General features: G+C 34.4%; 11 protein-coding genes, 1 non-coding gene and 2 pseudogenes across 35 annotated transcripts; 8 read left to right on the top strand and 6 right to left on the bottom strand.

Annotated features, from left to right (window-relative positions):
- Window positions 1-1912: 1912 nt before the first annotated feature.
- LOV1 (NAC domain containing protein 35) lies at window positions 1913-3932 on the top strand. Its single transcript, XM_016321906.3, has 3 exons — window positions 1913-2353; window positions 2444-2712; window positions 2945-3932. Exons 1-3 carry the CDS (start codon window positions 2059-2061, stop codon window positions 3590-3592), a joined length of 1212 nt encoding a protein of 403 aa, XP_016177392.1. The 5' UTR covers window positions 1913-2058; the 3' UTR covers window positions 3593-3932.
- A 28935-nt stretch (window positions 3933-32867) lies between these two features.
- LOC107636057 (UDP-glucose 4-epimerase GEPI42) lies at window positions 32868-46235 on the top strand. Of its 2 annotated transcripts, XM_088501890.1 has the most exons (6): window positions 32880-33456; window positions 33524-33941; window positions 34018-34100; window positions 34180-34271; window positions 34356-34401; window positions 46119-46235. In XM_088501890.1, the coding sequence occupies exons 1-6, from the start codon at window positions 33064-33066 to the stop codon at window positions 46218-46220; spliced, it is 1134 nt and encodes a 377-aa protein (XP_088358016.1). In that variant the 5' UTR covers window positions 32880-33063; the 3' UTR covers window positions 46221-46235. The 2 variants fall into 2 exon arrangements, with proteins under 2 accessions (XP_016195082.1, XP_088358016.1); XM_016339596.3 differs by lacking the exon at window positions 46119-46235 and having other exon boundaries at window positions 32868-33456; window positions 34356-34601.
- Window positions 46236-66518: 20283 nt separating this feature from the next.
- On the top strand, window positions 66519-70612 carry AL6 (alfin-like 6). The gene is made up of 5 exons (XM_016339570.3): window positions 66519-67174; window positions 67261-67293; window positions 68489-68717; window positions 69908-70037; window positions 70134-70612. Exons 1-5 carry the CDS (start codon window positions 67078-67080, stop codon window positions 70404-70406), a joined length of 762 nt encoding a protein of 253 aa, XP_016195056.1. The 5' UTR covers window positions 66519-67077; the 3' UTR covers window positions 70407-70612.
- Window positions 70613-72035: 1423 nt separating this feature from the next.
- Window positions 72036-73990, top strand: LOC107612713 (CBL-interacting serine/threonine-protein kinase 20-like). Of its 2 annotated transcripts, none has more exons than XM_016314429.3 (2): window positions 72036-73455; window positions 73853-73990. In XM_016314429.3, the coding sequence occupies exon 1, from the start codon at window positions 72036-72038 to the stop codon at window positions 73407-73409; it is 1374 nt and encodes a 457-aa protein (XP_016169915.1). In that variant the 3' UTR covers window positions 73410-73455; window positions 73853-73990. The 2 variants fall into 2 exon arrangements, with proteins under 2 accessions (XP_016169915.1, XP_088358013.1); XM_088501887.1 differs by having other exon boundaries at window positions 72036-73304; window positions 73853-73959.
- ISPD (Nucleotide-diphospho-sugar transferases superfamily protein) lies at window positions 73646-78101 on the bottom strand. 2 transcript variants are annotated; one of them, XM_088501889.1, is made up of 13 exons: window positions 77968-78101; window positions 77676-77828; window positions 77505-77596; window positions 77359-77430; window positions 77220-77275; window positions 76908-76987; window positions 76746-76823; window positions 76475-76557; window positions 75989-76057; window positions 75472-75540; window positions 75332-75378; window positions 74919-75009; window positions 73646-74040 (listed from the first exon to the last, which is right to left on the bottom strand). In XM_088501889.1, exons 2-13 carry the CDS (start codon window positions 77797-77799, stop codon window positions 74014-74016), a joined length of 888 nt encoding a protein of 295 aa, XP_088358015.1. In that variant the 5' UTR covers window positions 77800-77828; window positions 77968-78101; the 3' UTR covers window positions 73646-74013. The 2 variants fall into 2 exon arrangements, with proteins under 2 accessions (XP_088358015.1, XP_088358014.1); XM_088501888.1 differs by lacking the exon at window positions 73646-74040 and adding an exon at window positions 74466-74810.
- Window positions 78102-78521: 420 nt separating this feature from the next.
- LOC107635950 (uncharacterized) lies at window positions 78522-82588 on the top strand. Of its 5 annotated transcripts, none has more exons than XR_015902477.1 (8): window positions 78522-78715; window positions 78812-78856; window positions 79056-79144; window positions 79286-79341; window positions 79500-79575; window positions 80234-80323; window positions 80528-80593; window positions 81098-81162. XR_015902477.1 is itself a non-coding variant. In XM_088501859.1 (8 exons), the coding sequence occupies exons 3-8, from the start codon at window positions 81140-81142 to the stop codon at window positions 82317-82319; spliced, it is 534 nt and encodes a 177-aa protein (XP_088357985.1). In that variant the 5' UTR covers window positions 80255-80323; window positions 80528-80593; window positions 81098-81139; the 3' UTR covers window positions 82320-82588. The 5 variants fall into 5 exon arrangements, 4 of the variants coding, with proteins under 4 accessions (XP_088357987.1, XP_088357985.1, XP_088357984.1 ...); XM_088501859.1 differs by lacking the exons at window positions 78522-78715; window positions 78812-78856; window positions 79056-79144; window positions 79286-79341; window positions 79500-79575 and adding exons at window positions 81241-81343; window positions 81467-81592; window positions 81762-81820; window positions 81914-81950; window positions 82134-82588 and having other exon boundaries at window positions 80255-80323; XM_088501858.1 differs by lacking the exons at window positions 78522-78715; window positions 78812-78856; window positions 79056-79144; ... (1 more) ...; window positions 79500-79575; window positions 80234-80323 and adding exons at window positions 81241-81343; window positions 81467-81592; window positions 81762-81820; window positions 81914-81950; window positions 82134-82588 and having other exon boundaries at window positions 80376-80593.
- A 789-nt stretch (window positions 82589-83377) lies between these two features.
- On the bottom strand, window positions 83378-84637 carry LOC148578568 (uncharacterized). Its single transcript, XM_088501857.1, has one exon. The coding sequence runs from the start codon at window positions 84596-84598 to the stop codon at window positions 83378-83380; it is 1221 nt and encodes a 406-aa protein (XP_088357983.1). The 5' UTR covers window positions 84599-84637.
- A 16812-nt stretch (window positions 84638-101449) lies between these two features.
- On the top strand, window positions 101450-101556 carry LOC148578567 (small nucleolar RNA R71). The gene has a single exon (XR_015904014.1). It is a non-coding gene; the product is annotated as a small nucleolar RNA R71 (small nucleolar RNA).
- A 3416-nt stretch (window positions 101557-104972) lies between these two features.
- On the bottom strand, window positions 104973-105914 carry LOC148578566 (uncharacterized). Its single transcript, XM_088503096.1, has 2 exons — window positions 105108-105914; window positions 104973-105002 (listed from the first exon to the last, which is right to left on the bottom strand). Exons 1-2 carry the CDS (start codon window positions 105912-105914, stop codon window positions 104973-104975), a joined length of 837 nt encoding a protein of 278 aa, XP_088359222.1.
- A 986-nt stretch (window positions 105915-106900) lies between these two features.
- On the bottom strand, window positions 106901-108631 carry LOC148578565 (uncharacterized). Its single transcript, XM_088500146.1, has one exon. It carries the CDS (start codon window positions 108629-108631, stop codon window positions 106901-106903), a length of 1731 nt encoding a protein of 576 aa, XP_088356272.1.
- A 1189-nt stretch (window positions 108632-109820) lies between these two features.
- Window positions 109821-114042, top strand: LOC148578564 (uncharacterized). 7 transcript variants are annotated; one of them, XM_088501850.1, is made up of 12 exons: window positions 109821-109939; window positions 110139-110227; window positions 110367-110422; window positions 110552-110627; window positions 111332-111421; window positions 111800-111865; window positions 112424-112492; window positions 112570-112672; window positions 112794-112910; window positions 113078-113136; window positions 113229-113265; window positions 113445-114042. In XM_088501850.1, exons 4-8 carry the CDS (start codon window positions 110559-110561, stop codon window positions 112618-112620), a joined length of 345 nt encoding a protein of 114 aa, XP_088357976.1. In that variant the 5' UTR covers window positions 109821-109939; window positions 110139-110227; window positions 110367-110422; window positions 110552-110558; the 3' UTR covers window positions 112621-112672; window positions 112794-112910; window positions 113078-113136; window positions 113229-113265; window positions 113445-114042. The 7 variants fall into 7 exon arrangements, with proteins under 7 accessions (XP_088357976.1, XP_088357978.1, XP_088357979.1 ...); XM_088501852.1 differs by lacking the exon at window positions 109821-109939 and having other exon boundaries at window positions 109953-110227; window positions 112570-112680; XM_088501853.1 differs by lacking the exon at window positions 109821-109939 and having other exon boundaries at window positions 109953-110227; window positions 110537-110627.
- Window positions 114043-114404: 362 nt separating this feature from the next.
- On the bottom strand, window positions 114405-125209 carry LOC148578563 (uncharacterized; annotated as a pseudogene).
- A 2963-nt stretch (window positions 125210-128172) lies between these two features.
- LOC107636018 (uncharacterized) lies at window positions 128173-134878 on the top strand. 11 transcript variants are annotated; one of them, XM_088501874.1, is made up of 10 exons: window positions 128173-128681; window positions 128989-129033; window positions 129234-129322; window positions 129464-129519; window positions 132663-132728; window positions 133433-133534; window positions 133656-133772; window positions 133940-133998; window positions 134092-134128; window positions 134310-134878. In XM_088501874.1, the coding sequence occupies exons 1-6, from the start codon at window positions 128528-128530 to the stop codon at window positions 133458-133460; spliced, it is 438 nt and encodes a 145-aa protein (XP_088358000.1). In that variant the 5' UTR covers window positions 128173-128527; the 3' UTR covers window positions 133461-133534; window positions 133656-133772; window positions 133940-133998; window positions 134092-134128; window positions 134310-134878. The 11 variants fall into 11 exon arrangements, 10 of the variants coding, with proteins under 10 accessions (XP_088358000.1, XP_088358002.1, XP_088358001.1 ...); XM_088501876.1 differs by having other exon boundaries at window positions 133433-133542; window positions 133656-133742; XM_088501875.1 differs by having other exon boundaries at window positions 133433-133542.
- Window positions 134879-135482: 604 nt separating this feature from the next.
- Window positions 135483-136696, bottom strand: LOC148578562 (uncharacterized; annotated as a pseudogene).
- Window positions 136697-142974: the final 6278 nt, after the last annotated feature.

Here is a 142974-nt window from a genome sequence, read left to right as displayed (position 1 = left end):
AGACACCTATAATGCATATTGCGCCATTTTCATAAATATCAGGCCGTTAATGTCTACTAATTAAAGTAGAAAAATTGCACTCTCTAACTCTGGTAGCTGGTAGAAAAAATAAAACTTCAGAAAGAATAATAAGACAGAATAAGCAACTAAACAAATTAATACCGATGCTAACATTGTGTGATAGTTCGGCATGATTGATGAGACTAATCATAAGATTAATATATAAAATAATGTTTATGATACTTAAGTAAATAAATAAAGCCATCGACACAGTATATACTAGCTCTCTCACTATTGGATTAATTTGATGAAAATAATAAAATAAGAAATCCAATAATAATTTGAACCATTGATAAATATATGACATGGAATGAGTCTCGGATTAAAAAAGATTCATGTACTGCATGTGAACTGGTGGAGTACACATATACATACAAAATTAAAGATTTAAAGGTTAAACCTAATTGACACACTAACGATACTAAAACAATTTTCCTGGATCATACAAAAGTCCAAGAAGTTTATGAACCTAATGATACGAATAATATATTTTCCTAATTAATATATAAAAGAACAAAACAATCGCATAGGGAGAAATCACGAATTCACTAATTTTACTTTTTTTTCTCAATGTTTACCTCATGTATGTGTGGCATTTATATCCAATGTCAACTTCGTGAGCTAAGAATTCATTAATATTTCATTAAAAGTTAGTTTTGGTAAAAATAATGCTAAACTAGCTAGGCCTAACCTTACAAAATAGAAAAAGAAATAAAAAATAAAAAGATTATTTAAATATTTTTAATATCTGTATAAAAATTAATTTTCAATTAATAAAAAAAATATGTATTTAATAGTTAAAAAAAAGAGAGTTATTCAGATAAAGACGTTTAAAATATCTTTTTTTTAAAGATGTTTTCTAATAATTAAAATTTAACACATATAATTGATTAAATTATGTTATTTTTGTTAAAATTCGACTAGACAAATTAATTTGACCGAAAAATAGTGAATTAAATCTTGAATTAGTCTAAATTAATATTGTTTTTTTATAAAAAATGACTACAATATTCTCATTATAAAAAATGACTAAAATACTCTTATTATATATCTTAATTTTAAAAATTTTAAATTTTAGCCCTTTATTTCTCTACCAGAGTTTTTAATATATATATATATATATATATATAGGAGTGTTTTAGTTATTTTCTATAATAAGAGTATTGTAATAATTTTTTATAAATAATAATATTAATTTAGACTAGTTTAAGATTTGATTTACTATTTTTTTGATCAAATTAATTTGTTTGACATAATTTTGACAAAAATAATACGATTTAATCGATTATATGTGTTAAATTTTATATAATAAAAAATATATTTAAAAAAAGATGTTTTAGAGACTCCTAACAAAAATTAGATATATGAAAAGAGTATTTATAGTGTTAGTGAAAGTGAAAAATAAAAAGGGAGAGGAAGGAAGCTAAGAAAGAGCACACGAGTGTTTTAATATGTAATAAAAAGGTATAATTTTTGTGTGGGGTAAAAGAGACACGAGTGTATGGTTTAGGTGAATAAGAATAATAAAAATAGTGAAAATAGTTGAATATGTATGTATGGTGGAAGAAAGGTCCAACGGCACCGCTCTGGGGCTGTAGCCACCCTGTCTTGTTCTTGAGATGTCATTTTCTGATCTTAAAAACACTCTTAGGGCAAGCATACTACCCTCATCCCCATGTAGGGCCTGAAAGCTATGTAGATCTTTCTATTAACTCCCATCCTCTCTCTCCTCTTTTTTCTCAACACCTATTTAAAACACACGCCCCATTTTCTCTTCTTTTTATATATTAACTCTGCCTCAAACACCCAGTTTAATTTCTTCAATTTCTACATTTTAACCATCAATCTCTTATCTCTGCCTAACACCACTGCACCACCCAATTCGTACAACTATTACACTCTCTAAGTATAAAGACAGAGAGAGAAATTAAAGGGGGTCCAAACTCGAAGCACCAACTACTACTACTACGATAGATATAGTATTATTATCAGTGTTGGATGGCAATTGCAGCGCCGAATTCATCTCCGACGATGAGTCTGAGTCACAGCCACAGCCACGAGGACGGAGGGACAACGACGGCGGCGTCCACCACGAACGACAACCTGAACGGGAACGGGAAGCAAGAGGATGATGATCACGAGCATGACATGGTGATGCCGGGGTTTCGTTTTCACCCGACAGAAGAAGAGCTGGTGGAGTTCTACCTTCGCCGTAAGGTGGAGGGCAAACGTTTCAACGTTGAGCTCATTACTTTCCTTGATCTTTATCGCTATGACCCTTGGGAGCTTCCTGGTATAGCTTCCCTTTTCTTCACGCAATTCAATTCAATATATATACACCTTGAATCTTGTTGTTTGTTTACAATTTTGCCTTAATTGGCAGCTTTGGCGGCGATAGGAGAGAAGGAGTGGTATTTCTATGTGCCTCGAGACAGAAAATACAGAAACGGAGATCGTCCGAATCGAGTGACGACGTCGGGTTATTGGAAGGCAACGGGAGCAGATAGGATGATAAGGACGGAGAATTTCAGGTCCATCGGCCTCAAGAAAACCCTAGTTTTCTACTCTGGGAAAGCTCCTAAAGGCATCCGTACAAGTTGGATTATGAACGAGTACCGTTTGCCCCAACACGAAACTGAACGATACCAAAAGGTACTTCCTTTTCGATCCATCATATCTTTATATTCAAACATCCAAGAAATCAACGAAGCTAGATAGTAGGGAGCTAGAGGGAATCGAATCATGGTTATTAATTAAATGGTGGTAGGAATAAATACAAGAGTTGGCAGAATATTAAAGTTAGCACCGCTAGTAATTATGACGACTACACCATCTCCATGCATCAAATTTGAAATTTGAAAATTAATGAATTAAATTTATGCAGGCGGAGATATCGCTGTGCCGGGTTTACAAGAGAGCTGGAGTTGAAGATCATCCATCGTTGCCGCGGTGTCTGCCAACAAGGGCTCCATCTTCAAGAACTGTTGATCACCAGAAGAACAAGCAGCAGCCTCACAACGATCAACTCAACATGGGATTTGGGGGGAACACCGCCGATGGAGCTTCTGATAATCGTGATCATGATGTAACCACCGCTCTCGCCCTCTCCAAACACAACACAAATAATACTAATAATGCTTATCGTGCTCCTTCAATGGGACTCCCACCGCTGCTTCTTCCCTTGGACGACGAAGCCGCCTTCGTCCTCATGCAGCAGCAGCACCATGCTGGCCCTTCTTCCGGCACCACCATGATGGATGATCTCAACAGGCTTGTAAGCTATCAACACCAGTACTACAACAGCAGCAGTAGCAGTAGTAACAATAATAATCCCAATCATCATCATCACCTGTTAATGCATCAACAACAACAACAACAACAACAACAGCAGCAGCAGCAAAATCCTCCTGCAATAATGTCTCTGAATAACACTCCTTCTCCGCTTGCAACCGCCTTCTCTGACCGCCTGTGGGAGTGGAATCCACTCCCGGAGGCCAACCAGCGGCAGTACAGCAACATGTCCTTCAAGTAATAATAATCATGCAATATTATTAATATATTTATTTATATATTATGAACTGCACATACATATAGAGACAATTATCTGTCCTAATTTCCATCCTATCAACTCTCTATATATGTTCCCAGCAGCTTGTTTATTATTTCCTTACTCTAATTCATCTTCTGCTGCGATGCATGCTAGCTATCTCTTAGATTGATTCCAATAACATAATCATTGTATGACTCTTATTCATCACATTTCAATATATCTATCTATGGATATTATGTTGATGATGATTGTAGTGCCTGCTACTAGTACTCTATATGTTAGGGTTTTAATTAATTAATTTTAAGTACGCCAGTTTCTATTATTGTTTACACAATTTCAATTCTCCATTTGAATCAAGTTGGGATAGAAAGGGTACGGCATCTTTTAATTTGTAATTTGCTTAGCTTGTAGTTTAATTTCATCTAAAATGGGGCTATAGCTTCATCTAATTTGTGTTTTTTTAAGAATTCAGACATCATAATATATGTCTGCATGTTCTGATTTGAGAATTAAAAGAAACATTTATAGATAGAGAGAAAGGAAAATGCTAAAGAGTAGGAAAACGAATAAATTGGTATTAGTCTTACCATTACCCATGATTGGTTAATTATCCACCCAGGATTATATATAGTGGTGGAATTCTTTGTTATTCTCCTTATTTTTTAACTTGTTTCTCTAATTTATTGGTTAGTAACTAACTTTCTAAGCACTTTTACAAATTGGGTTTTGCCATTTTCTACTAGCTACCTAGCATATATATCCACAAATAAAATATTCGTTACTATTGTGTGTGTCACTAAATTTTATTATTATATTTTAAGATTAAATTTTTGTAAGATTGAGTAGTTTATATAAAAATTAACGTATGATAAATATATATTTCAAAAGCTTTTTTATTTTGTTGGATAAGAGCAAATATCTTGATTGATGATGTAAGCTAAGGTTATTAATGTTTTATTTGCATGTAATTTACTAATTTTGATTGAAAGAAATATCTCTCTCTGTAGCCATTGGATGCCAAATGGTTAGAGGAGATTCCAACTCCAATTTTCAACCAATTAAGTAAGATGACAAAAGGTGGATGTGATTTTGTTTCTAAAGTCTAGGACACATGCCCCTCACTCTCTCGTGTATCATATGACGCCGTTCTCTGTTGAATTAGCCAATAATAAGTGTATGCGAATCTTGCAAATTAAAGTGTAAATTAATTAATAATTAAACAAAGGAATTGATGATGAGTTGGGCATCATTTTATGGCATGCATGCAAATGTAATAGATAAATAATAGAGATCAGAAGAGACCTAGATTACTTGAGAAGAATCGAAGTGGGGCCATATGATTATTAGCTAGGCATGCATCATCCAGAATTCCAGATTATCCTATATATTTACCATATTATATTATATATCTTGTTATATAATTGTATCATATATATGTATGTTGTGTGGGGGAGACTAACTAACTAACCAACACTTAAACAAAAAATTCTTTGTTTGCTTTTCTTAAGTTCACCCAATTTTCATATAATGATGATGGACCATGTCAAAATTCTTGAAACTAACTTAATTTAATTTCTGCTATTTACTTTGTAATGTGATATCCTTGGTCACTACTATATATTATACCCTTTCTATTCCTATGCGCATAGGCTGGGCATTATGCACAATGTGTATAGATAAATTAAATACGTTTTAATTAATTAATTAGCATCCACATTGGGATCTGGTCTAAGTAAAAGTAGCTGAACATAGCCTTCACCATAGTAGGTTTAATTAGAGTCTAATATAGTGCTCCGTAAAGGGTAGAGGGAGGGGGAGACTTTTAACAATTTTAATAACTTTTTTCAATCCACTTGTAACTCCCATTTATTTTAGTTTTGATTTTTCTTCATTTTATATAATTTTACAAAACTTGATAGGAAATTAAATGATAAATTTTGAAATGGATTTAATTCATATGTATATATATACACACACACACACAAGTATTTAATTATATATTATCATATAAAAAATATTTTAATCCAGTTATCCGGTATTTTTTTTAAGTAAACATCTGATTATTGGATTATGATAGTACCAAAAAAGGTGATTTGGCTCTGTGCCTGCCAAACTGCTAGTTAGGATAAACCCATTGCAATGATAAACCAACGAAAGGAGGAAAACTGCATGTGTGTCTTCTTTTGCTAAATTCTTATTCAATTCAAAGAAAGATCGATGTCACAAATAGATTAATTCGTTTGTTTATATACTAAATTATCGGTGTTGTAAGCATATATATTTTATGCAGACATATAATAATATATTATCATGTCAATAAATTAAAATTATTTTAACGAAATATTTATTATACTAGGATTTTAAATTATCTAGGTAAGATATATTTAGCTTATAGATTATATAAAAGAATAGCTTGCAAGCATAATATATAATTATCTTATTAAAGTTTATAATTATAAAGAAGAACTGATTATTTCAAAATAGTAACAATTATTATTTAATTTCTTAATTAATTATACATTGATCACACAAAATTAAGAGCTTTGATTTAACATTTTAACTCAAACAATTCTAAAAATAACTTTTCAACTAAACTATCCGAACATAACTAAATTTTATATAATCGACTATATAGTAAATTCTAAAATACAATCATTATTATCCAAATAAGTGAGCAGTGAAATAACTAAATAAGTTTAATCTTTTTAATTTTTTTTACAATATTTTTTCACTTATTGAACTAATTTGTTACTGATCGAATTTGAATTTTATTTAAAGGTTTATTTCTGGCTTGTGAAAGATCTTGCACTATTGAAAAAGAACACTAATGACCAGAGAAGAGAGAATGATGTAGAGGTAAGAAGTAATGATCAAGAATGATTAAGAGTTGAATGAGAAAAATGTGTTATTAGAGAGTATTGATACAAAGGCACCTAACTCAATCTTGTGGTCTTTTGTACTAACAAAATTGTAAAACAGAATTAGACAAATTGCTTGTAGTAGGATTGAGATGAGATGCTGTTGGCACCACTAGATTATCAAAAGAGTAAATGCCTTCTCTAGCTAATCCTTGTAGAAGAATATCATTGGAAACCTGATCACGAACCATACAAGATTTAGGTCAGAATTTAAAATAGACTTTATTATCCTCAACAAATTTTGACACACTCAAAAGATTGTGTAATAAAAGGGACATGCAGTAGATTATTTAATTTAAATAAAATATTTTGATATTTATCATAAAGAATTGTAGATCCATGATGTAAAATAGGTACTTTCTGACTATTACCAACAAAGAGTTGCTTAGGGTCTTGTGATGAATCGGCAGAATTCAGAAAATTGGCATGTTCAGCAATAATATAATATGAAGCACCAGAATTTGGGTACCATGCACTATCATTCAAGGTGAAAGAGGTGGTCATGTATGCTCGAGGTTGATGAAAGGATGCTGGAGGAGGTGGTGGAAGTGAATTTGCATATGGAACTGCAGTCTGAATAGATGGTGAAGATGATGGATTCTGAAATTGAGCATCTAACTTATGATAACAGTTTTGAACTACATGATCCACTCTACCACATAATTGGCATTGAGGTCTTGAATTCATAAATCTAGCACCCCTCTCATAGATCTTCCAGCACGGCTCCTTCTTCCATTGCTTTCTCTTTCAAAGTTTGGTGTTGAAAATGGAGAAGCTTGAGCTAAATTTGCTAAAACAATCCCTTGTTCAGGCTTTTTAAACCTCTCGAGCATATCTTCATAGGCAAGCAAAAATGATTCTGCTTCATGAATTGTGAAATTCGTCATTCGAGACATCACTGATGTGATGTAGCTTTGATATTCTTTTGTGAGACCATCCAAGATAGCTTGCATGTGAACATTTTCTTAAAATGGGTAACCTATAGCAATGAGAGAGTCTGCAATCTTGCGAATTATAGAGAGATATTTAGCAATTGTTGTGGTTTTCTTGCAAGCTATAAGCTGAGCCTTTAAACTTTGAATACGTGTTCTTGAAGAAACTGTAAAGATGTGATTAATCTTTTCCCACATTTTAGCCAAAGTAACACAGTGTACCATCTTATTCTTGTATGTACCGTTCATGGAGGACACAGTCCAAGTCATGAGTGCAAGATCATTTTGCCTCCATGCTTTGTATTTGGATGAGTCCTTCTGAATTTTTGATATAAGTGTGGATCTCGTCGTTGCAGCAACATCATCTTTTGTAGCAGAGGGGTTAGAGTTTGTTTTGAAGAATTCGAGCTTTCACTTTTTTCCACAATTGTAACTGATTCTTAATGTGATAGAATTTTTTATGGATCGAGATGATCCTCAAGCTCAAGTGTCTGAATTGTTAGAAGGATGGTGTGCCTCCATGTTGAGAAGTTTTTTTTTTCAAGTTTGTTTGCCAGAGGAACCAGTGTATTCTTGAGATTTGTTGATGAAGTTGCAAGGGGTAAAACCGTGATCGTTTTCAACCTGTTCTTGATACCATGTGAAGGATCTTGCACCTATTGAAAAAGAACACTAATGACCAGAGAACAGAGAATGATACAGAGGAGGCAATGATCAAGAATGATTAAGAGTTGAATGAGAATAATGTTTATTAGAGAGTATTGATACAAAGATACCTAGCTCCTATTTATAGCTTAATAGAAGTTGCACTAACACCCTCTAACTACCTCTAACAGCCACTCTAACTGAATTCTTCTCATAACAGAATTCTACTGATTTCATGCAACTTGTTACTTAAGTTTTGACTTCTTCTCCCTTAACATGGCTAATTGATTGCTACATATATAAAGCAAAATTTTAAACTTTTAACACTTACTTAAACATACTAATGAGCTAGTTACTAAACCAATCTAATTTGGTTACCTTTCTAATATTATTTTTGGTCGGTAATCTTTTAACTTCTCTCGCTTTTGTTTCAACACGCTTTTATTTTTATATTTTGAGGGGTAACAATGCCCAATTTCAACACCTTTTTTTTTGTATTAGAAGGGACCTAAAGCCCAGAAAAAAAAATAAAAGAAAGACTAGGTTCAAATTAAGCGGGGTAATGTGACTTCTCTCTCATCCTCATGGAAGATTCTAATAAGTTCTTGGAAAGGAGAGTCATAGGACAAAAAACCTACTTCATGCTCTAAACTCTTTTTAACTAGTCAATCTGCACATTTATTTTTCTCCATGTATATTTGTACAAAACAGATTCTCCAATTGTATTTTTTAAGTCCAAAAATTATATTGATCAGAGAATTTGGGTTCCTAGCAAGATTTTTTTTCCGTTCATTTGTTTCACCACTGCTTTTGAGTCACACTCTACTATGATCCTCGTGAGCCCCATTCTTCGTGCAAGTTTCAACCTTTCCAACACTCCCCAAAATTCCACAGTGAAGACCGAGCAGCGACCAATGTTCCATGTGAAGCTTGTGATCCATCTGCCCTCTTTGTTCTGGAGAAGCCCACTGCATCCTGCAACGCCCGGACTATCCTGCGCTGACCTGTCAGTATTCAATTTCAACCACCCCTCCGGCGAAGGCTGCCACCTAACTCTGATTTCAACCATTTTCTTCGCCCTCCCCAATAGGTAGATTAGCTTTTTCAAAAGCGTTGTTAATTTGCTTTACTTGCTTTATAATCTCTGAATGTACTTGCCTGGGTCTGTTATATGCTTCTTTGTTCCTCCAAATCTATAGCTTCTAGCATGTTGTGACGAATATCAGTCCAATCCATCCCCCTATATGTTCTCTAATTGTTGATTCAAATTAAAATCAGTCCATTCTTCCCATCCTAGGTGAAAAAAATTTTGTAAATTAATGAAATCTAGGAGCCCAATCCAAACTGTTGAAGCCTTCTGACAATCTCGAAAAACACGTATTAGGTCTTCCTGCACTCTGTGATAGTAGTTGCAGCTTCCATCACCCTCAAAAATCTTGGCTTTTCTCTAATTAGTTAAGATTCTTTTATGCATTGCAGTCCACATGAAAACTTTTTCCTTCTAAGGTCCTTTCCATTTTCATATTTTTCTCCAATTGTTCCTTGTTGGTTTATTCTAACTGTTGATAGCCCTGTAAGTAGATCCCACTGAAAATTCCTTATCTTCTGAAGGTTTCTATTCTCTCCTGTCATCTTCGTCATCCTGATGCAGTGGGAGTATAGCAGTATTTTTTTGAACTATTGTAATAGGTAGGTTGTTCTGAAGCCATTCTAGATTCCAATTCCCTTTTTTATTTGTCCACTCCTAGACGAAACAATTTGTGTCAATATTTTGTATAATTATCTGTGCTTCTATAATACCTTCTCAATTAACCAGTGATCATTCCAGAACCTGTTGGATAGCCCATTTCTGATGCTTTTAAAAGAATTTAACTGGATTAAAGGTCTTAGCTTCATTATTTCTCTCCATAGAGTTGAGTCTGTGTTTCTGACCTGCACCTCCATGTCCTCTCTACTGCCATCACAATATTTGTGTAGTAGCACTTTTGCCCAGAGTTGATTAGAATCTTCATAGAGTTGCCATAAGACCTTGGCTAGGAAAGCATCATTCATGGATGATAACTTCCTGAACCCCATTCCTCCTTCATGTTTAGGTTGGCATAAGGTCTTCCAACTTATAAGATGCATTTTTTTGTGGTTGGATTCATCTCCCTAAATGAAACTACTCCGAATTTTCTCTACTTCCTAACATATTCCTTTCAGTATTCTGTCGTGCTATATATGGTAATTTAGAACCGAATTGATAAAGGATTGGGCCAGAGTCAGTCTTCCAGCTAGTGATAAGCGTTTGGCTTTTCATCCTTTCGACTTGCTCTGTACTCTTCTGAGCATTACCTTGAATTTCTCCTTACCTTTTCTGCAATTGATGATTGTCGATCCTAGTTATCTTCCGAGTTTCATTTGTTTCTTGTAATTGGCTAATGCCACAATTTCCTTTCGAGTACTCACATATGTGCTTCTGGAGAACACTATTGAGGTTTTGTCTTCATTGATCTTTAGGCCTGGTGCCTTGCAAAATATCTCTAAGTTCTCTTTAATGATTCCCATATGTTCAGCTGAAGCTTCTGCAAAAAGGAGTAAGTCGTCAGCAAACATTAGATGTGAGATTTTTGGCCCTAATCTTCCAACTCTAATTGGGTTTCGCAATCTTTGAAATACATTTTTCTCTATTAGATGGGACAACTTATCCATGCATATAACAAAGAGTTAAGGGGATATTAGGTCCCCTTATCTAAATCCTTTGTTAGGCAGAAAATATTTCGTCTTGTCCCATTCCATAGGACATTGTAAACTATACTAGTTACACAATTCATCACTATCTCAATCACCTTATTTGGTAGTTTAAATTCCTTCAATATAGTATTGACAAACTCCCAGCTCAATCTATCATACTCCTTTTCAAAATCCATCTTTATAGCCATGAAGCATTTTTTCCCTCATTCTTTTCATCATGTGCATCAACTCCTTCGCAATAATGATGTTATCCTGAATTTTTTTGCTGGTATAAAGCTGGATTGATGAACTGCAATTCTGCTTTCCAAGTGAGGCTTGATCCTGTTAACAAGAATTTTAGTGATGATCTTGTAGCTCACATTACACAAGGCGATCAGTCTGAATTGACTTATGTACTATTGATTGTTGATTTTTGGAACCAGGGCTATGAGTGTAGAGTTGGCTTGTTGGATGAGCTTTGGTTCATTCCAGCAAGAAGCAGTGAAGTTACACACTTTCTCCTTCATAATATCCTAATTACTTTTGTAGAGAAGTGGAAAAAATTCATCACTTTCTGGGCCTTCAAGGATCCAATGTTAAAGAATGCTGCATTTAGGTTTTCCACCATTTTCGTGTAATCACCAAAATCAAAATTAGAACTATCATAATGACTAAGTTCAAGAGAAACTATACTCATCTTTTCTTGGTAGAGGTTCTTGAAATGATAATGTGCTTTCCAAGCATTTTTTCATTATCAATCCAACTTCTATTACTATATTTGAGCTTTAGGATTCTATTTTTCCTTCTTCTTATGACGACTTTTGTATGGTAATATCTTGTATTTCTATCTCCATCCAAAATCCACATCTCTCTTGTTTTTTACATCCAATATGCTTTCTTTTTGTCTAGAATATCATCTGACTCCTTAGTTAGCTTATGCTCCAATTCTTCTAAGAAAGGTTCCTTCCATATGCTTGACTTTTTGTATTCCTTGTAATTTGTTTAAATTTTTTTTCTCTAAAAATGTTTCCAAAGCAATTTTTATTCCGTCTAGTCAGATCTTTCTCCAGATTGTTAAGTGTCGTTAAGAGTTGGTTGTGGTTGTTCCAACTACTCCTTAGAGTGTTTTGGAAATCTGGGTGAAGAGCTCACATTGCTTCAAAATGAAAAGATCTTCTATTCTTAGTAATGCTAGTGTTTCTTTCCGTGGTTATGAGAATGGGGTGGTGGTCAGAATTTGTTTGGTTAACACTTCCACTGTAATAACTCTAATTTTTGCACTAATACAAATTTTTTTTTTAAAATAATATTTTAAAGTGATTAGTTTTATTTTGACGAGTCGACTTCGAACCCTAACATAAAATAAATGGTAATATAATTTTATTATTATGTTATTAATTTATTTTACTTGCTTTAATTATAATGGAGCTTAGATAATAATATTAATATTATTATCAAGTCTGACTTTCGCCGATATAAGTAATTATCGGTATTTCTTAATGAGCTTAGAGTTGTTAATGCTTCATCAAATATCTTTCATCCTCAAGTTACTAATGTCATTTATATTAGTAACTCGTGTATATTTAACCACACACAGACTGTTCCTTTTCTTCACCGAACCAAAAGAAAGAAACTAAGAGAAACAAGTGACCGAGAGAGAAAGAGAGGAACCGTGAAACTTCCAATCTTCCGGCTTCAATTTCTTGCGATCCGTAACTCTAATTAAAAATCTAATCTGATTAAAGTGTTTGTATCTTCCTCCTCTATGTGTTGGTGTCACTTTTTTCGGTAAAAGTTGACGGTGACGTAGCTTTCCTTCTCCTTGAAGTTCTGCCCTTTGGTGTTCTTAGCGGAGGAATCGATTTTTGACATTTTCTTCTTCGGCAGCTCGGTCAAAAAGTTTCTTCGGAGTTTCGAGTATTTTAATTTCGTATGGAGGTAGGATTTTGGTAAATTCTCACCGATTAAATTTGTGTTGGATAAGTGAATAGTTATTGTGGTTGATTATTGGTGGAGTTTGGTTGACTTTATATTGAATTTTGTAGATATATTATTATATGTGATTAAGCTTGTGATTCGGTCATGTTTGTGCAGCCTAAACTATGATAATGAGGCTGATTTGGGGCTGTCATTGTGTTAGTTTTTGAATAAAATGGGTGAAGTTTAATGGCCGAGGAATTAAATTGAAAGCTGTCAAGAACCGGTAACCGAAAAGCTCGAAAATGGATTTAAAATTAAGTATATATTTTAAAAGATCATAAGAAAAGATTTTTGTTTTGAAAGAGTGTTTGTCACCAACACAAATATTATTTTTGAATATGAAAATATAATTTGATAAAAGATCGGGGTTAAAAGATAATAATTATATAAGTTTTGGGGTATTTTCAGTAAAAAGTAAAAGTTTTGGAGTAATCCGAATATTTTATAAGAAATTAGGGTTATTTCTAGAAATATAAAATTAAATTAGTAATTTTACTAAATATGAAATTAAAATTAATAACTTTATAAAATGTTGAGTTAAAAGATAAAATATTTAAAAGCTTGATGTTGGAATATAATTCTTGAAAGCTTAAAGAATAGAACGTTAATAAGTAGGTTTTGATATAAAAATAATAATGTTAATACTCTTTTATTATTAATACTAGCATTACTTGGGTCAATATAATATATTAGTATTTTATTTAAAATATATTATTTTATTTATGATATAATAAAAGGGTAAGCAGAAAACTATTCTAAAAGCTTTAGAAAGACAAATCTAAATTAAGAATCTTTGATTCTCTTTTCATAAGACATTTAGGGAAAGACGAGTGAATAATGCGAAGATAATTTATATTGTGGAATGATAAAAAAGAAAAGAAGAAGAAAGAAAAGAAAAGGAAAGAAAAAGACCAAAAAAATCTCTACCACAGTAGAGTAGAGAGCGAAAAATAAAAGAATCTAAAGAACTCCTGTCACAGAAGAGGAGAGAACATAAGAGAAAGAAATGTATTAATTAAAGGAATCTCTGCCACAGGAGAGCAGAAAACAAAGATTAAAAGGATCTAACGAATCTCTGCCACAAGAGAGCAGAGGATAAAGATAAAGAAAAAGCTTTAAAAGACTGTCTGCCACAGGAGAGCAGATGCAACCTTATTTGGGTCTTAGTGCCAAATGTATAGTAGGGATATCCACACAGTGAGAACTATTTTTCAGATGTAAGCATATTGAAATACATTAAAAAGTCACACTGTATGCGGCCTGGCCGTAAGACTTATGTGCACACTGTATGCATCTGGAAAGCCATTTCTAGGACTTGTGCTCGGATAATGTCGGGAGCGGATAGGCAACCGACACATGAGCTTATGGCCTACGATAGGAATAGACATGCATCATCCTTGCTGCACATTTGCATTTTACTTGATGATATAGAATTGATTGTGTTGTCTTCTTGTATTTGTGCATTCTTTAATTGTATACTGAATTATTGTGACTGGTTGCTTCTCTGAGAATCTTGTATAATTGGCTGTGAATTAAATTGAACTGTGATAATTCTGACTTAACTAACTACCCCTGACCCTACTAAGAATCCCCCAGTTCTTATCCCTTTCCTTCCTCCCCTTCAGATGGAGACCGGAATCCTATTTTATGAGATGGACCCTCCCTACATATATGAGGATCTTGTACAACATAGATTTTACGTAATAGCTGCAGAGATTAGGACCGTATGTACGTTCTGTGCGACCACCTCTTCCGTTATCCGATTAACACTCCACACTTTAATCTCGATATGCCTTATGAGTTCCCGTTGCATTGGCTCCACCCGGATGCTCTATTTCACCCATTCCATGATGGACCTGTACCTCATCAGCACCCCAATCAGCTTGAGGATCAGGTAGATCCTGAGCCTGAGCTTATGGAGGAGCATATATTAGAGCCTATATCTGAGGAGGATATTCCTGTAGAGCATATCCCAGTATCTTTGTCTAAGCTATCATCTGAGTAGTTGCACACCACCTCCATTAGTGGATCGACGAGTGTTGGCTAGACTAGTAGTACGAGTGTCAAGGCTCTACTGAGATTGTTGAGATTTCTGATGATGAGGACGAGGATCCTGAGGAGTATTCAGATGTGATTGTGATTTCTTCTGACGACGATAGTTGATGCTTGGGAGCTGAGGATGTGACTTATGAATTCAACTTTCACCTCATCAATTCGTAACTAACTTTCACTTATCATAGGATTCTTTCAAAATTAAACTCAATAAACTAGTATTCCAAGAATCAGCCTTCCATGTTTTTAAGTTGTTTATTTATTATTAACGTTACTATTTTAGTATAAAAGTCAGAATATTGCAAATGAGAATATTGTTTATTTATTTATTAATGAACGTAACTAATAACCCCGACCCTACTAAGAACTCTCCAGTTCTTACCCCTTCTCTCTCCCTTCCCCCTTCAGATGGAAGTAAGAGTACCTTACCATAGTTCACTGATGACCGTTCGCAAGAAGAGGATTCTGCTCTAAATAGTCTTCTGAGTCTAGGGTGAATATCGTTCTCTGATTATATGTATATACTGTGAGACCAGCCAACGTCTGCACCCCATTCGTATGCGCACTTTAACCTAAATCCTGTGTACGAGATTCCTATTGCATGGCGGAGCTAGTTAACTTATATTTGCCCAACACACTCTCTGTAAGAGTCCTTTGACTTACAGGAGTATATGCTAGTCGTGTGTTCTCGATACCTCTGTAAGAGTCCTCTGGCTTACAGAATAGCATTATAGCTAAGTATCTCAGGAAAGCACTCTCAGTGGTCGTACGTACCACCATCTATCTGACTGCCTTCACGCAGCAGATCATCACATAATCATTCTCATTATTCATCATCACTTTCACATTCTTATGCAGTACCTCTTTCTTTCTTTCACTTTTACTATATTTGATTGTCCCTTGAGATTTTATTTCATATAGAGGGGTAGGTTTGGTATATTGTATTTGAGTTTTATTTGGTTTCTTTGGTATAAGAATTATTATCAATAATATTTATGTGATTATTATTATTTGTAAATGTTTGAATTATGACTTTAATGAAATAAAAATAAAATTTTCTGGAATTTTCTTAAAACTGAAACGCGAACTCGATACAAAGGATTTTGTAATATTATATATATATATATATATATATATATATATATATATATATATAACAATTTTATAAAATATTTATGATAGGATACCAATTTAGAATTCAAATACAATACTATAAATATTACTTTTAAAACGCATAAAATTTTATTTATCAATCTATTAACGAGCTCAAATAATTATTTGTAATTTAAATTATAAAATAAGCATACTAATCACATTTTATAAAATACGGTTAAACTCAAAATATCAATTACCTATATTAAATTATATAACCTTTTATTATTTTTCTATCATAACTCTAATTTCAATTTGTATAAAATAACTACTTATAGTAAAGATTGTACATAAACCTTAATTAACTTAAACCCAAAGTATTTATAAAAATTAATTTAATCATTTTCTAGTAAATTAATCTCTAAGAGCTCAAACTAATAAAATAAATCATAATTTATTCATAATAGAAATTTCTTAAATTTAATTATATAACACCTTCATTACTGAATTCTAATTTGAAATTATATAAAATAACCAATTATAAGAATTTACACAAAAATATTAATTAACTTAACTCCAAATATTAATAAAACTAATTTAATTACTCTTAATTGATTAATTTATAAAATAAGATATCAAATTAATAAAATAAATCGTAACCTTTTCAGAATAAAAGTTACTTGAATTAAATTATACAATTCTTTTTTATTTTTCAATTACTAAAATTATACAAAATATTCCATTATAATAAAATTACTTAAGAATATCAATTGAAGCCACGGCCGCCGTTGAGATCACCAGGGAGAGCCACTTCCATCAAACTCTAGCCATCACTATTGCCTCTGCACGCAAGAGGAAGAAGGAGCTGGTGCTATTGGAGTTGCCATAGACGCGGTTGTTTCTACTTCTAGTATTCATTCTTCTGATTGTTGGAGTTGCTGTGGAATCGATCCACTGGCGGGGTGTTACTGCTGCCAGAGCCACCACGGAGGATTGTTGGGAATCGCTGCTGCCCTGTTCCCGTTCTAATTAGGTTCAACATCCATTGGCCTGGGTTAGCCTTTTTCCCTTATTTCTGCTCCAATTGCACGTCCTATTCTACCAATTTCTTATTAAACTGCTTGTTCTTGGTTTAATTCAACTTTGCCCTGTGCTCTGTTTTAAATTACCAGAGTCGTTTCTGCTTTTCGATTCCATTAAATTTGAAATCTTCATCTCGCTGCAACCATGATCACTGTTGTGGGAGCTAACGGCACTGCTGTCCCGGTTGTGTTGAGATGTAGTGCTGGTGCTTTCTTGGCTGAAACGGTTGCGTGACTAGTAGGGGTCTAGCCAGCTGTCTCGCCGTAATTCTGTCTCCAGTTTCTTGTAATTGCGACATCGAGGTGTAGGGGGTTTAAAATGATTTTAATTTAGGAATGCCAACAAGGTTTACTGAATAACTACAAATAGTATTAATAGTTGTGAGTAATTAATTGATTATATGAATGTAAGATTGTGATTGCGATTGTGCTTGGTGCTGTGATTGAATTGATTGTAATTATGTATGGTAGATGATTGAATTATTGATTGTTGGTTGTTGAAATGGTTGTTTGGTATATTGCTATGGCTGTGAAAGTGACTTGAGATTAGTAGAGGATTGTGGTTTTGACTGATTATGTATAAATGGTTGAAACTAAGATAATCATTTGATATATTTGATACCGGATTGAGAATTGTTGAAGAATTAGGGCCTAAAAGACTAAACTATTATTAAGAATCTGGTTTTCAAAATAGAATGGTTATTTTGAGGATGGCCTAGTAATTTGCTAGTGATCAAAATGGTATGAGATTAAAATCTGAGTAAACTTTAACAAGTGTAGTTGTTAGAATTTAAATTTGAAGGTTTCGTATTAACTGAAGATTTAGTTATGATTTTTCAAAGTTAAGTCGTAAAATCTGATTTTCTGCATTACCTTTAAGTGAAAACAGTAACTTTGAAAGACTGTAACTAATTCTGTGATGATTGGAATTATGTTGAACCAAGTCCTGGTTAAACTTGGGAATAATTGGGACTGAATTGGAGAGTTTGAGATCTTTTCATTAAATATAAGATTTATGGTGAATTTTTGAGTAATGGTTGTGGGATCTGATTTTTACTGCAGAATTTTTGGAACAGCAGTAACTTGTTGGCTCTGCTGTGAATGTTTCGAATTGAATTTTGAAGCGAAACTAATTTTAAATGAAACTTTAGTCCTATTATTTTAATGTCGTAAAATTTCAGAACGGTTAAACTTGCGGTTTAAAAGATACGAATTTTTGAAATATGATGCATTATGCAGTAAAGGCCAGATTCTGTTTTCTCAAATCAGTAACTTTGAGAGTTTATAACTTTTGAACCTGGTTGGATATCAAGATGCAACCAATTGAAAGTGAAAATTAAGTATGTTTAGCATATGTGACTTAAATTTCAGGGCTATCCATGTTTTAATGAGTAAGTTATGAGACTTGGAAGAAGATAAGTTCATTAAGTTTTAAAACAAAATTCTGCAGAAAATTACCTAACTTCCAAGCTACGTAACTCTTTCATTAAAAATGGTATGACCCTGGAACCAATTGAGAAAGAAATTTGGATAAGTTATGTTTAACTATATTAATTTTAAAGGTAGTTGGATTTAATTTGGGTTTTATATGAAATTTCGAATGTTGTATGCTGTTGTTGTCTTCTGGTTTTAAAACACTGCAGAGCAGTCACAATTTTGCTTATATTCCCGAAGCTAGAGTCAGCAAAAAATTATGATTTTTGGTTTAATAGAAAGTTTAATCCGAGACGGTCGCATGGATATAAAGTTTGCGTGATTCTGAATTCATTTGATATTTTAAAAACAAAATGGAAATCAGGCTGCCAAGTTGTGTTGGCAATTATTTTGGATATGGAATTTAAGAAATAGATTTTCTATACTATTATCAAATGTTTTTGAGAATATATATTGTTGTGGCAACTGCTGAAAGAGGCTGATGAAATGTTGAGAAAGAAGGAACCCGTAAGGGTGGCTAAGTCCTATTTTTAAAGGAGATTATGTCCAAATTTTTATAAAAGTACAAGGACTTAATCAAAATCAATATTTAAGGCTTATTTAATGATAATAACCTCAATGATTCTTTTAAGAAAATATTATTTGGTATACGGGATTGTTGGCAAGGGCGTGGGTCTTGTCCCGCTTGCGTACTTGCAATTAAGAAAGAAAAAGGAAAGAGTAAAGTACTTACTGCGGCTACTACCCAGACGGGTGTTTAAAAGCTCAACTTGGAGCGAGTGGGATCACCACTACTACCGCTACTACCCAGGCGTCACAGTCTCTGACCTGGAGCAAGTGGGATGAACCACAACCCTTGCTACTACCCAGGTATCTCAAGCATATATTCATTCAGTCCCAACCATGGATCAACATCCATCTCAGCCATCCGGCTTAAATTCATAATTCATAGTCAGCCATACAGCCCATAACTCATTCGGTAATCAGCCATAAATCAATATCATACACAGCCATTCTGGCTCACGGTTCAATCCAGAACCAGCCAATATTCATAATCATACACAGCCATTCTGGCCCATAACAAAACAGCACTTCCGCTATTCAACATCATCAAATTCATAAAACCGGCATTTAAGCCATAAATCACTGTTCTCAAGCCATTTCACTTTGAAATCAAATTTCAACTCTTTTCAGCCTTGGCTTTAAAGATCTCATTTCTGAAATCATCTCAGGCTCATAAGCCAAATTTTACTCAAAGTGAGTTCCCTTTTTAAAATAAAGCCACTCTCGGCATTCTCTCTCCAAAACTTCCAAAACCATGGCAAGTTAAGGATTTATTTCAAAGTATTCAAAATCACCCATCCAACAATGGAATTTTATAACAAAAGCTTCTCGGCAGAGTCCCAAGTCTTTAGGGAAGGTCAACCTATATCAATTCCTTAAAATTCATTGAAACTCTTAAAATCATGGATTCCCGGTTCAAGTAAATAAAACTGAATTTATTATGAAACCGACCATACGAAATCACAAGTTCCAACCCGGTCCAAAAATCAACTCATTTGAAAAGGAACCGGATCATTTGAATCAAACCATTTTCAGATTTCTTTTTGGAACCCATTTTTCTAACTCTTCCAAAATGCCTCAAACTTAATTACTCAATCAAAAGTCTAGATTCCTTTGAAATCACTAAAAGCTCCTTTTTATATTGAAATCAATATTAGAGCATCATTCTTTCCTTCAGTGATTCAAACAGTAAAAATAGTTCATTTCTAAATAAGTCGAACTCAAGGCATAAGATTCACTAAATAAATTAAGCTTGAAAACATAAATATTCTCTTAATAAATCAAATAATACAACTTCTTGAATCCAATCCTTTTTAAATAACTTTTCAAACAAGACTAGGATTTTGTAGAAATTTCGGCAGCACCTCCCCTAAAACTTGGACTTTTGTCACCCGGTTCGGGTCCCAACTAAACCGTTTCTCATTCCTTTTCAACAGCTCAAAACCATAAATCAATTCAAAAGCAAGCTAAATCCAACAGTCGCCTTAGTGGCATATCTCAAGAAAACCATTTCAAAATCAACTCAATATCAACTGATTTAACTCATTTCCAAAGCTTTAAAGAATCGGTTCAGCAACAAATCATTTATCAAAACTAAATCAATTAAAGCAAACTAGGCTGAATTTCAAAGAGTATTCTATCTTTCACATTATCAAAAGAGTCAACTTAGCTCAAATCAATTCTCAACGGCTTGACTCGATTTCAAAGCTTTAAAAGAATCAACTTCAAAAGCATTTCGTTTCACAAAGCCACACGACAGATCCATTCATCATAACCCAGTAATAATCCGTTCAAACATATAATTACATTCATCCAGGACAATCAACATCACATAAGGCTTATACAATCACCAAATACATTATCTCACATCAGTATCCATATATAATAATTCCAATATATAAAATATAGTTTTCGGAAAGCGCCCTACCTCAAAACGCAAATTTATAACCCAAACGCATCATAGAGTCCTTTTCGCCTCAACCCAAAATCAACAATCAAAATCCCGGCCCTACTAAGCATAAACTCAAACTCCAGACACTCAGAGTATGCAATGAAGCAGAGTCAGTCCATTCCCATTGTAGTCCTGTTCACACCAAACAATCATTGTTAAGGTGATCAGTCTTAACACTTCAAGTCAAGTGTGAACATTTCCAAAATGAAAACACAGAAACAATCATGCAACATATATCACTGGAATATTCTATACGCATGAGACACACAACAGAGTATGCAATGAAGCATAGGCCCCCAGCCAGCGCCGTCTCCTTTCTCCTCCCTCTCTTCTCTTCCCGCACTCTCCTTTGTCTCCCTCTGTGTTCAGTGTGCGTGTGTATTGGGTGGAAGGGTTAGGGTTTCTGGGATTTGGGAATTAGAATTTCTGATTCAATTTGGAAATTAGGGTTAGAAATTAGGGATTTTATAAAAGAATATGGATAGATATGAATAGATATTTTGGTAAAATTGGAGAGTAGGATAATTTTAAAATCAAATATACTCTCTTAAAAATATTTAGGAACATTATTTATCAACATATTGCTATGTTCAATCAATTATTTCTAATTTACATTATAAAATGAACAAGTTAATTATATTTTGTAAAGTACAATTTAAATTCAAATATCAATTTTCTAGATTAAATCATACAAATCTCTATTATTTTTCTATCTCTGAAACTTTAATTTCAATTTATAAAATAATTAATTATAATAAAAATTATACATAAATATTAATTGACTTAAACTTAAAGTATTTATAAATATCAATCTAATCATTTCTAATAAAATAATTTCTAGGAGTTCAAATTAATAACATAATTCATTCAAAATAGAATTTATTTAAATTAAATTATACAATTCTTCTATTTTTTTCAATTATCAAAATTATAATTTCAATTATACCTAATATCTAATAAAGATTATATAAAAATTCTAATTCATTTAAACTTCAATTATCATGAAACTCCATTTAATTACCTTTAGTAAAATAATTTTTCTTAAAATAAAATTATCAACAAATAAGATAAATCACAAATAACTAATTATTTGATTTTCAAAAACTAGGGTTGTTATATTCTACCCACCTTAGAAAAATTTTCGCCCTCGAAAATTGCTAGAGTAAAATAAATTTGAACTTAAATCAAAGAAAACAGAATATATGAATAGAAACATAGGCATTGTCAAGGATGAATATTCAAAGAGTCAGATTCATAGGCAAACAAAGGTATACAAGAATGACAAGGTATGGTTGGGAAACAATCAAATCACATTCTAAGGAGAAATTCAAACCAGAGAATTCCAATGAAAGCAACTAAGAAAAAAATGGCACGAGTTTGCGTGGCACGAATAAAGATTACACGTCAAAACGAAGCTAACTTTATAACTTCTAACGCTCCCAAACCCCGTGAATCGCATTACCTTAGCCTAATTTTTGTGTTTTAGTCTCTCACTTTTGATTAGACTCACTAAGAGAATAGGATGCAAATAGCTGATTAGGTTAGTTTTGGAACCCAGCTTAGAGACTTCCTATATGGACCAGAGCTCGGAGTGTCAATTATGTATATAGTAACAAGATGTGAAAGGTTATACACTAACTTATGATATATATGACAATAACAGTACCTTTATATGTATATATGATCTATGATATATGTTATGTTTATATATAATGTTAGCCTTATGTATGTTTTACTTAATTTCTTTATATGGTTTGTATATGTTTAATTAGTTGTTCTCGCAAATTTTTTTTTCAAAAATTTGATAATGCGTTAATACGATTATAAGCTTAATAATAAATAGTTAAAGTTTTAAGTAAGTAAGTTGGTAACACTCAATTTTTAGTATGAGCATGAGTACTGAAAATTGGGTGTTACATCCACCACCGCTTCATAGAATCTGGTCCTCTACTTTTGATTTGCAAGAGCTTTATCCAGCCTTTTGAACACTCTATCATAGCCTTCCCATTTAATTTGGACATCGCCAAGTATATCTCGGCCATATGGATCCAAGGTCAATAAGCCCATAGCTATTATTCCAGTTTGTAAAGCGTTGCAAGCCCTTATATCAATATCAGCTCCTCCTTTCTTTTTCGATGAATCTTTAATTTTGTTGAAGTCTCCCGCTATGAGCCATTCTCCATCCATAGAATTTGCAATGTTCAACAACTTTGGCCAGATGGTTCTTCTTCTCTGATAGTGAGGGTTGGCATAAATAGCTGTTAAATTCTCTCGTGCCATTTTCTTTGAACTTGACATGAATGTATTGGTTGTGAGATTCTACCAAACTGACGTCCATATTATTTCTATTCCAACAAATCCATATACCCCCAACAAAGCCTTGAGCCACTTCTACTAAAGAGTACTCGAAACCAAGTTGTTGTATAGTTCTTTTTGCTTTATCTCTGCTGCATTTTGTTTTTAGAAGAATCGCTCTGTCTGGCTTGTATTGCCTCATCATCTCACTAAAGTTCTTCTAAAAGCATTGGTAGCTGCCCTCCTGACATTCCAAACAAAACTTATCATTTTAAAATATATAGAAAAAGAGAAAAAAAACATATAGAACGAAAATACATTAGTTGTTAATTCATGTGCATTTCAGTTTCCTCAAGGGCACTGGTCTTTGGAGTGGTGAAATCCACTCCCTCTATAAGGTTCTTGACCAAGTCTTTGTTTGCCTCCTCTATCTCCATAGGCATAACTTGTTAAAAATAAACTTGATGGTTAGAATTCAAGAATGAATAGAAACCACAGTTTGAATAAATTGTCTATATTTAGTTTTAATTTAAACCATTTATTTATTAGGATGTATTAAATTTAGATGTCAAAGAAAGGTATAAATACATATGTAATAATCATTTCAATATAACAACACACAAATACATTCAATACATTCCTCTTTATTTTATATTCTTTGTGAGTGTGTGTGCCCTGTTCTTTTATTTTTCAACAAAGTGGTATCAGAGCCACTTATAAAATGTCTTTGTCAAAAGGAACTACTTTATCTTTTCAATACCCACAATTATCTAAGCTCAACTATGACAATTGGACAGCCTAAATGAAAGTAATTCTCGGTGCTCAAGGAGTGTGGCAGATGGTTGAGAAAGGGTATGTAGAACCAGAGAATGTGGACAAGCTAACAGAAGCTCAGAAGGAAGAATTAGAAAATAAAAGAAAGAAAGATCAATGTGCACTTACTATCATTCATCAAGGCTTGGATGATGATATGTTTGAAAAGATTGCTGATATAACCAATGCAAAGAATGCTTGGGCTACTCTTCAAAATTCCATCATAGGAGTTGAAAAGATGAAGAAGGTTCGTCTTTAAACTCTAAAGGCTGAGTTTGAGTCTCTAATGATGAAGGAGACTGAATCCATTTCGGATTATTTCACCAAAATTTTGACGGTAGTGCACTAAATGAAAAGGCTTGGAGAAAAATTAGAAGATGCTCGTGTTGTTGAGAAAATCCTTCGTTCTCTCAACTCAAAATTTTACCATGTGGTGGTAGCCATTGAGGAGTCCAAAGATTTGGATACGATGTCCATTGATCAGTTGAATGGTTCCTTACGGGCCCATGAAGAAAGAATGGATAAAGGCAAGCAAGAACGTGTGGAGTATGTCTTGCAGGCAAAACTTTCGTGGAATGGTAGAGGAGAAACCAACGAAAGTGGAAGACAAGGACGAGGTCGAGGCCGTGGACGAGGACAAGGACGTGGTTACGGAAGAGGAAGAGATGAGAAAAATTATTCTCAAGAGAAAAGAAATCAAAATTTTGTTCGAGGTCGTGGAAGAGGAAGAACAGTTGACAAAAGACACATTGAATGCTATTCATGTAGAAAAAATGGACATTATTCTTGGAAGTGTCAGACATCCAAAAAAGAAGAAAATAAACTTGTTGTGCACATTGAAGATATTGAAGAACCAACATTATTCCTTACGCTCAAGGAAGATCAAAATTCTGAAGATAGTACATGGTATCTTGACAATGGAGCTAGCAACCATATGACAGGTGATAGGAGTAAATTTGTAGCACTCGACACCAACATAAAAGGACACGTGCGTTTTGGTGATGAATCAAAAGTAGAGATCAATGGCAAAGGGACGATTCTATTCGAGCTGAAGAATGGAAGTCATAAGGTTCTTTCCAATGTTTATTACATTCCAAAAATGAAGAATAATATCTTGAGTATTGGACAACTTATGGAGAATGGTTGCAAGATAGTCATGGAAGATCGCTATCTTTGGCTTAGAGATAAAAATGAAAATCTTATTGCTAAGGTTTTTATGACAAGAAATCGTATGTTCTTGTTAAACATGAGAAGCGGTGGAGCTATATGTTTGAAGTCATGTATTGAAGATCCACCATGGATTTGGCATATGAGATATGGACATTTAAATTTTGGTGGACTCAAAGAATTAGTAATAAAGAAGATGGTAAAAGGAATTCCAACAATTGATCATCCTCATCAGTTATGTGAAGCTTGCTTACTTGGAAAACATTCAAGAAAGAGTTTTCCAAAGCAGTCCAAATCAAGAGCTACCAAGCCACTTCAGTTTATCCACGCAGATGTTTGTGGACCTATCAAGCCTTTGTCACCTGGTAAGAGCACTTATTTTTTGCTTTTTATTGATGATTGTTCAAGAAAAACATGGGTTTATTTCTTGAAGCAAAAGAGCGAAGCATTTGAACCATTCAAGAAGTTTAAAGCCCTCGTTGAAAAAGAAGGTGGCTATGAGATAAAAGTTCTCAGAACTGACAGAGGTGGAGAATTCACTTCAAATGAATTCAAGATGTTTTGTGAAAATCATGGTATTCGACGTCCCCTAACTGTTCCTAGATCGCCTCAACAAAATGGAGTTGCTGAAAGAAAGAATAGGACAATTCTAAATATGGCAAGAACGATGTTAAAAAGTAAGTCATTACCAAAAGAGTTATAGGGAGAAGTAGTTGTATGTGCGGTTTATCTCTCAAACCACTCACCTACCAAGAGTTTGAGAGATATAACACCTCAAGAAGCATGGAGTGGTTTGAAGCCTAATGTATCACATTTAAAGGTATTTGGATCTATTGCATATGTCCAAATTCCTGAGCAAGAAAGATCGAAGCTTGATGATAGGAGCCAAAAGCTTGTATTTATTGGTTATGAGGAGAATACTAAAGGCTACAAATTCTTCAATCTCATCAATAATAAAGTAATAATAAGTAGAGATGTTGAGTTTGAAGAAAATGCAAAGTGGGACTGGAGTACACAAAATGAAGTCACTTATGATTTTCTGCCTTACTTTGAGGAAAAAGAAGCCCCGATGCAAGAAGTGCAAGGCGAAATCGATCCTTCAATACCAGCATTAACCCCACTAGCATTATCATCATCATCTCCATCCTCTAGTTCAAGCGAAGGCCCTCACAGATATCAAAGTCTCTCTGATCTCTATAAGCAAACAGAAATACTAGAGGATGAAAATTTATTGTGTTTACTCTCCAATGATGAGCCTTTAAGTTTTAAAGAAGTTGTCAAAGATGAGAAATGGATACAAGCTATGGAAGAAGAAATCCAAGCAATTGAGAAGAATAACACTTGGAAACTTGCATCACTTCCAAGTGGTCATCAGGCTATTGGAGGCAAATGGGTTTATAGAGTTAAGAAAACTCTAAAGGTGATGTAGAAAGGTATAAGGCAAGACTTGTTGCAAAAGGGTATAAACAAAAGCAAGGAATAGATTATGATGAAGTGTTTGCTCCAGTTGCTCGCTTGGAAATGATAAGACTATTGTTGTCACTTGCAGCACAGAACAACTGGAAAATCCACTAAATGGATGTGAAGTCTGCTTTTCTGAACGGTAATCTTCTATAAGAAGTTTATATTGAACAACCTTTGGATTTTGTTGTTAAGGGTTGTGAAGATAGGGTGTTAAGGCTTAAAAAGGCCTTATATGGACTGAAGCAAGCTCCAAGAGTTTGAAATGATCGTCTTGATACGTATTTTCAAGATAATGGTTTCACTAGGTGCATTCATGAATATGCACTCTATGTGAAAGAGGAAAAAGAAAATTTGTTATTTGTTTGTGTCTATGTGGATGATCTTATATTCACAGAAAACAATCAAATAATGTTTGAAGAATTTAAGAAAGTAATGGCTCAAGAATTTGAGATGAGTGATATGGGACTAATGTCTTATTATCTGGGAATTGAAGTGAAACAAATGGAGGATGAAATTTTCATCTCACAAGAGGCTTATGCAAGAGAGCTATTGAAGAAACTCAACATGCTAGATTGCAATCCTACTAATACACCTATGGAGTGTGGAGTCAAACTTTTCAAAGAGGAAGAAGGAGTAAGAAAAGTTGATCAAACATTATTCAGAAGTCTCGTTGGGAGTTTAAGGTATTTGACCTGTACTAGACATGACATTTTATTTTCAGTTGGGTTAGTTAGTCGTTACATGGAAAATCCAATAGAAACCCATATGAAGGTAGCCAAGAGAATTCTTCGCTATCTTAGAGGCACTCTTGAGTATGGCATGTTTTATTCAGCTTCAAATGAATTCAAATTAATGGACTATTGTGATAGTGATTATGCTGGGGATATTGACGATAGGAAGAGTACTACTGGCTTTGTTTTCTTTTTAGGAAATAATGCAATTTCTTGGTGTTCAAAGAAACAACCTATAGTCACTCTTTCAACTTGTGAAGCTGAATATGTTGCTGCCACTGCATGTGCATGTCATGCAATTTAGCTGAAGATACTACCGAGGGAACTTCATTTTGAGAAAGTTGAATCCACCAAGATCATGATGGACAATAAGTTAGCGATTTCCCTAGCAAAGAATCCAGTGTTTCACGACAGAAGCAAGCACATAGAAACAAAGTATCATTTCATTCGATAATGTATTGAGAACATGCATGTGGAGGTTGAGTATGTGAAATTACTTGATCAAGTTGCTAACATTTTCACAAAACCTCTGAAATATGATGCTTTTCAAAAGTTAAGGATTATGATTAGAGTCAGAAAATTATCAAGTTTAAGGGAGGATGTTAAAAGTAAACTTGATGGTTAGAATTCAAGAATGAATAGAATCCACAGTTTGAATAAATTGTCTATATTTAGTTTTAATTTAAATCATTTGTTTATTAGAATGTATTAAATTTAGATGTCAAAAAAAGGTATAAATACATATGTAATAATCATTTCAATATAACAACACACAAATACATTCAATACATTCCTTTTTATTTTATATTCTTGGTGAGTGTGTGGCCCTTGTTCTTTTATTTTCCAACATAACTTGCATACCTGAGGTTCCTTCATTGTGTTTGACTGTTTGGGGTCTGGTGATCTTCCCGATGTTGGGGTTCTTGAGAGCAACTCCAATGCTAAAAAATAGAGTTTCTCTTCTGACATATGGGGACTCAATTACTATTGGAGTGAAAAGGGAAGGAGGACTCTTCACGTGAATCAAGGTTGAAAATCTCTCATCATGTCATGTGGTAAGTTAATAAAATAAAAATAAAAATATATTAAATATATATTAAATAATTAAATTATAATTAATTTATTAATAATTATAATAATTTATTATATTAAATACTTATATATCTATTTAATTAATTATTTATATTAATTATTTAATAATTAGTTATATTAAATTATAATTAATATAAATAATTATGTTAAATTAATATCAAATATTATTTATATTGTTATATTAAATCATAATTAATTAAATTTATTTTACATAAAAAATAAATTTAATTTTTACATATTATAAAATAATTTTTAGTTGGATTATATATTTTTATTTATAAAATTTAAAATACTAATCAAATTTAAGTTATTTATTTTAATATTTTATAATATTGAATTATTTTGAATTTATAAATTTAAATAATATTATTATTAAAAAATTATAACTATATTAATTTTAATTACTTTAATTAATTAATTAAGTGGGATCACAATAGGAATTAAAGTTAGTTCCTTCTAATGGAGAAGAGAGAGATCCTTTGAGTTCCTATTTATTGTTTATGATACAAAAACTGATATGGAGTTGCTTTTTATGACAGGTGGGCCATAAATAGAGATTGGAATGAGTTCTCTAATGAAGATGGTCTGATATAGGCTTAACACATTCGTCCATTAGTGTGGGTGTTGCTTCAACTCCCTCCGTCCAGTTCTCTTCATGATGGGTCTTATAAGCTTCTCTATTATTTACTCTAACTTCCTCCTCTCTTCCCTCTATCCTTTGGATTTCTGCCCTGCTGCTGTACGAATTTGTTGCTCCACTTTTTAGCTGGTCTTGATTTTTTTTAATTATGATTTCTTTCATTTTTGTGCCATTGGGATTTTCCTTGTTGACTGTTGCTCTTGGTTGCTTGTGTGTCACTCTTTTGTTGTTCTTGTGTCGTTGTTCTAGTTCTTGTTCCCTCCCGTTGTTGTCTATTGCTTCCATTTCGTCGCTGTTAGTATTTTGTTGTGGTTCCTCTATTGTGAGCGCTCCATATCTGGAGTTTGTTACAATATGGTCTTTCTTCTCTCTGGCTTTACACGTCTCTGGTATATTTTTTGAGTTATCCTCCTTTGGCCATCTTTTACCCCTTTTTGATCTTTGTACCATCATCCATTCCCCATATTTCTTCTACCCTTGAGCTTCCACTTTTTTTTTCCTTATCTGTTCCATCCCTGTGTCCCTTCACATTATTTTGAAGTTGCATATTTACACCTTCACCTTCCCTATTTGGATTTTCTTATCCTCCATAAATTTGCTGATTTTGTGTCTCTCCTTCATTGGCTTGGTCTCTCTTATAAGGGCAGTTTTTCTTATCATGGACAATTTTTCCACAATGAAAACAGATTTGGTGAATTCCTTCATATTCCACGTTGTACTCCCTTCCATTACACGCAGAGTCTTGCAAACTTGCCCCTACAAAGCCCAGTTGTGTTGTGGTCTACCTTCACCGTTCTTCCAATTAAACTTCCAATATTCCCAAGAATTGTTCTGTTGTAGAGTTCAATTGGCAGTCCTGGTAGTCTAACCCATGCAATGACCTTGTCTATATATAGTTGCCATTAACGGGTTGAAGTTCAGTTCCCAGACCTCATAGTGAGATAATGATCATAAAGTTTCCAGGGACCATCTAATAAAGCACAGTCAAAATCCTCGCTGGAGTAGAATTTCACTAAGTAGAAGTCTTGTCCCAAATGTATGACATCAACAGTTCCTTTTCTTCCCCACATAGCCTACTCTTCTTCCGAACAGCTTTACTATCATAGAGTTCCACCATGGTTTCCATACTCTCCTTTCTGTTGCATCATTGATGATGATATTAAGACTTTGCCCAATTTCAACACTTATTACCTTACTTTTTTGTCATAATAAAAGAATGGATTGGGCCGTTACAATATTGATTCCGGTTCTTTTTTAACAAACGGAGTATAAAGTTGATAGAGCCCAGCATTCTTAAAGTAAGTGGGCTTCTACCATGTTACATTCTTAATTTCTTATTGTCAAATGTTAACCAATCAAGCACGTCATTACCAAAAGAAAAAATCAAGCACGTCACAGTTCACATACTCAGATTCATTTGCAATAGGAAATATGAAATTAAAGCATTTGTTATAAATAAAATTAACAATCCCACTGTGTATCTGATCTAACAACCACAAAAATTCAAGGTTCATAATTTAAAGGTCATGAAAATGCATCAAGCAAGTTAACAGCCAACAGTTTCTTACAAGAAAAAGCAACATCATTTAATTTATTCAACTAAAAAGATGCATCATCAGTTTAAACTGCTCAATCTTTCTTTGTTGATAGCCAAGTGAGTAAAGTTATGGGTGTTAAGTCAGCTCTACCTATCACAGTATCACTCCTCCAAAACCTTAGTTAGAGAACCTCAAAATAAATAAATTAATAAACAAATAATGAAAGAAAGTGGATACAATATACATATTATTTGGATGATGTAAATGATGACTAAGTAATAGGAATATAATATGTAAGATGGTTTTATTATTATCAAATTTATTTTTTTATTGAATAAAAAAATTGTTGAATACAAAATAATTAAATCAACAAATTTTTAAAAATAAGATAATTGATAATAAAAATACTTTTAATTAATATGAATTATTTTATTTTATTTATTTAAAAATAAACCGACAAAAATGGTACTATATATACAGCGTTTTTTATTTTTGATATGGAAGAGAGGGTGGGGTGATGCAACATTATGGAGAAGAGGGATGTTTTTCCTGAATGTGGTGTCAGAGAGTATTTTCGTCATCTTAGAGTTAAGGGACAGAATGGTAATCTCGTCACATTTAAAGATCTGAATACTAGAAGAATTATACTATACCGGTCTTGGACATCTAGAAGATTAAGAGTTCGTCTCAAAAACAGTGATGCTGAAAGGACGACAACTCATACGGCCCAATAGACTAAATTAGGACAGCGAGAAGCCCAATAATAATTTTTAAATTCAGTGAGAGGCATAATTTATTATTTATTTCGAATTTATTAGGCAGTAGTATTCTAATAGAATTCAGAGAGTGCGTTTTGAGTTTAGAAAAAAATAAAAAATTAATCAGAGGGTCCGTTTTGATTTAAAAAAAAAGAAAGAAAACAAAACTAATTGGACGGTCCGATTTATGTTTTCGAAAATAAAAAAAATTTTAATGTTAGAAATCGGACCGTCCGATTTTTATTTTAAAAAAAAAAATACAAATCAAATCCTCTAATTTGTACTTTATTTTTTTTTCAAACAAATCGGACCATTCGATTTGAATAATACAAAAAAAAACACCATATAAAAAAAATACCTAATCTTTCGATAACAATGTATTACACATATATTTAATCAATATAAAAAAAATTACCCACATATACATGTGTACATGACACATGTATGTGATATTCGGAATACATATTCTGAATATTTCCTCTTAGTACCCCGTCCGAAAATTAAACGTACTTCATCAAAGTATTCACCTAACTAACTTATCTATGAATCTACTGAGCAATCAAGTACAAAGCTGACATTGTTTTGAGGTTACACCACGATGTTCGCAACTCCAAGACCCCACGGAAAGATGGTGCGTTCATGTACAAAGTACAAACGCAGTAATATTTATTTATTAAAATGCATAAAGAAACTGAGTTTTTTATAGTAAATTTTAATTATTTCTTTATTCACCTTTTTCATTTATTAAGATTTTATATTTTTTTAGTATGTAATTTTTATTTACTGCAATAATAATGTAGAAATAATACTTAATTTGTATGTGCTTCTATTTAGTTCTCAAATTTTAAAAATGTGACTCATATTAGTCTTTAAGATAAATTTCAACACATAAACGTTAACAGAACACCCACATACACAGCCAGATGTCACATTAAATTAGATTCTGTAAAACTATATCGTTTTTGTTTTGACATTCAAATAGTCCAAAAACATTGTAAGTGATATTTATTAAAATTTTTTCTTCCAAAACAAATGATTTGTTGTATTTTTGGATTATTTAAGCGCCAAAATTAAAACGCATTGTTTTACAAATTTTAGTGCGTCATTTTGTTGTCCATGTTAGCGCTGCATTTTACAAAATTTAAAAACTAAAAAGAGACTTAAAATTTCAAAAACTAAAAGTTTAACAATCAAATTGAATATTAACTCAATAATCTACTAATAAATTACAAGGTAGCCAATAAAAAAATGTTACGATAAAAATTTATATACAAATATTTTTATATAAAATTAATAATTAAAATTATTAATTAATTTAATATATTTAACTAAATTATTATTTTAAAATTTTTAATCATCAACTTCACATACAAATAATTAAATAAAAATATTAAGAGAATTCATTTTGCCATCGAACATAACATGAAAAGTGCAGACAAGTGCATGTTAGCTAACCCGGGTGATACAGGGTTTGCTTTTGCTTTCCCTTGAATAATTGAAGTGAACTCACTAACCCTGCCTTCGCTTGATTGATTCATTATATTGATCTCTTGTTACAAGCAAAGGGGAGTCGAGGGGAGAAGAATAATAATAATGGTGTCAGGGAAAGGGAGAGGGGAGAGGATTCTGGTGACGGGAGGGGCAGGATTCATCGGATCCCACACGGTGGTAGAGCTTCTGAGGCAAGGCTACAAGGTGTGGGTCATGGACAATCTCCAAAACTCGTGCGTGGAAGCCCTCCATAGAGTTTGCCATTTGGTTGGTCCACGCCTCTCTCCCAACCTCCAATTCCACCACGGCGATCTCTGCAACCCCGCTGACTTGGACCGCCTCTTCAATGCCTCCTCCTCATTTGACGCCGTCATCCACTTTGCCGGTCTCAAAGGCGTTGGAGACAGTGTTCTCAATCCCCTCCACTACTACCACAACAACATTGTTGGCACCGTCAACCTCTTCCAAGCCATGGCTAAATTCAATTGTAAAAAGGTAGGTACATTTAATAAATCAGTTATTATATGTATTTGTGTATTAATAGACATAGTGGATCGGACAGATGGTATTTTCATCGTCGGCGACGGTGTACGGACAACCAGAGGAAGTGCCGTGTGCGGAGGAGTCGAAGCTGCATGCGATGAATCCTTACGGGAGAAGCAAGTTGTTTGCGGAGGAGATGGGGAGGGATATAGAGAAGGCAGGGGGAGAGGGAGAGTGGAGGATGATATTTCTGAGATACTTTAACCCAGTTGGGGCCCACGAGAGTGGCAAGTTAGGGGAGGATCCGAGGGGAATCCCTAACAACCTCATGCCTTACATCCAACAAGTTGCCGTTGGAAGGCTCCCTCACCTCAACGTGTACGGTCATGATTATCCCACCAACGATGGCACCGCGGTTCGGGACTATATCCATGTCATGGACTTGGCACATGGTCATGTTGCTGCCCTACGAAAGCTTTTTGCAAATGACACCATCGGTCCGCTCTCTCTCCAATTTAATTAGTTTTACATTATTTTTTAGATAACAAATTTGGAAATTAATTCACTGCTCAGGCTGTACTGCCTACAACTTGGGAACGGGTCGTGGGACATCTGTGCTTGAAATGGTTGCAGCGTTTGAAAAAGCTTCCGGCAAGGTCGTCATTATTTAAGTTTTCCATCTTCCTCACATGTATTTCATCATCATCATCTCTGAATTTTGGGAATGTTTTTCAGAAGATTCCAATTAAAATGTGTCCTAGGAGGCCAGGGGATGCTACCGCTGTTTATGCATCCACAGAGAAGGCTGAGAAAGAACTTGGTTGGAAGTAAGCAATTCTCATTCCTTCACTCGATCCTTCTTTAATTTGCATTGCGAGTACATGAATGAGTGTTGCTCTCTTTTGTGACAGGGCAAAATACGGTATAGAGGAGATGTGCAGGGATCAATGGAACTGGGTCAGTAACAATCCATGGGGTTACCAAGGCAACCATTAAGATTTTGTCTTTCACTTCTCACTTGATTGATTCATTCTTTTATTTATGCCATGCTAGCTGAAATCCTTGTTTAAGGATGTTGCTCTTTCAGTTATAGTTACATATGCTGTTTATGATTATGCAATTCAGCTTAATGAAAGACGTACCATTGAGCCTCTAAACCAGATAACTATTGATGCTCAGCGCTAGTGATATATATATATATATATATATATATATATATATATATATATATATATATATATACTCAAATAAAGATGATAAAAACATTTTTTTACAAAAATATTTTGTTTAAAAATGTAATTTATTTATTTAACTATATTTTAAATAAAAATAATATTTTTATAAATATCAAAATCTAATCATATAATTTATAATCCAAAAATAAAAAAATTATTTTTATATAAAGATAATTATAAAATTTTTATTATAATATTCACTTTTATATATATATATATATATATATATATATATATATATATATATATATATTTGTACTTTATACACAAATTTTGCGCCTAAACATTTTTTTGTGGTATAAAACTGAGTGAAATCTCAAGAATGGAGCTTTGCGTTTTACGAAGATATGGGCCGAATTTAAAATTAACAAAATGTCTTGGACAATTGTAATTTTTTAATTTTCGAAAAGATGATTTGCTCCGACGAAGTATTTTTTAAAGAAAAAATTTGCCGGGATGAATTGTGAAAATACGGAATATATTGTGAAAAAAAATTATTTTCGATAAATTGTTAGTACATCACAATTCAATGAATCACGAAATTGCACCATTTTTTCTCAATTCATCTATTGTACCACATATGCAAATTAATTAGCAAATTTTGGCTTCACATTTATTTAAGATAAAAGACATTTTTTTTTATTTAATATACAATCTGATTTCAAATGATGTATTATAACCCAATGGTGATGATGAAAGCCGAAAGGTAATTTAACGATTTTTTATTTCGTTTATTTGGTTTTTTACTGAACGAAGGCAATAATCCTTTTCAAATTCCAACAATATATAAGGTATATGGATCCAAGTGTGAAGGTTTGATTTTTACGATGAATTTAAAAGATAGAAAGATAAGAAGAGTAAAACAATATTAATGTTATATAAAAGATAAATTTAATTTTTCTCTTTTATATTTTTGAAAATAATTAATAATTTTTATATAATTAGTCATTTTCTTAATTAATTAATGATAATAATTCTTAATAAGTTAAATAAGACTTGAATAAGTTTTTATTTTTTTTTTATAAAATATGCGTGTTTTGTGTCAAAATAGAAAAGAACGAGTATTTTATAATAATTGAAATAATAAATTTATATGTTGTCAAAGTTATTAATATTAATTTATTATAAAAATGTATAATCAAAATTTAAAACTTAAAAGATTCTATAAAAATTTTTGTATTTAAATAATATATAAAAAATAAAAAAATAAATTTAAAAATTTTAAATTTACAAAATAAATAATATGATTGATTTAAGATAGGTGGCAACAGCATATCCATCTCGTCAAATAAAATAACTTGAAATTCCTAAAGCTCTTCTGCTTTTTGTATTGTCTGAGGGCAGTAGCGGATCCAGAAATTTTAGAGGAGGGGCCAAATTAAATATAACATAACAAAAAATTAACAAAATATAATTTATAGTATATAGGTCAAAATTAATATATAGAAATCAACATTTAATTATATACTTTAGGATTTTGGTATTTTTAAATTTGTTCTGCGATATTTCATATAACTAAAATATCAATTTATCATCTGAAATAAATTTTGAAGCATTCTATTTTTTAACATATACAATTATATAATCTGCTAAAAATTCGTCTTTCATCTTCTTTTAAAGTCTTATTTTAATAATTTTTATTATTTAAAAAGTCTATTCAGTTATTATTGTTGTCATAAAAAGAATCAAAACAAGAAATTTTTTTATAGTTATTATTTTTTTACATTAATCCAAACCTATTTTTTCAATAACTTTTCAATTATTTATATATTTATGCGCTTTCATTATTTTTTAAATCTATTTGTTAATTGCTACTAATATATTATAATACACATTATAATTTATACATATTAAGTTATTAACATATAAATTTTTTTAGTATATAATATACTAAATAATAATAATAATAATAATAATAATAATAATAATAATAATAAACTAATACTATTAATTAAAAAAAAAATTTGGGGACCATGGCCACCTTAGGCCCCCCTTGAATCCGCCTCTGTCTAACGGGATGGCGAACTAATCCGCCATAATTTAAAAAAAAAAAGATTAAAACTTAGGAAAGGGGCAAATGTATGAGAGCAGCACTATCTGATGCAGAAAAACAACGAAGAAGATGGAAGGTAAAAGTAGGTGAGGTGAGAGACAGAATCTGAGAGGTAAGAGAGCAGCTACATGCTTTCGAGATAGAATAGTAGCAACGCAGGTTGAGAGGCAAAGACAGGAGACAACTTCGAGAAAGGGTAGCAACAACATAGAGTGTAAAGTTGAGGCAAGGGGGCTGAGTGACATTGCTAGAAGACGAGAAAAAAAGAGCAACGACTGCAATGCGACTGCACAATGCAACAACTAATTTAGAGGGATGATTGGATCGGAGGGTGGAAAAGTATAGAGGAGGATCGAAGAGGAGAAGTGAGAGACTAAGATAAGAAAGTGTGGGTGGCTGGGTGTGTCACAACTCTTTGAAAAGAGAAGTGAGTGGGTTTTTTTTTTTATGGTTAAATCAGGTTAATTTTAGATCTGGATGATTTGAGCTTATAATAACAAAAGAAAAAGCGAGAATCCAATCCAAACAATGCCCACGAGCCAAGCGATGTGGGTTTTAAACTAGTCTTTTTGTGGTTCGAGGCTTGGTGTAAATGGCATCTTATATGCAACCCAAGTAACTACATCCGGGTTCAAATTCCACTTGTGGAAAAAAGAACCTATGTAGTATATTGTAGTGTAGTGTGTGTGAGTGTGTTGTGTTAAAAAAGAAAAAAAAACTAGTATTTTCTTTTTTAGTCTCAAATAGGATTTTTTATTTAAATAAATAAAATAAATATTTTAATTACTGAAATAAATAATTATGAAAATTATTACTGAAATCTGTTCTCCAGCCTTATCTCGTTTACAGTATAAACGAGATAAGGCTGGAAAACGTGACATGTGTGTGTAAACAAGATACATGCATGCTTATCTCGTTTACACTGTAAACGAGATACTTGTTAAATAAATGTGTTTACAGTGTGAACGAGATACAGTAAGACAAATTTTTAACTGCTATAAAAGGATGTGCAACCCTTGACATTCTCCACATACATTTATATCTTCTTCTCTCCCGTTTTTCTTACAAAAAGTAGGCAAAAATGTCTAGTAATAGTGGATATGCAGTTGTCTATGTGTACCCCAATTGTCCTATGAGAAACAGCGACAATGGGGTGATATTTGAGTGTGACAAACACCGAGTTGAAAAGTTTGATATTGAGCAGCCTTGGTGACGCAGAGAGAAGAGAGATCGGAAGGGTGGGGTATAGGTTGTTAGCACCGTTGGGTAATGAAGTTTTCCGGTTTTGGGGGAGTGCATACTTGTCTAGCACCCACCATGTTCCAAGACCATCGACAGTTGGATAGCAACCTCATCTGCAAGGTCATCCTGTCGTTGATACAGTCCAACCCATCCGTCAGCATCCCTGTCCTACAAGGTGTAGTCCGGCAGAGCTATCACTTCAAACCCTCCTACAGAAAAGTCTGGATGTCGAAGCAAAAGGCAATTGCGCAGATATATGGGGATTGGGAGGAGTCATACAAAAAGGTGCCAAAACTACTGCAGGCACTCCAGAGTTGTAGTCCCGGAACTATTTGTGAGCTCAGGGTCGTACCTTACTACGATGGGCACCTTTTGATCCGCAATTGTAGCATGTTCGACAAAGTGTATTGGGCTTTTCCATTTTGTGTTGAAACTTTCAAGCATTGCATGCCGTTTGATTCCGTCAATGGCGCACATTTATATGGTAGATATGGTGGGGTGTTGCTTATAGCAGTGGCACAAGACGGCAACAGCAATATCCTTCCTATTGCTTTTGCAATTATGGAGTCCAAGAGTACGGAGTCATGGTCGTTCTTCTTTACTAATATGAGACGACATGTGTAAAACTCGCGAAATTAGTAAATAATTAGCTAATAAAATAATTATTAATCAAAGAAATTAGAAAATAGAATTTTATAGTTTAATGAGGTAGGATTAATTAAAATATAAAATTTGACATTAATTTTAAAGAATTTGACTCAAAATTAGACCGAACGAACCGAAGTGGGTGAACCAGGTCTGAACCGGGCCCGATACCCAGTATATAAATAAGCAAACTCAGCCTCCATCCTTAATGAAATGCCATTCACACTGCAAGTGAGAGAGAGAGAGAGAGAGAGAGAGAGAGAGAGAGAGAGAGCAAGGGAATGGTGGTGGGAAGAGAAGTGAAAGTTACTATTTACTTTGATTTTCAACCCATAACGCGACGCGGGACTTTGTTTTGGTTTCACCCCGCATACGCGGACAGGGGGCCATGTACGCGGACCCCTGTTTTTCCAAACATGACTTTTTGTTTTCAAAGCATTCCTCCAACTTTCAAAACCCTTGTAACTCTTGTTTAAATCCTAATAATTGGTCTTTGGATAGTGGAGTGTAGTATAGTGATGGAAGGAAGTATCTTGTTGATGAAGAAAGAGGTAAAGCGAATGTTGATAATGGCAGAAGTGTTGTTTATGTAATGAGTCGGATGGCTATGTTGATCTATTTTTACTTTCTAAGACCCTGAAACTTAGTTCTGATTATAGGGAGAGGGGTAAGCTTAGAGAAGGAGTTAACTTAATAGAGAATAAAGGTTTGAAGTAACGAATGATGATTTGGGAAGTTTCGAAATGAGAGTTTGTAAATGAATGTGATATGTGACCCCCGGGTAGTAGGCAATGGCGTTGTCCACTTGCTTCAGGTATGAGATGAGGAAGGAGAATTATGAAAATTGAGTTTAATTATGAATAATTTTGAATGAATGCATGTTGGTGATACCTAGGTAGTAGCAAGGACTGTGGTTCGTCCCGTTTGCTCCAGGTCAATATTTGAGATACCTAGATAGTAGCAAGGATTGTGGTTCATCCCGCCTTCTCCAGGTCAATGATTGCGACGCCTGGGTACTAGCACCAGTGGTGGATTATTCTACTTGCTCCAGGTTGAGCTTTTAAACACCCACCTGGATAGTAGCAACAGTAGTGGTTATTCCACTTGCTCTGGGTTAAGCAGGTAGTAGCAAGGGGGTTGTAGCTCAAATCCACTTGCTCCGCAATGGGTGTTTTTGTCATTGATTAGCTACCAGGTGTCGGTAATGGTAAGAAAACCCTAACCCTTGTCAAATTACTGAATTTGTGAATCCTAAGGTAATTATAGTGTTATTGTATGAAAATTTAGATTGAATTATGTATTTGGAAATAATTTGGTGATATTGGAAGCAAATTGGCAAAGTTGGGAGCTTGAGCTTGAACTTTAGGACTGTGGATATTTGTTAATGGTGGATACTTGAGGCGTTCCGAACTTAGGGAGGAATCGGCCAAGATATGGTTTAGGTTTCTCGTAGCTAAAATATAATGTGTCGTGAAAACGTAGGTTAGTTGACCATAAGATAAGAATTGAATTATTGATGTGGATGATGATTGAGATTGGTTAATATGTATGTTGGTTAGTAACTTTGAGGTTGTGATTGATGCTATTATGAATGATGTGTTTTATCTTGTATATGAGGTTGGTATTTATGAGGCTTGGCGAATTAAGGTTGTTGTCGGTGAAATAATGTAAATTTTGTGGAGATTGATGATGTGTATATACATGTGGTTGATGATTTTGTATACTGTTGCTTGGATATGGATTATTGTGTTGAAATCTGTGAAGCACGGACACTTCGCTGAGTTGCCGTGTTCGCGTGTCGGACACATTTCGGACACGACACTCACCGACACTCGTCCGACACGCGTGTCTGTTGTGTCCAACCGTGTCTCAATAAAAAATAGAAAATTCTTCTCCGGACACATTTGGACATACCTAAATACCATTACGTGTCAATATGTTCAATCTTAATCTTAACATGTATTCTTAAAGTAAATTTAAAAATGGTATATATTATTATTTATTAAAAAAATAAATATTTTAAATACATTATATAATTAAAATAAGACATTAAAAAAAATTATGTTTTAATATTAAGAAAATATAAAAATATCACTATGATTTATCTAAAAAAATACTTTATATTTTATATGTATGCATGTCCCCGTGTCGTATAAGATTTTAAAATTTGCATGGCGGTGTATCTCGTGTCATGTCGTGTCCCGTGTCTATGTCAGTATCTATGCATCATAGGTTGAAATAGAATTATAATTGTAAATTGGTATGTATGGTGAGGATGAGGGGTGTTGATGAAGGATTGAACTTGGTTAGAGGCACATTTAGTAAGTCTTAAAAAGGGTTGGGAATTAAATGTTTTGAAAGCTAAGGTTTGGCATTTTATGAAAATCTGTGATTTTTACCAACTTTGGCGGAGCATAACTTGGCCTCTGGACCTTCGATTTTTATCAAACTTGTCTAAAATGAAAACGGTCCAAGAGGTTTACACCGTTCAAAGAATAGATGAAAAATATTTTAAAACGAAAAAGTTATGCGCATCGAAAGTTCGGGGTGCAAAACTGAAATTCTGCAGCACTTAAACATTTTTGCCTCTCCTGCAAAATTTGCGTATTCGACCCTCGCACGCGACGTGGCCATTCTCTTCAGGCTTGGTGTCTCGTGTACACGAGCAGGTGTACATGTATGCAAAAAGTGGATTTTCGAGGAATTACGTACGCAAAGGCTAACGCGCGATGCGGGCAGAGGGCCGCATACGTAGGCCCCTGTTTTTTTAAAACATGACTTTTTGTTCTTAAAGCATTCCTCCAGCTTTCAAAACCCTTGTAACACTTGTTTAAATCCTAATAATTGGTCTTTGGATAGTGGAGTGTAGTATAGTGATGGAAGGAAGTATCTTGTTGATGAAGAAAGAGGTGAAGCGAATGTTGATAATGGCATAAGTGTTGTTCATGTAATGAGCCGGATGGCTATGTTGATCTATTTTTACTTTCTAAGACCCTGAAATTTAGTTCTGATTATAGGGAGAGGGATAAGCTTAGAGAAGGAGTTAACTTAACAGAGAAGAAAGGTTTGAAGTAATGAATGATGATTTGGGAAGTTTGTAAATGAGAGTTTGTAAATGAATGTGATATGTGACCCCCGGGTAGTAGGCAGTGGCGTTGTCCACTCGCTTCGGGTATGAGATGAGGAAGAAAAATTATGAAAATTAAGTTTAATTATGAATAATTTTGAATGAATGCATGTTGGTGATACCTGGGCAGTAGCAAAGACTGTGGTTCATCCCGTTTGCTCCAGGTCTTTGAGATACCTGGGTAGTAGCAAGGATTGTGGTTCATCCCACTTGTTCCAGATCAGTGATTGTGATTCTTGGGTAGTAGCAGCAGTAATGGATTATTACAATTGCTCGAGGTTGAGCTTTTAAACACCCGCCTGGGTAGTAGCAGCAGTAGTGGTTATTCCACTTGCTCTGGGTTAAGCAGGTAGTAGCAAGGGGTTGTAGCTCAAACCCACCTGCTTCGCAATGGGTGTTTCCGTCCATGGTTAGCTACCAGGACATGTATAACCGATAGATGATATCATCAGCCATAGGATAGGCATGCATCATACGCACCTATGTGTTTGTTTGGTGTGCTTTGTTGAGAATGTCTAACTGATCATAAGAATTACTTGCTACTTGTTTATCTACTGTATATGATTTCTACTTGTGATTTCTTTGCATGTAATACTTGTGTTTGAAAATAAATGATTCCAGTGCCAGTTGGGAGGTCGGAGGATTTGGAAAGGAGAGTGTTAGACTACAAGGAAGATCCTTAGTTAGTTTTTATTTTTGGTTTAGTTATATTTTATAAGATTAAATCAGATGTCGGAAGTTCTAAGATCACCTCTGGCTTTCCCAAGACCTTATATGTTTGTTATGTGGGCATCGTTACCATGCTGAGAACCTCCAGTTCTCATTCCATACGTGTTGTTATTTTTCAGATGCAGGTTGGGAAGCACCACACTGTATATTCTGGAAAATCTGAGGAAGCGAAGAATTCTTGGGACTTAGGGTTGTATTTTAATTGTATTTATATATATGTATATAGATTCTCTACCTTGTATTTTATGTTTGTCCCTCTTAGAGGTTGACTCGGAGAAACAGGTTGTCAGCTTTCTGTTTGGGGTTACTTTGGGGTGTATATATATTTATATGTATACTCTGGTAGGTCTTTACTTCGCAGGCCGAGCCTAGTGCTTGTTAATTATATTTTTGTTACTCTGATGTTATACATATATTATCTTTTCCATTCAATCTTATCTACCTTTCTACTTTTATCCATCGTGAGTGTTACGTTGTTCTGCTTGTATTTCGTTCAATAACTTTTCTTCAAGACTCCTAGATAAACCTCCTTTTCAACTATATTATATATATGATTTTATTTTTAGAGGTCGTAATACCTTGCCACCTCTATTTTATGACTTAAGCATAAGACTCTATGTGGTAGGGTGTTACAACATGTCACCCCACAAGAAGGTATGTTGATTATCTCTGATAGATCACAGGAGATCAAGGCTGCACTCAGGGCCGATGATAGTGGTTGGCAACCTCCAAGGGCGTTCCATGCTTATTGTATTAGACACATGGCTACAAACTTCATATGTCATTTCAAGACAGCCGACGGCAAGCGGTACCTTGTAAACGCCGCTTACAGTCCAAGAAAGGCTGGGTACGAGTGGTACATGGATGCAAGGTTTGTCGCGAGAGAAGACAGACTAGGCTGCTCGTTTCAACAAAGAGATATGGCTGCAACACCGCGACAGCGGTCGGCAGTTTGGGCATATGACAACAAATCTGTCGGAGTGCATCAATGTAGTTCGCAAGGGTGCACGGTACGTGCCGATTTCTGCCATCGTGCGCATCACGTATGAGAGGTTGCAGAAGTTGTTCGTGATGAAGGGCAGGGAGACGCAATCACAGCTGGCGGCTGGAAACCACTTCTCCCAGAGGCTGTTGGCAGCCATTGAGAAGAACAAAGAAAGCATCCCGAAGATGTGTGTTACTCATTGTAATCGACGAGCTTACGTGTTTCTTGTGGAGGAGTTAGCCTCCGATCAGTAACAAGATGTAAGACCTCGCATACTGTCGGAGTGTGTCCGTGTCGTCGGTCGGTGGCATATGGCGGATACGGTCCCTCAGCCATACAAGCTTCAGCGAGAACGACTCCTTCCTCTAAGCCCCTGCTGTGGAACCACCGGAGGCCCGGCACCGAGCAGCCGCTCCACTAACTCCCACGTCTCGGTGTCGTACCACCTGAGAAAGTCATAGAAGCACCCCCAACTGGGCCTCTGTGTGCGCGTAGCCCAAGGTGGTACGCCACGTCCTGCAGGGTGATGGTGGGCTCACCCCACGACAGATAAAATGTGTGGGTCTTCGGATACCATCGCTCCACAAATGCCGTAATTAGGGAGTTGTCGAATATGAAATCCCTGAGAGGCACCGTGTCGCCAAATCCAGCCTCCCTCAGATATGGGACGATGGCGTCCGGTAGAAGAACCGTGTGTGACACGCGGGGCAAGAGTAGGCGAGGCCTCTGACAGAAAAAAATATTTCACAATTATTAAAAATTAAAAATTAAAAATATGTATACGTTGATGGACATAATAAACTGTATTAACTAATACACATTTTCTCATTGAGTTATGTAAAATTAAAATATTCAATAAAGTAATTAAGAATTTAACTATCGAACTTTGAGTTAACTTAATAATCTAATTATCATACTTGACTAGTTACTAACTAAATTAATAAAATAAGACATGTGTGACCAATAAACTAGACTCAACAATTGGAAAACATCAACTCTTGCATTTAATCTCTAAATTAGTAATTATATAGTTAACAACTTAATTACCAAAAAATGATAATCACAACCCTAGAATTATTATTTTCTATCGGTGACCTATTCCTAATGATACAAATTGTATTCTAGTTCTTGGCAAGTACCATAACCATGGCTATACATGTATGAGATTACATAAAATAATAATCACATTCCTAGAATTACTAATTTCTACCAGTTACCTATTCCTAATCATACAAATTGTATTCGAGTTCTTGACAAGTACCCTAACCATGGCTATACACATTGTTGTCAAACTTGCGAGTTAACTCGTAAACTCGTACGAGTTTATGAGTTTAGGTAGTGAAATCGAGTTAACTCGGATACAAACTCATTTCTGGGTAGACTCGGGCAGAATCGGTCAAACTCACGAATTTGAGGGCGAGTCAACGAGTTTGATTTCGGTGCCCATTTTCGCCAAAACGGCGTCGTTTTGGGCCAAAAAAAAAAATAGAGCAACTCATACTTAACTAACCACTAACCCTAAATCCAAACGGCGCTCACTCAGTCACTTTCTTCAGTCTTCTCCAAGCCCTCACTCTCTTCTCCAACGTTCGCCGCCATCTACCGTTGTCTGCACATCCACGTCGGAGGCCAGACAGATCCCTCGCCTCGCCTAACAGTTTTCCTCGTGGTATATCGCCACCACTATCCCATCACCCACCATCGTTCACATCCACTCCTCACTTTCGTGGTTAAGCTGAAGGCTGAAGGTTCCTCATGGTACATCGCCGCCACTAGCCCACCACCCACGCCAGAGAACTCGACGATTCACGGCACGCTATTCATCGCCCCTGTTCTGCATTCGTCGCCACTTTTCTACGTTTCTTTCTTCTGCACTACCAATCTACTTCTGCTTCACTTTGGCAAGGGGTTTCGATCGCCGTTCTGGTTGCCTGAGCTGCCTCTCTTCTCTTTCGATTCTGCATGAGCTTCCTTCTCCAAGATAATTTTTTTAAACAAATTTAAAATTTTAAATATCAATAATTTTTGTATGAATTTTGCCATTTTGGTTCTGAACTTCTGATATTAAATTTTTAAATTTTTTTTAGTTTAATTTTAGTGTGATGAATGATGAAATATGAATTAAAAAGTCATACACAGAATTAGTTAATGATATTTGATGAAAAAAAATTAAACTGATGTTTTAATAAGTTAGTAATGTATCAAAAAAATTAAAATGGGTAGTTTACTGGTTTAATTATTTTTTATAAACTACTGATATCAATAGACAATAGATTGATTAGTTCTGAACTTGTTAGTTGTTAGATGTTAGTGTTAGACTGTTAGTTACTTAGTTAGTTTTTTTTTTTTTTTGTTAATGAATATGAATATCTAAAATACTAAAACTCTAAAATGTTAGTGTTAGTTTAAGTTGTTCTTAATTGCTGCTTCTTATAATGTTAGTGTTAATTATGAATTTATCAACTTTGATGGTGGATCACTTGGCAATTGAAATCTGAAATATAAATTTGTTATTTATCAACTAAATCTGAATCTGAAATTCTGTATTTTAGTGGATAACTCTAAAAATATTTTTAGTTATTATTTAGATATGGATAAAGATAAGTGGATAACTTTGCTAAATTAATTTTTTATTGGTTTGTTGATTTGTTGATTTAGGGAGAAAAATACAAAATGTCTGAGAATGTTGGTTCAGGGATGTTTCTGATGAAGATGGTGAAGATGAAAATGTTGGAGGATTTCAGTTTTAGACTTTATTAGAACATTTAATTGTTGCTTTGTTATTTTCTTTTGTTTTTCGGTTATGTTATATGAAGTTTTGATTGTGTAATTGTGTATTTTATGTTGAACTAGATACATATTTGGGAAGGATTTGAATGTATGGTCTAGAATACTTATTGTAATTATAGTATTATTATGTTAATTTATTATATGTTTTAATGTTAAAATTGTTAAATTTGAATGCCTATTATATATACTAGCGGCTTACCAGGCACTATCGTGCCTGTTGAGCCGCTTTTCTATTGAGTTTAAGAAATTAATTTTATATTTTTATTTTAAAATTATAAATTTAATAAGAATTAAAGATAAATTATAAAAAAATAAAATATCTTAAATTATTTAACATGTAAAATATTAAAAAAATAAATTTAAATTAAAAATAAGATTAAAAATATTAATTTGCTATTATGTGTAATAAAATTAATATAAAAATTTATTGATATTATTTAAAGATTAGTTATTTATAAATATTATTAAATTTATTTATTTTTTCAATCCTATTTAATTAGAAGTAAATTTAAAAATTTATATCCAAAATATTTTTTATCTCCATCCATAATTCTAATTAAAAAAAATATTTTTTCAATTTAATATTAAAATAATAGTACTTTTATCTGACATTTAAGTAAAAATTATCTTTTGTAAATAACTAACATATATTTTGATTTATATATACTCTTTTTGAATCAGAATAATGTTATTATCATTATTTTTTGAATTATATTTTGGTTTATAGTAATTTTAATTTTAATAAAATATTATATAAATAAAGTCACATCAACATTAAAATAAAAAATACTTATCTAATAAATTTGAAGAGTGAATGATATATTAACAAAAAATTAAAATTAATTTTTTGAAAACAATAGAAAAGCGGCTGAAAGTGCCTTTTTAGCCGCTTTTTTATTGAGTTAAAAAAAATATTTTTATTTTTTATTTTTAAAATTATAAATTTGATATCAATAAATAAAAATTAATTATAAAAAAATAAAATATTTTAAATTATTTAAGATATGTAAAAAATATAAAATAATTAAATTTAAATTAAAAAGGTAAAAAGTTATATTATTATTATGTATACTAAAATTAAGATAAAGATTTACTAACATGGTTTACAAATTAGTTATTTATATATTAAATTTATTTATTTTCTTAATCTTATTTAATTTGAAGCAAATTCAAAAATTTATATTCAAAACACTCTTCATCTTTATGTATAATTCGAATAGATAAAAAAATATTTTTTTAATCTTATATTAAACATCTTTAATTATTTTTAACTTTATTATTATTTTAAAATTATTAATTTTTATTTTGATTATATCATCTCATCATATTATATACTATCATTTTTTCTTATCATTTTTTTACATGGATAACTATTATCGTCTCACCGTCACTATTATGTTGTCTTGTTTTATTTCTTTCTTGTTTTCTTCTTCTCTTAACCACAACCACAATCAATTACCATAATACCATTATGGCAGCTCTAATTTTTGTTCATCACTTTGTATGTAAAAGACAGATTAAAAATATATAAGAATGAGTTAACAAAATAATTTATGAGAGTTCTTCAGTTCATTATTGATCGGTATATACATGTAAGAAAAATTAAAAAATAAATATCAGATAAAAAAATAATAATTTTTTTTAAAATTAAATTGATGAGAGAAAACTTTGTATGTGAAAGACAGATTAAAAATATATAAGAATGAATACAATTTGGTAAGTAAACTGAAGAGAAAGAAAAATGAAGGTAAAAGTTATGCGTGAAATTAATATCCGCAGTAAAATGGTATAAAATTTGCAATTGTAGTAAATGAAAGCGAGGAAAAGATGGAGGCGATAAGTCACGATATTTAAGGAAGGAGAATGATGGCAACAGTAATAATATAGAAGAGTGCACCTAACGGTGAGATGAGAAGCACTAAAAATTGAATAATGAGATCAAACTTGGTATAAAGTACTCACATAAAGAATATACCCAAAATAAAACGATAAGATCCATAAAAAATTATTTATCACCCCTAATTATTTTTTTCCTCCTTTCATACATGGCATCGAAGATCAACATTTGGCATAGTCATTATCTAGTTCAGAAAATTACAAAAACTCATCCAAATAATTGTTACATAGAAGCACATTCGACTTGGAAAGAGAAGTAAGAAAAATTGAAAACGGATAAAATTAATTAAAGGGATAAATTATTGGAATAAAGAATTGAAGAAGAGGTTACGGTTCCTACAACTATTAGTGAAATACATAATGAAAATAAGATAGAAGAACATGTGTTGCTGTTAGTTCTTTTATTTAAAGTAAAAGACGCATGTACAGGAGAATCTCTATCATTATGGACAACATTAGAAAATAAATTTGGATACGAAAACTCTGTATCCATATTATATATTGTTATAGATTTCTGTTATTTGTGTCTGTTCCATTGTCATGCGCTTCCATTCCTGTATGTTTCAAAAGTAAAATATAATTATTAAAAACTAATTGAATTCATAAAAAAGAAAATTAGTTATCGTGTTACCTGTATCAAATTGATGATGGGTGGTAGCTCTGGTCATTTGTCTAATTGTAGTCAATCGGGCTACTCCTATGTTTGTAGTTAATCGAGTACCGTTTGGCATTGGAGTTGGAATTGGAGTCAGTTGATATAGCAACTTATTTTTATTGTCGAATCATCTCCCGATAAGTTGCACGTCTTCTAGCTAGGTGTTGCTATCTTTGTTCTTCGATCATGTTGTCTTATTCGCCTAGCATATTCTATTCAAGTGGGTCGACGTTGACGTGATTGTTGATTTTGTGAAGTTTTCGCCTAGCATATTCTGTTCAAGTGGGTCGACGTTGACGTGATTGTTGATTTTGTGAGGTTTCCATTTCTATTTGTCAGAAAGATAGCAAGATGTAGAGAAGAAAAAGGTTTACAAAACTAAAATTAAAAGTGAAAAAGTATTTAATTATGTTGGAGTTTCAGTTTTTAAATTGAGTACGCAGTGGGAGCAGTTTTTTATTGGAAGTAAATCAATTTTAAAATGGAAAAGTATGAGGAGCCAATGGAATACTTGTACAATGTATACAATGGAGGTTTATGGAGTATTAGAGATATAACCATTAATGTTATATTTTTCCATCAGTTGAAGCTTTTGGGATGAGTGGTATCATGATATGGTATTAGAACGCTAGATCCGAAAGGTCAAGAGTTTGAGATAGTATGGGGGATGTTTATTTTTTAACTCAATAACCCATTGTACACATTGTTGAAAATAAGGAGAAGGAATTGGATACCAATTATATTGGTATAGATAAAAAAATAGTTATTATGATAAAAATAAAAAAAATAGTAAATAGAAAATAATAGAAAAAATAGTTATTATAATAGAAATTAAAGTTGTCAATCATGCAATGGGACTATTTCAATTCGAAAAGAATAAAAGAAAATTCAAATCTAAATTTATTTGATATTAAATAAAATAAAATTACATAAAATATTATTATTTACCGTATAAATTAAATAAAAAATTACCAATATTTTTAGATAAATATTTTATACAACAACGGTCAAGCAGCACTCATTGAATAAAAAAAATTGAACATCAAACTCTCATATTTTCTTTGTATATTGTTATTTTGTTATAGTATAAATAATAGTTTTGAAATTATCTAAATATTTTAATATAAATTATTTAATATTGTCAAAGCTAAAAAATTTAAGAGATAAAATTAATATTTCTTCTAATGGTTATTTTTAAAATTATAAATATACAATAAAAAATTAGAATAAATTAAAATAGTACCATAATAAAAAATAATTCAAAAAATAAAATTAACAAACTAATGGAATATATATACACAACTAATCAATATTATCATCACTCAGAATATTATTTGGACCAATTCTAATACGAATATCTAAAAACAGATTTTTAACATATAAATAATATTTTTTGAATTTCTTAAATTTTTTAATATAAATGATTTAATATTATCTGAAAAAAATAAATTAAAAAATAAGATTAATATTTCTTTTAAGAATGATTTTTATCAAAATTATAAATACATAATAAAAATTTAGAGTACATTAAAATAGTACCATAATAAAAAAATTTAAATATTAAATTAATAGTATAAATTTTTTAAGTGAACAATTAACAACCATAATACACTGTATTATAGATATATGTAATATAGTATATTAGAAATAATTAAAAGTTTACTAAGTATGAATTAAAGCTTTTAAAAAATAATAATTTATACTCACTAATATTATTATCGTTCTATCTTTTACTTAAATTTGGACCAATTTTATTATTATTATGAATATCTGAATATTTAAAAGCAAATCTATTATTGGCATGAGTCTAATGTATTTTTAAAATCTATTAATGTATTCAATAATATTAATAAGAGATGAGATGAGAAGAGAAAAATGGACAAGAGGTGACAGGTGAAAATTACGTCAAGTGACCAAGTGGAGTAATGGAAAATTTTCAGAGATAACTAACATTAAGTGGAGAAATTAATTAAAAAGGGTAATACTGGAAAAAAATTTTGGACACCAAACTCATGTATTGCCGTTATATATTGTTATAGATATGAATATCTGAATATTTAAAAGCAAATCTATTATTGGCATGAGTCTAATGTATTTTTAAAATCTATTAATGTATTCAATAATATTAATAAAAGATGAGATGAGAAGAGAAAAATGGATAAGAGGTGACAGGTGAAAATTACGTCAAGTAGCCAAGTGGAGTAATGAAAATTTTTCAGAGATAACTGACATTAAGTGGAGAAGTTGATTAAAAAGGGTAATACTGAAAAAAAATTTGGACACCGAACTCATATATTGCCATTATATATTGTTATAGATGAGTCTAATGTATTTTTAAAATCTATTAATGTATTCAATAATATTAATAAAAGATGAGATGAGAAGAGAAAAATTGATAAGAGGTGACAGGTGAAAATTACGTCAAGTAGCCAAGTGGAGTAATGGAAATTTTTCAGAGATAACTGACATTAAGTGGAGAAGTTGATTAAAAAGGGTAATACTGGAAAAAAAATTTGGACACCGAACTCATATATTGCCATTATATATTGTTATATATATATATATATATAATAGGTAAACTCGTACGAGTCTACGAGTCGAGTCTAGGTCAACTCCAAGAGTTTACTTAGACTCGTGAATTTGACAACTTTGGCTATACATGTATGAAATTAAATAAAACTCAAGATAATAGAACTAACCGCAAAGTTGTCTACCCTAGCATAGTGCTATGTTGCGTTCAGCCTGTTGATGTCTCGATCACGTGCATCTGCGCGCGCCATCTTCGTATTACTCGATAACATGCACGGTCAGAAAGGGGTAAAAGAGAGGAGAAAGTGATGGTCGAAAAATTTGAATTAGAGTCCGGAACTGCGCTATCAACGAAATGTATATATAGACGTCTGTCCAGCCTTATCTTATTATTTACAATGTAAACGATATAAAATTGGAGAATGGTCGATAATAAATTTTATAATTATTTATTTAAATAAAAAAATCCATCTCAAATATTATGTTTGAGTTGTCTTTTTTTTAAAGTTAAACATGTTAATTTGGTGAATTTTGGCTTATTTTCTATTTTTATTTGAAAGAGTAATTTAATTGACGATATTTAATTTCATGGATTAATTGACCAGGTTAGTATAACTTAATAACCAATTTGAATTGCTTGTAATGATGACATGATAGTGGCATGTGGACAAACTATTTTATGACACATAATACTATTATTTATGTTGATATATTTTGTATCTCTAACTGATATGTCATTATCCTATTATATGTCAGAAAATACATTATTAACCGAAAATATTTGATAGACTAAAGTAAGTTACGAAGTAAAAATATAAAATTTGAATTGAGACAATTAAAATTTTGAAGTAAATTTAAAATTCAAGTAAAAATTCATAAAAAATATTTTAAGATGTAGCTCGAAATACTTTGTATCCATCTATGTATTTTTTATGTTTATAATTTTAATTTATATCCTTTTGTTCATGTCAAACGGTATATAAAGCCATTAGCCAATGTAACTTGTGAGAATTTAAGGGATTATTCAAATTCAAATCCATCTAAATTGAATTGTTTATCTAATTTAATTTAAATCGAAAATCATTAAAATCGTATTAATTTAAATTTAATTGGATTTTATTTTTATATCGAATTGAATTTTGGATCTATTTTGCAAAATTAATATAATCTAATCCACACTACATAATATATTATAATATTAATATTTTATTATTATATTTATAATTTTACTTATAATATGTTTAATTTGTTATATACTTTTATACTATTGATGTATTATTATTATTTAATAAATATTTTATGTTTAAAACGAGATTTATTTATTTATTTTAACGAAACTTATAATTTTATTTCTATTGTTATGTTATTATTGATTTTTTAAAATATTGTTGAGACTTATTATGTATATTTAATTTTTTAATTTACAAAACCACAAATCGAATCTAATCCAAATCGCTTGAAATTGGATCGGATTTTTTTTAAAAATCATCTAATCCAAACCGTGAATGAAATTAGTGTTCGGATCGAATGAGTTTTTAACTCAAAACCGATCCAAACTGTACCACAAACACCCGTAATCATACGTTCGTAGCTTTTGTTAGAATCACAGTTTTACCATTAACAAGTTTTCCTTCTATTATTTTATATATATTTATATATACACAAAAAATTAATAAATTAAAAATTAATCTGTCATGAATTTAAAAATTTACTAGTGTTCGGTAGGTCGGTTACTGGACGGTTCGGATTGTGATCCGGGATGATGGTAGGGGCTCGTTAAGTCGTGGATTGCCGGTCAACGATACGCGAGGTCCTGAGTACTTCGTGTGGAAAAAAGGGGGGTGCCACCTGCAAAGACACTCCGACGCTTTTGTCAGTAAATGTGCAGGCGGAAAGGGTAGTGTGATATGTGACGTACCTTGGGGGAAGAGTAAGTCTTCTCCTTATATACCTGTCAGAGGTGGGCCCGATGAGGACAGGCCCATGTTTCCAGGGATGTTATCCCAAAGCTGTACATGAGCTGTCTTGGACACGTGTCCGGGTCGGTTGTGGGGCGTGTATCCGGATCGGGTGGCGTCCGGGTCGGGCCGACCCGCAGGGATTCTGGGCCAGGCCGTAACAACTAGTATTTTTATCCGTAATAATATTACAAGAATATAAATCTTTGAAAATTATGTCGTTCCTGACATTATAGATTATGACACAAAAATTTATAGCATTAAATTACTTTTACAAAAAGATCGTAAGAGACAAAAGTCTCTATCACTTAAGAAGACCAAAGTCTATGTAGATAAAAAAATAAATAATAAGCTTTTTAGTTATTATTTTTATATGAAAGAGTTTAATTTTTTACTAATAATTAATTTTAACATTTATTATCTAAAATTTAAAAGAATTTAACATGTATACTTTTATATTTGATTAAGTATTAAGTCTGTTGCACAAATAAAAATAATTAATTTTATGCTTGCTATTTAAAAATAATATTTTTTCTCTATATATATAAAAATATAATTATATATTAGCATAAAAAAATTTAATTATATTTATAGGTATAAAATGAACTCAAATTTATTTTATTTTTAAAATAATTAAATTTTGATTCTAACTTTTAATCACAACATTAGTATTTTCTCTAAATTATATGTAATAAATAATTAAAAGAAAATAAGTAAAAATATAAATTAAAAAGATAAGCAGTAAAAATTTAAAACTAAATAAAAAATATGCAGATAATAATATTTTTATTTAAATTATATTATATTATTAATTTTATTTTTTGTAGAATAGAAAGTCAGAGAAAAATAGAGAATGAGATAAAAGAAAGAGAAAGATAAAGAAAAAGAATGAGAGAAGGAATTTGTTAATTTTGGAAGTTAAAAAATTTTTTTTATTTTAATTATAATGAAAAATATCTAGTAACATATTTTGATTTATCAAATTACTAATATAAAATATAAATTATAAATTAGATAGAGTGAGAAGGATAGAGAGAAATAGAAAAAAGGAGAGAGATAGATAAGAGAATGTAAGAAGGAGGTTTACTAATTTTGGAGATAAATATTTTCTCTAAATTTTAATAAGAGAATGTCATATGATGCATTTTAGTTATTAAATTAATTAGTAATATATAAATATAATATATAATATAACTATATTTTAATTTTAATTTTAATTTAATTTGAATATAATTAGAAAAATGTCATTTTGTATATTTTGGTTGTCAAATTTGTAATTAGTCATTAATAATGATATATATGAGAGATAAAGTGAGTGAATGAATGAGAGAGATAGAGAAAAGAAAAGAGAGGAGGGGAGAACTTTTTAATTTTGAAGGAAAAGATTTGATTTCAATTGCAACGAGGAAGTGACATGTCGCAGATTTTGGTTGTAAAATTAGTAAGATACTAGTATTTTTACCGGTAATAACATTACGGGAATATAAATATTTTAAAATTACGTCGATCCTGACATTATAGATTATAATATAAAAAATTTATAGCATTAAACTACTTTTACAAAAAGGTCGTAAGAGACAAAAGTCTCCGTCAGCTAAGAAGATCAACTACAGATAAAAAAAATTAAATAATAAATTTTTTAGTTATTATTTTCATATGAAAGAGTTTAATTTTTTACTAATAATTAATTTTAATATTCGTTATCTAACATTTGAAAGAATTTAAAATATATACTTTTATATTTGATTAGGTGTTAAGTCTGTTGCATAAATAGAAATAATTAATTTTTATGCTTGCTATTTAAAAAATAATAATTTTTTCTATATATATATATATAGAAAAAATTTATATTGATAGTTATAAAATTAACTCAAATTTATTTTTTTTAAAAATAATTGAATCTTGATTCTAACTTTTAATCACAACTTTAGTATTTTCACTAAATTATATGTAATAAATATTTGAAAAAAGAGGTGAAAATATAGATTAAAAAGACAAACAGTAAAAATTTAAAACTAAATAAAAAATATGCAAATAATAATATTTTTTATTTAAATTATATTATGTTGTTAATTTTGTTTTTTGTAGAATGGAAAGATAGAGAAAAATGGAGAATGAGAGAAAATAGAGAGAAAGATAAAAAAATGAGAGAAGGAGTTTGTTAATTTTAGAAGTTAAGAAAAAATTTTATTTTAATTATAATAAAAAATATCTGATGACACATTTTGATTTGTTAAATTACTAATATAAAATATAAATTATAAATTATATAGAGTGGGAAGGATAGAGAGAAATAGAAAAAAAAGAGAGAGATGTAGATAAGAGAATAATGTAAGAAGAGGATTTACTAATTTTAGAAGAAAATATTTTTTCTAAATTTTAATAAGAGAATGTGACACATTTTAGTTATTAAATTAATTAGTAATATATAAATATAATATAATATATAATATAATTATATTTAATTTCAATTTAATTTGAATGTAATTAGAGAATATTATGTATATTTTGATTGTTAAATTTATAATTAGTCATTGATAATGATATATAAGAGAGATAAAGTGAGTGAATGAACGAGAGAGATAGAGAAAGGAAGAGAGAGGAGGAGAGCACTTTTTAATTTTGGAAGGAAAGATTTGATTTCAATTGTAATGAGAAAGTGACATGTGATATATTTTAATTATAAAATTAACAAAATATAACAAATAATAGATTTTTAATTAATAAATTGTTACTTATACAAAATTAAATTTAAAATTTTAATACTTACTTAAATGAACAAATAAACTCATTCATTAATTAACAGATGGGCTACATATCCATGTAATTTTCTATCCAAGCTGGTTTAATACCAAAAAAATCCAATCACATTAAATGAGTGTGTATTACACGTGCCTAAACTCCCCAAAACGTTAACATTTATTCGCGCCTTAAATATGAAACAACGTTCTCTCTTTAACCTCGAAACCGCTACTAAAGAAATTTAAATCTCTCTCAAAATCTCTCAAACCTCGTTCGTATTCTCTGCAAAAACTGCTTTTACTGAAGAATTGTGAGAAGGTTTCGAAAAAAAGAAGAAAAAACGAACAAAAACAAGAACAGAGACTGCGAAAGGTATGAGAAAAACTACTGTTCATTTAAAATCTCGCAATCTCGCGTTTCTCCTAGTTGGACTTAAGGTTTAGTTGATTGAGTTGCTTCGTTTAGTAGATCAACTTATTCTGATTCCATTTTTTTTTTTGCGTAACTAGGGCATACAAATGAAAATGTGTTGTTATTTTCTTTCTGTGATATATAGTTCGGTTCATTGGAGTTGGTGATTTAGATTTAGTTGATTGTTAGACTGTTCAGTTGAGTTCTTTTGCATGCAGAAATATTTTTCTTACTAATTGAATGTTTATCACGTTTTATTCAAAACATGAATGGAGATCGGTTCATTGGAATTGCTGATTTAGATTCACTTGATTGTTAAGTGTTCAGTTGAGTTCTTTTGCATGCAGAAATATTTTTCTTGCTAATTGAATGTTTATCACGTTTTATTCAAAATATGAATGGAGATTGGTTCATTGGAGTTGCTGATTTTGATTCACCTGATTGTTATGTATTCAGTTGAGTTTTTTTGTATGCAGAAATATTTTTCTTGCTGATTGAATGTTTAACACGTTTTATTCAAATATGAATGGAGTTCGGTTCATTGGAGTTAGTGATTTTGATTCACTTAATTAAAAATTTGCATGCTTGTGCTTGTCGGTGTATTGAGTGAAGTATTGACTAAATTTTTTTATCCTTACAGCAAAAATGAAAAAGATGATGGTGACAAAAAAACAGAAGCCGTGCTATAACGTAAGCATATATACACATTAAATATATTTATCACCTTTCATTCAAATACACTCTATCTTGTATTATAAATATATGATAACATACTGTTTCAAAACCTTGCAGAAACTCACGATCTCAGATGCCAAACAAAAGCAATAGCGAGGGTGTTCAAGGCAATGAGTCAGCAAAAGCAAGATATTGTTGTAGAAATAGGATTCGGTGCGCTAGCACATGTCCCGGAAATAAACGTCTCTCACAAGCTCTTAAGAGAATTGATTGGTTGTTGTGATGACTATTATGGATACCTGGACACTCTTTATGGGAGAATATACATAACACCTGACAAGGTAGCAAATGCACTGGGCATAAATCACGGTGGTAATATACTTTTCGACTTGTGTGCTTATTTCATTTCATTTGTTGCTTTATTTTAGGTTCATTTGAGTATAGAAAATAAAACTGGGCCTATTTAACTGATTTGTTGCTATTAAAATATTGTAGGGGATCATTTTCCTAAAAAAGTTGAGTACGACATACTGAGTGAGGCAGACAAGGAGATAATTGATAGCTTCAAATGTGCTATATTGGCATCTTTGACAAAATTCGTCCTTGATACGAGTTTTGAAGGGGAGGAGAATAGGAAGACTTTCGAGAGGACTTTTGTCGTCTTTGTCCAGAAGTGCTTCTTGCTGCCGACGACAGTGAGCACCGCCTCCCCGATCCATAAGCCGCCTTCCCTTCGTGTGGACAACATCCAACAATGGAATTTGGCAACTCATGTGCTGAGCTTCTTGAGGAAGGGGATCGAATCCAGGAGACAAGGAAAGAAACAGTCCGTTGACAGCCGCATGTTATATATTTTCATGAATCCAAGTTCCCTCGACTGGATGCACCTGACACTCTCGGGCCATCGTGGGTGGCCTACTGGACACAGAAGAAGATGCTCGACCGGATTGCTAAGGAAGCAGCTGATACAATGGTAAATTAAATAAAAATTTCTCTTGAAATTTTGGTTCAAATGCTTCTAAAATATCCTGCTAGCTAAATAAGTTTGTGTTTTAGGGACTTGTGTACAGAGCAGAATTAAGGGAGAGAAAGACAGACGAAAAAAAGGTGTCGAAGATAGTTTTTCTGAATGGGAAATTGAAGGGAAATCAGAAGAAAGAAAAAAGAAAATTGTTGTTTTGGATTCTTCTTCGGAAGAAGACAATTTTTCTAGATTCAAATCTGAATCTGAATATGAGAAAACACCACCAAACAAAAGAACACAACAACAGAGGCTGGTGAATAAACAAAAGATTGTTCCGACGGATTCAGAAAGCACAAGTGAATTCGAAAACCAGTAAATTTGGGAAATGATTATTTTCGGTTCATTGCTTTGTTTGTTTGATATTCATTTGGTTTAGTTTTACTTCTATTTGCTGAAAATTGTTCTTGTGTGCTTGTTAAGTTAATTACAGTTCTGATATTTGTATCCAATCAAAATAGTTTTTCTGAATCTGAATCTGAGTATACTTCTTCAAAACTATCTATTTATTTAAATTTTTATCATGCTATTTTAACGAAACTTTTTGTATGTGTCGCAGAGAAGAAGAAGAAATTGAAAAAATACTGACAAAAAAAAAAAGAAAAAAACCAGAGAAGGTTGTTAAAAAATAAAGCAAAAAAGGAAGCTTGTTCTGACAGATTCGGAGAGCACAAGTGAATATGAAAACCAGTAAGTTTAGGGATTGATTATTTTCGATTCATTGATATGTTTGTCTGATGTTCATTTGGTCTAGTTTTGCTTTTATTTGCTAAAAATTGTTTGTGTGTGCTTGTTAAGTAAATTACAGCTGTGATATTTGTCTCCGATATAAATTCGATGTGTTTGTATGTGTTGTAGAGAAAAAAATCGAAAAAACACCGACAATGAAAAGAAACAACCAGAGAGAGTTGCCAAAAAACAAACCAAATCAAGGAAGCTTGTTCTGACAGATTCAGAAAGTAAAATTGAATTTGAAAATGAGTAAGTTTCTGAAATGATATTTTCGGTTCATTGATACTTTTATTTTAGGTTCATTGATACTTATTTTATGAATTTTCAGAAGTGAACAAGTAAAGGTCAGGGCTGCCGAAAAAAGAAGACAAATATTGCAGCTATTAAGAGAAAAAAGATCAAAGAGAAAAAATGATGGAGCTCAAAAAGCAAATGTTGCTTTGGATGACTTTGATTCGACAGAGGCACGAAATGATTTATCCAAGACGTAAGATTCCTTATATCAGGTTCTTTTTCTTTGTTTGTTAACTTTTCCTAAAACATCTTGTAATTCCTCTGGATTTACTGAATAATATTTATTTTTTTCTTAGACTACCAACTGTAAATTTGGACAGCGAACCTTTACAAACTTAGACGAGCTCCACACTGTCTGTAAATGCACCGCCCAATGCCAGGTAAATTCGGTTCATTCTGGGTTTAAGTGAGGTTCATTGGATTTCAAAAATAAATTTAATGTGTTTTTAATTCTCTACTTTTAATCTTGGTTGATGATTTTAATTTGGTATCTTTGTTATTAGGAAAAATACCCTGAAAACCTCGGTAAAAGTTTTTAGAAGAAAGAAACTCCATCAAAAACATAGTTTACAAATTCCAACTATGTAAGTTGAAATATTTATGTTGGTCTTTAGATTTAGGTAATAATTTTTGTTTAATTAATGACACAGAATCTGTGTTTAATTATCAGTAGCACTATACCTCATCCTCAACTCCAAATCATTGCTGTTGGAGGAGAAACTCATTCTCAACCTCTCGATATGTGAGTTTTTAATGTGTGGCTTTCGGTTTCTCAGTACCTATTCTGGTAATTTAATATTAACTTCTTCCTTGTCCATCTTCCTTAGAGCTCTTATTGCCGTGTCTCTTTCGAGTTCTCTTGTAGAATAGATAATAAAAGATCAAGAGACCTTCACCAATGTCCTTTTGGAGAGTCAAACAGAAGAAGCTTCTATTAATGAGTAAGTTGTAATTAGAATTTTTTTATTAGTTTTAATGGTATAGGATAATAATTTCGGGTCGTTATTGAACTCTTCTCTATTTAATGCAGCATCACTCTGGAAGAACAACAACAACTGTGCCAAGAAGCTCCGGCAGTAGGGCAATAGGAAGAAGAAGCACACCTTGATGGGTAAGTTTTACTGCTTGTTCAAATCTGGATAATTTCGGTTCATTTTATGGTTTATTTGCGGTTCATTTGAATGTGTTCTTTGTTGGACTCTTTTCTCTTTGTTACAGCTGGCCTCCGGAATCCAAAAAGCAGGCCAACAAGGAATCTTCCCCGAGAAAGACGGAGCCAGAACCTATGCTGAATGTGTAAATTTTAATTAATATCCTTTTTATTAGCTTTCGTGTTATATCATGATGCTATTTCATTATTAGTTAAAACTTTCCTCTGTCGTCTTGCAGTGCTGCTCGCCCTTGGCAATGGAAAGATGATGCACATTTCTTCAGCCTTGGGATAAGTCCCCTAACATCTCAACCAACTCCCCCGACTTCTCAGCTAACAGTGACACAACTTGAAATCCTGGCAGAGGTGGTGATGGATGTTGGGGTGATGGCGGCATTGACATTTGCTGAGAAAACGAGTGTCGAGGCGAGCTTCACAACCGCTGTAGGGTACAAAACTCCGGAGAAAGAAAAAGAAATCACGGAGGAGTTGAAGGAGAAGTGTTATCATTGGATGACACATGTAAAAGAAACCAAAGATACTAGCAATGAATATGACGCCATATTCGTCTTGAACCATGAAGCGCATTTGGAGGGGCTTAGACATAATTTCTTGTCTCTAATGCCTGGACAAGATGTAGAAAACACAGTAAATTCTTTGCCTCTTTTGTTAACATTAATGATTTTTCTAAAAACATTTATACCGTATATCTCATAAATTTTCTTTCTGTAGGTGGTCAATGTAGTGTGTATGATTCTCAACGACAGAAAATACCACAGATTTCAGGAAGAAATATACTGTGCCGACGGATATTCTGGTAAGCCAAATTTTTTATTCCTTAAGTAATTTACTGGTTCTGATAAATAATTTGGTTCATTTGTGATTTAACTGGGGTTCATTTTGCAGAATTTTATGTTGAAAAAGTATGGCAAGAATTACATTGATCCAAATATCAACAAGGCCTACCGAATCGATATCGATCAATATGCGCACTACCGCCGTGTTCTTAATAAAAGAAAGCTGGCATCGCATCTATCTGTAAGTTGTGAATTCTAAAATTTTTTGATAATTCTGTCGTTTGCTATCATTTAGACTGAAATATTCTATTATTTTTCCAAACTTCAGCTGTTTGTGCCGATTTGCAACGGAAGACGCTGGTGGTTGTGGATTGCCGATGTCAAGAAGAAGGCATTCTATGTGCTTGACTCTGTCAACAAAAAGAAAGATGAAATACCTGACTTGAGAATTAAACTTAACAAATTTGTTGTAAGTTATTTACATCATACATATTTTGTTGTAAATTATTCAAACATGAGTAGAATTCGGTTCATTGGTGTTAGTGATTTACATTCACTTCATCCTTAAGTGTTCAGTTGAGTTTATTTGCGTGCAGAAATATTTTTCTTGCTGATTGAATATTTATCACATTTTATTCAAACATGAACAGAGTTCGGTTCATTGTAGTTGGTGATTTACATTCACTTCATCCTTAAGTATTCACTTGGGTTCTTTTGTATGCAAAAAATATTTTTCTTGCTGATTGAATATTTATCATGTTTTATTCAATCGCTGCTTGTGCCTTATTTTACTTTTGTATCCTTTTCATGGATTAATAGTCTCCCAGATGAGGGTTTACGCTGGGGCAGAACCCTTAATGGAGGACGGAGAGGGAGTAGCAGTAGAGTATATCAGGCTCAGTGGTCAATGAACAAAGTAAAAATCTTTCTATGCTATAGTGCTATTTTTAATGTGTTTTATTTTGTATAATATTAATTATATTTTACTTATTTCTTGCTTAGTTATGATTGTGCGATATATGTCATGAAATGGCTGAAAACAATTGATCCTCAAAAGATAAAAAAAGGGAAGATGTATCAATATAAAAACTAGACACAAGTAAGTAATTTCTAAATTAATGAAATTCGTTTCATTTCTTATTTCAGTTGGGTTCATTTTTTATGTAACTAATTCCTTTCAATTGAATTGTAGGAAGAAATTGATGCCTTCAAGCACGAATACGGTCTGAAAATTCTGTTCCATAAAATGAACAAAATCAGAGACCAAGTGATTCGGGCATCTGAAGCCATAAGACTCCCGAAGCCATCTGCTACCCTCTCCAGCCCTTTTTGTAAATTCACATATGGAGATATAGATAATAAATAGGTTATAGTTTCTTTGACTGGTTGTAATTAATACTATTTTGTTTAACTTGTTTAAAAAAGAAAACACTACTTCTTTAATGTATATATGTAAATATTAATGTAAATGTTATTGGAAATCCAATGTTAATGAAAAATCTAATGTTAATGTATATATCTGTTGGAACTGTCTAGCTGCTGTTTTTTTCTAGGTTCACAGTGAATGGATTCAGGATATTTATCAAACATTAAGAGCCCCAAAAATACAGATGAACCAAAATTAATAGACCAGATGAACCGAAAAACGTGCATATATCACTATTGGAGAAAGCTAATTTGGAAAAAATATTTATATCAGTATTCAGTTTCAAAAACACCTAAACTCTTTGACATAACAAAATAAATTGACTATTCAATAAACAAAAAAGTGTCTATTCAATAAAGAATTTCAGAAAGCTAATTTCAAAAACAAAAAGTGACTATTCAATAAAGACTAACATCAATCAGAAATTAACCCTCCTATAACTTTAATGAACCGAAATTTGCTCATACATGAATGGAAATTTATGTTAATAACAAATGAAACTCCTATAATCCTCTCCGGGATAATTCATATCCTGTGCATCGTAAAAGCTGGAGCTTGACTGAATCATTGATCCACCGTCTAAAAGGTTCAATTGAAACAGACAAAATAAATCATATATTAGCAAAATGCACAAATGAAAATTTTCCTAATCGAAATCAAATCAATGTTACCTCGCTTGGAGTTGGCTTTTTCTTTTTCTTTGTTTCGTTTGCAATCTTTTTTTCCATGTTTGATCCCAGTCTGTTCTTGGGACGATCTCTTATTCTGACATGTGGGGGGCTTTGAAACTCGTTCACATCGCTCAACGTCGTGTCTTTGTAAGATAACAAACTTTTTCCTTTGCTTTTCGCTTGATATTCTTGCATCTCCGTCATGACATTGTCAAAAGCCCAGTGCAGAATTCCGGTAAGCTCCTCGGATTCTAACGCAAATCCGTAAATATTGTACGACCGAAACACCAAATCGTCAAATCTCTTGCTTCTCGGCTCCAGTTGAGGCTCGTCTTGGCTGCTCTTGATGTGTATGTGCTCCCTCTTTATGTTCTTACTCCAGCGTTCTAGTATATATTTCGGTGCCACATTATCTACTTGCTCGAAGCTTAACACGCTCAGAGATGGCGGCACAGTATGCCTATTGACTCGAACAATAGGCACTGACACTTTATTTCTCGTGATATTGCGTCATAGGTGACGAAAAACTTGTTGAATGCGGAGTTAGAAACCTGCTCTATGACTTCGTATGTTGTAAAACCTAGGGTGGAATGCTTTGATCTTGTGATGCAGTTCTCCTTTTCCCTGAATTGTGCTTGAACTTTCCTGAACTTCTCGTGAGTATACACGTGCTGAAATTGCGCCTCTAGTACTGATTTTGTTGCACACGGTATCACGGTGTAAAAATCTACAGCATCGAATTCTCTCTCTCTTTACTCTCTGCTTGCTAGGCAATTATCGTATTGCTTCACAAATTGAATTAAGGAGCTGTTGTGTGTGATGAACTTGTTGAAAAATGCGTGCATGCTCTCGTTCCTTTGTGTGCTTCTCATCCTGACCCAAAAGTGGTGATCTAGGTAAACTGGGATCCATATATGGCGATCTTCATATAAATCTGCAAAATGAACCGAAAACATGAGCTTGGATAAACCGAAAGCTGTGCACATTTTAGCCAAAAAGTAACAGCATCGAATAATTCAAATTAAAACATCGGTTACCTGAGAGCCACTTATTGCCTCCGACGCCGTACTTTTGACAAAATCGTTCTAGTTTCTATCAAATGTGTCTTTTGTGAACGAGTTCCAAACGACGTGGCTCATCTCTTGTTCGATTTCTTCGTGTTGCTAGTAGCTGTTTAGTTTTCTTGGGATCTTCTTCATGATGTGCCAGATGAACTACCGGTGAATTATTGTTGGCATGCACATCTCGATGGCCCTTTACATCGGTGCGCATTGGTTGGTAAGAATGCCTTTTGGTGTCTTCCCTCCCATGCAACGCAGTCAACATTCGAATAGCCATTTAAATGATTGGATGATCTCGTTTTTCATCAGAGCGCATCCGAGAAGTGTCGACTGACCGTGGTAATTCACACCGACAAAAGGACTAAAAACCATATTGTACCCGCAAAAATGGACACTGGCAGCAATTATGAACCGAAATGTGTTGGCTGTGTGAACCTAAAACTATATGTAAATGAACTGAATACCTGTTTGTGTTGTAGGTGGTGTTGAATGAAACGACGTCTCCAAAATACTCGAATGCAGCCATGCTTCTTGCATCGACCCAAAATGCATGTTTGATGGAGTGATCACCTTTGAGGTTGAGCTTGAAAAAGAAATTTTGATTTTTCTCTTTCATTCTTAATAAGTACTTCCCGAATTCTTTGGCATCGTCTTGTTCAGACACATTCCGTACTTCCTTTGTGATGTAATTTCTCACGTCTTTTTCTATAAAACTTAGTTCCCGATGACTGCCCGCTGTTGCTACGAATGATTGGTAAGTTTTGCTCGGTCTGATTCTGGCTTCCTCGTTGTTTTTGATGGTGTGACACACAAACATGCTTAGCTCCCTGTGTTGTTTAAGCATCTCTGCTCAGTCTGGACAACAGGGGTGTGAATGATTCAGAACAACTTTGAAAATTGTCCAAAGACCGACATTCTTCAATATGTGTACATAAATCCTGGCTGGACAGTTTATGCCGGCTGAGGGGTTTGTCTTCAGAGTTGGAGATGTCTTGGATTTCCACCTCTCCTCTCTACTGCATACGATTAGTTGATTCTTAATCTCGTCTCTCTTCCGAGTCGTGTTCCTTATTTTGGTACAAAAATCGGCAAGTTTGGAATAATTTTTGTAGAACTTTCTAGCTTCTTCTAGTGTCTTGAAAGTCATCCCAACCTTTGGGACAAATTGTTCATCCACAACACACCTAGACTACAGAATGAATCGGACATATTATTAAAGCGAAATCATTGAATAGTACTAAATGAACGGAATATTGTCCATTATATAAATTCAAATTCGAACAACTGTCTGCATAATAAACCGAACATATTATTAAAGTGAAACCATTGTATAGTACTAAATGAACGAAAAATTGTCCATTATATAAATTCAAATTCGAACACAACTGCCTGCATAATGAACCGAGTAATACTCTCTTAACGAAACTAATGTAGAATACTAAATGAACCGAACATTGTATATATATATAATCAAATTCGAAAGGCCTGCATCTAGAATTCAGAGATTGCATTCCATTCAATTCAATTCAGTTCAATCCAAAATCAGAACACATGCGTCTAGAATTTAGCAATTTCATTCAATTCAATTCAATTTAATTTAAAATTGAATAATCCAAACCTTATCCGCTTGATTCGATTCAGAAGAATAATCCAAATCGCTCTCATTCAAAGTTGAATCATTCATTGTTTCGATTCAGATCGAAGAAGAAAACAAATAAGATAAATACAACTGTAGATCGAAGAAGAAAACGAAGAAAAAGGACGCGAGCATAGACGAACGACGAAGCTTATTACATTGAAAATAAATGCAATGCAGATCGATAAAGAAAATAAAGAAGAACGACGAGAGCAGAAAAGAAACACGAGAGCTTTACGTTGAGCAGAAAAAGTTTACGTTGAGCAAAGAAGGTTTACGTTAATATGGGAGAACGCGTGTATCACAAACGACTTGGGGGAGCGTGTTAGGAATATTATTGTTAAGGAAAATGTATTTTTATAAAGAACTTCTTTTTGACTTAAATTATTGATATTAAAAATAAATTTTACTTAATATTTCAATATATATGTGTGTAAATATAAATAGTTAAATTTTAGATTTTTTATTATTAATAAGTTGCAGATTAAAATTGAAGAATGTTATAATTAGTTAATTACAGATGTGGAAGAATGATTAAATTGATAAAACTAATAAATGAAAATGACAAAAGATTTTATTCTTTATGTAGATGGAAAATGGCGAATTTAAAATCCATTGAAATAAATTACGAAGAAGAGGAGGAAGGAAAGGTGATATCATCACAGAAGCCTGACCTGACCCGGGTTTCCTTTTCTTGTCAACCCCATCTTTTTAATCTCTTCTCTCTCTCTCTCTCTCTAAGTCTAAATAAGTAATAATAAAAATTGAAAAAAAAAGTGCACATAGATTATATAAGCCTCAGCGTCTGCAATGTTTATGCTTTTCTTCCATTTCAGTCACTATTGTTCTATCTATGCTTCCCCCTAATAATTAATTTGGATAATCACTACCTCTTTTTATTTCTAAATTTAATCTGTTTTAAGAAGATTGAAGAGGAGAGGGTAAGGGTAGCATTAGCAAAAAGGGGGGAAAACACAACACACAAAGACAAAAGAAGCACAAAACCCTAGCCTTGCCACGCACTCTCCAACCCAACCCTAAACAACAAAAACCCTATTTAATCCGCAATCGTGCTCTCTTCTATTTCGGATTATCGAGGTGGAGCTCGGTATTTGTGAATTGGTACCACATAATTCAATTATAATCCCTAATTTTTGTTGAGCTGTGAAGAAAATGGAAGGGATACCGCACCCACTACCCAGAACTGTTGAGGAGGTTTTCAGCGACTTTAAGGGCAGGCGAGCTGGATTGATCAAAGCCCTAACCACTGGTGCTTCTTCTTCCTCTTCTTTCAAATAATTGAATTGTGTGTTTCACTGTATTGTTAATTTGGGGTTTTCTGTTTTGTTGTTGCAGATGTTGATAAGTTCTACCAGCAGTGCGATCCTGGTGGGTTGTTTTCATGCCTTCTCATTTTCTTTTTCTCATGTTGATAAGTTCCTACACTTTGTCTAGTTTCACCTCCCAATTTGCCAACTTTTAGTGTTCTTTCAACAGCACAAGTGAAGGCCGTCTTCTGTGGTTTCTGGCTTGTAACTACCGTATTTTGTTGTTTTAAGAACCGTTACTCGCTTTGTTTATGTTGCATTCTGTGCTTTGTTTTTGCTTTTTGATTCCCCCCCCCCCCCCCTCTACCCATAATTCGTTTTCAAACCATTCAGGATTGTTGCTGGTAGAGCTGAATAGGGGTATTTTCCTATCTTATACTGCATATGTGCTAGCCGCTTGTGCATTGCATATTTATGTGCACTGTTTATATTCCTGTTTATTATCCATGAAGAACCGCGTATTCATGTGCAGTTCATGAAATAGTAGGGCTAGGTAATTTCTCTTGAGGGGCCAAAGAGGAGGGGGTTAAAAAACTTGTCGGGAAAGTTAAAAGTAAAAAAAAGTACTATGTTTCAAACAAATTTGAGAATTAGATTACCTTGATCATTCTGCCTGAATGCTTGTTCATCTTGTGCATGTTGTATGAACACACTGGACTATGCATGCATTGAATGGTTTATGCATGAATGTGAAGGAGAGAGGGACCTGTTCTCCTTTTTATTTTTGTGTGTCTATGCACACCTATTAATCTTCATCCTCTCAGATCAGATATATAATGGGCCATTAAATGTCATAAGTGTTGACACTCATGCATGAATGTCCAATCAATGATGAGTAAATTTTGATGCGTCCAATGGTGTTTAAGTAATGACTAATTCACTTTTCATGTCAAATGATTGGATATCTGTCCCATTAAACTTGACAGGGTCCCAATTGTCAGTTTTCTATGACTCTTATATGTTGGACGTTAGTAGGGAACCAACTAAAGGTTGAAAATAAGAACAGGGTACTGCAAGTTTGAGAACAAAGTCATTAATTTTAACACATCTTTGCAACCATGTCAAAATGGCATACATACAATGCAAACTAAAATTTTCTAATGTTCAAAAGATAAATCTGTTCTATATGTTGTCCAATTTTCTCAATTAGGAAGGTAGAACCTAGAATAGCGATTACATTAACATTACGTATGTACCAAAAAATATTTATTATATGCAATGTGTGTTTTTCTTAACATTATGTTGCTTTGTTATAGACAAGGAGAATTTGTGTCTATATGGATTTCCGAATGAAACATGGGAAGTGAATTTGCCTGTGGAGGAAGTGCCTCCTGAACTTCCTGAGCCAGCATTAGGTATCAACTTTGCCAGAGATGGCATGCAAGAGAAGGACTGGTTATCACTAGTTGCAGTTCACAGTGACTCATGGCTGCTTGCTGTTGCTTTCTATTTTGGTGCTCGCTTTGGATTTGGCAAGAATGAAAGGTAAGCAGTTCACAGTGTGCTCACAGATGGTACAGTTGTAATTCTGCTGTTTTACTTGAAAACGAACCATATGAGAAGTGAAGGTTGTCTGTGCCCATATTTATGTGTATTTTGATTAATTAGTCTTCAACCTCTGCAGGAAGAACATACTGCCAATGCAATATTTTAGAATATATATTATGAGCTAATCTACATTTTGTGTGTGTGTCTGTGTAACATATTAAATTTGTGTTCTTGTTCATGTAATTTAGCTATTTACATTGGGTGGTTACATCATTCTGCTACTTAGACATCCTGAAGTCCTTTTACGGACCAAATTGATATGAAAAGAATCAATTAGGGATAATATCCCTTTTATTGAGTTTACTTTGAGGAATTATATGATCAAATAATATATCTATGTTTTGTGCCCTGTTTTGCTAATTTATTTTCTTTCCTCATACTATAGGGATTTTAAAATTTTCGTGGTGTATGGTTTGGTGGTGGTGGTAATTCTTCGTTTATAACACATAACAGCGACTTATATAATTTGTAATGGATCTGAAACAATTTCTTTTGTTTTTGTCTGAGTTGGTCTTGCTGCTCTTATGTTCTAATTTTCTTCCACTTACTGTTTTATGTTTTTCTGTGTCATGTCATGGAACTCGGAATTTTATGAGCTTCTGAACTCATTCATCATGAAGCTTGAAAGCTTTGGAGTTTGGTCTCATACAATTGGTTATTTCCTGAGAACTAACTTTCATTATTTTCTTGTTTGAATATGAATCTCTGTATATATTTTCTGACCCTTATAAAATGAGGAATCAAATGAATACTATTGTTCATTAGCCAGTGAAACTCATCTTTTATGCTTGCATCTTATTTATATTTTCCTCGGAAAGTTAGGTTGCAGTTCATTTATCTTGGGTATATCTGAATCACACCCATTGAATCCCTTTTTAGTTTTTACTGTGTAACTGATGATGAGTCAACTGAATATCTAAAATGAGTAGAAAAACATTAGTCTGATCAAATACAATACTGAGGGATTAGGTGGTAAAGTATGCTGATAATTTCAGTTAAGAGAATGTAAAAATGGCTATTTCCATACAGTTTTGTAGAGTTCACTAAATGTTGTTTCAACATTTGAAAATAATATTACAGATAGGAGGATATTCTCTTATAATTGTGGTTCAAATGGATATTTTCAGGAAAAGGCTTTTCCAGATGATCAATGATCTGCCAACTATCTTTGAAATTGTTACAGGAAGTGCCAAGCAATCAAAGGATCAACCAGCTGCTCACAACAATGGTAACAAAAGCAAATCAAGTGGAAAGATGGTATGTAAATTTCAATTTATTGTTCTAAATATTTTTTTCACTGCCCGCCTGAAATAGTCACTAAGGTCTTCCTGTTGAATGATGCTTTTGTAACAGTCCCGTCAATCTGAGAATCAGGCCAAAGGAGTGAAGATGTCTGCACCGCCGAAAGAAGAGGATGATAGTGGAGAAGAGGAAGAAGATGACGATGAACAAGGTGCGACATGTGGTGCCTGTGGCGATAATTATGGAAATGATGAATTCTGGATTTGTTGTGATATGTGCGAGAGATGGTTCCATGGCAAATGTGTTAAAATTACTCCCGCCAAGGCTGAGCACATCAAGCAATACAAGTGCCCAAGTTGCAGTAACAAGAGGGCTAGAGTTTGAGAATTCACAAAATTTGGACCAGTGTTTAGAAAGTGAAAATATTGTTGCCTTTTCTAGTTCATGCACTTGAATTACTAAGCAGACAGAATTTGAAGTTTTGCTAGTGTTCATTCCTACTGTCTAATCTACTTCGGAATTGTGGCTTTTAGTAGTCATTGACAACAGAAGATGTTATATTATATATGTTCTGCAGTTTCTTGTTTTTATGTTGATGAATATTTCATTTATATTTGTGGGTACCGAAGTGGTAAAGCAACCAAAGTGGGATTGGATCCCAAGATAAGTAGTCCCCAAAATGACTGTGCTACTCGAACAGGCTCTTCGCCAAGCTATCCCTGTATATGGGATCCAAGGTGCACTCCATTTGAGTATTTATTGCTAGTCTAGCATGGTTTAGAAAGGAAAAACAAGGTAGCGTACTAACCATTTTTTTTCACCTTCGTAACACTTTTCTTCCCCAAAAGTGAGGGTTCTTTCTAGCAGGATCTTGAAAAAGTCCTTCGGGAACTGAAGCATGGAGATTCCAACTGGTGGCACCTGCACTTGCATTTGGCATGCTTTGATTCAACTAGTTTTGGGGAACCATTTCTAGAGTGTTTTGCGTTGGCATGATGGGGAAATTGTTCAGTTACCCTTCACCCCGTTTTAGTACTTTAGTTTTCTAGTTTAGACAAAATATTGGTGGAAATTGTGATCGGAGTCTGTTTACTTGAGGACGTATATGCTTGTTGACTCTTTCTGTGGCCGCCTTCTCTTCCTTTCCTTTTTTTTTATAAAAAAAAAAATTATAATTTATTTATCTAAAGGAGAACTCTACTATGCTCTTAACAGCCTTTAGGAGATGCACTTCAAAAAATAGAAATGAAACAGATGGATGAATCAAAGAGCACATTAATAATTTCTTTTTATTTTCTTTTTTATTAATTTAGAGCTTATTATATAAAGGACATGGAATAGAGAGAGAGTTCGAGTTAGGAGGCCACTTTTGTGAATATGATAAATGGAGGTGGGTTGGTTTTTGAATCTCTGACCATTCGCCTATTAACATGCGTCTATAGGCTGCGATGAACGCCAGTAAGAAACAGTTTCGCATAGAGGTGCAATCAATCTGAAACCAATGTACTGTGAGTAGCTTTTGTTCCAAACTCCCTCTTAATACGTTATGCTAATTGAGCATCTATGCTAAGTCAAGTCGGCGATCTCTTTTACTAAATTAATAAATTGTGTCATGTCTCAAAACTGCATGCATAGGATGGCAGCATCATATGACAAGCAATAATACTATAATAGCCGTATCCTAATTTATTTTGCTATATTTAGAGAGGGAGTCAACAAAAGGGATAAGAAAGAAGTGAAGGGTATCCGATTTGGAGATGCTTAATCATATCAATCTTAGCATCACTATTTTTACACAAGATCCCCACTCATTGGAATCTTGATTCCTCCGCAAAAAGAGGGCAATTTATATGCGTTATGAGGCTCAATCTGAACCTCAACCCCAACCCTTGCCAATTCCAAATGGCATGCGGTGCGGTTCCATGACCCAGCTTACCATGCGGGCATGTCATGTTATCCCTCCTTGAACAATTTCCTTTTCTCTTATGCATGGTTCCTTTTGTCCAATAGAAAATGGAGGACAGAGGAGGAACCATTCTGATGAAAAGGTATGAGGTGGGGCGTATGCTTGGGCAAGGAAACTTTGCAAAAGTTTACCATGCAAGGAACCTCAAGACGGGGCAGAGTGTTGCCATCAAAGTCCTTAACAAGGATATGGTGATGAAGTTTGGCATGGCTGAGCAAATCAAGCGTGAAATCTCGGTGATGCGGCTCGTGAGGCACCCCAACATTGTGCATCTCTACGAGGTGATGGCAAGCAAGACCAAGATATACTTTGTGATGGAATATGTCAAAGGTGGTGAGCTTTTTGACAAGGTGTCCCTAGGGAGGTTGAAAGAAGACCTGGCCAGAAAATATTTCCAGCAATTGATGGATGCCATTGATCTTTGCCACAGCAGAGGAGTGTATCACCGCGACCTCAAGCCGGAGAACCTTCTCTTGGACGAAAATGGGAACCTCAAGGTCACAGACTTCGGCTTGAGCGCCTTGACGGAGAGCAGAAAGAGTGACGGCCTTCTTCACACAACTTGTGGAACTCCGGCCTATGTGGCTCCAGAGGTGATTAGGAAGAAAGGCTACGACGGAGCCAAGGCAGATATTTGGTCTTGTGGCGTGATTCTTTATGTTCTGTTGGCTGGATATCTTCCTTTCCGGGATAAGAATCTCATTGAAATGTATAGAAAGATTGCCAAAGCAGATTTCAAGTGCCCTCAATGGTTCCCTGTTGATGCTAAAAGGCTTCTCTACAGGATTCTTGATCCTAATCCAATAACCAGAGTTACTATTCCCAGAATTATGGAGAGTAGATGGTTCCAAAAGGGGTATGAGCACAATGCATTATCCCATCTCCCACCTTTGTCCCCAAGATGGGGTGGTGATGACTGTATCTCCGATGTTGAGGCTGCATTTGCATTTACCTACTCCTCCTCCTCGTCCTTCTCCTACTCAGGAGAAGAAGATGAAGAAGTAGTAGTTCCCATGAAGCTGTATCGCTTCAATGCGTTTGATATCATAGCACTTTCCTCAGGGTTTGATCTCTCTGGCTTGTTTGAGAAAGATAACAGTCAGAGACAACATGCAATGTTTATAACAAGAATGCCACCAGCAGTGATTGCATCAAAGCTGGAGGAGATAGGACAGATGGATAATAGTTTTAAGGTGATGAGGAATAATGGAGTTGTTAGGTTGGAAAAAAGAAATACAAAGGGAACCAGCCAACTCAGCATAGATACAGAGATTTTCCAAGTTACAGATTCCTTTCATGTTGTTGAGATCAACAAGGTACTTGGGGACTCATTGGAATACACCACATTCTTGGAGCACCATCTTAAGCCTTTCCTTGATGAAATTGTTTTGGCTTGGCAAGGATGTCACAACCACCAATAACCAATTAATAATTATAGTAGCATATAGCACTCTACTTGGATTCAAGGTGCTTCCATGCATTCTAATCCAAATGTCAATTCACTATATAGTTGTTTCTTTTTTTTTTCCTTTCAATGTTCTGCCTTTCATAAATTACTTTTCCCTCTATAAAGTCTAATACACAAAATATAAGAAACAAAGTTTTGAGAGATGATTTAAACTTTTTTCCAGCATTATTTAAAATACTCTTACGTTAGTGGTTATTACTTATTAGTTCTATTCAGCTGATATGATTGTACCTTTGAACAAGTTTGATGATATCATAAGACCCCACTTTACCTAAGGATTTTAGCTTTTGACTTGCATCAATACTAAATGTCAATGGCCTATTGGACCAAGTAATTTAGAGTTGAATCCCTGCTTCCCTGACATTCTAAGAGACTTAAGTGTAATGATCCTTGCAGGTATTGTTACAAATATAAACAACTTCAAGGCTAGCAACAAAGAAATTTAACCTTGCTCATTGATTTTATACTCACATGTATAATAAGCACGAAATTCTGGCATCTATTGTTATTCACTGTTGAAGGACTATATGGCAAATACGAACCAACCACTTCCATTTCTACCCGGTATGTGAATCTGATCTGATCTGCCATTGTAAAACAATTAATTCAGTTAAAATAAATGCTACATGCCAATTGCAACTCCTCCATGTTTCCAATGTCGAAATTAAACTCACTAACCATCATCGTTATTGGTAGGATACCATACTATTAGTAATAAAGTTAGAGAGGAGGGTATCCAAATCACATGCTTAATTTTCAATCTCACTAGATAGACACAGATATGAAGCCAATGAGGGTATACAAGACTTTTGTCAAGCTGTCACCATCACTGGTGCCTAATTTATTGTGTAGAGTAATAGGAACTAGGAAGCTAGTACAGTGGTATTCCCACTTAGCTAAGAATGAAATGATATATGAATATTGATATCCCAAGTCATAATACAACAACTACACTAACAGTTAGAGAAAGGTTAATTATCATCCTCTTGTAATGAAAAGCTTCTAAAACTTGGGAAATTGATTTTATTTAATCAAGCAATTTATTGGAAGATAAAAATATAAATAAACAAATAAACTTTAATCGTTTGCATTTTGGATCATGAGTCATGCCCTCATGAGTGCTTTATTAATTGGGTGACGATGAAGTTGGTATCAGATTAAAAAAGAATTTGCCTAATCAAAGCCGGTTCAACATTTCTCTTTGCTTGCAGGAGGACCAAAAGCATTCTAATTCAGCAAACATACATTTGAGAATGATTTTTCCTCAAATGGCAAAAACTTTTTAAGAGGACTTTTCTACAGAGTGTAAATTCAATATTCTCTCAGCTAATATCAAATCGTCAGGCGTTGTCACCTGTAAAACAACAGTTCCCAATTGCATATTAGTTCATGCATTTTGTAGTTCATTCTTCAATGCTAACAACGTCGTAAAATTATGAGACAAGTTTGACTGAATGCCTACCTTGATATTGGTATAAGATCCTTGAGTGATATAAACAGGATGTTTCAAGTGTTCTACAATGGATACATCATCTGTTACCTCAAGACCTTCCCTGTAGACAAGGTGGCGTGGTGCACAATCATACCAGTTAGAAGATTCTATTCTATACAGCCATGATTCTTATCAACTACCAAACCATGTTATAGGATGACAGTATATTTTCCTTTTCCTTTCTTAATAACTGTACATTTTAGGGTGTATTTGGTTTGGGTATAGATATGGGGTAGAATTTCATGAATCTTCTCCTATAATTTACTAATTTTACAATTGCATTTCATTAAGCAAGTTTTACCCCTATTGTACTCCCATACCAAACATATCCTGATGTTTGCAAGTACTAACTAACTATATAAAGCACAAGAATGAAAAACTACCTATTTACAAGCTCAAATCCTTTCTTTAGTAACTCGGGCTTGATTATCTGTAAAAATGGATAACAATCAAAACAATTAACTACTACCCAATTCTTAACCATACAATTGAAGTACAGTATATTATTGTTTACAATTTTTACCTGAGGGGTCTGCATCTCCCATAGCGTTTTTCTGTCCAGTGTTCGAACTACAAATGATTCATTGTTTGCCTGCACAAGGATTCACGGACAAACGTCAGTATTTCCAAATTCATTTTAGAGGAGGAAATATAATAGATGCACTATGTACGAAATCACATAATAAAACAAATTAATCTAAATTGGAAGAAATTCGGTTATGCACACTTTCTTGTAGATAATGCTGCTTCTATTAACTATAAATAAACAGTTAGCTGAGGCTAAAAACATGTCATAGTAGTGCAGCATTTAAAAAATGCTGAGGGGAACAAATAACTGAATTCAATCTCTCACTAATAACTTAACTTCAACTTGCACCAAATTTATTTTAGTGTAGCAAACTAAATATTAAGCTTGTGAATTATCCATCAGGATTTGCTTTTTAAAAAAGTTAAAAAGAAAATTTAAAAAATGGACCCAAAAAGTAACATGAAACATGACTGTGGAAACTGAGTTGCTAAAAAATAACAACAAAAAATACCTCTTTGATTGTGGCCTTCACAGGGACACCAAGAACGGAAGCCCCATTCAACAATCCATCTTTAAGGACCTAAAAAACACATTACAAGTGAGTAGTCTATGCATTCCTCTAAGTTAAATTGTAAACAGACATAGCACCAAACTCAGGAGAGACACGTCACCATGTAACGCAAGCATTTTTAGTAGAACTCTCCCATAACAAGGTCATTTAATTTTTACAATAGAAGAGCCTTAACAGTGAAAACAGTAAAGCACACAGCTTTCTTAACTCTTATTTCATATCAACCTCTGACAGTAGGCTGTAACAACTGATATAAAAATATGGTGGACTTTTTTCCAGACTGTATTAGTGTTGTCTATTAGACAGGGATTCTTTCATTATCTCACTCTCATAAGACTAATCTAACTATATTTATGTGAAACTTTAAGAGAAATCAAAAGCAATTTACGCAGTATCTTGTGCAAGAGACACTTATTCAGCCTAAACCTTTTTCACATCTTCTGATAACACCAGAGGTCTTGCAGAATCATGAATGCAAACAAGCTGCGAGTTTGAATCAACAGCCTGCAAAAGGAAAAGGATATCTAGATATTAAGAATTTTAGTATTCCACTCCAACCCTAATTATCATTCTTTGGAAAGAAAAGCTAAGAAATAAACCAAGATGGGGTGAAAATTATAATCATTAATATTTAAACCCACTCTTCCCCCTTAAATAAATTAACAGAAGAATGAAAAATAAACTGCACATTCCTGCAGCCCATTGTAGACAGAATCCTGTCTTTCTTTTCCAGGAAGTGCAAATTTAAGTTCTACTTTGTCATTCACTTTCGCATCTGAGGGAAAAGAAAAGAATTATTAGTAACCAAGACGCAAATATCTGGTTTACAGAACTTAAGCTAAGGAGGAAGGGAAGAAACCTTCAAAAATGTCCTTGTATGAAGGATCACAAACGACAATGATTTCTTTCACTTCAACCATGCGCGAGAAAGTGTAGAAACTACAAAGGATTGACATATATATATCAAGTCATATTGTAAATGAATAAATGAATGAATGAAACACACTATAAAGCATAAGAGGATACAAAGGCCAAACAAAATCAATAGAGTGCCAATTATGTCTCTTGAAATCATGGTCTTAGCATCAATAATATCATACTGAACATCAATAGGTGGTCCAACATTAAGATTAGGATAAGTTTCGATACTATATTATAACTGAGATGTTACCTATAGAGTGCAATTGGTTGACCTAGAAGTGGAAGATACTGCTTGGGCATGTTAGCCTATTTGCATCCATAAGAAAGATGAATGGGTGAGTGTGAGAAAAAATTGTTTGAAATACATAACAAGAGGAAAGAAAACTGACACCCATCCTCTTCCCCTGGCCTCCAGCGAGTAGGACAACGGAGACACTTTTTTCTTTAACAATAGACGACTCCTGCACAACAACAGACAGAGAGAATTTGAAGGATTGATATGATATGAAATTGTAAGGATTTGTAAGTAGCTTACTTGGGGAGTTTGGGATTGGGATTGGGTAGAGCAGAGAGTAACGGTTGATTTAGCAATGGAAGCATTTGTCCTTGAAGTGGCAATTTGAAGCGCTGACAAGACAAAGAAACAATGAGTTGATTGGCAAATGGCAAGGAAAGAAAATTGAAAAGGCGTTGACTTTTTAGTTGCCTGCATTTGGGAAGGAGGATCTCTCGGGAAGGAAATGACGAGGTCTTGCAAAACATAGACGCCCATCAGAACAGCCAAGGGGACGATTCAGACACATAGTAGCTTGAAACTGAACAACCGCCATCTCAATTCTCAAAACAATAACTGCCTCGCCTGGTCCACAAACAATTCAATTCTTAATACTTAACGGTATATGTATATGATATCATAGCAAAAGCAGAACAACCATGAGCAATTCAAGTTGAATAGCAATGAATTGAAGTTGAGAGGGAGGGCCGAGGAGGAGGCCTACCTGAAATGACGCAATGGCAGAACTCGCACCAATGAGCTCCGGCGACAGCAGAAGACAGCTGAGAGACCAAGAGACTCAGACAGGACGCAGAGTAGACGACCCAGCTGCTACTACTACTCGTAACACGGTGGATTTTTTTTTGGTAATTTCATTTTTGGCCAAAGAAACTTAATATTTTTCATAGGCGATGAACTGAGTTGGATGAAGCTGATTGGTGCACTCTGTGATTGTGGGACCCATATTACCTGTAGAAGTCAATTATGGTAGGATCAATTTGGTCCAAGTTGGTTTCTCCTGTTGAATTAGGCGGAAAGTAATTTTTATGTTGGTAATTTGAAGAAAGGAACAAATCAGACGTCTAAATTTTTAAATTTGATCAAATTCAATACACTAATTTCTACTTTTAAAAAGTAAAAACATTTGAAAATATAAAATAGGATTCACCATTTTTTCTTTTAAAAAATTAAAAGTTTTCAAAAATAGAAATCGGAACGAATAATTTATTGATTTGTTAAATAGTTTCTAAGAGTTGTCTCCTTAGAGGGTAAAGTTATCCTCTTTTTTCCATTTCATGTTGTTTCCCATTTTGTATTGTTCATGGGGTTTATCTAGCTTTGCTTTCCTTTTTGTTCTTGTTGGGTTAAATTTGTCTTTTGGTGTGTGGGTAATTTTGTTAAAGTGTTGTTCATGCGTGTGTATGCCTCATTTTAACGTTAGAAAACAATGCAGAAGAATCAAAAGATGTTTGGTACTATAGTCTTTACTCTTTAGTATTCTTCCCTGTACTCTGTGGTTCAGTTTTTGGAAGGAGCACTGCTCATAGTGTGTTTGTATTGCAATCCAGGAGCTAGAGCATTACCCTCCTCATTGAAACCAGGGACAAAACAAGGTATGCTTCTTTCCTTCAAAACCTTAACATTTGTTTCAGTGTCATTGTTTATGGCTGTATTACTTGTCTCTAATTCTATTTATCTTCCATAACCAAAAAAAAAAAGTTATAAACTTAGATTTAATTTCTTCTGGTTTTTGAAATATCATTTGTTGATCTATTAGCATTTGCTTTGGATTTTGGCTTTATATGTAACCAGATGAGCCTTTTAAAGAACTGCCGAAGTTTTCTGTCAAACTTTTTCTTCACTCCAGTGGGCATGTTGCGGTGAAATTCCAATATGACCAGGTTTCACATGCTAACTTCATCAAGAGTATTGAATTTTATATTTCTATCGAAACATTTGAATTTTCCATAATTAGGGGCTATGTCTTTGGCCTTGAACAAGTTCCTGCATACTCATTCTTTATAGGCTATGTTTCATGGCAGGTAATAATTTCTGCTTTTCGGAGAATCCCTAGAGCTTCTTGGAATGCAAAAGAAAGGTATCTCCCCCCCCCCCCCCTTTCTCTCTCTCTCTCTCTCTCTCTCTCTCTCTCTCTCTCTCTCTCTTCCAGCAATAAGTGCGTGTGTTCATCCTAGCACGGTTTTCTGGATTGGCTGATTTGAGGGCTTAGTTATTTGAAAATTTTTGAGTCTGCAGGTTATGGATGTTCCCGCTGTCTTCCTTGTCAGAAGCAGAGAAGGTTCTAGGAGAAATATCTAATTATAAAGTTCAGGTAATAATTCTTCTATTTTCATTTTCTTTATAATTGGGAAACTGATGTTATTATTTTCTATCTGAATGAGAATTGAGCTTGGCTTATATAATTCCGTTGGGGGGAAGCTGGTCAAGTATTTGGGATTCCATCCATATAGTAGTTGTTATAGCAAAGTAAATTTTTGTTTCGCAGTACATATTTTTCCATGTTGATGGTCCTTTTGCTTTGTCACTTTGGCATTATTCCATCCATATTTTTGTTTTGCATCTATATCTCGAGACTAGTATAGCATCATGCAGTTCTGGTTATTTATGTTTGAGCTAGTTATGGAACATAATTCTTGTATGTCTTGACAACATGCATGCTTATTTTGGGCATATAAAATTATTTTCTATTTACATTTGATAGGGTTATTGATATTCGAAAAAGTGGACTCTGGATTTCATTTATTTGAACTATGTGATTATTGTTTAGATTATGAGTATTTTACTAAAACATCCACTTTAAAAATGGTTCAAAAATTTGCTCACCAATTTTTATTGGTAAGATTGTGGTAAGTTTTCTTTCTAAAATTAGGTTATTTGACATGGAAATGGTAATATGTGCTCTCCATATTTGGTTTGCGTCTGAGGTGGTAAAATCTAATCAATATTGGTTTCACTTTTTTATACTGCAGTTGGAGGTGGTAAAAGCCAAAGTTAAGTCTCCCAAATCAAAAGATGAGTCTGAATCTCTTAAATTTACTCAAAAGAATCTGATTAACAAGGTTTGCATGGAAGAAGCCCTGAACATAATCTTGACATGATCTTGACTTTACAATTTGTTTGAAAGTTTTTCTTATTACCTAGAACTATGATAGGTCTATAGTTTTTACTGCAACATTTTCTCAGGCCTTGGCCAATATTGGAGTAGAATAAATCATTTTGACTGGTATATGATCAAAACTGAATCATGATATATTCGATTCCAGATATAAACTAATTCTACAGATGCCAAGATTCCTGCTGTTCTTGAATATCTCGGAACTGTCATTGAGGTATTGCTCCCCTCCGCTGCTTCAAAGCAATAAAATGTCAACAAAGAATTAGTGACTGCACCTGTATGTACTATAAGAAAGTCAAGTTAGGTTCTCAACTTCTCTAGTTTCTCAGCCATCTCCTTTGATTGGTGTGCTTCCATGATGCATGGTTTTTTGTCATCCAATAGTTTAAAATATGTTCAATGTTGGTTAAATTGGTCTTTGCTTATTGCTTTTATTGCAATTGGTTCCCCTTAATGTAGGACCATAAGTTGAATGAATTAAATTGGCTGAACAGTGTAGTGAAAATGTCAGCATATGACATTTTAATACGTATGCCACAATAAACACGAATTGTAAACTAGATTATATGTTAATTCTTATATTTCATCCATCTTCCAGTCGCCCCAAATCATTGTGTATGCTTAATTTGAAAGTTTGATTGCTTCAAGTTTTTTTTCTCTTGCTTCCATCTTTCTATTTCATTTGGGCTATTGGTGGTTATCATGTGGCTATTGGCAGGTTGCAAGTTTCTTATATTTGCGCACCATCAGCCAACGATAGATGCAATACATGAGTGGCTTCTTGTAAGACCAGTTCAATTTTACTCATTTTTTTTATATTGGAAATTATAAACACTTACAAAAACTGTTGAAAATTTTCAGAAGAAAAAAGTGGGTTGCATCTGGATTGATGGAGGTACACCTGCTGCACAAGGCAACAATTGGTTACAGATTTCCAGGAAAAGATTATATCAAGGCAGCTCTGGTATGGTGCTATTTTTCGTTGTGCATTTCTTCCATGTGTTTCCGTTATAAGCATCTTTTCTGTTGTATTGGTTAGTATTTGTGCTTGAGATATAATGATTTCATGTGACATGTTATCATGTAGCAATCCATTAAAGCTGGAGAAGTTGGATTAACTTTAACTGCTGCAAGCACAGTTATCTTTGCTGAACAATCCTGGACTCCAGATGACCTAATTCAGGCCGAAGATCGCGCTCATAGAATTGGCCACGTATTCTCACTCTCATTAAGTAGAAAGGAGAGAGTTGTTACTAGTTGCATGACAACATTAAGAAAACAGATAGGATCTCAAATGAAAAGAACTCTCATATCTAAATTTTTGAGTAGCAAAGACAACATGCGCTCTTCTGTTTTTTTTACTAGTTAGTACTTGTTTACAGGTCTCATCAGTAAATATATACTACTTGTTGGCAAATGATATGGTTGATGACATCATATGGTAGGTTCTGTTATTTCTGCAGTCTTTCGCTGCTTGGTATAACATTGACTTAACATTTATTATGCATTGATGATCTAAATTTTTACATCTTAGGGATGTGGTGCAATTCAAACCGGATAATTTGGGGCAGGTACATTTCTACATCTTCTTGAACTATCATATGTAATGCAAAATGTACATAATGCTTAGTTTCAAGGTTTCTATTCTGGTTTATATTTATATTTTGTCAAGATTTATACTCGAGTAGTATTTGAGAGTTAACTTTTTGATGTTTTTAAGAAACCATTCTGAATTTTAGTTATTGAAAAATCAGATGTTAGATGGCCATGAGAACACCTTAGCTGTGTCAAATAATCAGCCATTGAGTAGCCCTGCAAAGCATACTACTATTGAGCATAGCCCTTCAAGGCAGAGAACTCTTGACCAGTTTGTCAGAAGATGTGATAAAGTGGATAGGTCGGAACATCAGCCTGACCTGAGACGGACCTGTCAGTCATGACTTGCGAGATATGCAAAATGGATTTTGGCAAGTGAATCGGAGCCTAAATGTTGATGTCTGCATGCAGAAGTTTTCCCGTAGTATTTAACCACATGTGCTTACATGGGGAATTCACCTATGATGACACAAATGCCTTTTGAAGCCGAAATCCATTGTACAACAAATAATAGATTTTGAGTAGAACTGAGGACACTAAACTATGTTGCTTATGCTGGAGATAATGGTTTGGTTATGTGAAATATATATTGGAAGAAAATGTTGATAAAGTCACCCTTAGATTTTAGGTTTCCACTTCTTGTTCTTAACTTTTTGCTTCCCTATGTTTTTTAAATTTCTTTACATCCATATGCATGTATCATTATATTTTGTAGAAATGATCATCTTTGAAAGAATAGACTCATAGAACTCCTCTGTAGCACTTCCATTAAAACTGACCACCACATTAGCTTATTTTGTTTAGGAACATGACCTATTCTGATAATGTTACTTTTTCCCTTAAATTTATACAAAGTTACAAACATATAAATAAAAAAATCATGTCAGGAATGACATTAAAAAAAAAACTAAAAATAACATCATTATTTCCCTTCAATCATTTAGAAACTTGATTTGAATTTTTGTAACTTGGACATTCTTTTTATTTTCTTATTTTCTTAATCTAATCAATAATGTAATCAATTGACAATATTATAAATGACTCAAATCAAATTTTTTAACTAAATTTTTCAAACAAGAGTCATTCTAATTTTAAGTGAAACTTCAAAATGTTTCTTTTGACATAATACGTGTGGACTATTAGTTCAATTAATTATTTAAAATGCATCATGTATTTTGAAATAGAAAGCAGTGAGTTGATCATTTAATATGCTCAGCAGCAATAATGTAAATATCTCAAAAAGCACAGGTAATTTTGTATGCTGAGCAAAAGAGAATATAGACACAATTCAACCAAGATTATATTACTGAAAGACATTAATATTTAATTCATTGTTCATTCGTAATCCTATTGAAAACGACTAAGGATAATAACAAGCCACAAGAAATAACAAGAAATGTTACTATGACATAGTTGTCCTGTGCTGAAATCTTCCTCCCTTAGTAGGTGGCCAAACAAACGCATGGCGCATACAATTAGTAAGCCCACAGTCCTCCATGGTGAAGACACTCTTCCTATGGACAGTCACTTGTAAGAAATCTCGCTCCATGGGAGGAGCCCCACTGTCAAGTTGCAATGCTGCAAAGTCCACGGACAGTGTGAAAACTGAGAAGCAGAGCGCATGTGAATTAGATTTGGAATAAACTAGATCCCCAGAGAGTATTGCACACAGCTTCCCGTTGCCAAGGTCAACAAAATTGAATCTGGCCGATTCTCCCATCCTGGGTTGAATACCCTCAAAACATACATCAAGGTATTGATATAATGCGACACGGCCATTCTGGTGGTTAACGAGAATGGCAAAGACCTTGTTTAAAGGTCCCTTAGGAGGAGGTTCCCCCACATATTCATTTGTAAGGCAAACGGTGTAGTTGCTGCTGCCAAGACCCGGAAGAGACACAGAAATGTGTGGGTGATAAGTAATAAGACCGTAGTTATCACCGGGAATGAGCCTATCCTTTATGAAGTTCGAAAGATTGTTAACAGAGGCGGGTTTAGTCGTCCAATTTTCTTTTATGGGGTCGAAGCGGGCCAAACAGATGTCTCTTCTACTCGATGAAAAAAAGAGGTTGTTGTTGAGGACGAACATGCTATATCGGAAATATGAGTCGCTGACAGTAGGAGGAGCGATTAACGGTTTCCAAACTCTAGATCCAGAACAAAGGACGTAAGAGCTAGATGAATCTTTGACCCGTGATTCCATATTATAGAAGTAAACATCGCCTGAGCCTGGCGTGTTTGTGATGAATGCATCGTGAAAAGGGAGCGGTGCATCATCCAGTGATTCTGCACGCTCAATTCTGCGCTCCCCAAATTTGAATTCGTAGATTGGCCAGGAGACCCTCGCACGCCGAAGTCTACCCGGCGCCCAGCACACTGCCATATAGATCTTGGAGTCGAACTCGAAAGGACACAATTCACGCTCTGGAAGTTCCAAATCGAAATCGAACGGTGGTGGAGGCAAACAATTCCAATCTTTGACATCAACTTCTTGTTTCTTTAAATTGCTTAGTTTGATCACAAACAACTTTTCATACGACACAAGGCAAATGCACGCTTCCTTTGCCATTTCAACCTGCTCCGTTTGTCGTTTTTTTGACTCAGCAACATCCAATTCCGCCATCACTCTCTCCGATCTAACGAGATCGGTGATGCTGCGGCAGCAAAAAGCTAGGAAAGCACTGGATAGTTAAAGGCTGTGAGGTCCCTCAGTGAAATCAAATGCCTGCACATGAGGATAGGGGCTTCTTGCTCCATGCAAAAAGGAATTTTAAATAAAAGGATAAAATATATTTGTTGCGAAAGTCACTCAAGTAGTCAAATACGCTTAAAACGAATATTTTTAAATAATTAAAATTTAATATATATAATTGATGAAGTCATGAAACTATGTTATTTTTATCAAAATTATATTAAATAAATTGATATGGCCAAAAAATTGATAGGTTATATTTTGAATTGGTCTAAATTAAGATTTTTTTTTTATAAAAAATAACTACAATATTCGTATTATAAAAGAAGACTAAAATACTCTTATTATTATTATTATATATATATATATATAAAATTTAAAAACCCCTAAATTTTAACCCCTTTTGTTCTCTATGTCGTTATGAGCGAGTTAAGATTTAGGATTTTTAAAATGAAAAAAAAAAAAAATATATATATATATATAGGAATATTTTAGCCATTTTCTATAATAGAATGATTGTAGTCATTTTTATAAAAAGAATATTAATTTAAATCGGTTCAAGGTTTGGTTTATCAATTTTTCGGGCAAATTAATTTGTCTGATCTAATTTTGATAAAAATAACACAGTTTAATCGATTATATGTATTAAATTTTAATTAATAAAAAACATCATAAAAAAAAGACATTTTAAATATCTTTATCTGCGTGGTTCCTTTGTTATCGCTGAAATTTGACAAAAATTTTAAAAATATTTTTAAATTTTATTTGTTTTAATTTTATTTTAATAATTTTGTTTAACTTTTTTTTATATTAAATATATTCTCAGACAGTTAAATTTTTAAAAAATTTCAGATTAATCCATATGCAACAATTATATTTAATTTACTAACGTTAAAAGTTAAGACATCTTATGTAATTATTATTAAATAGATTCTAAATTTTTTAAAAATTAATTTTTAAAAGTATATGTGAAAATATAAGAAAATAATGATGATTAAAAACAATGTGAACAATAAATTTAAAAAAAATAAAAAATTTAAATTAAAAATTTTAATTAATTATTTAATTACAAATTTTAAAATTTAGAAAATTAGAATTAATAATTACACACATTCGCACTACATACGGTTACTTCCAATTTTACCATAATCTCCCAATTTCTTGTCTATGCTCAAAATTTGTCGTCGTCAATTTCCGGTCCACTCCCAAAACTCGTTGTCGGTATCAGAGACGGCCATTCTGATGCATCAAATACTGCCGTTTTTCCTAACACCATTCAGCCGCTGCCCGTGCACGCCGTCGCAATCTCATCCCGCGCCGTTGTACCCCCGATAGCCTGTCGACGCCCATGCATCCCACGCCAATATTGCTGCAACCTGACCGCGCGCAATATTTTTTTATTTAATTTTATAAAAAGACCTAAATATCATTTTCTTTATGTTGGACAAAATCTATCTCTTTAAATTAATCAAATTTTAAAATTGAGCTAACTTATATTTATAAATTTAAATAATTTAAAAATAAAACATCAGATTGATTATTCATGTACAGTCAATCATGTTTATACTCCTCTATAAACTCTAATTTCTGATGTTTATTCATACAAAAAAAAAAGAACATATCTAAAAAATAAAAAAAATTCAAAAGAACTGTTCTAGTGCTCTTCATCTTTCTTGGGTTTTCTTACATCTCTCTCAAAGAACGTCTCTCTCTCTCAATTCTCAGACTGAAACTCTCTCTCCTTTCTCACACTAGCTCAATACAGTCTCTTTCAGTCTCACTCGAATCTCGTCTCAGTCACACTCATCGGCGTCTCCACGTGTCGCGGTCTTTCCTAGGATCCTCGTCGTCGGCGACAGAAACAACTCGTCGGGTCGTCGTCGCTCGTCGTCTTCTGGTTTTGGGACCTCGTTATCGCCGTAGACCGTAGTTCGTTGGTGAGTCCCTACATCGTTGCTTTCCCTGTTCTGTCTTTTCCAGATTTTTCTTCTCCTTGTATTTTGAGATGATGTTGAATTGCTAACCAATTAATTCACTTTGTTTATGATCTAAATGTTGTTGTAAATCATTATCGGTAAAATCATTGTAATAATTCTCTTAAAATTGTTCATTTTATAATAATTGATTCAAAGAAGTTGTACCAACTTGATCTTGAAGAAGAAACAAATTATCTTTTGGGAAAGAGGAAGAAGAAGAAGAAGCCCTTCCGAGTGGAGCTTCCACGGCATCTGCCAAATTTTTTTATGCTTTCATAAAATTCAATTGCAATACCATATCTAATGCGTTTGTTTGTTGTGTTTCAGGTATTTCTAGGAATTCTTTGCACAAGAGGCGCACCACAGGTGGAAAGAAGAAGGTTTGAGGTTTGGAGGAAGAAGAGAAAGTATGCTTTCACTCTCTTTTTCAATTCTCTGTTTTTCTTAATTTTTTTTCGAAGTGCCTTAGTTTCTCTTAGTTTCAAAACCAAATCCTCCCAAACTTCAATCCTTGTCTGAATTTCAACCCAAATCTTCTGTCCATATTCAATACCAAGATGATGGCACAGAACTTTTTAGTTGATTTGAATAAGCCCCTTGTTGATCGATGATTCTAATATTTACTTGGATCACTAATTTCATGTTATTGCTTTTGGATCATATATACAGTTGTAGTAATTTTTAGAGACTGATTTTGAATATTTTTCTCAAATTGACGTTATTGCTTGAGATTTTATGTGTGGACATGCAAATGGCCTTCTATTTCGGTTGTGGTCAATGATACTAAAGGCTATAACAAACAAATTAATAAAATTGTGTCACTGCACATATGTAAGAAATCATTAAAAATTTTCAAGTGCATATGCTCTATTTCCATGTGCTGGAGGTGGGTGGATGGTGTATCTAAACCTATGCCATTTAAGCAAATTGCTTTGATACTACCCTAGACTGGCATCTCAGTTGCATTTGGCATTTACTTTTGTAGTCATGTAACTTATTCTCAGTTGCTACTGTCTGGTTGTTGGTTGAATAGTGTATATTTCATTCTCTCTCCTTGATCATCCTTTATTTCTTTTGCCTTTCTTTTTGTATGGTTGGAATTTTGGATTTTTTGAGAGCAGTTGTTAAGATTTGGTTCGTGGTTGCTGAATTGTACTAGCGTGTGAACATTTCAGGATTTATGGCCATCTGAACTAGGATTACATAAGAATAAACATATATAGAACTTTCTTTTGTCTAGGATGTCACATAAAATAGGGTAAAGATTTAAGAAAAAAAAATGAGTGAATCATCTCTAAACAATTTTGTAAACTTCAGCAGAATTAAATGACATTCTCTCATTTAACATGATGGAAATAAGATTGTAGAATGATTAGCATTTAGCATTACTGAGTGGGTTTGTTTTGCAAATATGGTTTCCCAGGCTTATTTCTTGTTGGATTTTTCATCATAGTTGGAATTGAAGCTGCCAAGGGGTTCAAGTGCCTTCTAAACAAGTTGAATATGTGTTCAGAAAGTGGTAATAACTCTGTAGAGTAGATAGCCCACAATGCCAGGAAGGGCAGAGTTGTTTAAATGGATAGAGTAGATAGCCCCTAATGCCAGAAAGGGCAGGGTTGTTTAAATAGATGCCATTTGAAACTCTCATTGCCAATGTATGAGCTGCTTGTGTGATGGCTGCCCTTTCCACCGTAAAGGAAGCAGTAAGTTTCAATTTTGCTATTCTGTCTCCCAGTGCTCCAATATTTGCTGCATTTGCTAATTTCTAACCTAATAATAATAGGATTACAATTAAATTAGATACCAATGAGAAATTGTTACAATTGTGTCTAGATACATTAGATACCAATGAAAAACATTATGCAGATATTACTGAAGATCAATTTGATTTTCATTCATATTGCTTGAGGAAAATGACTTTGCGTACTTATATGAAAATGCTTAAATTTCAAGACCGGTTGCACTCACGTGTTTATTTTGAGAAAGCAACAGCTGGAGCTATCAGGTGAATGTCATGTTTTTTTTTGTTGGTTTATTACAATTGTTGTTATATTTATTAATGTTGTTCATGCTTTGGCTAACTGGGTTAGCACATGTGGGAAGCCCTACACTACACTTCCTATTCTTTACTAGCAATATCAAAACTATAATTAAATTGCGGAACCAGATATATCTCAACCATCTCAATGATCTTCTTTAAGTAACCCTTCAGAAACTACTTATACTGCCATATCTGTTACCCATAATTCGAACAACGATATTAGTCATACTACAGAATTAGGGTAATTATAAATTGTTGGTTTAATTTATTTGGTTTGGTGTACAGAAAAAATAAATCAAACATCTTGACCCAAGGAACAAACAATTAAGTCCACACACTGTGGTCCATCATAACTAAGCCAAAGCTTATCACAAGTCCATGAACCAAATATGTGGAAATAAAGAAATGAGCCTAAAATCATTCAAGCCTCATATGGTTACCTACTCCCACGTTCAGATACTTGAACCCCAAATTTATTTCAATTAATTTTCTTGAAGCTTCCACCGAAAGCCAAAAGTCCTCTCTTCTCTCTCCCCTCTCTTTTCACTTCGATCACGTCATTTAGCAAGAAAGAAAGAAAGAAAAAAAACTAGGAGAAAATATGGTGAGATTTGTAAGAAAAAGCCAATGAGAGGTAAAAGGCAGTGAGTTAAACTAGGAGAAAAATCATAAGATATTTCAGAGTTTTTTTGTACATCTTTCTATTTTGTTTCATGATCCTGTGGTGATTTCTTTACAAGTTAGGTTAGCACTTGGCTGTTGAAAGTTAGGTTGAGCCTTAGTCAAATTTAGATTGGGTTAGAATCAGGATTTGTCCCAGATAGGATTGGGTAGATCCTATGAAAGACATTGATGTATGTAATGTGTTGAAAAGGCTAGTGAAATTCCATTATAATTGTGATGGAGACTGGATGTAGGTTACATTGCACCAAGTAGTTGAACCAGGATATATCTGGGTGTTACTTTTTCTTCTCTACTTTGCTTCTGTTTCTATTTACTTAAGAGACAAAATAAAAATGTCTCTCAACTCGATATGAGACAAAAGTAAAAACATCTCCTAAGTTTCCTTGAAAAAGTAAAGTAATATTCAGTAAAAAATAAGGCTAAGATTCAACCCCCTATTCTCTCAGCCGCTGATAACCATCAATTGGTATCAGAGCTTGGTCTCAAAGAGATTACGCTTTGTAGTTTGGAGAAAAGATCCTGATGACGAACAACAACGGTTCCAATATGGTGACCTACACAACAGACATCCGTTCTTCAATGGAAAGAACTACAGCTATTGGAAGGAGAGAATGAAGATATTTGTTTAGTTAGTATATTACAACATTTAGAAGATAATCTTGAATGGTCCCCAAGTCCCAACCAAAACAGCAGCAGATAGTGTAGTCATTTCTAAGACTGAGGCCGAATGGAATTATGAAGATAAAAAGAAGATAGAACTCAACGCCAAAGTTGTCAATATGCTCAACTAGTACTGTGCTATCAGCTTCGAGGAATACGAAAGATATCAACCCTGCCTTTCCTGACGTTGGGGTCTATCTACTCTACAGTTCTCAGAGTTATTACCACTTCCTGAACACATATTCAGTTTGTTTAGAAGCCACTTGAACCCCTTGGCAGCTTCAATTCTAACTATGATGGAAAATCCAATAAGAAATAAGCTTGGGACACCACATTTGCAAAACAAACCCACTCAGTAATGCTAAATGCTAATCATCCTGTAATCTTATTTTCATCATGTCAAATGAGAGAATGTCATTTAATTCTGCTGAAGTTTGCAAAATTGTTTAGAGATGATTCACTCCTTTTTTTTCCCTAAATCTTTACCCTATTTTATGTGACATCCTAGACAAAAGAAAGTTCTATATATGTTTATTGTTAGGTAATCCTAGTTTAGATGGCCATAAATCTTGAAATGTTCACACGCTAGTATAATTCAGCAACCACAAACCAAATCTTAATAACTACTCTCAAAGAATCCAAAATTCCAACCATACAAAAAGAAAGCAAAAGAAATAAAGGATGATCAAGGGGAGAGAATGAAACATGCACTATTCAACCAACAACCAGACAATAGTAACTGAGAATAAGTTATATGGCTAGAAAAGTAAATGCCAAATGCAACTGAAGATGCCAGTCTAGGGTAGCATCAAAGCAATTTGCTTAAATGGCATAGATTTAGATACACCATCTACCCACCTCCGGCACATGGAAATAGAACATATGCACTTGGAAATTTTCAATGATTTCTTACATACGTGCAGTGACACAATTTTATTAATTTGTTTGTTATAGTTTTTAGTCTCATTGACCACGACGGAAATAGAAGGCCATCTGCATGTCCACACATATAAGATCTCAAGTAATAACGTCAATTTGGAAAAAATATTCAAAATCAGTCTCCAAAAATTACTACAGCTGTAAATATGATCCAAAAGTAATAACGTGAAATCAGTGATCCAAGTAAATATTAGAATCATCGATCAACAAGGGGCTTATTCAAATCAACTACAAAGTTATGTACCATTATCTTGGTATTGAATATGGATAGAGGATTTGGGTTGAAATTCAGACGAGGGTTAAAATTTGGGAGAATTTAGTTTTGAAACTAAGGCACTTCAAAAAAAAATATAGAAAAACAGAGAATTAAAAAAGAGAGTGAAATCATACTTTCTCTTCTTCCTCCAAACCTCAAACCTTCTTCTTTCCACCTGTGGTGCGTCTCTTGTGCAAAAAATTCCTAGAAATACCTGAAACACAACAAACAAACGCATTAGATACGGTATTACAATTGAATTCTGTGAAAGCATAAAAAAATTGGCAGGTGCCGTGGAAGCTCCACTGGAAAAGAGCTTCTTCTTCTTCTTCCTCTTTCTCAAAAGATAATTTGTTTCTTCTTCAAGATCAAGTTGGTACAACTTCTTTGAATCAATTATTATAAAATGAACAATTTAAAGAGAATTATTACAATGATTTACAACAATATTTATATCAGAAACAAAGTAAATTAATTGGTTAGTAATTCAGCATCATCTCAAAATACAAGGAGAAGGAAGATATGAAAAAGACAAAATAGGAGAACCGACGATGCAGGGACTCACCAACGGACTACGGTCTACAGCGAGGTCCCGAAACCAGAAGACGACGAGCGATGACGATCCTAGGGAAGGCCGCGACACGTGTAGACGCCGGCGAGTGTGACTGAGATGAGATTCGAGTGAGACTGAAAGAGACTATAGTGGGCTAGTGTGAGAGAGAAGAGAGAGTTTCAGTCTGAGAATTGAGAGAGAGACGTTCTTTGAGAGAGATGTAAGAAAACCCAAGGAAGATGAAGAACACTAGAACAGTTCTTTTGAATTTCTTTTGTTTTTTAGATGTGTTCTGTTTTTTTTTTTTGTATGACTAAACATCAGAAATTAGGGTTTATGGAGGAGTATAAGTATAATTGACTGTACATGAATAATCAATCCGATATTGTTTTATTTTTAAATTATTTAAATTTATAAATATAAGTTAGCTCAATTTTAAAATTTGATTAATTTAAAGAGATAGATTTTGTCCAACATAAAGAAAAGAATATTTAGGTCTTTTTATAAAATTAAAAAAAATATTTTTTTATTTTTATTTAATTAAAAGAGCGTTTTAGTAAAAGTGGTGATATAATATATATTTTAAACAAAAAAATTAAATGCTTATGTGAAAAATAAATTTTACATGGCTAATTATTATTTGTCTATATTTTAAAAGGGTAATGCTAGGGAGACAAAAAAAAACAGCCAGAATTTATCTTATTTAGCATTCATTAATTGTCGCAATAATTAATGAATGCTAAATAAAACAAATTATGACTGTTTTTGGCTAATTTTCTTTGGTTACCAAACATTATTTCTTGATTTGTTAATTTCTTTGATTTGTTAAATAGTTTCTAATATAAGAGGTGTCTCCTTAGATTTTTGGAAGAATCCAGTATCGAAAACGCTGAGACGGAAGTTGTGAGTGAGCTGAAGTGGCTACTAGAGCAGAAGATTGAAGTCGGCCAGGACAAGGAGGCGCTCTTCATTCACACCTTTTGCAAAAAAAAATTATTTATAATTTGCTTGATCGGAATGACGAGGCGAAGGAACAATTTGCCAAGTATCAAGAGTTGTCACCAAAGAAGTTTGAAGTGGAGGTAGAGGACTGCACAAGAACTCGATTCTCTTGAACGTGATGCTTTCCAGAAAATTGCTCAACTTCACAACTCTTCTACCCCCTCCTTCTTCTCAACAATTCAATCTACAACAACATCATTTTCCAAAACCACCGTCTGCCAACCATTCCCAACCCTTCCCACCAAACCCCATTTTCGATTCCATCCTCAAAGGGTAAAGTTATCATCTTTTTTCCGTTTCATGTTTCCCATTATGTATTGTTCATGGGGTTTGTCTAGCTTTGCTTTCCTTTTTGCTCTTGTTGGGTTAAATTTGTCTTTTGGTATGTGGGTAATTTTGTTAAAGTGTTGTTCATGAGTGTGTATGCCTCATTTTAATGTTACAAAACAATGCAAAAGAATCAAAAGATGTTTGGTACTATAGTCTTTACCCTTTAGTATTCTTCCCTGTACTCTGTGGTTCAGATTTTGGAAGGAGCATTGTGGTGCACAAACTAACTGACAAGTGCATCGGGTCGTACCAAGTAATACCTCAGGTGAGTGAGGGTCGATCCCACGAGGATTGAGGGACTAAGCAACAATGGTTGATTAATTTACTTAGTTAGACAAGCAGAAAATAGTGTTTGAGAGTTCAAAAGTATTAAACAGTAAATTCAGAATATCACAATGTAGGCAAGTAAATAAGTTGGAAAAACAATATGGAGAAGGCAGTTAAGGCTTCAGAGTTATCTATTTTTCGGATTGACTTTTCTTATTAATTTATTTTAATCATGCAAGATTTAATTCATGGCAAACTATATGTGACTAGACCCTAGTTCCTTAGACTTTTCTAGTCTCCTCTAACTTTCATCAACCGTTAATTTCTTGGTCAATTAATTCCAATTAGGGGGTGAAGTTTAATTCTAGTTATCATGCTACAAAAATCCTAATTATCTAAATATAAGAGGATTATATGTTACGTATCTCGTTAAGTCCAGATAATTAGAATTTAGGAGAAATTATTTTCAAGCTGTTGTTCAAGTAAAGAGCTTTTCCAAGTTATACAAGAACTCAATTAGAAAGAGAGTCATACTTCCGTTCCACCCAAATTCATAAGATAAAGAACAAAAACAATTCTTAAATTATAAATCAGTACATGAATTAAAATACAAAAACAATAGAATCAATCCATACAAATAGACAGAGCTCCTAACCTTAACAGTGGAGATTTAGTTGCTCATGGAAAAGAGTGAAAACTAGGATTTTCTTAAACTGTAAATTTGGAATGAGGTGGAATAATGTTGGCATCCCCCGAAGAGAAGTTTCTTTTCTCTTTTATATCTAATCCTAATTAATTTAAAATCTATATTCTAAAACTAATATAATATCTTTTTCTATTTATAAAAATTAAAGTTTAAATCAGAATTAAGTATAGCAATCAGCGTTTTCTGCGTTTTCTGCATGTCACGCGTACGCGTTGGTCACGCGTACGCGTCGATGGTCTTCTTCGCGTGTCACGTGTACGCGTCAGGGACGCGCACGCGTCGCTGTGCAAATCTCCAAATCACGCGCGTGCGTCAGGTACGCGCACGCGTCGCTCCTCGCTGGTCATCTCCTTTAATTCTTGTGCTCGTTCCATTTGTGCAAGCTTTCTCTCCATCCTCTAAGCCATTCTTGCCCTATATAGCCTTCTTCTCTTTTTTTACGGAAACTTCATCAAATCCAGTCGAATGCTACCTAAAATAAACAGAATTGTACACGACTCAAAGTAGCATCCATAGTGGCTAAAAGATAATTAATTCTTGATTAAACTCAACAAATTGAATGCAAATTCACTAGGAAAAGATAGGAAAGATGCTCACGCATCACAACACCAAACTTGAATTGTTGCTTGTCCTCAAGCAACCAAAATAAGTGCAAGATTAAGATGTGAATTTGCATGAGAAGTGAGAGTTCAGTTATGCTTGTGTCTCTTCTTAAAGTGGGATTTATCTATTGCAATTCTGAATAGTTTTGGCATCTCACTCTCCTTTGAATCAGAGGAATGTCAATGTCATGTGGAATTATAATTCGGATCATATTTTGTGTTCTCTGATCTTTATACCTCAGTTAAATCCTTGAACACAGCAGATATCCCTTAATTCTCAATTAACTGGTGCTTTGCACCTTGAGCCTAGCCGTGACTTTAAATGTTCTGTCTCAAGGGTTAATTGACATAAGAACACCACAAGCACTTAACTGGGAAACTCTTTTTAAGTTTTGATTTTTTTCTTTCAGCTATTCCCAGACAGTGGTGCTCAAAGCCTTTGGCATACTCTACTAATTGTAATTGATCTCAACTCTAAATGTTTTGTCTCAATGATTACTTGACACAAGAACACCATAAGCATATGACTAGGAAAACAACTCTTTAAGCTTTTAATCATGTTTGACCTCCCTAGTCATTGATGCTCAGAGCCTTGGACCTTGGTTTTATATCATCTTCTCCCTTTTTTTTTGCTGTTTCTTTTGCTTCAAGGATTAACTATCACTAATTTTCAGAAAATTCATAATACTTCTCTAAATTCTTTTTCCTTATACGTCAATATTCCTTGATTCAAATTCAAACATGCACGGTTTATGTCATGCATTCAGAATCACAGAGAACACTACCACATTTGATTAAATGAGACTACTCTTAAAAAAATAAACTCAATTTCTCATGCATTACATCCCCTTTTTCTTCTTTCTTTTTGATTTCATGCTCAGTGCAATACATGAGACACCTTTCAGAATTAAAGCAACTAACAGAAATTTTGAAATAACAGAACTAAACTAGAACCTAGGAATCTAACTAATAAAGGATCATGCAATAAACAAAGAAAAATATAAAAAAAACGGAACATAACATAGTAAGAGCGGGAAGGAATATAGAATGAAAGGAATTCAACCACCTCAGTTATCCTAGTGGCCGTTTTATTTTTCAGGCTGTACTCATCTGTGAAGATGATTCACCTCCCTTTGGTACCATAAAAATAAACAGAAAAATCATCAGCGAAGTGACAACACCAAACTTAAAGATTTGCTTGTCCTCAAGCAAAGAAGAACTGAAAACAGAGAGGGACATAAAAAGACATAAAAAAAAATAGTATGATGAAAGAAGAATAAAAGGATAAAAGAACAAGAGAGAATTAGGATTGGGGGGTGGATGATTTGAAATCAGGCGCTGAGATGGTTTAATTGGGCGTCGCTTGTGACGCGTACGCGTGGATCGCGCGAATTTCAAGCGACGCGTACCCGTCTGGGACGCGTACGCGTGATGTTGGTTATGTGAATGGCGCAAGGGCAGCCCCGTGCACGTACAACTCTCTGTTCAGATACGCACGAGAGCCAAAATTGTATATGACGCGTGCGCGTCGTGGACGGCCAGGATGGGAAAACGACGCACACGCGTCAGGGACGCGTACGTGTGATGGGGCTTGTGCGCCCAGCACAGCTCTAGCCTCACACCATCATAACTCTCTGGCCAAACACCTTTTAAACCGATTTTACATGGTCACGCGTGCGCGTCAAGGACGCATCCGCGTGATGGGCTGAAATCGCAAACAACGCGTACGCGTGAGGGACGCGTGCGCGTGGTCTTGCTTGTGCGCAAAGCACGCTTTCAGCACCACTCTGGCCCAACTCTCGGGTCAATTCCTTGGTGGTGCAAACTCACACATGATGCGCACGCGTCCAACACCCCTTTTTTTTCGAAGTGTTCGGTTCCTGTTCTAAAATAGCTGCATGATCAGAACACACGTAAATTGAAAGAAAAACAGTAAAAACTCAATAAAAATCAAATAAATAAGAAAATCACTACTACGAAAAATAACTAAGGATACGAAATCATCGGGTTGCCTCCCGACAAGCGCTTCTTTAACGTCACTAGCTTAACGGTCAGTGCTGCTAATTCAGCAGATGAGCGGACCTCTGGCGATCGATCTCGCCTCCAAGATAGTGCTTCAACCTCTAGCCATTCACTATGAATTTCCTATCAGCATTCTCTTCCTGTATTTCCACATGACCATATGGTGAAGCTCTGGTAACCACAAACGGTCCTGACCACCAGAATTTCAGCTTCCCGGGAAAGAGTTTGAGCCTTGAATTATACAGAAGCACTCTCTGTCCTGGCTCAAAGACTCTGATGGCAATCTTCTTGTCGTGTAATAACTTGGTTCTCTCCTTATAGAGCTTGGCATTCTCATAGGCTGAATATCTGAATTCATCAAGCTCATTCAACTGAAGCATTCACTTAATTCCTGTAGCTTCTAAATCAAGATTCAGATACCTGATTGCCCAGTAAGCTTTATGCTCCAGCTCAACTGGCAAGTGACAGGCATTGCCATAGACCAACTGATAAGGGGACATGCCAATAGGATTCTTGTAAGCTATTCGGTATACCCAGAGAGCATCATCAAGCTTCCTAGACCAGTCCTTTCTTGAAACACTGACGGTCTTCTCTAGAATCCTCTTAAGTTTCCTATTGGAAACTTCAACCTGTCCACTTGTCTGAGGGTGATAGGGGGTTGTCACTTTATGACGGACTCCATATCTCTGCAGAAGAGAGTTCAGCTGTCTGTTACAGAAGTGACTTCCTCCACCACTAATGAGTGTCCTTGGGACACCAAACCGGCTAAAGATATATCTCTGAAGAAAGCTCATTACCACCTTGGCATCATTGGTGGGTAGAGCCACAGCTTCAATCCACTTGGACACATAATCAACTGCCACTAGGATATAGTTGTTTGAATGTGAAGGTGGGAAGGGTCCCATGAAATCAATGCCCCACACATCAAACAACTCAACCTCAAGAATCCCCTGATGTGGCATTTCATGGTTGGCAGGGAGATTCGTGGCTTTTTCACATCTGTCACAGTGCTTCACAAATTCTCTTGAGTCCCTGAAGAGAGTCGGCCAGTAAAACCCGCTTTGAAGGACCTTTGTAGCTGTCTTTTCACCACCAATGTGGCCGCCATAATCAGAACCATGACAGTGCCAAAGAATCTGTTGTTTTTCCTCATCCAGGACACATCTCCGGATTATACCATCTGAACACCTTTTAAAAAGGTATGGTTCCTCCCAAATGTAGTACTTGGCATCAGTCAATAGCTTCTTTACTTGTTGCCTACTGTACTCCCTTGGAATAAAATTCATGGCCTTGTAATTTGCAATGTCTGCAAACCATGGAGTCTGCTGAATGAAGAACAATTGCTCATCCGAAAACGTCTCAGTCACAGCTGTGGGTGGTTGTACTCTTGCTTCAGGCTCAATTATGGAGAGATGGTCAGCTGCTTGATTTTCTGACCCTTTCCTGTCTTTTATCTCAATATCAAACTCCTGAAGGAGCAACACCCATCTGATTAATCTTGGTTTAGAATCCTGTTTGGTTAGAAGGTACTTCAAAGCAACATGATCAGTATAAACAATAACCTTAGAACCAATTAAATAAGACCTAAACTTATCAACAACATACACAATAGCTAATAATTCTTTTTCTGTAGTTGTGTAATTCTTTTGGATATCATTAACACACGGCTAGCATAGTAAATGACATGTATAAGCTTGCCATGCCTCTGTCCTAGAACAGCTCCTATAGCAAAATCACTAGCATCACACATCAACTCAAATGGTAAATCCCAGTCAGGGGGAGCTATAATGGGAGCAGAGGTAAGGTTTGCTTTCAGAGTTTCAAAAGCATGCAGGCAATCAGAATCAAAGACAAAAGGAACATCAGCAACCAACAGGTTGCTTAATGGTTTAGCAATTTTAGAAAAATCTTTTATAAATCTTCTATAAAATCCTGCATGACCTAAGAAACTCCTGACTGCCTTAACATTAGCTGGTGGTGGTAATTTTTCAATTACTTCCACCTTTGCTCTATCAACCTCAATTCCCTTACTTGAAATCCAGTGTCCAAGAACAATACCTTCTGTAACCATAAAATGACATTTTTTTCAATTTAAAACAAGGTTTGATTCTTGACACCGTTTCAAGACAAGAGATAATTGCTTAAGGCAGGATTCAAAAGAATTACTAAAAACAGAAAAATCATCCATAAATACCTCAATGAACTTTTTAACCATATCAGAAAAAATTGAAAGCATACACCTCTGAAAAGTTGCTGGAGCATTACAAAGTCCAAAAGGCATTCTCCTGTAGGCAAATACTCCAAAGGGGCATGTGAATGCTGTCTTCTCTTGATCTTGAGGGTCCACTGCAATTTGATTATATCCAGAATATCCATCTAGAAAACAATAAAAAACATGACCAGCTAACCTCTCAAGCATCTGATCAATGAAAGGCAGGGGGAAGTGATCCTTCCTTGTAGCAGTGTTGAGCCTCTTGTAGTCTATACATATTCTCCATCCTGTGACTGTCCTTGTAGGAATAAGCTTATTCTTTTCATTCTTGATCACTGTCATCCCTCATTTCTTGGGAACTACCTGCACTGGACTTACCCAAGGACTATCAGAAATAGGGTAAATAATACATGCTTCCCATAATTTCATTACCTCTTTTGGACCACCTCTTTCATAGTTGGATTGAGTCTCCTTTGTGGTTGCACAATTGGTTTAGCATCATCTTCAAGGAGGATCTTGTACATACACTTGGTTGGACTAATCCCCTTCAAGTCACTAATGGTCCACCCAAGAGCTGTTTTATGGCTCCTGAGCACTGAAATAAGCGCCTCTTCCTCTTCAAGATTCAGGGAAGAGCTAATAATCACTGGATATGAATCATTTTTATCCAAGAACACATATTTCAAAGAAGGAGGTAAAGGTTTGAGCTCAAGCTTGGGAGTTTCCTCCTCTGCTTTAGGTGTGTGAACCATAGCCTTCTGGGGTAGTAAATCATCAACTTCCACTAATTCATACTAAGAAATAGGATCCAGAATGTCATCAAGTACCTCAGTTTTCAGTACCTCTTGAACAAGTGGTTCAATAACATCTATTTTCATACTCCCTTCAGAATCATTAGGGTGCTTGAGAGCTTCAAAAACATTGAGGACCACCTATTCTTCATTAACCCTCAGGGTTAATTCACCCTTTTGCACATCAATCAGAGCTCTACCTGTAGCTAAAAAGGGTCTACCAAGTATAATAGAGGATTTTACCTCCTCTTCCATGTCTAATATAACAAAATCAACAGGAAAAATAAATGGTCCTACTTTAACAAGTAAATCCTCAACAACACCCACATGTAATTTAATAGAAAGATCAGCAATTTGAAGAGAAATACGAGTGGGTTTTACCTCCTTAATTTGAAGCTTTTTCATCACTGAAAGTGGCATTAGATTGATGCTAGCTCCAAGATCACATAAAGCTGTCTGAATGGTGACATCTCCAATGGTGCAAGGAATTATGAAACTCCCTGGATCTGGCATTTTCTCAGGAAGGTTGTGTTGAATTATGACACTACATTCCTTGGTTAACACCACTGTTTCTTGTTCCTTCCAATTCCTCTTGTGGGTCAGCAACTCTTTCATAAATTTAGTATAGAGAGGCATTTGCTCAAGAGCCTCTGCAAAAGAAATGTTGATCTGTAGCTTCTTGAAGACATCTAAAAATTTAGAAAATTGTTTTTCTTTGGAAGCCTTCTGAAACCTCTGAGGATGTGGCATTTTTGGCTTGTATTCAGGAGCCTTTGGCAATGTAGGATAAGTGTCAAGAGAGTCAGGGAATGGGTTGTCTGCACGCTTTGGAGGGGCGTGCTCCACTTCTTCCTTCTTCTCCTCTGGAGATTCTTTTTCAACTAACTCTCCATTGACCTTGGTCTTAGAGCCAGCTACTTTACCACTTCTTAATTGAATAACCTTGCAGTCTTCTCTTGGGTTCACCACTGTATCACCTGAAAATGTACTTGCAGACCTCTCAGGTATTTGCTTGCTCAGTTGGCCCATTTGCACCTCCAAGTTTCTAATGAAGGCTCTGGTTTTCTACATAAAAATCCTCATCATCTCCCAATTAGAATCTTCTTGGGATTTAGAATTTGCCTGCGGAGGTGATTGTTGTTGATGAGACTGAAATTGGCGGGTATTGTGATTGTTCTGTTGGAAGCCGCCCTGAGAATTATTGTTGAAATTCTAAGGTCTCTGAGGTTGATCCCTCCACCCAAAATTTGGGTGATTTCTCCATTCCTGATTGTATGTCTTAGAGTACGGATCATTATTGGGGTTTCTGGGACCATTTCCCATGTAATTTACCTGTTCAGAAGAAGATTGAGCATAATCATAATTATCATTTTGCACAAAATTACCTGTCATGTCATAAGAGACCTCTTGAGGTGGATTTTGGGTGTTGATAGCTGAGACTTGTATGCCACCCATCTGCTGAGTAAGTAGATTTATTTGCTGAGACATAAGCTTGTTCTGAGCAAGAATAGCATTAAGAGCTTCTACTTCCATAACACCCTTCTTCTGAGGACCCTCAGAGTTCACAAAATTCCTGTTAGATGAGTATAAATATTGGTTGCTAGCAACCAATTCAATAAGCTCAATAGTTTCTTCCGGTGTCTTCTTCTTGTGCAGTGAACCACCTGCAGAATTATCTAAGCACATCTTGGACATTTCACCCAAACCTTCATAAAAGATATCTAGTTGGGTCCATTTGGAGAACATGTCCGGAGGGCATTGCCTAGTCAGTAGCTTGTATCTCTCCCAAGCTTCATAAAGAGTTTCACCATTCTTCTGCCTGAAGGTCTGAACCTCCACCCTAAGCTTAGTCAGCTTCTTTGGTGGGAAAAATTTAGTAAGAAACTCAGTAACAACCTTGTCCCAAGTATCCAAACGCTCCTTGTGTTGGGAATCTAGCCATAGCTTTGCTCCATCCCTCAGAGCAAACGGGAAGAGCATGAGTTTGTACACCTCTGGGTTCACTCTATTTGTCTTCACAATATCACAAATCTGCAGAAAATTAGAAATAAATTGATTTGGGTCTTCGTGGGGAAGACCATGATACTGGCAGTTTTGTTGTACCAGGGTGACCAATTGTGGCTTCAACTCAAAGTTGTTCGCAGCTATAGGAGGCACCACAATGCTTTTTCCATAAAGATCTGCAGTAGGAGCAGAGTAAGACCCAAGTACTCTTCTTTGTTGCTCATTTCCATTTGGGTTTGCCACATTGGCATTAGCAACATTGTTAGGATCCATAGTGGATTCTACAGCCTTGTAAAGTTTTGTTTGTTGCAAACGTCACCTGAAAGTCCTTTCAAGTTCAGGATCAAAGTCTAAGAGTGGTTCCTTGTCTCTGTTCATGTGCATAAACAGACAAAAGACAAGAAAGGATAGAACTCTCTACGTCAGAGTGCAGAGAATTTCCAGTGAGGTAACCTGAGTAAAGAGATAAAAATATTGAATAAAACAAACAAACACTAAAATTCGAAAATTACTATCAAAATTAAGACTAAAAATTTTTAAAATTATTAGACAAATTAAATAAGAAAAATTAAAATAAGACTAATTAGGGAACAACAAACTTAATTTCAGAAATTAAGAAAAATATTAGTATTAAATTATTTTTTTTGTTAACGAGAATCAAATAACAAAAGAAAAAAAAGAGAAATAAAACGAAACAGGAGGGGCACGAACGAAAGAACAAAAGAAAAAAGAAAAGAAAAAAATTTTGACGGGAATAAAAATAAACCAATAGAGAAATAAAAATTAATAATAATAAAATAAAACTAATTAAAAGAAAAAATTATCTAATCTAAGAAATCAAATAACCAGTAATTGTCAATCACAATCAATCCTCGGCAACGGCGCCCAAAAACTTGGTGCGAAATTTATAACCACAAACTAACCGGCAAGTGCACCGGGTCGTACCAAGTAATACCTCAGGTGAGTGAGGGTCGATCCCACGAGAATTGAGGGACTAAGCAACAATGGTTGATTAATTTACTTAGTTAGACAAGCAGAAAATAGTGTTTGAGAGTTCAAAAGTATTAAAACAGTAAATGCAGGCAAGTAAATAAGTTGGAAAAATAATATAGAAAAGGCAGTTAAGGCTTCAGAGTTATCTAGTTTTCGCATTGACTTTTCTTATTAATTTATTTTAATCATGCAAGATTTAATTCATGGCAAATTATATGTGACTAGACCCTAATTCCTTAGACCTTTCTAGTTTCCTCTAACTTTCATCAACCGCCAATTCCTTGATCAATTAATTTCAATTAGGGGGTGAAGTTTAATTCTAGTTATTATGCCACAAAAATCCTAATTATCCAAATATAAGAGAATTATATGTCACGTATCCCGTTAAGTCCAGATAATTAGAATTTAGGAGAAATTGTTTTCAAGCTGTTGTTCAAGTAAAGAGATTTTCCAAGTTATACAAGAACTCAATTAGAAAGAGGGTCATACTTCCGTCCCACCCAAATTCATAATATAAAGAACGAAAACAATTCTTAAATTATAAATCAGTACATGAATTAAAATACAAAAATAATAGAATCAATCTATACAAATAGACAGAGCTCCTAACATTAAAAGTGGAGGTTTAGTTACTCATGGAAAAGAGTAAAAACTAGGATTCTCTTAAACTGTAAATTTGGAATGAGGTGGAATAATGTTGGCATCCCCCGAAGAGAAGTTTATTTTCTCTTTTATATCTAATCCTAATTAATTTAAGGGTAAAGTATATTTTTTGTCCCTGAAGTTTACTAAAAGTTTCAAAATTACCCCTAAGTTTCAATTTGTTTCAATTTTATCCCAGAAGTTGTCGAATTGCATCAATTTTACCCCTGAACGTTAACAGCGTTAAAATCACTAACAGACGTTAATGACGTGGCAACAAGGAGTTCCATGTGGCAACTATGTGTGTGACTCATTTGTAAAACGTTTTTTTAAATAATTTTTAATTTTTGTTTAAAAATTTATATTAAAAAAATAAAATAGGTAAAAATCCTATCATGAAACCCTAAAACTAACTTCTTCATTTACGTCTGCGTGTTCGTCTTCTTCATTCTCTGTAAGAATCAGAAACCCTAAGGAATGGCTTCCCAAGGCTCTGTATCATCACAAAAAAGTAGTCGGCGACGAAGAACGCTAACGTGCAACTGTGGTGAACCCCCTGTACTGAGATGGTCGAAGACACCAGACAATCCCGGCCGGAGATTTTGGGGCTGTGTATACTTTGATGTAAGTTTGAGTGCTTTCTCATTTTGATGTCTTCTTGAGTATCTTCAATTTCTTTTTTTTTTTTTGTGTTTATGTTGCAGATTGGGAAGGAGTGCACATTTTTTTCCTGGGCGGATGGAGTTGCAGAGATAGAAGAGGCTGAGGTTGCAAGGTTGAAGATGAAGATTTCCACCTTGAAGGCTAAATTAGTTTATGCCAAATGCAAACTGTTGGTGGCTGTAATTTTTGGTGTGTTGGGTTGGTTTATGGTGATTCTAATGGTTTATCTGTGGGTGAAGAATGGAACCCATTTGAGGTTAGGGAACTAATGCGTTTGTGACAGATGAAAATAGCAGAGTAAGAATAGGATGGCTGTTTGTAAACAGTTTCAAAACTGTACTAAAGTCGAAAACTTGTTAATGTTGTTGTCCTTGAAGTTTAATTTATGTTTCAAAAGTATCCCTAAAAGGATTAAAATAGTTTGGCACTAAAATTGGCATTAAGAACCTGTTGTGACAAAGACAAACTCTAATTAAAATTTGCATGACATAAGTTGTTAATCATAAGCAAAATAACATAAGTTGTTAATCAACATAATCTCCAATTAACATAAGTCATAACCGAAGTAAAAACTGAATTACATAATCTCCAATTAACATAAGTCATAACCAAAGAAAGAGTTGGAGTCATAGGTCATAAGTCATAATACAAAATGCCAACATTGTTCAAGCTTTCAAAAGAAACACCAATTACAAGATTTGACACAACTAAGACCCTGTGAGAATACTCTGAGTTTGACTCCCTTGTGATGAGGGTTGTCCATGTGCAGTTGAAGTGGAGTTGCTCCTAAGGATTCTAGTTAGTCTTGGTGGCTGGAATTTTTTTTGTGCAGTTGGTTGGGTATTAGGCCTTGCTGCAACATTGGCCAACCTGGTCCTCTTATGCGCTGAGCCAGTAGATCCAGCTTTCTTAGCAGTGCTGTGCTGGGATGGTGATGATGTAGCAGTTCCAGCATTATTGTTTTAGGCCGACGATGTAGTAGCAGTAGTTTCCTATGATGGACATGAACAAAAAACAGCCAGTTACAGTTTAAAAAAGGTAAATAGCATTAGAAACAGTCTTATGTATGGAAAAGGGAACAATAGACAAGTACTTACGGTTGGTCTTCTAAGAGGGCAGCCTCGCTTGTTGTGACCCAATTTTAGACAATGAGAGCATTTTTGTTGTAACCCCAGCCTAGAAGTGCTTGGGCCGTGTGGTTCTTCACCCTCCCCTCTTGCTCTTTTCTTCTTAGGCCTCCCAATTGGCACTCTGTGTGGTGGAGGAACCACATCTGGATGAATAGTTCTCTCCCACATTGTATGTCCATTGCAAGGGTTAATCATGGGGGCATAACAAGCCACATAAGCAGCTTTAGTGTAACAGGTGGCAACATATTTTCTAATATCATCTTTAGCACAATTAATTGCACTAACTGCATGTGGACAAGGTAAACCTGTCATTTGAAACTTTCTACAAGTACATTCTTTTTTCAGAAGATCTACTACAAATTTGTCCCTACCTCTTATGACCTCAAATTTTGAAATTCCGGCAGCAACCGGGAACCACCACCTAGAAGCATCTATTTCCTTTTGTAACTTAAGCTTAATCCTAGGAAGAATATCATCCTTATACTTCTTAATAAGTACCCTATTTTCAGCCCATCTCTTCATCAAATAAACTCTAATATCCTCTAGCATTGTCAATATAGGTTTTTCCCTTGATTCAACAATTGCAGAGTTGAAGCTTTCACACATATTATTGACAAGTGCATCACATTTAGGATAGAATTCAAACCTTGATTTAGTCCAATACTTTGGACAAATTCCTATCAAGTGTCGATAGGCACCCTCACTAATCGCTCGGATTTCCATCAACTCCTTTTCCCATGCTGCTAGATATGTACATTTTGCAGCTCTCCACATCCTTTTTTTAAGATTGAGCCCTGGAAATTTTTTTTTGAAGTTGGCATAGAGGTGTCTCACACAGAATCTGTGATCAACACCTGGAAGTAGTTCATCAAAAGTTGGCACCAAGCCCTGTTCGTGCAAAATATAGTGTTTTAATATAATGCTCAAATAATGTTTAATAAACCAGCAAAAACCATCATACAATCTTAATATAATGATACAGCAACTTCATACAATGCTCAACTAATTAAAATTTTCTATTAATACAGTTTGATACAGCAACAACTACCCTCACATTTTCAAGTAACTTGAAGCATGATATAACACATGAGAAATAGTATTTTAATTCTCCCATACATACATATGTATTAAAGTGGTATATCAGCAAAATAAACCATATCTACTCAGACATACAGTAGTGTCCCATTTGCCATTACCACTAGGGCCTAGGCCAACTCCTCCTTTTATAAAGTTATAGAAGGAAAATCTGAAGTAATTATTGGAATAGGACCCAAAAGAATAAAAAAATAAGTAATAATTGGAATGTGTGTTTGCAGTAAAAGAATCTTCTTTTTCTATGCTGACTATGCGCACTCAATAATTCAAATTTAATTATAAATAGCAGCTACATACTATTACTATCCCTACATCTAAGAAGCCATAGACTAAATTGGCTTAGACACAGAGAGTTAGAGTGAGAGAGTTCTGTGACATGATGAATTCACTAATTTTCAAGTGTGTTCTGCTTATGCTTCTGTCCTGCAGATACACCATAGCAGAAACCAAAACAGAGTAGACCAAAAAGAACACATATATAATTCACATGGACAAATTCAATATGCCATCAAGTTTCAATGACCATCTTCAGTGGTATGATGATTATAGTGATTATAGTTATCATACAATCTTAATATAATGATTATAGTTATCAAGACTAATTCACAGCAAACTCGTAATATACTAAAATACAGAGCAAAATCTTAATTACACTAAAATACAGGTTAGTAGATTACCTTTTGTTGGTCAGACATGAATGTGCTACGAAGTAATTTCTCTGCTCCTATATCATCAATTAGGTTTGAGAGGAACCATGTCCATGAATCTTTTGTCTCAGCCTCCACGACTGCATATGCGATCGGTAGCATCTGGTCATTCGGATCCCACCCCATAGCAACCAAAAGCCATCCTCCATATGGTGTCTTCAAGAAGCAACCATCAAGTCCTATCATAGGCCTACACTTCATGAAACTCTCCTTGCAAGCCTTCAAACAAATGTAAATCCTATGAAATTGTGGACTTAAGTCGAGTGATGTATCGGGGTGCTCAGTTTGGGCTGCTGGAGGTAATTGGACTTTCAGCTTCACAGATGAACCAGGATTCGTGCGCAGCAACTCATGGCAATAGTCATAAAGTCTTCTATACTGCTCCCTAAACGTTCCATTAATATCAACCAGTGCAATCTGCTTGGCCCGAAATGCCTTTGCTCTTGAAATCTGCACATTCCACTTCCTAAGGGTCCTACTTTGTATGGTGCCCAGCTTCAACTTCGGATTCTCTTCTACTTTCCTCCTGAAGACCTTCGCCAGCCACTTCGACTTCATCACTTTTATGTCAAATACAGTGTTACAAGAATGATGATCATTAACAGTTCTTAGCTGCCAACTATCTTCATTGGCCATCTTCACCGCATATGCAAACCATTCACACCTATCTCCACACTTAGCCCTCACCCGGACATTGTCCACCACTGGAAATTTTATGTTTCTCCCAGTATGAACAGCATATGATGTCACAGCTTCCTTGAACTCCTCTCTTGTTGCATAGAGAGTTCCAGACTCCCACTTATACATGCTCATATCCTTCAACTCCTTGTGAACGGGAAATTTCTTCTTGCTGGCTTCGTCATCCTCACTTGATACCTCCTCCAACTCATCACTGTTCAAACCTTCATCATCGCTTAAACGAGAGCTCTTTCTCTTTCCAACAGCCACCTTTTGAGTCTTCTTTAACTTCTCTACAACACTCTTACTTTTCTTAGACTTTCTTATATCTTGATGCATCTCCCCAAGAGTTATATCAACATCAAACAGCCCATCATCACCACAATAATCATCTTCACTATCACTAAAATGAAGATCAGAATTAGCCTCATAATCTGGGTCATCAGAGTCATCCTCTTCTTCACTATTGTCCCCATCACCAACATTCTGTAGCACTTCTTCAGCATTTAAATGGACATCAACTAATCCCTGCATTTGGGCCTCCATATCCACCCCTTCACATTGGGCTTCTACTTCAATATTTTGGGCCTGTCTATTATCACTTGGCCCACTATCAGCATCCACACACTCTTCCTCAACAACCTTGCTGCCACCCCCAACATCTAAATACCCAATGTCGTAACAAAAATCATCAGGGATTGAAGCCTTATGCACCACATACAAATCAACCACCTTTTTTTCAACTCCTATATTTGCCATTTCCATTGCTTCTTCATCACCTTTCAACAACTTCAACCCTTCTAATCCTAATTCAGTATCTTTATACCACAGTTTTCCAATGTTCTCAGTAATGTACCCAAGTTTTCCAACCACATCATAAGCCTCTATAACACTCCATCTATCTCTGTCACACCAGTCAACCGTTGTCACCTTACCATCAACATACTCAGTTTTACCCTTATCACTACAAAACCTACCCCTGTGATGAACTCTAACACTGAAATCATCCATCCTGCCGTTATAAAAACATTTTCAGACCAAAGAACAGAGTAACTAATAGTTCGAAAATATAGACCACGTAAAAGTTATATTTTTCACAAAAACTCAACAGAAATCCCTCAATCCCTGAATGTAATAGAACCCTAACAGCAATCAAGACTGATAAAGAAAAACCCTAAATCCTAACTGTTCAAACATGCAGTAGCAAGATTGATCAGAATCGTGGCCTACCTCGTCGGAAACGATGATCAGAATGGCGCTACCCCAGACTGAATTGTTGATGACTGAATGCTATCCGAGACTCCTCCCTCAGTCTCGACGGCGTCGCAGCATGGGCCGTCCTGCCCCTCCTCGCGGCGGACTCAAGAAAACGGTGCGTCGTCTGACCACCCAGCAAGCTTCCTCGACTGATTCTGTTTTTCTGGCTGTGTTCCTTCGTGCCACAGGGAAGATAAAAGGCTTATGTTTGAACAAGGAAGCCAATTCGTTTACTGGGGTTACTCAGCCATGGGTATTTTGGGGGTTTCACCTTTCTTGCCACATCACACGCTTCACTTTGCCATATCACTAACGTCTGTTACTAATTTAAACGGCGTCAACTTAAAGGATAAAATTGATGCAATTCGAAAACTTCTGGGATAAAATTGAAACAAATTGAAACTTAGGGGTAATTTTGAAACTTTTAGTAAACTTCAGGGACAAAAAGTATACTTTACCCTTAATTTAAAATCTATATTCTAAAACTAATATAATATCTTTTCCTATTTATAAAAATTAAAGTTTAAATCAGAATTAATTATAGCAATCAGCGTTTTCTGCGTTTTCTCTGCACGTGGCGCATGTCACGCGTACGCGTCGGTCACACGTACGCGTCGATGGTCTTCTTCGCGTGTCACGTGTACGCGTCAGGTACTCGCACACGTCGCTGTGCAAATCTCCAAATCACGTGCGCGCGTTAGGTACGCGCACGCGTCGCTCCTCGCTGGTCATCTCCTTTAATTCTTGTGTTCCTTCCATTTGTGCAAGCTTCCTCTCCATCCTCTAAGTCATTCCTGCCCTATATAGCCTTCTTCTCTTTTTCTGCACCATCAAATCCAATCGAATACTAACTAAAAGAAACAGAATTGTACACGACTCAAAGTAACATCTATAGTGGCTAAAAAATAATTAATTCCTAATTGAACTCAACAAATTGAATGCAAATTCAACAGGAAAAGATATAGGAAAGATGTTCAGGCATCACACTGCTCATTGTGTGTTTGTATTGCAATCCAGGAGCTAGAGCATTACCCTCCTCATTGAAACCAGGGACAAAACAAGGTAAGCTTCTTTCCTTCAAAACCTTAACATTTGTTTCAGTGTCATTGTTTATGGCTATATTACTTGTCTCTAATTCTATTTATCTTCCATAACAAAAAAAAAATGGTTATAAACTTAGATGTAATTTCTTCTTGTTTTTGAAATATCATTTGTTGATCTATTAGCATTTGCTTTGGATTTTGGCTTTATATGTAACCAGATGAGCCTTCTAAAGAACTGCCGAAGTTTTCTGTCAAACTTTTTCTTCATTCCAGTGGGCATGTTGCGGTGAAATTCCAATATGACCAGGTTTCACATGCTAACTTCATCAAGAGTATTGAATTCTATATTTCTATCAAAAAATTTGAATTTTCCATAATTAGGGGCTGTCTTTGACCTTGAACAAGTTCCTGCGTACTCATTCTCTATAGGCTATGTTTCATGGCAGGTAATAATTTCTGCTTTTCGGAGAATCCCTAGAGCTTCATGGAATGCAAAAGAAAGGTATCCCCCCCCCCCCCCTTTTCTCTCTCTCTCTCTCTTCCAGCAATAAGTGCGTGTGTTCATCCTAGCACGGTTTTCTGGATTGGCTGTTTTGAGGGCTTATTTATTTGAAAGTTATTGAGTCTGCAGGTTATGGATGTTCCCGCTGTCTTCCTTGTCAAAAGCAGAGAAGGCTCTAGGAGAAATATCTAATTATAAAGTTCAGGTAATAATTCTTCTATTTTCATTTTCTTTATAATTGGGAAACTGATGTTATTATTTTCTATCTGAATGAGAATTGAGCTTGGCTTATATAATTCCTTTGGGGGGAAGCTGGTCAAGTGTTTGGGATTCCATCCATATAGTAGCTGTTATAGCAAAGTAAATTTTTGTTTCGCAGTACATATTTTTCCATGTTGATGGTCCTTGTGCTTTGTCACTTTGCATTATTCCATCCATATTTGTGTTTTGCATCTATATCTCGAGACTAGTATAGCATCATGCAGTTCTGGTTATTTATGTTTGAGCTAGTTATGTTACAGAATTCTTGTATGTCTTGATAATATTCTGGTTATTTATGTTAGTTATGGAACATAATTCTTGTATGTCTTGACAACATGCTTATTTTGGGCATATAAAATTATTTTCTATTTACATTTTATAGGGTTATTGATATTCAAAAAAGTGGACTGTGGATTTCATTTATTTGAACTGTGATTGTTGTTTTGATTATGAGTATTTTACTAAAACTTCCACTTTGAAAATGGTTCAAAAATTTGCTCACCAATTTTTATTGGTAAGATTGTGGTAAGTTTTCTTTCTAAAATTAGGTTATTTGACTTGGAAATGGTAATATGTGCTCTCCATATTTAGTTTGCGCCTGAGGTGGTAAAATCTAATCAATATTGGTTTCTCTTTTTTATACTGCAGTTGGAGGTGGTAAAAGACAAAATGAAGTCTTCCAAATCAAAAGATGAGTCTGAATCTCTTAAATTTACTCAAAAGAATCTGATTAACAAGGTTTGCATGGAAGAAGCCCTGAACATAATCTTGACTTGTACAATTTGTTTGGAAGTTTTTCTTATTGGATAAGTTTAGGGGCCAGCACTTTTATTGAAATCTGGCCAGCACTTAACTATCAAAGGAAAAATGAATAATCCTACACCATTAGATCTCATCTCACACCATTGAAAATATTGATGATGGCTAATTGATGGCTAAACATCACAAATTCTGCTAGCTGGCCCTCTAGCACTCCTCTTTTCTTATTACCTAGAACTATGATAGGTCTATAATTTTTACTGCAACATTTTCTCAGGCCTTGGCCAATATTGGAGTAGTTTAAATCATTTTGACTGGTATATGATCAAAACTGAATCATGATATATTTGATTCCAGATATATACTAATTCTGCAGGCGCCAAGATTCCTGCTGTACTTGAATATCTCGGAACTGTCATTGAGGTATTGCTCTCCTCCGCTGCTTCAAAGCAATAAAATGTCAACAAAGAATTAGTGACTGCACCTGTATGTACTATAAGAAAGTCAAGTTAGGTTCTCAACTTCTCTAGTTTCTCGGCCATCTCCTTTGATTGGTGTGCTTCCATGATGCATGGTTTTTTGTCATCCAATAGTTTAAAATATGTTCAATGTTGGTTAAATTGGTCTTTTCTTATTGCTTTTATTGCAGTCGGTGCCCCTTAATGTGGGACCATAAGTTGAATGAATTAAATTGGCCGAACAGTGTAGTGAAAATGTCAGCATATGACATTTTAATACGTATGCCACAATTATTATTGGTGTCAACGTTGGCTGGTCTGAGTGGTGACCAAAACAAACACGAACTGTAAACTAGACTATATGTTAATTCTTATATTTCATCCATCTTCCTGTCGCCCCAAATCATTGTGTATGCTTAATTTGAAAGTTTGATTGCTTCAATTTTTTTTCTCTTGTTTCCATCTTTCTATTTCATATGGGCTAGTGGTGGTTATCACGTGTAATATGTTGTGATCACTGCAGGCAGGTTGCAAGTTTCTTATATTTGCGCACCATCAGCCAATGATAGATGCGATACATGAGTGCCTTCTTGTAAGACCATTTCGGTTTTACTCATTTTTTTTATATTGAAAATTATAGACACTTAAAAAACTGTTGAAATCTTCCAGAAGAAAAAAGTGGGTTGCATCCGGATTGATGGAGGTACACCCGGTGCATGAAGGCAACAATTGGTTAGGATTTTAAGAAAAGGGTTATATCAAAGCGGCTGTGGTATGGTGGTATTTTTCGTTGTGTATTTCTTCCATGGGTTTCCGTTATAAGCATCTTTTCTGTTGTATGGGTTAGTTTTTGTGCTTGAGATAATGATTTCATGTGACACGTTATCATGCAGCTATCCATTAAAGCTGGGGGAGTTGGATTAACTTTAACTGCTGCAAGCTTTGCAGAACAATCCTGGACTCCAGGTGATCTGATTCAGGTCAAAGATCGTGCTCATAGAATTGGCCTGGTATTCTCACACTCATTAAGTAGAAAGGAGAGAGTTGTTACTAGTTGCATGACAACATTAAGAAAACAGATAATCTCAAATGAAAAGAACTCTCACATCTAAATTTTTGAGTAGCAAAGACAACATGTGCTCTTCTGTTTTTTTGACTAGTTAGTTCTTGTTTGCAGGTCTCATCAGTAAATATATACTAATTGTTGGCAAATGATACGGTTCACGACATCATATGGTAGGTTCTGTTATTTCTGCAGTCTTTCGCTGTTTGGTATAGCATTGACTTAACATTTATTATGCATTGATGTATAAATTTTTACATCATAGAGATGTGGTGCAATTCAAACTGGATAATTTGGGGCAGGTACATTTCTACATCTTGAACTATCATATGTAATGCAAAATGTACATAATGCTTAGCTTCAAGGTTTCCATTCTGGTTTATATTCATATTTTGTCAAGATTTATACTCAAGTAGTATTTGAGAGTTACTTTTTGATGTTTTTGAGAAACCAATCTGAATTTTAGTTATTGAAAAATCAGATGTTAGATGGCCATGAGAACACCTTAGTTGTGCCAAATAATCAGCCATTGAGTAGCCCTGCAAAGCATACTACTATTGAGCATAGCCCTTCAAGGTAGAGAACTCTTAACCAGTTTGTCAGAAGATGTGATAACGTGGATAGGTCAGAAGTCGGAACATCAGCCTGAACTGAAACGGCCCTGTCAGTCATGACTTGCAAGATATGCAAAATGGATTTCCAATTTCTCAGATAAGTGGCCAGGGGCAAGTGAATCGGAACTTAAATGTTTATGTCTACATGCAGAACCAGATGTGCTTACATGGGGAATTCACCTTTGATGACTCAAATGCCTTTTGAAGCTGAAATCCATTATACAACAAATAATAGATTTTGAATAGAACTGACTACACTAAACTATGTTGCTTGTGCTGGAGATAATGGTTTGGTTATGTGAAATATGTATTGGAAGAAAATGTTGATAAAGTCACCCATCAGATTTTAGGTTTCCACTTCTTGTTCTTAACTTTTTGCTTCCCTGTCTTTTGTTTTAGTTTGGGGCTCTGTACAGAGTAGTATATTATCATATATGAATGAGACTTGTAAATTTCTTTACTCCATACGCATGTATCATTATATTTTGTAGCAATGATCATCTTTGAAAGAATAGACTCATAGAACCCCTCTATAGCACTTCGTTTAAAACTGACCACTACATTAGCTTATTTTGTTTAGGAACATGACCTATTTTGATAATGTTAAAAAAATCATGTCAGGAATGACATTAAAAAAATTAAAAATAACATCATTATTTTCCTTCAATCATTTAGAAACTTGATTTGAATTTTTATAACCCGGACGGAAGATTATTTTTGCTTTATCATCATTCTTATTATTTTCTTGTTTTCTTAATCAAATCAATAATGTATTCAATCGATAATATTATAAATATGACTCAAATCAAATTTTTAAACTAAATTTTTCAAACAAACGCGTGGCGCATATGATGACCAAACTTGGAGATCTCCATGGTGTAGGCACTCTTCTTATGGACAGTCACTTGTAAGAAATCTCGCTCCATGGGAGGAGCCCCACCCTCAAGTTGCAATGCTGCAAAGTCCACTGACAGTGTGAAAACTGAGAAGCATAGCGCCGATGAATTAGATTCGAAATCATATAGACTTCCAAAGAGTATTGCACACAGCTTGCCGTTGCCAAGGTCAACAAAATTTAACCTGGAATCTTCTCCCACACTGGGTTGAATACCCTCAAAACACTCATCAAGGTATTGATATAATGCAACACGGCTATTCCGGTGGTTAACGAGAATGGCAAGGACCTTGTTCAAAGGTGTCTTAGGAGGAGGTTCCACCACATATTCATTTGTGAGGCAAACGGTGTAGTTGCTGCTGCCAAGACCCGGAAGGGACACAGAAATGTACGGGTGATAAATAAAACTACTGTAGTTACCACCCGCAAAGGTGTCTATGAAGTTCGAAAGATTGTTCTCAGCGGCCGGTTCAGTCGTCCAATTCTCTTTTATGGGGTCGAAGCGGGCCAAACAGGTGTCTCTGTTTCTCCTCGATGAAAGAAAGATGTTGTTGTCGAGGAGGAACATGTTAAATCGGAAAGGTGGGTCGCTGACGGTCGGAGGAGCCATTAAGGGTTTCCAAGTTCTAGATCCAGAACAAAGAACGTAACAGTCAGGTGAACCTTTGACCGGTGATTCCATATAGAAGTAATAAACATCGCCTGAGCCTGGCGTGTTTGCCATGAATGCTTTGTCAAAAGGGAGCGGTGCATCATCCAGTGATTCCGCACGCTCAAAACTGCCCTCCCCAAATTTGAATTCGTAGATAGGCCAGGAGACCCTCGCACTCCCGATTCTACCCGGCTCCCCGGACACCATATAGATCTTGGAGTCGAACTCGAAAGGACACATATCAAACTTTGGAAGTTTCAAATCGAAATCGAACTCTGGTGGTGGCAAACAAGTCCAATCTTTGACATCAACTTCTTGTTTCTTTAAATTGCTTAGTTTGATCACGAACAACTTTTCATACGACACAAGGCAAAGGCACGCTTCCTTCGCCATTTCAACCTGCTCCGTTTGTCCTTTTTTTTGACTCAGCAACATCCAATTCCGCCATCACTCTCTCCGATCGAACGAGATCGATGGTGCTGCGGCAGCAAAAAGCTAGGAAAGCACTGGAAAGTTAAAGGTTGTGAGGTCCCTCAGTTAAAGGTTGTGCTAGCAAAAATGCCTGCACATGAGGATAGGGGCTTCTTGCTCCATGCAAAAAGGAATTAAAAAAAAAAAGGATAAAATATATTTGTTGCGAAAGTCACTCAAATACGTTTAAAACGAATATTTTTAAATAATTAAAATTTAATATATATAATTGATGAAACTATGTTATTTTTATTAAAATTAGATTAAATAAATTGATTTGGCTAAAAAATCGATAAATTATACTTTGAACTGGTCTAAATTAAATTTTTTTTATAAAAAATAACTACAATATTCTTATTATAAAAGAAGACTAAAATACTCCTCTTATTATTATTATTATTATTATTATTATTATTATTATATATAAAATTTGAAAACTCTTAATTTTTAATCCCTTTTTTTATGTCATTATAGAGTTAAGATTTAGGATTTTTAAAATTAATATATATAATATATAATAGTAATATTTTAGTCATTTTTTATAATAGAATAATTGTAGTCATTTTTTATAAAAAGAATATTAATTTAAATCAGAGTTTGATTTATCGATTTTTCGGCCAAATTAATTTGTCTGATTTAATTTTGACAAAAATAATACAGTTTAATTGATTATATGTATTAAATTTTAATTAATAAAAAACATCTTTTAAAAAAAGACGTTTTAAGTAACTTTATCTGGGTGGTTCTCTTTGTTGTCGCCGAAATTTGGCAAAAATTTTAAAAATATTTTTAAATTTTATTTGTTTTAATTTTATTTTAATAATTTTGTTTAAATTTTTTTTATAATAAATATATTCTCAGACAGGTAAATTTTTAAAAAATTTCAGATTAATCCATGCACAACAATTATATTTAATTTACTTACATTAAAAGTTGTTCTAATGTAATTATTAATAAATAGATTCTAAATTTTTTAAAACTTAATTATTAAAAGTATATGTGAAAATATAAGAAAATAATAATGAATAAATTTTAAAAAAATTAAAAATTAAAATTTAGATTTTTAATTAATTCTTTAATTACAAATTTTAAATTTTAGAAAATTAGAATTAATAATTATACACATTCGCACTACATACTATTATTTCCAATTTTACTATAATCTCCTAATTTCTTGTTCATGCTCAAAATTTGTCGTCAATCTCCGGTCCACTCCCAAAACTCGTCGTCGGTATCGGAGACGGCCATTCCGATGCATCAAACACTGCCGTTTTTCCTAACGCCGTTCAGCCGTTGCCCGTGCACGCCGCCGCAATCTCATCCCGCGCCGTTGTACCCACCATAGCCTGTCGACGCCGATGCATCCCACGCTAATATCGCTGCAACCTGACCGCGCGCAATATTTTTTTATTTAATTTTATAAAAAGACTTAAATATCCTTTTCTTTATGTTGGACAAAATCTATCTCTTTAAATTAATCAAATTTTAAAATTGAGCTAACTTATATTTATAAACTTAAATAATTTAAAAATAAAGCAACATCTGATTGATTATTCATGTACAGTCAATCATGCTTATACTCCTCCATAAACCCTTATTTCTGATGTTCATTCATACAAAAAAAAAAAGAACACATCTAAAAAACAAAAAAAAATTCAAAAGAATTGTTCTGGTTTTCTTCATCTTCCTCGGTTTTCTTACGTCTCTCTCAAAGAACGTCTCTCTCTCAATTCTCAGACTGAAACTCTCTCTTCTCTCTCACACTAGCCCACTACAGTCTCTTTCAGTCACACTCGAATCTCGTCTCAGTCACACTCGCTGGCGTCTCCACGTGTCGCGGCCTTTCCTGGGATCCTCGTTGTCGGCGACAGAAGCAACTCATCGGGTCGTCGTCGCTCGTCGTCTTCTGGTTTTGGGACCTCGCCGTCGCCGTAGACCGTAGTCCGTTGGTGGTCCCTGCATCGTCACTTCTCCTGTTCTGTCTTTTTTAGATTTTTCTTCTCCTTGTATTTTGAGATGATGTTGAATTACTAACCAATTAATTCACATTGTTTCTTATCTAAATGTTGTTGTAAATCATTGTCGGTAAAATCATTATAATAATTCTCTTAAAATTGTTCATTTTATAATAATTGATTCAAAGAAGTTGTACCAACTTGATCTTGAAGAAGAAACAAATTATCTTTTGACAAAGAGGAAGAAGAAGAAAAAGAAGCCCTTTCCCAGTGGAGCTTCCACGGCACCTGCCAAATTTTTTTATACTTTCATAGAATTCAATTGCAATACCGTATCTAATGCGTTTGTTTGTTGTGTTTCAGGTATTTCTAGGAATTCTTTGCACAAGAGGTGCACCACTGGTGGAAAGAAGAGGGTTTGAGGTTTGGAGAAAGAGGAGAAAGTATGCTTTCACACTATTTTTCAATTCTCTGTTTTTCTTAATTGTTTTTTCGAAGTGCCTTAGTTTCAAAACCAAAATTCCTCCCAAACTTCAACCCTCGTCTGAATTTCAACCCAAATTCTCTGTCCATATTCAATACTAAGATGATGGCACAGAACTTTGTAGTTGATTTGAATAAGCCCCTTGTTGATCGATGATTCTAATATTTACTTGGATCACTGATTTCAGGTTATTGCTTTTGGTTCATATTTACAGCTGTAGTAATTTTTGGTGACTGATTTTGAAAATTTTTCCCAAATTAACGTTATTACTTGAGATTTTATGTGTGTGGACATGCAGATGGCCTTCTATTTTCGTTGTGGTAAATGATACTAACGGCTATAACAAACAAATTAATAAAATTGTGTTACTGCACATATATAAGAAATCATTAAAAATTTTCAAGTGCATATGCTCTATTTTCATGTGTCAGAGGTGGGTGGATGGTGTATCTAAATCTATGCCATTTAAGCAAATTGCTTTGATACTTCCCTAGACTGGCATCTTCAATTGCATTTGGCGTTTACTTTTCTAGCCATGTAACTTATTCTCAGTTGCTACTGTCTGGTTGTTGGTTGAATAGTGCAAGTTTCATTCTCTCCTCTTGATCATCCTTTATTTCTTTTGCCTTTCTTTTTGTATGGTTCGAATTTTGGATTCTTTGAGAGTAGTTGTTAAGATTTGATTCGTGGTTGCTGAATCGTACTAGCGTGTGAACATTTTAGAATTTATGGCCATCTGAACTAGGATTACATAAAAATAAACATATATAGAACTTTCTTTTATCTAGGATGTCACATAAAATAGGGTAAAGATTTAGGAAAAAAAAAGGAGTGAATCATCTCTAAACAATTTTGCAAACTTCAGCAGAATTAAATGACATTTTCTCATTTGACATGATGGAAATAAGATTGCAGGATGATTAGCATTTAGCATTACTGAGTGGGTTTGTTTTGCAAATGTGGTTTCCCATGCTTATTTCTTGTTGGATTTTCCATCATTGTTGGAATTGAAGCTGCCAAGGGGTTCAAATGGCTTCTAAACAAGCTGAATATGTGTTCAGGAAGTGGTAATAACTCTGAGAACTATAGAGTAGATAGCCTGCAATGCCAGAAAGGGCATGGTTGTTTAAATGTATGCCATTTGGAACTCTCATTGCTAATGTATGAGCTGCTTGTGTGATGGCTGCCTTTCCACCGTAAAGGAAGCAGTAAATTTCAATTTTGCTACTCTGTCTCTCAGTGCTCCAATATTTGCTGCATTTGTTAATCTCTAACCTAATAATAATAATAGATTACAATTAAATTAGATACCAATGAGAAATTGTTACAATTGTGTCTAGATACATTAGATACCAATGAAAAACATTATGCAGATATTACTGAAGATCAATTTGATTTTCACTCATATTGCTTGAGGAAAATGACTTTGCGTACTTATGTGAAAATGCTTAAATTTCAAGACTGGTTGCACTCACGTGTTTATTTTGAGAAAGCAGCAGCTGGAGCTATCAGGTGAATGTCATGTTTTCTTTTGTTGGTTTATTACAATTGTTGTTATATTTATTAATGTTGTTCATGCTTTGGCTAACTGGGTTAGCATATGTGGGAAGCCCTACACTACACTTCCTATTCTTTACTAGCGATATCAAAACTATAATCAAATTGAGAAACCATATATATCTCAATAATCTCAATGATCTTCTTTAAGTAACCCTTCAGAAACTACTTATACTGCCATATCTATTACCCATAATTCGAACAGCGATAATAGTCATACTACAAAATTAGGGTAATTATAAATTGTTGGTTTAATTTATTTGGTTCGGTGTGCAGGAAAAATAAATCAAACATCTTGACCTAAGGAACAAACAATTAAGTCCACACACTGTGGTCCATCATAACTAAGCCAAACCCTATCACAAGTCCATGAACCAAATATGTGAAAATAAAGAAATGAGCTCAAAATCCTTCAAGCCTCATACGGTCACCTACTCCCACTTTCAGATACTTGAACCCCAAATTTATTTCAATTAATTTCCTTGAAGCTTCCACCGAAAGCCAAAAGTCCTCTCTTCCCTCTCCTCTCTCTTTTCACTTTGATCACGTCATTCAGCAAGAAAGAAAGAAAAAAAAGAAACTAGGAGAAAATATGGTGAGGTTTATAAGAAAAAGCCAACGAAAGGTAAAAGGCAGTGAGTTAAACCAGGAGAAAAAATCATAAGATATTTCAGAGTTTCTTTGTACATCTTTCTATTTTGTTTCATGATTCTGTGGGATTCCTTTGTAAGTTGGGTTAGCACTTGGCTGTTGAAAGTTAGGTTGAGTCTTAGTCAAATTCAGATTGGGTTAGAATCTGGATTTGTCCCAGATAGGATTGGGTAGATCCTAGGAAAAACATTGATGTATGTAATGTGTTAAAAAGGCTAGTGAAATTCCATCATAATTGTGATGGAGACTGGATTTAGGCTACATTGCACCAAGTAGTTGAACCAGGATACATCTGGGTGTTACTTCTTCTCTATTTCGCTTCTGTTTCTGTTACTCAGGAGACAAAATGAAAATGTCTCTCAACTCGATATCAGACAAAAGTAAAAACATCTCCTAATTTTCCTTGAAAAAGTAAAAAGTAATATTCAGCAGAAAATAAGGCTAAGATTCAACACCCTATTCTCTCAGCCACTGATAACCATCAATTGGTATTAGAGCTTGGTCTCAAAGAGACCAAGCTTTGTAGTTTGGAGGAAAGATCCTGATGGCAAACAACAACGATTCCAATGTGGTGACCTACACTCAACAACAGACCTCCGTTTTTCAATGGAAAGAACTACAGCTATTGGAAGGAGAGAATGAAGATATTTGTTTAGTTAGTATATTACAACATTTAGAAGATAATCTTGAATGGTCCCCAAGTCCCAACCAAAAAAGGAGCAGATAGTGTAGTCATTTCTAAGACTGAGACCGAATGAAATTATAAAGATAAAAAGAAGATAGAGCTCAACGCCAAACATGTCAACATGCTCAACTTGTTATCAGCTTCGAGGAATATGAAAGGTATCAACCCTGCCCTTCCGGGCGTTGGGGTCTATCTACTCTACAGTTCTCAGAGTTATTACCACTTCCTGAACACATATTCAGCTTGTTTAGAAACCACTTGAACCCCTTGGCAGCTTCAATTCCAACAATGATGGAAAATCCAACAAGAAATAAGCATGGGAAACCACATTTGCAAAACAAACCCACTCAGTAATGCTAAATGCTAATCATCCTGCAATCTTATTTCCATCATGTCAAATGAGAGAATGTCATTTAATTCTGCTGAAGTTTGCAAAATTGTTTAGAGATGATTCACTCCTTTTTTTTTCCTAAATCTTTACCCTATTTTATGTGACATCCTAGATAAAAGAAAGTTCTATATATGTTTATTTTTATGTAATCCTAGTTCAGATGGCCATAAATTCTAAAATGTTCACACGCTAGTACGATTCAGCAACCACGAACCAAATCTTAACAACTGCTTTCAAAGAATCCAAAATTCCAACCATACAAAAAGAAAGGCAAAAGAAATAAAAGATGATCAAGGGGAGAGAATGAAACATGCACTATTCAATTAACAACCAGACAGTAGCAACTGAGAATAAGTTACATGGCTAGAAAAGTAAATGCCAAATGCAACTGAAGATGCCAGTCTAGGGTAGCATCAAAGCAATTTGCTTAAATGGCATAGATTTAGATACACCATTCACCCACCTCCGGCACATGGAAATAGAGCATATGCACTTGGAAATTTTCAATGATTTCTTACATACGTGCTGTGACACAATTTTATTAATTTGTTTGTTATAGCTTTTAGTCTCATTGACCACAAGAGAAATAGAAGGCCATTTGCATATCCACACACATAAGATCTCAAGCAATAACGTCAATTTCGGAAAAAAAAAATTCAAAATCAGTCTCCAAAAATTACTACAGCTGTAAATATGATCTAAAAGCAATAACGTGAAATCAGTGATCCAAGTAAATATTAGAATCATCGATCAACAAGGGGCTTATTCAAATCAACTACAAATTTCTGTGCCATCATCTTGGTATTGAATATGGACAGAGGATTTGGGTTGAAATTCAGACGAGGGTTAAAATTTGGGAGGATTTGGTTTTGAAACTAAGAGAAACTAAGGCACTTCGGAAAAAAATTAAGAAAAACAGAGTGAAAGCATACTTTCTCTTCTTCCTCCAAACCGAAAACCTTCTTCTTTCCACCAGTGGTGCGCCTCTTGTGCAAATAATTCCTAGAAATACCTGAAACACAACAAACAAACGTATTAGATACGGTATTGCAATTGAATTCTGTGAAAGAATAAAAAAATTTGGTAGGTGCCGTTGAAGTTCCACTGGCAAAGGGCTTCTTCTTCTTCTTCCTCTTTCCCAAAAGATAATTTGTTTCTGAAGGTTGTAAAATACTTAGAGAAGGGGGGTTGAATCTATGACTTTTTTTTAAGTTACTGTAATAACCCTTTTAAAACAAACGTGCAATCTGAATCTATTTGAACTCAGCAGCGGAAAATTTATGAGACAATTTCATTTTGTCTCATGAATATCAGAAAACAGAACAGATCAGTGAAGAGAGAAGCTGACACCATCATGTATCCTGGTTTGGTTGCCTTGTGCAATGCAACCTACGTCCAGTCTCCACCACAACAATGGTGGAATTTTCACTATAGCTAAAGTATTACATACACCAATTTCACAGGATTGACACAATCCTTTCACACTCAAGTTCTAACCTAACTTGACTTAGTTATGCTAATACCTAACTCTTCCTCTTAGTGCTAACCTAACTAAGAAATGGGTACCTCACATGTACAGGATACAAGACACAGACTTAACCTAAAGAAATATAAAATAACTCTAGGCTTTTTACTCATGTGTATCTTTCTGTCTTTTTCTCTCTTAGGCTCTTTCAATGACTCTCTCATTCAGCCTTTTACCTCAAGAAATTACAGAAAGGTAAACAATGAAAAGTAAATTACAATCTGCAAAACATGAAGGAGATTGACTCTACAACAGCCTCTTTACTATGTGATAAACCAGATTTGCTAGCCTCTGATTCAGTTCTTCATTTTGGTGGAATGCTCCATTGACTAGGAAACACTGTCCAAGTAGATGAACTTCTTCAGAGAGCTCTTCTCAGAACATACACCTCAAGAACGCCAGTTATTTCTCCTTGGCTTCAGAATAGTGAGAAATCTTCTTTTGTATCTCCTTGCATGTTTCTGAGTTGCACTCTCTTAGGTCAACTCTCGAGCTTTGTGCTTCACCAACTCACCATCTCACTTTTTCCCATTAATCCTCAAAATAGGAACATTGGTTCTGACCTTCTCTTGTTGACAGAAAGCCACAGGACAACAAAAACAGATATCTTCAATGGTAAACCCAGATTTTGGCCTTTGAAAAACAACTTGGTCCACAAGATACACTTATGACCGTAGATACACAGCAGTGAAGAGCAGAGATCATCTTTCCCATGTAACCCAGAATGGATAGGCAGAACGTTGAAGATGAAGAGAAGAAGATATGATGCATGTATAAGGAAATGAAATCACCTTTTAGCTTCTGATTTCTTGATACAGTTTGATGTGGGTGATTAGACTTCAACCTTTTGCTTAACCTTCTCTTTCTTGCTTCTTTGGTGAATAACTTAGGGACTAAGCTTTCTCTTACTTCTCTGATTTCTGACCAAGAGGAAAAAAGGTATACGTTGCTTTTGGTGAAATCACATGGGAAGAAATTGCTTGCTATCGGGCTTGGATCGGATATCATTCATGTAGCCCGTTTGTTTCTTTGCTTGATTTCTTTGGGGCTTCCTTTGGATTGTAGCCCACCAGCTTTGTTTATATTTTTCATCCACTTGGGCTGTTGCAATAATGAGTTTTGGCTTACAACATTTAATCATAAATAATCAACACTAATTATTTAATTTGCCCAATAAAATAATGTTTGTCATCATTAATTAATTTAGTTTCACTAGTGTAAACTTCATCAAATTTCTCCTCAAGTGTGGGAAAATATCCAATACCAGATTTGTTGGATATGGATTTAGTATTTGATGAAGAAGCCACAAATTTCATAGAGGAATTATTAAAAACTGCACTTTCCTTGGTTACATAGCCTAAACCAGATTTTTCAAACAACAGTCTTTGACTTGCAAGTAATTTGTCCAAGTTACTAGAACTTTGAGCAAATTTTGCTAAGTCACCATTCAACATTTTAATCATTTTATTAAGTCTTTCATTTTCAGCAACAAGCTCTTGAGAAGGATCCACAATGTGCTTTCCTTTTAGTTTTTCAAGTTCAGATTTTAGAAATCTGTTTTCTTCAATAATATCCAAAGCACATTCAGTTTTCTTCACCTTTTCTCTTAAAAAATCATTTTCAACTTTTAACACATCTTTTTCAGATCTGCATTTATTGTACTTATCCAACAGTTTTGAGGTGTTTAGTGTAAGATCATCAATTATAGCATGTAAATCATCTATAGACAAGTCATAGTAATTTACCTCATCAAGATTATTATTACCAGCCATGAAGCAGATTTTATCTTCACCTTCAGAATCTTCTTCCTCATTGGAGTCATTCTCAAGATCCTCCCAAGATGCCATGAGCACTCTCTTCTTTTCTTTCTTTCCTTTGTCCTCCTTCTTGAGTTTCGGATAGTTTAACTTGAAATGTCCAGCCTCCTTGCAATGATGACAAGTCACCTTGCTCAAGTCCATCTTGTGTTCCTTTGAGCTTGAACCCTTGTATTTACCCTTGTTCTTCATCGTCCTTCTAAATCTCCTAACAAAAAACATAAGCTCATCATCTGAAATACCATCACTAGACTCGCTCTCTTTTGATTTTATTTTTGACTTGAGGGCTATTCTCTTTTTCTTTGAGTCCGGGTTTGTGTGTGTGGTTTCATAGGCAAGGAATTTTTCTCTCAGCTCATCATATGTTATAGGGCTTAGGTTATTGCTCTCGGCTAGGAAAGTGGCAGTGGTTTTCCATTCTTTTGTGAGGCTTCTAAGGAGTTTTCTCGCTAGGATTTGTTCTGAGTAGTTTGTACCTATAGCATCAAGGTTGTTGATTATAATTGAGAATTTCTCAAACACTTCATCAATACTTTCTCCATCCTTCATATTGAACATCTCGTACTCTTTTCGCAGCATATCATTCCTCGTTTCTTTGACCTGTTTAGTGCCTTCGTGTGTAGCCTGGAGTTTTTTCCAGATTTCTTTAGCTGTCTTGCATCTAGACACTTTTCGATACTCTTCAAAGCTGATAGCACAATGAAGAAGGTTGATGGATTTAGCGTTCAGCTCCATTTTCTTCTTGTCATCCTCATTCCATTCAGCTTCTTCTTTTGGAGTCACCACTCCATGAGCACTTGTTTTTGTTGGAATCTTGGGACCGCTCACAACAATCTTCCATATGTTGTAGTCAATAGATTGGATGAAGATCCTCATCCTCTCTTTCCAGTAGGCAAAGTTCTTCCCGTTGAAGAAGGGAGGCCTATTGTTTGACTGGCCTTCAGTTAGAGTGTAGGCAACTGTGGTTGTGCCCAAGTTGTTCGCTATTGGACCTTTGCTCCAAGCAGTGAAGCTTGATTCTGAGACCAAGGCTCCTGATACCAATTGAAGGTTGTAGAAGGCTTAGAGAATGGGGTTGAATCTATGACCTTGTTTTAAGTTACTGTAATAACCCTTTTAAAACAAACTTGCAATCTGAATCTGTTTGAACTCAGCAGCGAAAAATTTATGAGACAATTTCATTTTGTCTCATGAATATCAAAAAACAGAACAGAGCAGGGAAGAGAGAAGCTGACACCATCATGTATCCTGGTTCGGTTGCCTTGTGCAATGCAACCTACGTCTAGTCTCCACTACAACAGTGGTAAAATTTCCACTATAGTTAAAGTATTACATACACCAATTCTACAGGATTGACACAACCCTTTCACACTCAAGTTCTAACCTAACTTGACTTGATTATGCTAATACCTAACTCTTCCTCTTAGTGCTAACCCAACTAAGAAAGGGGTACCTCACAGGTACAGGATACAAGACACAGACTTAACCTAAAGAAATCTGAAATAACTCTAGCCTTTTCACTCATGTGTATCTCTCTGCCTTTTTCTCTCTTAGGCTCTTTCAACGACTCTCTCATTCAACCTTTTACCTCAAGAAATTACAGAAAGATAAACATTGAAAAGTAAATTACAATCTGCAAAACGTGAAGGAGATTGATTCTACAACAGCCTCTTTGCTATGTGATAAACCAGATTTGCTAGCCTCTGATTCAGTTCTTAATTCTGGCGGAATGCTCCTTTGACTAGGAAGTACTATCCAAGTAGATGAACTTCTTCAGAGAGCTCTTCTCAAAACATACACCTCAAGAACACTGGTTATTTCTCCTTAGCTTCAGAATAGTGAGAAATCTTCTTTTGTATCTCCTTGCATGTTGCTGAGTTGCACTCTCCTCAACTCTCGAGCTTTGTGCTTTACCAATTCACCATCTCACTTTTTTCCATTAATCCTCAAAATAGGAACATTGGTTCTGACCTTCTCTTGTTGATCGAAAAACACAGGGCAACAGAAACAGATATCTTCAATGGTAAACCCAGATCTTGGCCATTGAAAAACTTGGTCTCCAAGACACACTTATGACCGTAGATGCACAGCAGTGAAGAGTAGAGACCATCTTTCCCATTTAACCCAGAATGGATAGGCAGAACATTGAAGATGAAGAGAAGAAGATATGATGCATGTATAAGGAAATGAAATCGCCTTTTAGCTTCTGACTTCTTGATACAGTTTGATGTGGGTGATTAGACTTCAACCTTTTGCTTAACCTTCTCTTTCTTGGTTATTTGGTGAACAACTTAGGGACTAAGCTTTCTCTTACTTCTCTGATTTTTGACTAAGAGGAAAAAAGTATACGTTGCTTTTGGTGAAAGCACATGAGAGAAAATTGCTTGCTATCGGGCTTGGATCGGATATCATTCATGTAGCCCGTTTATTTCTTTGCTTGATTTCTTTTGGGATTCCTTTGGATTGTAGCCCACCAGCCTTGTTTATATTTTTCATCCACTTGGGCTGTTGCAATAATGAGTTTTGGCCTACAACATTTAATCATAAATAATCAACACTAATTATTTAATTTGCCCAATAAAATAATATTTGTCATCATTAATTAATTTAGTTAATTTCTTAATTCAACAGTTTCTTCTTCAAGATCAAGTTGGTACAACTTCTTTGAATCAAATATTATAAAATGAACAATTTTAAGAGAATTATTACAATGATTTACAGCAACATTTATATCAGAAACAAAGTAAATTAATTGGTTAGCAATTCAACATCATCTCAAAATACAAGGAGAAGAAAAATCTGGAAAAGACAGAACATGAGAACCTACGATGCAGGAACTCACCAATGGACTACGGTCTACGACGACTCAGCAACGGCGAGGTCCCAAAACCAGAAGACGACGAGCGATGACGATCCTAGGGAAGGCCGCGACACGTGGAGACGCCGGCGAGTGTGACTGAGACGAGATTCGAGTGAGACTAAAAGAGACTATAGTAGGCTACTGTGAGAGAGAAGAGAGAGTTTTAGTCTGAGAATTGAGAGAGAGAGACGTTCTTTGAGAGAGATGTAAGAAAACTCAGAAAAGATGAAAAACACTACAATAGTTCTTTTGATTTTTTTTTTTTGTTTTTTAGATGTGTTCTTTTTTCTTTGTATGAATGAACATTAGAAATTAAGATTTATAAAGGAGTATAAGTATGATTGATTGTACATGAATAATCAATTCGATGTTATTTTAGTTTTAAATTATTTAAATTTATAAATATAAGTTAGCTCAATTTTAAAATTTGATTAATTTAAAGAGATAGATTTTATCCAACATAAAAAAAAAAAAAGGATATTTAAGTTATTTTATAAAATTAAAAAAATTTATTTTTATTTAATTAAAAGAATATTTTAATAAAAATAGTGATATAATAAATATTTTAAATAAAAAATTATATGCTAATGTAAAAAATATTTTAATATTTGTGTATATTTAAAAGGTATCGAGACATATAAATTTATCTTCATAACAAACCAAGCGCCTTTCATAAATAGAAATCCGAACAAACAATTTTTGATTTGTTAAATAGTTTCTCACATAAGAGTTGTCTCCTTAGATTTTTGGAAGAATCCAATGTCGAAAACGCTGAGACGGAAGTTGTGAGTGAGCTGAAGTGGCTACTAGAGCAGAAGCTTGAAGTCGGCCAGGACAAGGAGGCGCTCTCCAATCTCCATTCACACCTTTTGCAAAAAAATTATTTGTAATTTGCTTCGTCGGAATGACGAGGCGAAGGAACAACTTGCCAAGTATCAAGAGTTGTCACCAAAGAAGTTTGAAGTGGAGGTAGAGGACCGCACAAGAACTCGATTCTCTTGAACGCGATGCTTTCCAGAAAATTGCTCAACTTCGCGACTCTTCTACCCCTCCTTCTTCTCAACAATTCAATCTACAACAACACCATTTTCGAAAACCACCGTCTGCCAACCATTCCCAACCCTTCCCACCAAACCCCATTTCCGATTCCGTCCTCAGAGGGTAAAGTTATCCTCTTTTTTCCATTTCATGTTGTCCCCATTATGTATTGTTCATGGGGTTTATCTAGCTTTGCTTTCCTTTTTGCTCTTGTTGGGTTAAATTTGTCTTTTGCTGTGTGGGTAATTTTGTTAAAGTGTTGTTCATGTGTGTGTATGGCTGTATGCCTCATTTTAATGTTAGAAAACAATGCAGAAGAATCAAAAGATGTTTGGTACTATAGTCTTTACTCTTTAGTATTCTTCCCTGTACTCTGTGGTTCAGTTTTTGGAAGGAGCACTGCTCATAGTGTGTTTGTATTGCAATCCAGGAGCTAGAGCATTACCCTCCTCATTGAAACCAGGGACAAAACAAGGTATGCTTCTTTCCTTCAAAACCTTAACATTTGTTTCAGTGTCATTGTTTATGGCTATATTACTTGTCTCTAATTCTATTTATCTTCCATAACAAAAAAAAAAAAGGTTATAAACTTAGATGTAATTTCTTCTGGTTTTTGAAATATCATTTGTTGTTCTATTAGCATTTGCTTTGGATTTTGGCTTTATATGTAACCAGATGAGCCTTCTAAAGAACTGCCGAAGTTTTCTGTCAAACTTTTTCTTCATTCCAGTGGGCATGTTGCGGTGAAATTCCAATATGACCAGGTTTCACATGCTAACTTCATCAAGAGTATGGAATTTTATATTTATATCGAAACATTTGAATTTTCCATAATTAGGGGCTATGTCTTTGGCCTTGAACAAGTTCCTGCATACTCATTCTTTATAGGCTATGTTTCGTGGCAGGTAATAATTTCTGCTTTTCGGAGAATCCCTAGAGCTTCTTGGAATGCAAAAGAAAGGTATCTTCCCCCCCCCCCCCCTCTCTCTCTCTCTCTCTCTCTCGCTCTCTCTCTCTCTCTTCCAGCAATAAGTGCGTGTGTTCATCCTAGCACGGTTTTCTGGATTGGCTGTTGTGAGGGCTTAGTTACTTGAAAATTTTTGAGTCTGCAGGTTATGGATGAGAAATATCTAATTATAAAGTTCAGAAACTGGTGTTATTATTTTCTATCTTAATGAGAATTGAGCTTGGCTTATATAATTCCTTTGGGGGAAGCTGGTCAAGTGTTTGGGATTCCATCCATATAGTAGTTGTTATAGCAAAGTAAATTTTTGTTTCGCAGTACATATTTTTCCATGTTGATGGTCCTTGTGCTTTGTCACTTTGGCATTATTCCATCCAAATTTGTGTTTTGCATCTATATCTCGAGACTAGTATAGCATCATGCAGTTCTGGTTATTTATGTTTGAGCTAGTTATGGAACAGAATTCTTGTAATGTCCCAAACTTTTTCTAAAATATTTTATATTTGATTTCTTTTATTGTTACCCTATCCTTTAATTTTATCCAAATTTCCTACACTACCCTTATTCTTTTTACCAAAACCTAACCCTAATGCCTAAATTAAACCCACACACTCTTACTCTCACATAAGCATACACTCTGAAGTCTGAACAAAAGAAATAGAGAAAAGGGGGTGAGAAAGTCACCGAGGGAAGAAGAGAAGAAGATGACGGCACTGGCAAAGCAAAGAGAAGCCGTCGCCGCTGTCGAGTTATAGAGGCAGAGGGAGAGACGAATAAGGAGAGAGATGGATAAAGAGAAGGCAGCACCACTATCGTCGCTGCTGGGACTCATCGCTGGAGTTACGGTCATCGCCGTTGAAGGGGCCGCGTCGGACGGAGACATTGCCATTGCTGAAGCTCACCGCTGGTGCAACCCGAAGCTATCTCCGCCTTTACTCTGCTCCACTGCGGCTGACCCCTACCTCTCCCCTGTTCGTCAGAGCTTGTAGTGTTGCTGCGGGAGTCACTCCAGAGGAGAGGAACCACCGCCACCGTTATTCTGTTGTGTCCTTCACCGTCGACGTTGGAGAGGGTCACCGGAGCTGCTGATGCTCCATCCCCTTGTTTTCTTTGGTAAGACTCATCTTGTCCTACCTTGCTTAATACCCCCTTTCTGCCTTTGCTCAATTTTAAACTACCATAGGCTGTTGGATTTGCTGCCATCGTTACCGTGGTTGTCCCATGTTATTGTTACTAGGGCTGTTGGCATTACTGCAGTGAGAATTGAAATTGTTGCTACTACCCAATCCAAATTCTGCACTCTTTCGTACCATTTAATTCGGCACTCCGGGTTTGGTCTATTCGGTCCCTTAGGACCACGCTGTGAGTAGGCTTTACATTTATAATTGTTTGATTGTGCATCTATAATTATTTTGATATATATCAATTATGATTTTTGAATTATACTCACTATATTTGTTTTGAATGATTTTAAATGGATTAGAATAGTTGATTTTTTAGAATTAAATAATTCGTTTTTATGAAGTTTATACTTTCAAAACTATACATGAGACTATATATATTTTTGAAGAAGTTTTGTATTATTCTAAAATGTTTGATTTTAATTGAAAATCTGTTTTTAAAGCATTGAAGTATTTGTTAGTACTCACTTTAAAGGTTGTGAAATATATTTGAAATTTCTTATGATTGAAAAAGTAAGATTGGAAAGATTTCTGATGAGAAAGTATAATATGATTTGATTTGATTTGATATCTTATATATTTGAAAGATCAAGGATTTATTGTATTTGAAACTATATGTTTTGAATTGGTTTGGAGGCTCGTATTAGAAAACCGTAGTTAACGGCGGTTATGACGTTAACTTAGATGCATCTAACTCAGACTCCAGCTAGCAGGGGTGTTGCTAGCCTAACGTGTAGGCCACACGTTAGATCTGTTATTCTGTTAGGACACACGAGAGGAAAGGGCTACCCATTGAGGTGGAGCCGCCCACGTGTGGACTTTTGATTTGATTTCTGTATGAGAACTCCCTTATTGATTCGCTTATTATGATCAATTACTATTTTCTAATTAAGAAATTACTTTAATAATAATGTTATATGGTCTCATGTGGATTATAAATGTATTGTCTAGTCACTGAGTTGTAAAACTCATTCTGTTTTTCTAAAAATATTTTTCAGGAATAAATACTTGAATATGTGAGCTCTCTATCCAAGAATTATGATCTACAATAAGTATTTGTTTCTTGTTGAGTTCCTAGACGTTGTATGCTCCATATGTCACAGACAGGATCCACTCATATTTATTTTATTTTTTGTTTGTTAAAAATATGTAATTATTCATTTTAAACATTGTAAATTTATTTCAAATATTTGTAATTTTCTTACTCAACTTATATTTGAGTCGGTTAGGCTTGTTTGGGGATTATTTTCCTAAGCGCCGATCATGGCTCATTTTGGGCCGTGACAATTCTTGTATGTCTTGACAATATTCTGGTTATTTATGTTAGTTATGGAACATAATTCTTGTATGTCTTGACAACATGCTTATTTTGGGCATATAAAATTATTTTCTATTTACATTTTATAGGGTTATTGATATTCGAAAAAGTGGACTCTGGATTTCATTTATTTGAACTATGTGATTGTTGTTTTGATTATGAGTATTTTACTAAAACTTCCACTTTGAAAATGGTTCAAAAATTTGCTCACCAATTTTTATTGGTAAGATTGTGGTAAGTTTTCTTTCTAAAATTAGGCTATTTGACTTGGAAATGATAATATGTGCTCTCCATATTTGGTTTGCGTCTGAGGTGGTAAAATCTATTCAATATTGGTTTCTCTTTTTTATACTGCAATTGGAGGTGGTAAAAGACAAAATTAAGTCTCCCAAATCAAAAGATGAGTCTGAATCTCTTAAATTTACTCAAAAGAATCTGATTAATAAGGTTTGCATGGAAGAAGCCCTGAACATAATCTTGACTTGTACAATTTGTTTGGAAGTTTTTCTTATTACCTAGAACTATGATAGGTCTATAGTTTTTACTGCAACATTTTCTCAGGCCTTGGCCAATATTGGAGTAGTTTAAATCATTTTGACTGGTATATGATCAAAACTGAATCATGATATATTCGATTCCAGATATATACTAATTCTGCAGATGCCAAGATTCCTGCTGTACTTGAATATCTCGGAACTGTCATTGAGGTATTGCTCCCCTCCGCTGCTTCAAAGCAATAAAATGTCAACAAAGAATTAGTGACTGCACCTGTATGTACTATAAGAAAGTCAAGTTAGGTTCTCAACTTCTCTAGTTTCTCGGCCATCTCCTTTGATTGGTGTCCTTCCATGATGCATGGTCTTTTGTCATCCAATAGTTTAAAATATGTTCAATGTTGGTTAAATTGGTCTTTTCTTATTGCTTTTATTGCAGTCGGTGCCCCTTAATGTAGGACCATAAGTTGAATGAATTAAATTGGCCGAACAGTGTAGTGAAAATGTCAGCATATAACATTTTAATACGTATGCCACAATTATTATTGGTGTCAACGTTGGCTGGTCTGAGTGGTGACCAAAACAAACACGAACTGTAAACTAGACTATATGTTAATTCTTATATTTCATCCATCTTCCTGTCGCCCCAAATCATTGTGTATGCTTAATTTGAAAGTTTGATTGCTTCAATTTTTTTTCTCTTGCATCCATCTTTCTATTTCATATAGGCTAGTGGTGGTTATCACGTGTAATATGTTGTGATCACTGCAGGCAGGTTGCAAGTTTCTTATATTTGCGCACCATCAGCCAATGATAGATGCGATACATGAGTGCCTTCTTGCAAGACCATTTCAATTTTACTCATTTTTTTTTATATTGGAAATTATAGACACTTAAAAACTGTTGAAATTTTCCAGAAGAAAAAAGTGGGTTGCATCCGATTGATGGAGGTACACCCGGTGCATGAAGCCAACAATTGGTTAGGATTTTAGGAAAAGGATTATATCAAAGCGGCTGTGGTATGGTGGTATTTTTCGTTGTGCATTTCTTCCATGTGTTTCCGTTATAAGCATCTTTTCTGTTGTATGGGTTAGTATTTGTGCTTGAGATAATGATTTCATGTGACACATAATCATGCAGCTATCCATTAAAGCTGGGGGAGTTGGATTAACTTTAACTGCTGCAAGCTTTGCAGAACAATCCTGGACTCCAGGTGACCTGATTCAGGTCAAAGATCGTGCTCATAGAATTGGCCTGGTATTCTCACACTCATTAAGTAGAAAGGAGAGAGTTGTTACTAGTTGCATGACAACATTAAGAAAACAGATAATCTCGAATGAAAAGAACTCTCACATCAAAATTTTTGAGTAGCAAAGACAACATGTGCTCTTCTGTTTTTTTGACTAGTTAGTTCTTGTTTGCAGGTCTCATCAGTAAATATATACTAATTGTTGGCAAATGATACGGTTCACGACATCATATGGTAGGTTCTGTTATTTCTGCAGTCTTTCGCTGTTTGGTATAGCATTGACTTAACATTTATTATGCATTGATGATATAAATTTTTACATCATAGGGATGTAGTGCAATTCAAACTGGATAATTTGGGGCAGGTACATTTCTACATCTTCTTGAACTATCATATGTAATGCAAAATGTACATAATGCTTAGCTTCAAGGTTTCCATTCTGGTTTATATTCATATTTTGTCAAGATTATACTCAAGTAGTATTTGAGAGTTACTTTTTGATGTTTTTGAGAAACCATTCTGAATTTTAGTTATTGAAAAATCAGATGTTAGATGGCCATGAGAACACCTTAGTTGTGCCAAATAATCAGCCATTGAGTAGCCCTGCAAAGCATACTACTATTGAGCATAGCCCTTCAAGGCAGAGAACTCTTGACCAGTTTGTCAGAAGATGTGATAACGTGGACCGAAACGGCCCTGTCAGTCATGACTTGCAAGATATGCAAAATGGATTTCCATTTTCGCAGATACGTGGCCAGGGGCAAGTGAATAGGAACATAAATGTTTATGTCTACATGCAGAACCAGATGTGCTTACATGGGGAATTCACCATTGATGACTCAAATGCCTTTTGAAGCTGAAATCCATTGTACAACAAATAATAGATTTTGAATAGAACTGACTACACTAAACTATGTTGCTTGTGGTGGAGATAATGGTTTGGTTATGTGAAATATGTATTGGAAGAAAATGTTGATAAAGTCACCCATCAGATTTTAGGTTTCCACTTCTTGTTCTTAACTTTTTGCTTCCCTGTCTTTTGTTTTAGTTTGGGGCTCTGTACAGAGTAGTATATTATCATATATGAATGAGACTTGTAAATTTCTTTACTCCATATGCATGTACCATTATATTTTGTAGCAATGATCATCTTTGAAAGAATAGACTCATAGAACCCCTCAATAGCACTTTGTTTAAAACTGACCACTACATTAGCTTATTTTGTTTAGGAACATGACCTATTTTGATAATGTTAAAAAAATAATGTCAGGAATGACATTAAAAAAATTAAAAATAACATCATTATTTTCCTTCAATCATTTAGAAACTTGATTTGAATTTTTATAACCCGGACGGAAGATTATTTTTGCTTTATCATCATTCTTATTATTTTCTTGTTTTCTTAATCAAATCAATAATGTAATCAAACGATAATATTATAAATATGACTCAAATCAAATTTTTAAACTAAATTTTTCAAACAAGAGTCATTCTAACTTTGTGAAACTTCAATTAATTATTTAAAATGCATCATGTATTTTGAAAGTTGAAACAGAAAGCAGAGGTAATTTTGTATGATGAGCTAAAGAGAATATAGACACAATTCAAGCAAGGTCATATTTCTGAAAGACATTAATATTTAATTCATTGTTCATTCATAATCTTATTGAAAACGACTAAGGATGATAACAAGCCACAAGAAATAACAAGAAACGTTACTATCTTCTTCCCTTACTAGGTGGCCAAACAAACGCGTGGCGCATATGATGACCAAACTTGGAGATCTCCATGGTGTAGGCACTCTTCTTATGGACAGTCACTTGTAAGAAATCTCGCTCCATGGGAGGAGCCCCACCCTCAAGTTGCAATGCTGCAAAGTCCACTGACAGTGTGAAAACTGAGAAGCATAGCGCCGATGAATTAGATTCGAAATCATATAGACTTCCAGAGAGTATTGCACACAGCTTGCCGTTGCCAAGGTCAACAAAATTTAACCTGGAATCTCCTCCCACACTGGGTTGAATACCCTCAAAACACTCATCAAGGTATTGATATAATGCAACACGGCTATTCCGGTGGTTAACGAGAATGGCAAGGACCTTGTTCAAAGGTGTCTTAGGAGGAGGTTCCACCACATATTCATTTGTGAGGCAAACGGTGTAGTTGCTGCTGCCAAGACCCGGAAGGGACACAGAAATGTACGGGTGATAAGTAAAACTACTGTAGTTACCACCCGCAAAGGTGTCTATGAAGTTCGAAAGATTGTTCTCAGCGGCCGGCTCAGTCGTCCAATTCTCTTTTATGGGGTCGAAGCGGGCCAAACAGGTGTCTCTATTTCTGCTCGATGAAAGAAAGATGTTGTTGTCGAGGAGGAACATGTTAAATCGGAAAGGTGGGTCGCTGACGGTCGGAGGAGCCATTAAGGGTTTCCAAGTTCTAGATCCAGAACAAAGAACGTAACAGTCAGGTGAACCTTTGACCGGTGATTCCATATAGAAGTAATAAACATCGCCTGAGCCTGGCGTGTTTGCCATGAATGCTTTGTCAAAAGGGAGCGGTGCATCATCCAGTGATTCCGCACGCTCAAAACTGCCCTCCCCAAATTTGAATTCGTAGATAGGATAGGAGACACTCGCACTCCCGATTCTACCCGGCCCCCCGGACACCATATAGATCTTGGAGTCGAACTCGAAAGGATACGACAAAGGCTTTGGAAGTTTCAAATCGAAATCGAACTCTGGTGGAGGCAAACAAGTCCAATCTTTGACATCAACTTCTTGTTTCTTTAAATTGCTTAGTTTGATCACGAACAACTTTTCATACGACACAAGGCAAAGGCACGCTTCCTTCGCCATTTCAACCTGCTCCGTTTGTCGTTTTTTGACTCAGCAACATCCAATTCCGCCATCACTCTCTCCGATCGAACGAGATCGGTGGTGCTGCGGCAGCAAAATGCTAGGAAAGCACTGGAAAGTTAAGGGCTGTGAGGTCCCTCAGTGAAATGCCTGCACATGAGGATAGGAGCTTCTTGCTCCATGCAAAAAGGAATTAAAAAAAAATGATAAAATATATTTGTTGCCAAAGTCACTCAAATACGTTTAAAACGAATATTTTTAAATAATTAAAATTTAATATATATAATTGATGAAACTATGTTATTTTTATCAAAATTAGATTAAATAAATTGATTTGGCCCAAAAATCGGTAAATTATATCTTGAATTGGTCTAAATTAAATTTTTCTTTTATAAAAAATAACTACAATATCCCTATTATAAAAGAAGACTAAAATACTCTTATTATTATTATATATATATAAAATTTGAAAACCCCTAAATTTTAACCTCTTTTTTTTCTCTATGTCGTTATAGAGTTAAGATTTAGAATTTTTAAAATTAATATTTATTTATATATAATAGAAATATTTTAGTCATTTTTTATAATAGAATTATTTGTCATTTTCTATAAAAAAAGAATATTAATTTAGATCAGTTCAAGGTTTGGTTTATCGATTTTTTGGCCAAATTAATTTATCTGATCTAATTTTGACAAAAATAACAGTATTACATTTTAATTAATAAAAAATATCTTTAAAAAAAAATTGTTTTAATTATCTTTATCTGAGTGGTTCCCTTTGTTGCCGCTGAAATTTGACAAAAATTTTAAAAATATTTTTAAATTTTATTTGTTTTAATTTATTTTAATAATTTTGTTTAATTTTTTTATAATAAATATATTCTTAGATAGTTAAATTTTTAAAAAATTTTATATTAATCCATGCACAACAATTATATTTAATTTACTTACGTTAAAAGTTAAAAGTTGTTCTTATGTAATTATTATTAAATAAATTCTATATTTTTAAAAAATTTATTATTAAAAGTATATGTGAAAGTATAAGAAAATAATAATGATCGTAAACAATGTGAACAATAAATTTAAAATAATAAATTAAAAATTAAAATTTAGATTCTTAATTAATTATTTAATTACAAATTTTAAAATTTAGAAAATTAGAATTAATAATTATACATATTCGCACTACATACGGTTACTTTTAATTTTACCATAATCTTCCAATTTCTTGTTCATGCTCAAAATTTGTCGTCGTCAATATTCGGTCCACTCCCAAAATTCGTCGTCGGTACCGGAGACAGCCATTTCGATGCATCAAATACTGCCATTTTTCCTAACGATGTTCAGCCGCTGCCCTGTGCACGCCGCCGCAATAATCTCATCCTGCGCCACTGTAACCCCTATAGCCTGTCGACGCTAATGCATCCCACCCCAATACCACTGCAACTTGACCGCGCACCGCTGTCTCTCCGCAGCCCATGCAGACGCAGCCGTGAAGAGAATCAATTCCGTCTAATTGGATAAGAGTAACTATAAGTTATCATATTTTTCTTTTTTACACCTCTTCCTACAATATCTAGATAATAGAATTAACAAAGAATTTTTTTTTTATCAAACTTATACAATATATTACTACTCATAGCCAATTTAAAGAAAGTAATTTTTTATGAAGCTGATTTAATCTATCTCTATAACTCCCTATTCTATTGAAAATTTTATATTTATTACAATTCAAATCATTTCAAAAACCATTATACTTTACAAATCCATCTCTATAACTCCCTAATTCCTCGCATGCAGATTTCATTTTACATACAAAAAGGAATGGTTATTCTCATTGCAAATTCATTATTATATTTTATTTTACATACAAAAAGAATGTTCATTTTACATATAAAAGGAATGGTTGTTCTAGTTACATATAAAAGAGATGCTTATTCTTGTTGCAAATCCATTATTATATTTTATTTTACATATAAAAAAATGAATGTTCATTTTACTTACAAAAGAAATGATTGTTCTAGTTGCAAATTTAGTGGGAGGCTGGTGGGACAACAATAATACTAGAGTTTTGAGAATGATTAAAATTTTGAAAAGATAAGGTAAAAGAATTCTTTTATTTCAATTGGGTGAAAAACTCATAGAGGACATTCAAAGACCATTAATGTAGTTTTGGTGGGGTCAAAAACTTGATGAACGAAAATTACAGTGGATCAGTTGGGACACATTGTGTAGACCAAAATGTCAAGGAGGTATGAGTTTTAAAGATCTCAAAGCTTTTAATCTTGCAATGTTGGAAAAACAAGGGTGGCGATTTCTTACAAAACCTTATTCACTGGTTACAAGAGTCTTTAAAAGCAAGTATTTCAGACACTGTGATTTCTTGAAAGCTGGTGTTGGGAATAATTCTTCATGGGCATGGATAAGTCTACTGTAAGGGAGAAAAATCATTAAACAAAGAGCAATTTAGAAAGTAGGGAGACAGAGCTCAATAAACATTTGGGAAACAAACTGGGTTAACAATGAAGGGACCTTACTAGCCAAACTACACATTCAAATTCAGCCAAACCTCATTTGGATTTCTCAATTGATGACAGACACAGGAGAATGAAATTCTCAATTAATTAATAATTGCTTCCCAACAAAAATTGCACAGTCAATTCAGAGTCAAGATATATGAAGACGGTGATAAATTGATATGGAGCAAGGAAAGAAATGGAGCTTACTCGGTCAGTTCAGGTTATGGAATTGCTTTCCAGTTATACCATCCTCCAATTGAATTTTTTGCTGATAGATTTAAGAACAAAGCTCTATGGAATTCTGTATGGGACTTGGAGACGCCAGAAAAAGTGAATGTTCATATGTGGAAAACGCTCCATGGAGGGCTCCTTGTCCGATTGAAACTGCACAAAAGAATAGCTACAATCTCTGAAATATGTCCTCGATGCAACCAAACTCCAGAGTCAATTATGCACTGCTTCGTCTCTTGCCCACACTCGAAGGTTGTTTGACAGCTTGCTGACATGCATGGAGGAATTGGGAAGGAAGATGATGAGGCTTTTTGCACATGGTGGATAGAGGTTATAAGGGGGCCGAACAAAAGATCTAATACTCGGATGAGGAGTAGTTTAGCAGCAACCTACTATGGAGAATATGGGTAGCAAAAAACAAATGAATTTTTGAAGAAAGAAAAATGGCACCTTAAAAAGTATGGAAAGAAGGAGTGGAACTTAATGAAGTATATCGTTTTAAAACCAAGCTAATGCAGTAGCACTAAAGTTTTCTTTTTTCTCTTAATGTTTGTTTTATTATCTGATTTTTGGGATGACCCTTTCTATTCCTTGTGTGCGTCCTGTAAAGACTTCTTTGTACTCATTTTCTCAATGAATGCAATCCTATTTTAGTTAAAAAAAAATTGGGTGATTTTTTTATCTTTAGTGGACTAAAAAATAGATTAATCTCTACATACAACCAATTAAGGCTTACAAGTCTTATAAGTCCTTTACCCTCCTTTACCCTCAAACGCACCTCTTGTGGCATCTGTCTTTCATGCGCCTCTTTAACAGAATATTAAATCAATTCAAATCAATTAACGCACGAATATATAACTTCCAAATTTCAAAAGATTTCGTTTCCTTTTTCGAGTTTCTTGCCAAATTTCTTCGATCTCCTTACGTGCGTTTATCACTGGTATCTTCTTCGTCATTTACGTGAGTTTCTCTCTCTATACTCTAGCTTCATTTTTTTTTCGATTTTTATGGTTTCTGAAATCAAGCTTTGAACTCGTTTTGAAAATGAATGATTCAACTTCAGATTGTCAGCTGAACCAGGGCGAAGTGGATTTTGAATTTGAATTGAACGAAGTTCTTGAGGTTTGATTTAGTTTCAGTTAATTATTGAATCTGAATTTGATGCAATTAGTCGTTTATGATTGTCTAGCTGAATAATCCGTGAACATTGATTGTGAAGTTAATGCGTGAACATAATCTATGAATTGAATCTAATGTACTATTTTTGATTAATTTTCTACATTTTATACCAGACGTTCGGGTGTAGATAAGAACTTTTTGGGTGTATTTTAGGGAAGTTTGGGTATATTTTATGGAAGTTTGGGTGTATTTACAATTTATGACTTTTCTTGTTATTTTAGTTGAGTTGTTGTTGTTCGGGTGTAGATCAGGAATTCTTGGGTATATTTTAATTGAATTGTTATTTTTTTATGACGTGCAGAAACTCTATAGTATATCCTTGTTTTTAACATGGTGTATTTTGCAGCCCCTCTGTGTTGTTGATGACCAGTTTGTTCCCAAGGTTGGAATGACTTTTAACACCCTTGAAGATGCTACAAAATTTTACAAGGACTATGCGAAGGCTGCAAGTTTTTCTACAAGAGTTCGGACCACAAATAAGAAGGGAAACGAAATTAGAATCAATTGATTACATGTAGCAGAGAGGAAAAATGAAAATCTAAAATATCTCCGACCGAGAAGACAAATACCACAGCTGGTTTAAATTGTCCTGCACGAATTTATATACACACATTGAAAGATGTTGGTGCTTGGATCATTTCGAAGGTCGTGTTGCATCATTTACATCCTTACTGTCCAACTCAGGCAGAGATGCTCAAACAGCACAGGGAACTAAGCATGTCCATTTTGTCGTACAATAGAGAATAACGAGGAGGCTGGTATCAGACCAAGCAAAACTTACCAATCATTCGTTGCTGCAGCTGGGGGTCACCGCGAGTTAAATTTTATCGAAAAAGACGTGAGGAATTACATCACGAGAGAAGTGCGGAATGTTTCGGAATAAGAAGATGCAAAGGAGTTCGGGAAATATTTATTAAGAATGAAAGAGAAGAATCAGAATTTTTTTTCGAGCTCGAATTGGAGGACGATCAGTCGATTAAGCTGGGTTTTTGGGCCGATGCAAGAAGCAGAGCTGCCTTTGAATATTTCAGAGATGTTATTTCATTTGACACCACCTATAATACAAACAGGTAATATGCTATTCTTGTTTATGATGGTAAATTAATGTTGTTTTATGAATCTGCTGCAGAGGTGTATATTGGATGTTTTTGGGTGTATAAATTTATTTGTTGGGTGTAAGTAATGATTTTCATTCTGCAATCTCGTAATTTGTTTCAGGTATAATTTGGTTTGTGGTTCTTTTGTTGGGATGAATCACCACGGTCAGTCAACACTTCTTGGATGCGCTTTGATGAAAAACAAAGAAATTGAATCATTCAAATGGTTATTTCAATGCTGGCTTCGTTGCATGGGAGAAAATGCTCCTAAAGGGTTTCTCACCGATCAATGCGCGTCAATTAAATGGGTACAAGGGACATGCAGAAATTGAACAAGAATTGAGCCAAGTTGTTTGGAACTTCATAGCAAAGACTCATTTGATAGGAATTGGAATGATTTTCTGCTGAAGTATGGTCTTGTGGACAACAAGTGGCTTTCAGGTAATATTTTTTAAAATCTGCAGCAGAGGTGTAAATTGCATATTTTTTGGGTGTAATATAGTCTGGTTTGGGTGTATTATGCAGATCTTTACGAAGACCGTCATATATGGGTGTTCTAATTTATCTGGATTACCACTTCTAGGCAGGGATGAAAAGCACACAAAGGAGCGAGAGCATGCATTAATTTTTTAACAAGTTTATTACACGGAACAACTCGCTTATCCAATTTGTCAAACAATACGATAATTGCCTCGGAAGTAGGGAGCAAGCAGAGAGAGAATCAGATGCTGCAGATTTTTATATGGTCATACCGTGTGCAACAAAATCCTCCATCAAAGCTCAGTTTCAACATGTGTACACTCACCAAAAGTTTAGTGAAGTCCAAGCACAATTCAGAGGAAAGGCAAACAGCATCACAAGATTAATGAACTCTGCTCTAGGCTATTCATATACGAAATTGGAGAACAAGTTTCCAGCTCAATATTCAACAAGTTTGTGGTTACTTACGACTCAGTAGTAGCCCAAGTGAAATACCAATGCTTATTATTCGAGTCAAGAGGCATATTGTGCCGTCACGCCTTAAGCGTGTTAAGCTTTGAACGAGTAACCCAAGTGTCAGCAAGATATATATTGGAACAATGGAGCAAAAAGGTAAAGAGGCGACACACACACATCAAGAGCAGCCACGACGAGCCACTGTTGGAGCCAAGAAGCAAGAGGTTTGACGAATTGGTGTTTCGTTCGCAAAATATTTGCAAATTTGCATCAAAATCGGAAGAGCTGACTGCCATTCTGCACCGTGCGTACGATAACATCATGGTTGAGATGGAAGAACTGAAAGCCAAAAGGAAGGGGACATGTTCATTATCTCACGAAGATGCCAACTTG

Source organism: Arachis ipaensis, chromosome B1 (assembly GCF_059453495.1).
Source record: "Arachis ipaensis isolate K30076 ecotype BB chromosome B1, ASM5945349v1, whole genome shotgun sequence".
In the NCBI taxonomy this organism is placed as follows: Eukaryota; Viridiplantae; Streptophyta; class Magnoliopsida; order Fabales; family Fabaceae; genus Arachis; species Arachis ipaensis.
Note: the sequence above shows the minus strand (reverse complement) of the source record. Positions and strands in the feature narration are given on the sequence as shown.

Bases quoted from the DNA above. Each gene is read 5' to 3' on its own strand.
- ISPD (XM_088501888.1), bottom strand. From the start codon at position 77,799: ATGGCGGTTGTTCAGTTTCAAGCTACTATGTGTCTGAATCGTCCCCTT. The intron at 77,597-77,675 runs GCAACTAAAAAG...TTGTCTTGTCAG, and splicing joins ATCCTCCTTCCCAAATGCAG to CGCTTCAAATTGCCACTTCA. The intron at 76,824-76,907 runs GTTTCTTCCCTT...CTTTTCCCTCAG, and splicing joins ATACAAGGACATTTTTGAAG to ATGCGAAAGTGAATGACAAA.
- LOC148578564 (XM_088501850.1), top strand. From the start codon at position 110,559: ATGTTCCCGCTGTCTTCCTTGTCAAAAGCAGAGAAGGCTCTAGGAGAA. The intron at 110,628-111,331 runs GTAATAATTCTT...TTTATACTGCAG, and splicing joins TATCTAATTATAAAGTTCAG to TTGGAGGTGGTAAAAGACAA. The intron at 111,866-112,423 runs GTATTGCTCTCC...TGATCACTGCAG, and splicing joins ATCTCGGAACTGTCATTGAG to GCAGGTTGCAAGTTTCTTAT.
- LOC148578566 (XM_088503096.1), bottom strand. From the start codon at position 105,914: ATGTGGAGAGCTGCAAAATGTACATATCTAGCAGCATGGGAAAAGGAG. The intron at 105,003-105,107 runs GTAAGTACTTGT...TGTCCATCATAG, and splicing joins GCCCTCTTAGAAGACCAACC to GAAACTACTGCTACTACATC.
- AL6 (XM_016339570.3), top strand. From the start codon at position 67,078: ATGGAAGGGATACCGCACCCACTACCCAGAACTGTTGAGGAGGTTTTC. The intron at 67,175-67,260 runs GTGCTTCTTCTT...TTGTTGTTGCAG, and splicing joins GATCAAAGCCCTAACCACTG to ATGTTGATAAGTTCTACCAG. The intron at 68,718-69,907 runs GTAAGCAGTTCA...GGATATTTTCAG, and splicing joins GGATTTGGCAAGAATGAAAG to GAAAAGGCTTTTCCAGATGA.
- LOC107612713 (XM_016314429.3), top strand. From the start codon at position 72,036: ATGGAGGACAGAGGAGGAACCATTCTGATGAAAAGGTATGAGGTGGGG.
- LOV1 (XM_016321906.3), top strand. From the start codon at position 2,059: ATGGCAATTGCAGCGCCGAATTCATCTCCGACGATGAGTCTGAGTCAC. The intron at 2,354-2,443 runs GTATAGCTTCCC...CTTAATTGGCAG, and splicing joins TGACCCTTGGGAGCTTCCTG to CTTTGGCGGCGATAGGAGAG. The intron at 2,713-2,944 runs GTACTTCCTTTT...AAATTTATGCAG, and splicing joins AAACTGAACGATACCAAAAG to GCGGAGATATCGCTGTGCCG.
- LOC107635950 (XM_088501859.1), top strand. From the start codon at position 81,140: ATGCAATACATGAGTGGCTTCTT. The intron at 81,593-81,761 runs GTATTCTCACTC...ACTTGTTTACAG, and splicing joins GCGCTCATAGAATTGGCCAC to GTCTCATCAGTAAATATATA. The intron at 81,951-82,133 runs GTACATTTCTAC...TTGAAAAATCAG, and splicing joins AACCGGATAATTTGGGGCAG to ATGTTAGATGGCCATGAGAA.
- LOC107636018 (XM_088501871.1), top strand. From the start codon at position 128,528: ATGCTTTCCAGAAAATTGCTCAACTTCGCGACTCTTCTACCCCTCCTT. The intron at 128,682-128,988 runs GTAAAGTTATCC...ATTGCAATCCAG, and splicing joins TCCGATTCCGTCCTCAGAGG to GAGCTAGAGCATTACCCTCC. The intron at 129,520-132,662 runs GTATCTTCCCCC...ATTCGATTCCAG, and splicing joins TCTTGGAATGCAAAAGAAAG to ATATATACTAATTCTGCAGA.
- LOC148578568 (XM_088501857.1), bottom strand. From the start codon at position 84,598: ATGGCGGAATTGGATGTTGCTGAGTCAAAAAAACGACAAACGGAGCAG.
- LOC148578565 (XM_088500146.1), bottom strand. From the start codon at position 108,631: ATGGATGATTTCAGTGTTAGAGTTCATCACAGGGGTAGGTTTTGTAGT.
- LOC107636057 (XM_088501890.1), top strand. From the start codon at position 33,064: ATGGTGTCAGGGAAAGGGAGAGGGGAGAGGATTCTGGTGACGGGAGGG. The intron at 34,101-34,179 runs GTCGTCATTATT...AATGTTTTTCAG, and splicing joins TTGAAAAAGCTTCCGGCAAG to AAGATTCCAATTAAAATGTG. The intron at 34,272-34,355 runs GTAAGCAATTCT...CTTTTGTGACAG, and splicing joins GAGAAAGAACTTGGTTGGAA to GGCAAAATACGGTATAGAGG.